General features: G+C 43.1%; 3 protein-coding genes and 2 long non-coding RNA genes across 6 annotated transcripts; 2 read left to right on the top strand and 3 right to left on the bottom strand.

The window, feature by feature from the left end:
- The first annotated feature begins 6,702 nt into the window (after window positions 1-6,702).
- On the top strand, window positions 6,703-54,250 carry LAMB4 (laminin subunit beta 4). The gene is made up of 34 exons (XM_053943176.1): window positions 6,703-6,736; window positions 7,973-8,130; window positions 18,532-18,667; window positions 20,293-20,366; window positions 20,994-21,182; window positions 21,331-21,394; window positions 21,935-22,149; window positions 23,221-23,341; window positions 24,070-24,258; window positions 24,864-25,043; window positions 25,734-25,843; window positions 26,300-26,379; window positions 27,355-27,505; window positions 28,437-28,568; window positions 29,260-29,445; window positions 30,634-30,755; window positions 31,459-31,579; window positions 32,503-32,680; window positions 34,037-34,180; window positions 34,387-34,618; window positions 36,219-36,376; window positions 37,907-38,131; window positions 39,241-39,461; window positions 40,641-40,737; window positions 41,072-41,447; window positions 41,813-41,973; window positions 45,188-45,393; window positions 46,290-46,493; window positions 48,061-48,205; window positions 50,013-50,217; window positions 50,835-50,973; window positions 51,209-51,385; window positions 52,432-52,585; window positions 53,941-54,250. Exons 1-34 carry the CDS (start codon window positions 6,703-6,705, stop codon window positions 54,078-54,080), a joined length of 5,424 nt encoding a protein of 1,807 aa, XP_053799151.1. The 3' UTR covers window positions 54,081-54,250.
- LOC128788252 (uncharacterized) lies at window positions 9,347-16,147 on the bottom strand. Of its 2 annotated transcripts, none has more exons than XR_008431001.1 (2): window positions 15,412-16,147; window positions 9,347-10,409 (listed from the first exon to the last, which is right to left on the bottom strand). It is a non-coding gene; the product is annotated as an uncharacterized LOC128788252 (long non-coding RNA). The 2 variants fall into 2 exon arrangements; XR_008431000.1 differs by lacking the exon at window positions 15,412-16,147 and adding an exon at window positions 14,821-15,405.
- Window positions 54,251-56,555: 2,305 nt separating the features above from the next.
- On the bottom strand, window positions 56,556-57,648 carry LOC128788738 (uncharacterized). The gene is made up of 2 exons (XR_008431186.1): window positions 57,558-57,648; window positions 56,556-57,084 (listed from the first exon to the last, which is right to left on the bottom strand). It is a non-coding gene; the product is annotated as an uncharacterized LOC128788738 (long non-coding RNA).
- Window positions 57,649-58,838: 1,190 nt separating this feature from the next.
- LAMB1 (laminin subunit beta 1) lies at window positions 58,839-101,119 on the top strand. The gene is made up of 33 exons (XM_053943213.1): window positions 58,839-58,925; window positions 59,086-59,255; window positions 61,567-61,702; window positions 63,608-63,681; window positions 65,530-65,718; window positions 65,835-65,898; window positions 67,400-67,602; window positions 68,888-69,008; window positions 69,171-69,359; window positions 69,629-69,808; window positions 70,226-70,338; window positions 71,162-71,241; window positions 73,764-73,899; window positions 75,955-76,113; window positions 76,845-76,972; window positions 77,426-77,549; window positions 78,068-78,272; window positions 78,432-78,575; window positions 78,672-78,903; window positions 79,424-79,587; window positions 80,045-80,269; window positions 81,110-81,327; window positions 81,435-81,531; window positions 90,331-90,700; window positions 92,374-92,558; window positions 93,724-93,965; window positions 95,398-95,601; window positions 95,982-96,126; window positions 96,870-97,077; window positions 97,244-97,385; window positions 98,276-98,452; window positions 99,706-99,865; window positions 100,764-101,119. Exons 1-33 carry the CDS (start codon window positions 58,889-58,891, stop codon window positions 100,898-100,900), a joined length of 5,358 nt encoding a protein of 1,785 aa, XP_053799188.1. The 5' UTR covers window positions 58,839-58,888; the 3' UTR covers window positions 100,901-101,119.
- Window positions 101,120-105,789: 4,670 nt separating this feature from the next.
- DLD (dihydrolipoamide dehydrogenase) lies at window positions 105,790-120,975 on the bottom strand. Its single transcript, XM_053943294.1, has 14 exons — window positions 120,893-120,975; window positions 119,877-119,952; window positions 119,088-119,167; window positions 115,320-115,388; window positions 113,406-113,475; window positions 112,950-113,050; window positions 112,473-112,616; window positions 112,216-112,317; window positions 110,938-111,128; window positions 109,386-109,556; window positions 108,815-109,004; window positions 108,301-108,438; window positions 106,900-106,989; window positions 105,790-106,798 (listed from the first exon to the last, which is right to left on the bottom strand). Exons 1-14 carry the CDS (start codon window positions 120,929-120,931, stop codon window positions 106,733-106,735), a joined length of 1,527 nt encoding a protein of 508 aa, XP_053799269.1. The 5' UTR covers window positions 120,932-120,975; the 3' UTR covers window positions 105,790-106,732.
- Between the last annotated feature and the right edge of the window lie 22,323 nt (window positions 120,976-143,298).

A 143,298-nucleotide genomic window follows, 5' to 3' on the forward strand; every position in this document is an offset into this window, starting at 1 on the left:
TTTTACTAACCAAAATGAATGTAAATGAACCAAAATTGTTGTATTCTATGTCAATCTGAAACATAATATTTAATTTTAAAGTCCTTGTAAAAAAATAAGGAGAAATTATGAGGGCAGATTTCTTTCATTTCAGAGACCAGTAGTTCAGGTGCTTCCCAGGAGGGTGGACAAGGTGATTTCACTTTGTGCTTCTGACTGAAGGACTAGAGCCAGTGGCTTCCAGGGGAACTCTTAACCACTGAGCTCTGGTAGCTCTGCAGTGAATGCTTTTGCTGCTGCTGTCACTGCTGCTGTCCTCCAGTGGACATGATCTCTCTACTGTTCGCACTTCTCAAACTGAAGCTGTCATCTGTCTGTCAGGTTCTCCACCTGATGATCTCAATTTCCTAGGGTTTTTTGGGGAGCTTGTGGATTTGACTGTTTTTCCTTTAATTAATTTTTAAATTGTAGTCTTTTGGCTTCTGATTTTTGTTTATTCACTCTTCCCCCACCCCCGCCGATAAAACCCCTCAAACATACATCTGACTTCCCAAACAGACCATAGTATGAAAAGTTTCTGCATTAGTAAGAAAATGTTTCTATGTTAGTGGGCCAGGGGTTCCTCAGGGGCTAGTGAAATTTTCTGAGCTCAAGATAATTTCTAAACAACATCAATTCAACCTTTGCAAAAGAATTTACTTTTACCTAGAGAAAAAGACTTAGGACAATTTAGGCTGATATGTATGGAAAATCTAAGAATAGGGACATAAAACAGGACATGGCCACAAATTTGGACAAATAAAAATAGGACAATCTTTTCTTAGCATTTTCAGCAGTACAGAGACCATTAGCAGAATAAGAGCACTGTTATGCCCTATTAACAGATACTGTGGTGCAAAAAGCTTTCCGGTGAGAAGCTTCATGTTTAAGGTTGCAGTAACATATTCCTTTTCTTTTTTCTTTCTAGTTCTCTCTGCTATGCTTTCATGTGCAATAATCCATTTTTTTTTCTCTAAAATTTAGGGAGAATAACTATTTATGATTAATAGGTCAACAAAGCAATGAAAAATTAAAAATTTCAAGCCCTTGTTTATTGATATGAGAAGGTTCTTAGAAAGAGTCTTGTCCAGTTGTACTGCATGAACTCACTGAGAAAACTTAACATGAGACTGCAACAAGGTATGTGACAGATTTCTCATCCTCCCAGTCCTACTGCCAGCAGGGAAATGTCAGGACTTTAGGAAATAACATGAAACATTTTATCTTGAATGTATATAGCTTGACTATATAGCACTTTTTACATCACACTGGTATTTTAAAATAAATACACTGTCTTTTTCTTTGTTGTGCTTCAGGAATGTTATTCTCCAGTTTAGTACTCCTGCTAAAACCACACTGCTACTTCCCCCTCCCCACTCCTCCAACTGGAGACACAAAAGGCAAGGCTCATGGGTTGAGATAAGAACAATTTACTGGAAACAGCAATGAGATAAGAAAAACAACTGTAAGAGCAACAATAGTAACAACAGAGGTATACAAAAGAGGGAGTGTTTCACCTGCAAAATGCTCACCACGGACCCCCTTGACAAATAAACAATGCTGGAGGGATTCCCCCTGCCATTCTTACTCCACTGAAGGAAGGAGAGTCCCCACTTCCTGCCTCTGGCAACGACCTGAGCTGGTATTGAATAGTATCAGGGTCCCATCCCATCTACTGCACGTCCCCTCCCCTGTACTGCAAAAAATTAACCTGTCCTGGCTGAAACCAGGACAGTCTTTAGTGCTGATTACTATCATCAATGCTGTGCCTGACAGGGAGATAATATGCAAGTTGAAGCTACTTTTCTTGTTTGTGATGGAAAAATCAAAGATTTCAAACTTGCACACCAAAGGTGAAGGGCACTGTGGGGTGCTGTGACTGTAAGAAAAGGAGGAAACTTCTCATCAATTACAAACAGACTTGACATCCTTTTGAATTGTGAAAAAGCTCTTTTAAAATATTTATTAAGTACAAGTTTAAAAGTAGCTGTTTCCTTCAGGGTGCTCAATATGCAGGAGCAGCCTGCCAGTGGGATGTGGAGATGAAGAGGCTGAGGGGTAGGATAGCCTTTCTGTCCTGTCACGTCTGAGTTCTGTAGCCTATCCCTCTGCTGTCCTTAGCTCTCTCCTGATCAGATTTATCAAAGAAACACCCTTCTCTTACCTGATTGTAAACTTACAATTCATTCTGGTTTTATTATTCAGTACTACATTCTCCAAAAAAAGGTAAAACCACAAAAAATTTGCTTTTGACAAATTGTACTTTAGGCATAAGATAGTCTTCAAGAAATGAGGGCAGAAACAAAAGAGAGGAGAGAGAATGCTGGAAGATCATTTTGATTTTCAGACCATTAGATTTAATTCAAGATTTTGGTCATGGATGGTATTAATCTCAGTACATTTTATTTGCTTAAAATACAAGCATCTGTCCTAAACTAAGGAGCTGGGCTGCTCATAACCAAAGGAAAGCAGCCGATACCTCCAAAAGGGGATTTATCCCTTTAAAGTGTCTAAAGAAGGTGGTGTGATAAACTCTGTAGGGTTCCCTGTCTTTCCCCATTGACATGAAGGAAGCCCAAGTGATTTGTTTAGATTAAATACTTTTCACACAGCAAGAATAATCCTAGACTCAAATAATTTCATTTCTTGAAAAATGTATTGAAATTTTAAAGTGGTAGCTCTACTCCTGCCCCTTCCCTCACTGCTGGTTGGTGTCTGTGAAGGGAATACATGCTGCAGTGCTAGCAATTCCCAACCTTTATGTGTACTGAGGATATGCCTTAGGCCTAAGCAATGACAACCTTCAGACCTGTGATGACTTGAAAAATCACACACCAGTGCTATCTACCCTCCAGCCAGCATGGGACGAGTGATGCATTATAAATCCAGATCCTTTACCAGTGCAGAGATTAAAGAAGCAAGAAAGAAATTTCTTAATCCCTGCCTCAAGCAGTTTAAAACCTCCTTCTTGCTTGGGGTCCTACATAAATCAGAACAGAGGACTGGCTATATTCTGCAAATAAATCTTCCTTGATACTTACTTCTCACATAACTTCTCTGTAACAAATTCTGAGTTCTCCATGAAATATGTTAATAAAATGTCAACCATTTTATAATTTAGTAGCATCATAGTAATAATACTTTCTTCAGTTATATGTGTCTCTTTAAGGCAACATTTGACATACTGCTTGTACATAAAAAGTGAAATTAATACTGTAATATATCATTTACTCTTTTTCCTAATACCAAAACCCACTAAGTATAAACCATCTGTACAATAATTAATCATGCATGAGTGCAAACCAAATGCAGATTAAGTCAGCCTGAAAAAAGTCTCTCACAAGTAATTTCCACATGCATTTGAGGAAAATGATTTCAAAAAATTAAGTATAAGAATTATTTCTGCTAGAGTTAATAATTATAACAATGGCAGAGGACACTTAGTACTGAGCATTGCAATAGGATTAAAGAACACACTTTTCTTTTTTTTTTCAAAAGAATATAAACGACCAAAAGAAAAGGCAGTGATAAAATTATAAAACATATTTTGCTCATATAAAAAACCTTCTGTTTAAGGATGTGTGATCATACTTGACAGACTGTCATGAATTAAGCCTTATAAACAGTCAGAGAAGAACTGGTAACAAATATGTCATCTCTAAAATTGTGTATCAATGCAACCTGCCATTGTGAAAACTGGAATCACAGTGCCACACACTTCAACAAAGACACCAGAAAACAGAGGCCAGTTCTGCACATGAGCTGTTGAACACTATTTCAGAGCTGCTCCATCACCGTGTTGCCCATGACTGTGCTGTACCCCACACATCAATCCCTGTCCTGTGCTTGCTGCTGGGGACAGTTACAGGCAAAACTTGTGCTGAAATGCAAAGCCATGACTTAAGTTGACCTTGTTGTCTTCAGCTTTAAATTGAGAAATACCTAGTGCTCACACTGATGATCCAGAGTTTGAACTATTTCAGGTTTGGCTCAATATGTCCACACAAGTGCAATCACAACTGTCTGGCAGGCTTGTTTACAGTCACCTCAGAACCCCAAACAGCCCTCCAGAGCATTCACATGCCTGCTGTGAGGAATTATCCTTTTTAGCCCATGCTCAGATAATCCAGAGCCACTAGACTTCTGATGCTAACTAGTTATAAAGATTTTGATGTTTGATTTCAAACCAGACCAACTGAACAGATGTTTAATTAAACAACAGACAAGGTGTTGTTTGCTAGCACTTTAAGAATCCCAGCCTTCTGTTTTCAGTTGCATGAACTTTTTCTGCCATGAACTTAACCTGTCACAATTGTCTTTCAGTGAATATATTTGCTGATGCCAGAAGCAGAAGGAGTTCACAAATCAAGCTTTTGACAGGTTGCAGGCTGGGTCTCATTCTCACCTACACCTTGGTGCCTCGGGGGACGTGCTGTCTTCTCCAGCTGAAGTGCACAGGTATGCCTTTGCTTGCTTCCCTCACTCAGCTCTGTTCATTCCCAGCTGCAACACTTGGCTGCCTGGAGCCCAGGTAAGACCTCTTCAGAATTTAATTTTCATGTTAAGCATGGAACCAAAGTATGTTGGGGTTTTTCTAGTCCTTGTTTCTCCATTAAAGGGAGCGAAGTTTAGAGAGTATCACTGATATTACATGTCACAGCGTTAGGCTAGGAATTGGATGTGTACCTGCCAAGATCTCTCACCATTTCACTACAGTGCTGTTGCAGTGGTTGCAGCTTAAATAATCTCTGAGTCTGTCCATTATTCTGACAGAGTATAAAATTTAAAGTCCAACACAGGAGGAAAATATTTGCTCAATTTTGCCCCGGATAATGGATCTGTGGTCAGATCTCTCTGTAGCCAGGCACAGCTGCATGGATGCTCACCGGCATCATCTCCCTGTCACATGCCAGGCTCTTTGTGGTTGTGGCAGGTGAGAGCAGCTGCAGCAGCATGGAAGCCTGGTGACCCTTGCTAGCTTTCCCTGCCTGTGGTTGCTGAAGTACTCATCTAGGTACAGCTGTTGTGTCTTATCCTGTATAGAGCTGGGTGCACCAAACCCACATGGAGCCTGTAACATCTGAAGTGTTTTTGTTTATGTTCCCACTACTCTGGGGGTGTATTTCATTTAAGCTCACTCAGTACAGTGACGGCTGTGTGAAGGTGAGGAACAAGAACACAGCTGGGAAGTGGTGCTTGGGGCATGCTCATACAGGGATACCCCAGCAGCTGGAACTGTTTCAGGGGGCACCAGCCTCACTGGTTCCCACAGATGGAGAAAGAGGTGGAAGATACAAAGATGGGGGCAGATTTGGTTTGAGAGTTCTACCTGGTGGCAGGATGTCAGGATCTGTGATATTTAAATGCTCTCAAGATTGTAGAAAGTCTCTGTCTTTCAGCCCCGCTGCCAAAGAAGGAGTCGTAATTTGTCTGTGCTGGTTTTCAAGGTTGTTTATTTCTTCTTATCTAAAATATTTTCTCTCTGACCTGCAGCAGGTCTGTCTTGCAGGACAGCATGCGGAGGAGCTCTGCCCCTCAGTGGGATGTTACAAACATTATATACTAGAAATTACGTGTGCTATATTTACAATAACGTGCCAATATCTATCACCCATGTTGAACACTGTGTCCCCAGCCTAAACCAATAGAAAAATGCCAACACCACAATGAAACATGGAGGGCATGAAGAAGAAGAAAAAGGACAAGGCACACTCAGTTTCCTCTGTCTTGCCTCCTTTGAATGCCTTATCTAGAATCCTGAAATTCTACTTTTGCACCCATGCCACACTAATTACTACTTATATCAAACACTCAGAGCTTGTAATTCATCCTGTAAGATTGAAAACTCTTGTCCATGGATAGAGATCAGAGACAGTGTCTCTTGGGGCTCTGTACAGGGGGGTTCCTGACTCCCTGCCAGGGTCCCAGACCTTCCTGAGCAGCCAGAGAGGGATGCCCTGGATTCCCACAGCAGGATGCTGGATTGTCTTTTATACCCATAGCTGTCTTTTGTTTTTCCAACAGTTTTGTGTTGGCAAGTCTTACTTTGCTCCAGGTAAATAAGAAGATGAAGGATGCCATAATGACACAATCAACCTCTCTTGGACTCATGCTGAGTTTCCCCTGTGCAAGTTTTTTGCACAGATGCTGACATTACCTGTTTTTCTTCACTACACGTTAAGATGCACTTATATTGGATCTCTGACAAAATTCATAGCACCTGACATAGGCATTTCTCAGTGGCATCTTCATTAGGACTTCTGACTATCTTTTAAGTTAATGAAAACAAACCAAAACCTCCAGAGAAAGAGCTAGAGCTCTGCTGAATCCACTTAGAATTTAGGTGGTTTTTATTTGAATACTACAGTATTTCAGCTGGTAGCATTCTGGTTATATTTTACATTAAGTGTGAATATGTTTTCATGGTCTTCTCTGAAAGCCTTCGTGAAGTGCTCCTCTGCTTTCGTCACAGCTTCAGTGCCAAAATTTCCATCATGAGATTTGTTTTTTCTACAACAAAATGAAAGCCAGGGTTTCCTTTTAGTCTTTATATTTTTATTACATCTCTGTCACTTTACTAAAGGCTGGTTCTGGGTATACCTGTGTGCCCTGGTGAGTGAGAGCACCAAGTGATGGACCAGTTTTTCTCTTGCAGCAGTACCAGTCAGAGTTTGATGGGGAGGCATGAGGCTGGGGCTGGCCATCCTGTTACACCTCAGTAAGTACAGATTAAACAGTGACTCAGTGACTCAGACCAGTTTTAAAATATTATCATGTGATAATATTTCCAAGATTTTGCTAAAGCGCTTCTTTTAAGAAAATGCTATTGAGAAACACTTGACAGTGAATCCTTATTCCCCATTCTCCTGCCAATGAGGGACAAATGAGATTTGAAATCTTCAAGAACAAAGAAAACATACACATTGTAATTGAGTCTGATTCAGGTCCTGAAAGGGGCAGTCAGCATCTGCTAATGAATAATGAGCATGGATTTGTATAACTAGAAAGAGCAGGCTAACTAAACATTGGCACTGCTTTACATCTAAAGAGTCAAGTGTCACTTATCATCTGAATTATAGCTTGAGCCATAGACTGAAATTTGACTATAAAATGCTGTATTTTTACTGTTGTAGTTGGATTTCTAGTATTCTGTGGGATTTTCAAGTATCAGTTGTTTGGGTTTTTTAACTGCACCTTTTCTAACAAGTTGAGCCAAGTAAAGCTGAATGGATATAGCCTCCAAGGTACCCATTCCTTTGCAGAGTTTCAGGACAGAACTTGTTTATAAGAAAAAACCCTGTAAGGGAAGTCTTAATATAATGGGGAAGATATTGAAAGTTGTTTCAGGAAAAACAAAGAAGAAGTCCTGCAATTATTCAGAGAATTCAGAATTACTCTTTTTATTTATTAATGGCCACTCCATGGGGTCTGAGAGGGTTCTGACACTGGACTAAGGATTCACTGCAAATTAAAAGAAAATCTAAGGGACCCCTAATGTCAATCCTGGTCTCAATCCTGATCTAATTTCCACCATTGTAACTTGGAACACTTATTTCAACAGAAATAAGTGGAATTCATTCAAATCTGTCTCTGTCCACATAGCCAATAGAAATGCTTAATGTTCTTTTATAGGATTGCTGGCAATGGGTATGTCAGGGCAGAAAGCATAATAAATTATTGCTCATGGCAGACTGGCACTTCTACTAAAAAGTAATGTGCTGAAAATTTAAGTTTTAGCATAGATTTGCAACATGCTAGCTATATATTTTATTATTATTTTGCAGTATGTTCATTACTGAAGTTCTTTTAAAAATGTGTAACTAAGGACAAAAGGGGTACAGGCAAAGGATAATTAAGTTTTCTGCTTGTGTTGGGATTTAACTGATTTTGTCTGGAGAATACTGCTGTCTACACAGAACAATTTAATCTTTCTTTGATCTTCTTATATGCTCAGTGCTGATAAGACCCCAGCATACACAGCATGACTGTGATGCTGGGTCCTGCCACCCAGCCCTTGGGGACCTTCTCCAGGGCCGCAGCAAGCAACTGACAGCCTCGTCAACCTGTGGGATGAACAGCCCTCAGAAGTACTGCATTATAGGCTACCTAGAGGTTGGTTTGCTCTTTCTTTTTTAATAAACTTTTAATAAACTTTTTAAATGAACTCCTCTTACTAACCATATTCTCACTCTTCCTACTAACCTTACTCTCATCTGTATAGGGAATTTGCCCAGACTAGGAAGTTCCTGTGGGAGTTATCTGAATAATTATCAGACAGTGTGATACTAAGTCTGGTGGAAGGCTGTGCCTCGCTGCACATATGGAGGGTTTGGCAGCAAACAGCCTCCACAGTGATGCGTATCCTCTCAAGGGGGAGAAACATCCCTGAGATGCACAGGGATTGAGCACAGGGATTTCTGAAGGAGCTTTGCTCTGCAAGTCCTCTTCCCACTCAGGCCCCAGAGGTGAAGCCCATGGTCTGTGTGTGTGAGTGCAGGGGTCCCACAGGCTGCAGGGCCTTCTCCAGAGGACATGCCCATATGGTGTTGAGACCTGAGGCAGCCCGTTAAGAGATTGACACCATACACTCTCCTCTCTTTTGATCTGAAATTAGGCCAATGTTGCTGAAAGCAGAAAACTGCCTCTGCAAAGGGAAGACCTAATGCTGTCCAGGCTTTGGCCATGTGGGTGTGTAGGGCCATGTGGTGTGGTCCAGGTGGAGCAGGTGGTAGGGCCAATGCTGTGGTCCAGGCTTTGACCATGTGGGTCAGCAGATCCAAAATGTGTCTGACCAGATGGATGCCTCTTATTCCCTGGCTGCAGTGATGAGGAAGAACCACTGGGTGTATGAAAGATGTGCAGAAATGAGGATTCCCTTGTGATAAATTGAGGCGAATAATTTGATTCAGCCTTTTTAAGGTCAATTAGAATTTTATTAATTACAGCAAGCAGTAGCAAGCAAAACAGCGCTGGGTGGGTAGGGGTCTCCTAACCGCCCCTCCTGCAGTGTCCCACACTGCAGTGCCCCACACCCCACTCCCTTATTCAGTTTCTTTTTATAGTTTCTTGGAGGTTTCTTAATTCGTGTCTTTTGCGATAGCAGTGTGCGTAGCTTGAGCATCTCTCTGCGTCGTGTCTGCGTTGTGTCGAGGCAGGTGATCGCTGATTTCACAATCGGCTCCGGACAGTGATGGGCATACCCGGAGTACTCCTACGTTGTCTAGTCCGGTGGCCGTTGCCTGGTGGTCGCTGATTTCATAATCAGCTCCGGCCATCCCCCGACATCCTTAGCCTGTGTCTGCAAAAAAGCTACAAAAAGCTCCCTATATGGTGATTAATCATACTTTAATTTTTATATTTCCTCCTTTAATATTCCAATTCTTTTGATGAACAAACAAGTTACCACAGTTTATCACAATCCCCCATTTTCTCTTTTACCATTTTGTTCATCAAATCGCTTTGCTGCTTCGTAGGCTAGAAGTAAAGTGTTCAGCATTGTTCTGACTAGAAACACCATTAGGACAGAGCGATAGAAAACTAATAATTTGCCAATAAGGGTGGAGTCCTAGCCTTGTTTTTGTTACGTAATATCCTGTTTTCCCCTTTTTGGCTTGCTGCTCCCTTGGTGTTTCGGAGGCACTTAGACTGGTCCTTTGAGGGATCCTAGTACTCGGCTGGCAATAGTTGGAGCATTTCAGCATTGTTCCACTTAGAGGGGGCTTGGCCTTTTCCTCTCTGCCTCGCTCGCCGACTCGGGTGCTTCGAGCCGCGAGGTAAACCATCTTCTCGGCAGCAGCAGTACTCGCCTGAGCGTCCCCTTTTCCGCTCCTGCCTAGCCTTGTACTGTTCCCAGTTCTTATCTTTGACCAGAGGTGGATTGCAAGGAATCCCCTTCAGTTCCTTTCGACAACACCCTTTTATTATCTGAGCAGCAAATGAAGTGGGCTCGTTAGTATGAAAACAAGAATATTTCCCACCACTCAGATCCAAAACTGACCCACTGATTTTCCAATTCTCCTATCCTTAGCACAGTTTCAGTTAGTTTTCGCTGAGTTTTATAGCACTCAGTACAAACCCCAATTGGTGGTCTTCCCCTCTGGCAATGGACCCACCACCGTTCTTGGCAAATTTTACATATAAAGCACACAAAAGGGTAACAATCTCCACAACCTTCCTTATTACAAATCACTATATAGTCTTTTGTAATTGTATCCCTTTGCTTCCCCTTATGGTTGATTTGGATAATGTCCACAGAGTTCATTAGTTTTTCTTAAGAGTCACTTTCAAGTTCCCAGGCTGGCTAGTCACTCTTCACTGGTTATTTGTGGCAACCGGGCCTTTCACTCGGCTGGCGTGAGTCCACCCCTTTTCGGCCGTCCTGACTGCCGTTTCTGTGGTAAGCAAAACAAGAAAAGGACCTTCCCCACATGGAGTTAAGGAATCTTCCTTCCAAGACTTAATAAGTACTTGATCCCCTGGTTTTATCTTATGGATTGTGATATCCAGAGGTGGTCTCTGTGCCAATACTCCTTTCTTCCTCAATTACTGCCTTCTGCTCATAATTTGGGTAATGTAGAATTTAATATGAGAATCTTTTAGGCAGGGGTGATCTGTGGGGGCTTCCATATCATAAGGCATTCCAAATAGCATTTCAAATGGGGAGATTCCCACATCAGTTCGGGGTTGAGTTCGAATGTTCAATAAGGCAAGAGGTAGGCACTTAACCCATGACATTTTTGTTTCTAGCATTTTACTTTGTGAGTTGGTTTTTTTTTGTTTGTTTTTTTTTTTTGTTTTTTTTTTTTTATTTCTCCATTCATTCTTTCCACCCTCCCCGAGCTCTGTGGATGCCATGGGGTGTGATATTTCCATTGAGTCCCCAAAGCTGTCAGGACATCTTTTGCAATTTTAGAGGTGTAATGGGGTCCCCGGTCTGAGTCTAAACACTCAATTAATCCATACCGGGGGATAATTTGCTCTAATAATACTTTTACCACAGTGTTCGAAGTAGCTCGGGCCATAGGATAAGCTTCCACGTAATGGGTTAAGTGGTCTACCAGTACCAATAGATATTTATACCTCCCCACTTTTGGAAATTCTGTAAAATCTATTTGTATATGTGAAAAGGGTCGTTGTGCCAGTTCCCTTCCGCCCATTGGTCTTTCTATTAATTGTTGTTTATTTATTCTTTGACAGGTTAAACATTGTTGGGCTACCTGTTTTGCAAGATTATAGACCCCTATACACATATATTTAATTGCAAATTGGTCAACCAGGGCTTGAGTTCCCCAGTGGGTTTTCTCATGAATTGCTTGCAGGACCCTTATTGCCATTCCTTTTGGGAGTACCTCCCGCCCATCCAGTAGTATCCACTTGCCTCCCTCTTTTTCCTTCACCCCCATTTGGTTTAATTTTTGTTTTTCCTGTACCGTGAAGGCTAACACATGGTTAATGGGTTCATGGAACCGGCAATGTTTGTCTTGGGGGTTATCACAGGCACACTGTATCGAATCAATCCCGTATGCATCCCAGCAAGCCCAACATGGTTCTTCCTCTAAGTCAGCTCCACAAGTGGAGCAATCTTTCCTTTGTGTGACCCCCCCCTTATATGGTTTTAAATTCATTAGAGCTGCCTTTCTCGCCTCCTGGTCGGCTAAGTTATTTCCCCGTACTGAGTTTCCCATCCCCATTTGATGTCCTTTTACATGAACAATAGCTATTCTTTCCGGACCTCTCAAGGCCTGGAGCACTTTCAGAATTAATTCCCCATGTATCAACCCCCTTCCCTGTGAATTGATAAGACCCCTTTCTTCCCAGATTTTACCAAATGTATGAACCACCCCATAAGCATATTTTGAATCAGTATAAATGGTCCCAACTTTTCCTTTTAGTAGTTCTAAAGCTCTGAGTACTGCATACAATTCACATGCTTGTGCTGACCAGCTGGGGCTAAGAGGACCAGATTCTATTTTCTTAAAAATTTTCCCATCCACAATAGCATACCCAGATTTCCTTTTCCCTTCAAGGACCCGAGAGGACCCATCTACATAATACCGATATCCTTCCTCTAATTCCTCCTCTTCGAGGTCTGGTCTTATTTTTGTTTGTTCCTCTATTTGCAAAAGACAATCATGAGTTAGTCCCACAACTGGTTCCCCATATAGAAACTGGGCTGGATTTTGTAAGCTTGTGGTTTCAATACTTAACCTAGGAGAAGAAATTAGGATGCCTTCATACTTTAGGAGTCTGGCATCTGTTATCCATTTATCTGCTTTTTGTTGTAGTACTCCACGAATGTTATGAGGAGATAAAACCTTCAGTTCACTCCCAAAAGTTATCTTTCCTGCTTCTTCTACCAAAAGGGCAGCAGCCACTATCGATTGCAGACAGGCAGGCCACCCTCGGCTAACAGGGTCGAGAAGCTTTGAAAGATATGCCACTGGTTTTTTTCCTCCAGCCCATTCCTGGGCTAACACCCCGTATGCCACCCCTTCATTGAAATTAATGAATAAAAAGAATGGTCTTTTTAGATCCGGGAGGCTGAGAACCGGGGCATTGACCAGTTCAGTTTTTAATTATTTTAACCGGGTCTCATCCTCAGGGCTCCACTTTAATAGCCCGTCTGTTGTTAATTTTTCATACAGAAATTTAACTTTCCCACTAAAATTTTCAATCCATTGTCTGCAATACCCAAAAAGTCCCAGTAACTGCCGAACCTGCCTTTTAGTTTTTGGGGCTTCCAGGGAAAGTATTCCTTGGACTCTATCAGTATCCAATTTCTTAGTCCCCTGAGTCAGCCAGTGTCCGAGGTATTTAACTTCCTCTTCCACAAATTGTAATTTCGACTTTGAAACTTTGAGTCCCTTAAGGCTTAAATAATTTAGGAGTTTTATAGTTTCTTCCCTTACTCTTTCTTCTTCTTTCCCTGCAATTAATAAATCATCTACATATTGTAGAAGCACAATCCCCTTCCCCTGTGAATATTCTGCCAATATTTGTTCCAGAGCTTGCCCAAATAAATTTGGGGATTCGGTAAACCCCTGGGGAAGGACAGTCCACCTCAGTTGTTGTTTTCTATGTGTATCCGGGTCTTCCCATTCAAAAGCAAAATAATCTCTAGAGGTTTCCTTAAGGGGACAGGCCCAAAAAGCATCTTTAAGATCTATTACACTATACCACTGGTTTTCTGGGCCAAGTTGGCTTAAAATAGTATGTGGATTGGCTACGACCGGGAATCTTTCAACTGTTCTTTTATTAATTTCCCGCAAGTCATGCACCAATCTGTAACTGCCATTCGGTTTCTTTACTGGCAGGATGGGGGTATTGAAAGGGGACATACAGGGTTCTAAAAGTCCCTTTTCCAAAAGTCTCTTTATTTCTGTTTTTAGTCCTTCCCTCCCCTCTTTGGGTATGGGATATTGCCGAATCCTGACAGGGATTTCTGGGTTCCTGATAGTTACCTCAAAGGGTTCAATATTTAATTTCCCCACACTGTCGGGGGTATACCAAACTTCTGGGTTAATCTTTTTCTCGTCTTCAACTCAGAGAGGATATAGTTTTAATCTGCTTCTGGAACTAGTAAAAATGACCCAATTCCTAATTTAGAATCACTTTCTAAGAGTACATCCTTAATTACAGGTACTCCAAAGGGTTCCCCTTTGGCCCCAATCACCTGTATTATCTCAGGTGAAATCTTACACCCTTGGGGAAGGGTCTGGACGGTTGATCTCTCCGCCCCTGAGTCCACAAGGAACTCATATTCTCGTTGCTGGGGACCTATTTTTAATTTTACCAGGGGCTCTGTTCTTTCTCTTGTCCCCAGCAGATAGAGCCCCCGACCCCCCTAATCTTCTTTGAACTGTTCCTCATCAGCAATCTTCTGCCGACACTCTCTCCTCATGTGTCCCTTCTTCCCACAATAGAAACAAACAATGCTCTCTCCACCTCTCGACTTCCCTTCAAACCAACTTCGCTGGACGTCAGTCCGACCTCTGGACTGACCTCCAGTTCCCCTTTGGGGATTCTGTTGTCCCCCCCTACTGCTGCTAACACGATTCCAGACTGCTTTTTAAAACTCTCATCCTCTCTCCCAACACACACCTTTTGAGCCTCTCACAACAACTCATCCAATCCTTTTGTTTGCCATCCTTCTAATTTCTCCAACTTCTTCCGAATGTCTACCCAAGAATTGACTACAAAATGCACCTTCAAAAGTGTCTCCCCTTCTGGGGTATTGGGGTCCACCCCTGAATACAACTGGAAAGCTTTCTTCAATCTCTCCCACTATCCAAAGAGCTGCATATTCGCTCTCCTCTTGGTTAAAGGGCTCTTTGGAGTTAACATATATATTTAGAGCTTGACAGATCCAATCCTCAAACAACCCAAATACGGGCCAATATAGTTGGTCTCCCCTTATTTGTTTACCTCCCCAAATTTCCATACAATAATGGATCATTTTAACCTTATCTTTTCCTTTTCTAGAAGGAAAGGCATCCCAATACTCTACCGTTAAGCCTAGTGGAAGTTTTACCGAGATTCTCCCACCCATGGGTTCAGCAGATTTACTTTTTCTCTGACCCATCTTCTAGAGTGCCTTCTCACACTCAACACAAACAATACGACAGTCGCTTCCCCCAATTCGTGGCCCACTCCGTCGCCGGATATGGGAAACGCACTACTATGGGGTCCACACTCACTTGGGGAATCTGAGCTGCCAGTTCCCCTCTCACACACACGTTCGCATTTGCTACACTCCAGGACTCCCACCCCTGACCGAGCGACCGAGCGGACCGGACTACTCACGTCTTTCCGGCGCCTCTGTTTCTCAACCGGGGCTTCGCCCTGTGTGTCTTCTTATTCACCTCAATCACTCCGGGACTACACACCCCTAAACGACTCTTAAAGACCCCGTTTCCAGGGTCGAGGCTTTGTCCCTTCCACATGCACTCCGGAGCCCGCTTGTACGGGGCCCACCGTCTTTTTCACACGCACACGCATTCCGGAGCCCGCTTGTACGGGGCCCACTGAGCACATACACTTATACTAAATTAGTAAGCCGAAACTTGGGGAAGTTTCTCCGGGGATCCCCCGCCCCAGGAACTTTGACGCCGTCCACCTCCGCGTCTGGGTTAGGCCCGCTTGCTCTCCTCCTAACCCAGGAGCCTCCCCACCGAGGGTAACTCGACGCCGAGCGGGGTGCAGCTCCCCCCCTCCTACGTCCCCCAACCCTGGATGCTCTTGGAACATTAGTCCCTCAATCCAGCAGGTTTGAATCAACCCTGGATGCTCTTGGAATATTAATCCCTCAATCCAGCAGGTTTTAATCAACCCTGGAAAAAGGAGGCCCACCACCCACCGGGAAAAGAGGCCCACCACCCACTGGGGGCTACTTACGCTTCCTGCGTGTTCACTCTTCCGCGGTTCTTCGTGCACAAAGATTAACGGGGGTACCTTTGCTTGCTACTGAGTTTTAGGTTCGTCGGTAAAGGCCCAAGGAGGAAGCCCCCCCTTAGGTCCACCGCAAAAAGGCGGTGGGGCGCCTCACCCTAGTGGGGCCTCCCTCCCGGGTTTCCTTTATCCGAGTCACGGCACCAAATTGTGATAAATTGAGGCGAATAATTTGATTCAGCCTTTTTAAGGTCAATTAGAATTTTATTAATTACAGCAAGCAGTAGCAAGCAAAACAGCGCTGGGTGGGTAGGGGTCTCCTAACCGCCCCTCCTGCAGTGTCCCACACTGCAGTGCCCCACACCCCACTCCCTTATTCAGTTTCTTTTTATAGTTTCTTGGAGGTTTCTTAATTCGTGTCTTTTGCGATAGCAGTGTGCGTAGCTTGAGCATCTCTCTGCGTCGTGTCTGCGTTGTGTCGAGGCAGGTGATCGCTGATTTCACAATCGGCTCCGGACAGTGATGGGCATACCCGGAGTACTCCTACGTTGTCTAGTCCGGTGGCCGTTGCCTGGTGGTCGCTGATTTCATAATCAGCTCCGGCCATCCCCCGACATCCTTAGCCTGTGTCTGCAAAAAAGCTACAAAAAGCTCCCTATATGGTGATTAATCATACTTTAATTTTTATATTTCCTCCTTTAATATTCCAATTCTTTTGATGAACAAACAAGTTACCACAGTTTATCACACCCTTGTTTACGTCCTGGTGGACTTGGCCCCACTTAGCTAATAAATTGTCACAAATAAAAAAATTGTCACTAAATAACAGCCTAGGCTGAAGAGGAAGTTAAAATACAGCTTAATTTATAAGCAATTGAAAAGAATTACAGTTTATGACCTTCTAGCTTAATGTTGTGACACATTTGCAGAGTAAAGTATGGACATGTAACAAAGCACTGCTCCAAATTGGACATTGTATCCACAGTTTTCTGCAAAATATAAATATCTCTTTCCTTTGCTAAAATAGCCTGAATCATTTTTCTGGCCCTAAAGCTGGACGATTGCCTTTTATTCTTGCTTTTTAGGAGGAGATCAAAGAGCAATAAAAAAATTAATATTTTCACTTGCCTGTACTTATCCTTTAAATCATGTAAATACAGACTCATGAAAAGGAGCAGCTGTTCTGCAATAATCCCTGTGATTTAAAGCTGCTTCAACATATCTTGACCTCTGGTGGCTGTCTCCTGAAGTGGGTGAAAGATACAAACTGCTGCTTTGCAGAGCTTGAGAGAGAGAGAGAGAGAGAGAGATGCTTTGGCAATGTGTTCTTTTCCATCATCTTGCCTTAAATGTGTTGTCACCTACAGTGCATCAGAGTGCCACTTCACTTTCAATTTGCTTTCTCACCAGCACATTTTGGATTCTTTGCTGGAGGCAGACCAGGAAGTTTTGCATCTTGTAAACCAAAGTTCTTTCTCTACCTGTTCCCCTCCTGGTGACCTTTGTCAGATTTCATAAAAGCAAACCTTATTCATGAAAGTGGGTATTAGTCAACGTGGCAAGCTACCAAAAGCCAAGATTTAGCTGGGATTCAGATGGGAAAAAAATAGAATTCAACTGCCTTGTGTTTGGAAAGAAGCACTACAAATAATTTTTAGTCTTTAATATGTCTTATGGCTTTTACAATGTAGCTTAAATGTGTTTTAGCTCAATGATTGGATTTACTTCATACACATGTTTTGAAAGGAAAAAACAGGAGAGTATAAAGCTGCACAATTCAGAAGCAAATGAGATCTGCCAGACATGGACAGGCACATGCTTGTCCTTTGGAGCAGATTCTTATGGAGCAACCTTAAACATAAGTTGCCCCAGTGTCATATTGTATATCTATATAAACCAGAGTGTGAGTGTGCATGGTCTTCCAACTGCTTCAACAACTTGAGCTCTCCTTAACAGATCTTTGTGAAATGAGATGACAGAGTATTTTTTTTTACTTTCTCTCTGATCTTCTAAAATATGCATTCATACATTTGTCAAGTGTAGTACAGAATGACTGAATATAAGACATAATTACCATGTTTAAAATACATTAGTTATACCTGTAAATCTATATCTCTTAATTTATTTAAATGCAAGTAATTCCCAGGTGATTTCAGAATGCAAAGATGTTAAAACCATTCCCAATTCTTTGTGGATCCTGAGTGTGCTAAGTGGGGTGCCTCTCCACCCATCTCCTTCTAGGTAATTTCCAGCCTCCCAGCCATGGACACTGAACTCTTGCCTCCTCCTTCAGTTCCCTCTGGGGTGCTGTGTCATCCCCTCTTCCTCCTGCCACTGTCCCCACCAGCCAGGCACACAGCTTGGGCATCACCTTCTGCTGGGGCTTATTCCTGCATCCTCACACTACACTCTGCCCAAATCTCCTGGAGTCAGTCTGAGCAGTGTGTCCACCCCTGCCCACCCTGCTGAGCACTTCCCTGGGACCCTGCTGGCTGTGATAGCTGCTCAGGCTTTCCACATGGCTCAGCACAGGCCATCTCCCAGCCCAGCATGTTAACCTTGTCACCTCTTCCTGCTCTCCCGCTCAATCCCCATCTTATCACCTTAAACAGGAACTCCTTGCCCTCACTATCACAGCCTCTCATTCAGAACTGAGATATCAGATAATCATTACTACCTTCATCTTCTGCTTGTAACATTTTCAAATAAGACCCTTGTATCCTGTTGGTATCCTGATTTTCCTCCTTTGCATTGGTTTTAAAGTTTCCCAGTTCCCCTACGCTAGAAAAGACACTGACAGTGGGCAGAGTGGTGGTGTCATCCCAAACCAACTACTTACCTGGTACTTGGTCTTACTGAGATCCTTTCTCCACAACTGCAAAAGTGTAATTTTTATAAAGTACCTGGGGAAGACCATGACCGTATATGAAGCATGTACGTACCATGCTTCGTACGTACAAAGGTTCTCTTGGGCTTGTCTATGAAAAACCTGAGTGATTAAAAGCACAGGCATCCAAAGCAACAAGACAGGTTCAAGCCTTGCAATGGCAGAAATATATGTACATCCACCTAATTTTTAGTGAAGAATCCAAATTAAGCTTTTATTCTGCTCATTTTGTTTTCTAGGCTGAAGAGAAGTGCTTTCTCTGTGATTCCAGATACCCATATAATCTCTATACCCAGCACAACAGTCACATGATCGAAAATGTTATCACAACGTTTGAGCCCAAAAGGAAAAAGAAGTGGTGGCAGTCAGAAAATGGTAAGTTCCTTAGAGAAAATATTATTGCAAAATGTTACTGCGGGATTGCTTTACATAATTTGCTTTCACAAAGTTGCCTTCACGAAGAGATGAAAAAAACCTGCATCTGTTCTTTGATTAGGTAATACTGAGAGATTTAAACCCATTTTTGTGTGGCAAGATAAGAATTTAGGAAGTCTGTGTTTCTATGGACAAGTTTTAAACTCAGCACTTCCAAGAGCTGACCAGAGGATGCGTGGCAAAGCTGGGTTATACATGAAAGCCATATATTTTCCACAGGGTGTCTGCCGTGACAGAGAATTTTCATCTGGGGCAAAATATACATTTGTCTACAGATGTAATGTAAAGACAGTCTGTAAAACACAAATATCCATTTTTTAAAAAATTATTTTTAAAGAACTAATAGTTTAGGGAAAAAAAAAAAAAAGTCTGGCTATCAGCTCCCTTATTCTGATATTCCCAAGTTCCTTTTCTGCAGGGCTGTTCTTGATCCATTCATCCCCCAGCTTGTATTTTTTCTGGGGATTGTCCTAACCCAGGTGTAGCACCTTGCACTTGACAAATCTCATCACACTCCCAGGGGCCCACAGCTCAAGCTTTTCCAGGTCCCTCTGGATGGTCACTGATCCTTCACATGTGTCAACAGCACCACTAGGCTTGGTGTCCTCTTCAACTTGCTGAGGATGTATGCAATTCCAGAATTGATGAAGATAGTATCCATACAGCTTCTCTGGGAAGACATGCTAGGAGGAATAACATTTACTCTGTCTTATTTGACATACAGTGATTATGCGAAAAGCATTTGACTGGTTGGAAATTAAGGCATAGAAAAATAAGATAATATGTTACCTCTATTTTGAGTATCCAACTGAAAATCCATAAGCCTTGTTTTTTCATGGAGTTTAGCAAGGATTTGTGACTGGCTTTGGACACCACTGCCAATAAAGCTGCAGGCCAACTATGAGAGGAGCTTTCCTTGTTCCCTCTATCTTTCTTCTGGGGTGAGGTCTCATGTACAGCCTGGTCAGCAGGAGTCCTGAGATGGTGCATGCAGACGTGAACAATGGGGATATCAGCTGAGCTCCTGGAACTCTCTACTGAGAGTGTGACTTCTGGAGTTTTTTTCCATATTTGTTGCAGTTTTGGAAGATGCCTAGTGCAGTAGTTCTGCTCATGACAAATTTCACATCTGGAAGTATAGAAGGGTTTAACAGTTCTGTTTAGCATAAAGAAAACATCTCATTTTATTAGTTCTCTTTTTTTTTTTCTTAGCAATAAGTAAATTATTTGAATGGATTAAAAAAAAAAAAAACCTAACTGGAACACACAAACCCAGAATACTACCATGACCATCATTTACAGTCTGAATTATGTGAGCAGGACCTTCAGCCATCTCCTGCAGTCTCAGTCACCAGCATTGCTGGTGACAGTGCCAGGAAGGCAGCACATCATATTGCCCCAGAGAGAGAGGTCCAGCTGCACGGGTTTGTGCACAGGGGATGCCCTAAAGGGTCTAGCTGTTCTGCTGGAAAAGGCATCTTTAAATCTCCCATGGGAAACTTAAATGTTTTGAAGCAACCCCTTCAATGTACACATTGTGCACTTCATTTTCATTCTCTTTTCAGGCATTGACCATGTCAGCATTAGATTGGACCTAGAAACTTTATTCCAATTCAGCCATCTTATCCTGACCTTTAAGGTACATCTTTTAGCAGAGCTTTTATGTAATGTCGTACACGAATTACTTAACCACAGGAATAAATTGCTTGGAGAGGCAATGAAAGTTCCATCTTTACAGGTTTGTAAGAACAGATTAGATAAACACCTGTCAAGTATGGTTAAATTATAGTTGATCCTGCCTTAGGGGTGGAGGATAGACTGAATAGCTTCCTATTCCTATGCCTTTTGGTCCTATTTTCTATAAATCCAGGAATTAAAACTGAAAAAATACTTTGCAAAATTAAACTCCAAAAATATAGGACATATCTGAACTGCAGTTGCTCTTTCAATTTAGTTCAGTTCATGCATATCTATTCTGATCCAGATGATTACAATTTCTTTTGTACTAAATTCCTATATTGTTATGGTAAAGTTCCTTACATAGAAAGTAATCACACATCTGTATGAAATGTTACCTTTCCCTTTTGCTAGAGAGCAGTTCTAATGAGCTTTTTCAGAGACCCCTGTAACCATCACAGTACCTTAACGAGCCTATAAACTCTCAAATAAAAAAATTTAGCATCCTCCAAAGAGGAATACCAATGTAACAACCCCTGAAGTGTCTTGTTAATGCCGACTTAGGGAGTTCTTGAAATGTTTCTTGCAGACATTTCGGCCTGCAGCAATGCTGGTTGAGCGCTCTACCGATTTTGGTCAGACCTGGAAAGTGTTTAGATATTTTGCACATGATTGTGCAGCTTCTTTCCCCAACATCTCTTCTAGTCCAGCAAAAAGTGTTGGAGATGTTGTTTGTGATTCAAGATATTCAGACATCGAGCCCTCCACTGAAGGCGAGGTACTGTCAAGTGTCTGTTTGTATGAGTTCAAATCATTTGTGAAACTAAAGGTCTCTTGTCTGTGTCTGCTAAAAGCAGAGACCTGTCCTTTGATCCCTTTGGTGGCTGCTCATCTCATCTCTAGAGCTTTATTGATATGTTTTGCAGGTTGTTTTAAAAGCTTTGGATCCCAGCTTTGAAATAGAAAATCCATATGTGCCATATATCCAAGGTATGGACACCACATGTTTTGTCCAGAGACACTTTGCTGGTATTTTTTGTTTTGTACACTGAAAGGGTCAACAGCTCAGCTGGTGTAAGTCAATGATGTTGAAAATTAGGTACCTAAAGACCTTAGGGGCACATTGTATTAATCAATTAAATGGGCCAGTCTTGTTCACTAGCCCTGGGGGCAAACAGCAAAGCTCTGCAGAGCACATCCATGAAACTAAACTGTCTTTCCCTCTGGATTCAAGCCCAATCCACACTGCTTTTTGAGAGCAGTCCCAGAGGTACACATGAACCCATAAAGACAGTGGCTGGGAAAATGCAGAGCTATACCAAATAGGATGCTAACACTTATGCAGCTGTGTCTGGAGTGGGTCCCTGCACTGCCACTGTAGGCATTACTGATCTTGGCCAGTATTGGATCATTTTCATTATTTCTTCACTATGGGAAAATTCTTGGATGACTGATTCAAGCTGAAGATTTCATACTGTTCATTTTAGACTGAACTCAGGCTCCTTGTCTCTCTTCTTTCCTTCCTTACAGATCTCATTACATTGACAAACCTAAGAATCAATTTTACTAAACTCCACACCCTTGGAGATGTTCTGCTTGGGAGGAGGCACAGTGATTCCAATGAGAAGTACTACTATGCCATCTATGAGATGGTTGTGCAGGGCAGCTGCTTTTGCAATGGCCATGCCAGCCAGTGTGATTCCATGCAGAACTTACGGGGAGATGTTTTCCATCAGTCTGGGATGGTGCGTCCTTAATGCTGTCTACAAAAAGGGGAGTCTCGATTGGTATTTTGTGAGAAGGAAGAGATGGAGGGAGGGAGCTGAAGGAAGATATCTGATAATCTTTGGATTGACCATTTGCAACTGCTAGTTGTTAAATGCTTCAATGCATACTCTTCCTTTAAAACCTGGGGTTGGAATGCACAGAAGCTGTCTTTGTTGGCACTACTGTGGTGTTTCAAAAGCAACTGGGACAAGATGTGTTGGTAATAGCAGCAAAATTCCAGAGCTGTAATGGTGCAAATGTAATGCAGTAAGTATCCTGTGACATGTGCAGACTTGAATGGCCACTTGTTGGGTGCATTCCACACTCCAGCTGGGCTTGGAGGCTCTGCAGTGGGAGAGGAGGCATTGGCACAAAGAATAGTTGATAGTTGAACTAATAACTAATAGTTATTAGTTGATAATGCAAAGCTAACCCATGAAAAATGGATTATTAAAAATTCCAGGAATATGATTGCAAGTTCTTTCCCTCTGGGAACAAGAGTTTTTTTCTTCTGGAAAATATGTATCACAATATGAAGACATGTAGGGTGAGAGAGAAATAATTTAAAATGTTGATGTCTCCTTTGACATCTCTATAAGCAATTTTTTTCTAAGTGTTGCTCAGTGGCTTTAAAACTATTTGGCCAATATTTGGGAGTATTCTCCAGATCTTTTACTCAAATATTTGAAAATTATGTCAGCTGAGGGAGCCAAAGAGCTTCAAATTTTCCTGATCTTGCTGACATATCTTAAGCAAATATCTCTCTCCTCTCCTCTCCTCTCCTCTCCTCTCCTCTCCTCTCCTCTCCTCTCCTCTCCTCTCCTCTCCTCTCCTCTCCTCTCCTCTCCTCTCCTCTCCTCTCCTCTCCTCTCCTCTCCTCTCCTCTCCTCTCCTCTCCTCTCCTCTCCTCTCCTCTCCTCTCCTCTCCTCTCCTCTCCTCTCCTCTCCTCTCCTCTCCTCTCCTCTCCTCTCCTCTCCTCTCCTCTCCTCTCCTCTCCTCTCCTCTCCTCTCGTCACCTTATCTTCTCTCTGTTCTCACCACATTACAGGTCCATGGGAGATGTGTCTGCCACCATAACACTGAAGGTTTCTCTTGTGAAAGATGTAAAGATTTCTACAACGATGCTCCCTGGAGGCCAGCTGAAGGGACACAAGATAATGCTTGCAAACGTAACTCAAGCATGATATTTTCCTTTTTAATAGCCAGGAGTGGGTATGGCACAATCCTAGTCCATTCAATTCATAATGGCATGGCCAGTTTTCTGGAAGGGAGACTTTTTCATGCCTCATCCAGAAAAACAGATTCCTGCATCCACAGGTGCTGTGTTATCCTACAAGAAGAAAAACTGTTTCATGTTCTTATTTTTCATACAGAGGGGAAAAAAAACCAAAAACAACAAAAATACCAAAACAAACAAACAAACAAACAAAAACACCCCCTCCCCAAAAAAAAAAAAAAAAAAAAAAACAAAACCACAATAAAGAGGGCAAAAAGCAGCTAATGCAAAAAAGATCATTGATTGGTTTATACAGTGTTTTTCATGTGAGTGAAAGAATTTAGACAAGGCTAAATTATTTATTTCCATAATAATGAGTAATGCAGTATACACAAGAATAATATATTAGGATCCGTAACAGATATCCAGCTAGAGATTTCTTCAGCAGAGTAGTGTTCCCCACTGCATATCAGGCACACTCACCTGCATTTCCAAGTTTAGGATATTGTTTTGGCTGAAGACTCCAATTTTTTTTCCCCCGGCTGTAAAACACAAGGCCTGGGAATAATCTTGCTGGGCACTGAAATCAGACAAGTAACCAGTAACCCTGTGTCAAATGTAGACAACAACAATGTAGCATTTACATGGTGTGAAATACCCCACTGTTTGCTTTGGTTTCAGGTTGTAACTGCAACAGCCACTCCAGCAGATGCCACTTTGACATGGCCGTGTACCTGGCCAGCGGTGGGGTCAGCGGTGGCGTTTGTGAGGACTGTCAGGACAACACCACTGGCCAACACTGTGACAGGTGCAAACCTTCCTTTTACCAGGATCCACTCAAAGTCATCTCAGATCCTCAGCCGTGCCTCCGTAAGCTTCCCTTTTTAACTTCTGTAAGAATGACTCAAAACAAGGTTGTTCTGGTTCCCTTTGCTCTGAGCCCTATGGCCATCCCCCTGCTTAAATGTCCACATGGTTGTAAAAATGTTACCAAACCTGTAACATCCAAACTGCCCTACTAAGTAGTGCATGACAGTATCCTCCAACCAGCATTGTGAAAAGAGCTGCATATTCCAAATCCTTGCTAAATAGAGCTTAGAAATCCAGCAAAGCTATAATTTTTCTTGAACAAGGTCAATATAAATATGAATAGCAGTAGTGATGTTGCTTCTGTGACCTTCAGCAATTATGGAAGAGGCTCCAAAATGATGGGAGGAGTAAATAACTTTTGCCAGATACCTGCCATATCCAAGAAAAATAATCATTCAGACATGAAAGCTCTTCTTCTGAAAGATGGCGTAAATTCATTAACATAAGATAGAGAAAATGCTCTGAGTGTTATTTAATTGTAGCAATTGATTGGCATGAAAAGTCCTTAAGGAGCTAAGGGCAGATTACCAGCAGCTCTGTAATTACATTTTCATGCTTACTTCTACATGTGCTGTTTTTGTGTGTCTCCCTGACCCTGCCTGCAGCATGCAACTGTGACCCCGAGGGTACCTTGCACGAGGGCGTGTGCGAGAGCCGCACGGACCCCACGCTGGGGACGGTCGCGGGCCGGTGCCCTTGCAAGGAGAACGTGGAGGGCGCTCGCTGCGACAAGTGCAAGGCAAACTACTACGGGCTGAGCAGCAGCGACCCCCTGGGCTGCCAGCGTAAGTAAACCACCCCTTCTAGTCTCCTTTCCAAAGCGTTTTTAAAGCATGGACGTAGTTGAATGCACAGATCCACACACTAATGCTCTTGTGACTTGTGTCACAAAATACACAGTTGCCTACTGTAATTTAATGTCAACAAAATTCAGGGTTTCTGGTGCAGCATCCAAGATTGAAACAATGCAAAATCACTTTAAGAGTTCATAGTATAATATAACAGATCAGGCTATTGTTAATAGAAGGGTTATTAAATATGCAACTTAATTGAAAAGGGATATTGAGATGACAGGAGCTGCTGCCTTGCCAAAAGAACTTCCAGCCAACCATTTCTCTGAGAAAGGCTTAGTGAAAACACATCCCACCCCTGCCCAGGTGCACTGTGGTTTTGTGAGCATGTTATGCCCACACCAGGTGCTCAGCCACACACAAGGACTAAAGTGCAGACCAGCACACAGCACTTGGCAAACCACTGCCAAGTGCCTCTGCTCCCCCAGAGAGGGACCCACGGAGGAAATTGTCCATTTCCAAGGGCTGTCTGAGGGCTGGAGGGTGCCAGGGCACATTCATCTGCAGAGTGTTTGGGTGGGGGATGGAGACTGCCTGTCATGCTGATGCCACATCTAATGTAAATGCCAGTCCTGAGCTGTCACTGGGGCCTGCAGAGGTAACTGCACTTTTCTGTCCCTGCAGCCTGCAACTGTGATCCCTTGGGCAGCTTGCCCTTCTCTGTCTGTGATCCTGCCACGGGAGAGTGCCTCTGCCAGAGGTTCACCACAGGACAGCGCTGTGAAAAATGCCTTGTATGTACTCAGTTTTTGGGTTCACTTCTGCGTGTGGTTTTGGAAGTCTCTTCATCCATCCCACACTTTTTAATTGCCAGAAAAGTAAACAATTAGTCAAAAATCAAAATAATTTTGTAGCTGTATGCTCCCAATTTGCCTTGACATGTCTGCTTTTCTTTCACTGCTCCCAAATATTTGTGTAATCAAATTGCATGGGGAGGAACAGTCTCAGGAAAGAAAGGAAATACAAAATTATGTCCTTGATCCATCTTAGCTGTTTACAGAGCAATTTGCTTGTACAAGTGGGTAAATATCTGGCTCTTGCAGTGGCGGAGCAGCCCTGCTATCTGGTAAGAGAAGCAATCTCCCATGGCCAAGCACAGTAGTGCTCTATTGTTCATCCAGCAGAACAAGTTTTGTTTTGCTTTGCATACTTAAACATTTGCCATAAAAGAACCTTTCTTTTTATACCAGGCAGGATACTGGGGTCTTGGCAGCAGCTTGTATGGCTGTTTTCCATGTGACTGTGATATTGGTGGATCCCAGAATAACTTGTAAGTTAAAAGTTCTTCAAGTTCTTTCTTGGTTTTAATTTTTATAAACTAGGCTAGATTTTCTGATTAGGTTAATACAGTCACAGTACAAATAGGAAAATATAATGTAGATGGAATTTCATCATATACAAACAGTGTAAAGTTGGGGGGAGATCTTGGAAATTTATTTGTGGTAAGGAGATTTACCTATTTCCTTTGAAGCCAACCTTAAATCAGGTTGAGCCTTGATGTATTTAATATGAAATATAAAACATATACTTTGAGAGAACCAGAGGCCCTAATATTATTAGAAATTAGACTGTTAGAGGTGAGATTTTTAACTTAGCTTCCTACCTTAAATGCTAGAATTCTTTTTTCTGGGTCCTATTTAAAATGTAAAATTTTAGGAGCAAGGTTGGTTTCAGTTGGGCTCCTCCGAAAATCTGTTGGGCAGGAGTCTTCACTTCTGCTGTTAGGCTTCAGACAGAGGAGCGCACAGTTCCATGCTGTAGAGCAGCTCCTTGTGAGCAGGTAAATCACCTGGTGTGTAAAATATATGTGTAAACATATGAAAACATTCAATATCATTTCAAAGGTCCTTCTGATCTCATGCCCTGCCTCCATAATTGTGGGTGACAGATTGTTAAGAATTGTTAAGAATTGTGATATAGTGATTCTTATAGAAAAAGATACAAGAAATGATACAGGAATAGACAGTAACAGATGCTCAGGTAACAAAAGGGTCAGTGCTTCAGGTATGGAACAGACAAAGACAAAGGAGGTTGTGAACTCTGAAGTCATGGAAAGGTAGCATTGAATAAATCCAGCATCAGAAACAGAGGAGATGGGTGATAGGAAGAAGTTTAGTAATGGAGGTAATCCAGCAATGGGAGAAATTAAGCAAAAGTGGAATGAGGGTGGGTGTGAGCTGCCCTCATGCTGTGAGGACCCAGCTGTGCCACTCTGATATCCTCCCTTTTCCAATTCCTCCCGTAGGTGCTCGCTGAAGGATGGTCAGTGCGAGTGTCTGCCCAACATCGTGAGCCGCCAGTGCAACGAGCCAGCTCCAGGATACTTCTTTCTACCCCTGGACTATTACATTTATGAAGCTGAGCATGCAAAGCCCCTTTCTGGCTCTGCACCCTTGGTAGATATTTGGCTTTTTAGGTATTGTACTGAGAGGGGATCACTGCGGTGGTGACACAGGAGCTAAGGATGAGGAGGAGAGCCCTTGTTTGGGGCTTGTTCTTTAGCAGGAAAATGCAAAGCAAGTCCCTTGACCATCATCAGTTTGCCTTTGCTTTTCATGGACATGACTATTCCATAACTGTGGCTGTTAAAAAGGGACAGTCACTACAGTGTGGTATGGCCTGCAATGCTGCCCTTGCTGCTTCTCAAGTGCAGGCTGGTCTAGTGTGAATTAGAGAAATAAATTTAATTATTTAAATTAGAGGAAAGTATTTGAGTTGCCAATAGCTCTCATAAAATGTTTTATTTCTGGGAATCGCCAACAAGGGAAGAATCAAATTACTCTCTGCTCCATTGGACTAATTCTGCTGCCTTATATAATGGCATTGATTGTAGCCTAATTTCCTCAAGAATTTGGCATCTATCTGTAATGTTTTTAGAAAAATTAATTTTTTTTCCCCCCCTTCAGCATGGGGGTAGTTATTCCCCATGCTGAGTGCAAGCCTGGAATACATCCCTTCCTCTGTCTATGCTTTTGCTAACATTTTTTTCTCTGGCATGTTATACAGAAACTATAGATACAGAATAATTTAAAAACTGTTTATTTGCAGCTCACATCCACAAATATCTAGCTATAATCACAATTAGTAATTATACTACAGTCCAATAATTAAATGGAAAACAGATGTCTGAGACAAAGCTTATGAGGGAAAAGTGCAAGTTAATTTTAAGGGAGCAAGGGAAAAAGGTTTCCAGCAGCTGCTGGGCCACAGTTTAGAGTTTCTCCCAGCGAGAATAGATCTTGTTTTAAGAATGTGGATTTTCATTTACTTGCTTACCACCCTTCAACATTGTTGAGACAGTGCTGCTCCTCTTTTATTACTTCATAGGTTCAGCCAAGCACTCTTCCAAGATGTGACATTTACTTCCAGAAGAAAGGCTATGAGTTCGTGATTGAAAATGGAAAGATTGTGTTACACAGGAACAAGAAACGAACTGCAAGAAAATCTGGACTGGAACAGGTAAATTAGTACTTGAGTACTTACTTAAGTTTACACTAAATAATAAAATTTTATTTTGTAACAAAAGGCAAGCAAATGCCTGAGTACATGGGATTTGCAGTCTTAGACATTACAATCCTGACACGAATCAATTTTTTGGTACACAGTTGGGTTAGACATTTTATTATTCACGCTGACAGGCTTGATCTGATATGTCCAGGGCTTTTGTAGACACAAGTTCCATTAATTTTTGGAAAAGTCCTTATGAAAGATAATTTTCAACAAGTTTACCAAGACATTAGCATGGTACCTTCTGCACTTAAATGCAGCCATTGTAAGTACTAAGTACTGATATTTATGTATCCCGCTTATAATGGAATGGTCCAGCCATGTATGAAATCAGGCTTACTCTGTTTAAGGTTTGCAATATGAATGTTTGGAGAAGCCAAATATTCAGAGGTGAGTAGATTACTGTAGTCACTCTTATTGCTGTTGCTGCAAAGTTATAGGAAGCTTTCCTTTACACGTACCCCTAAATATCCTACCTTTGAGAGAATTCTTAGATTGTCAGTCTCGAGCTTGTTCAGAAAATGAGACTGATGGCTAAAATAAGTAAACAATGTAGCAAAAATATTTCCTTTCTTTTTTCTGAGTTTGTTTTTGTTGTAATTTGACTGTGTGTGTTGTTGAAAATGTCAATGTGTGTTCGCAGGGTGTGATGCAGTTTGGACAGGACTCGGATTTGGCGGTGGTATTCCGGCAGCCCAGAGCTGGTCGGGCGGTCACGTGGACAGGACATGGTTTTGCCCGCATCCCCAGCGGAGCTGGGCTGAGTTTTGCCATCAGCAATGTTCCCTTTGCTATGGACTTTGATATCACAGTTCGTTATGAGCCTGAGGTACTTGTGATGTCTTGTGAGTCTTGTGATGTTGTGATAGGTGCAGGGTCTATTTTGTGAATAATAAGATGAGCAACTTGTCCTATTCTTTATATCTAAAATTAAAATTGCTTGGCTTTTTACCCAGTTACAAGTTGCCTTACCAACCAGTATGTTCTCCACTGACTCCCTTAACCCTTTCCACTCAAATATGAAAAATCGTCACTAAAAGTGTTTTCTAAGCATTGGCCAAGATTTCATCTTCTGAATGTTTCTCTTTTGGCATCTTTACTTGGACTGGACTTTTTTACTCAAAAATCAAACACATGGAAAATGCAGTTCCTTTTAGACAAGCATCCTGTATTCCTAGCTGGGTTTTTTTGGGCAGGAAAATGTGTACAGGCAGGAGTGATCTGCGTAGATACTTATCCAGGCCTTTTGCAGGCATCCCGCTTCCCATTTGTTCCAGCTGGACTTTGAGATGTGTGAAAATTGTAGGAAAATAGCCAAATTACTATTTTTTGCCTGGAGAAGATTTCTTAATGATGATGACATGTCTAGAGAAATCTGTTAATCCAAATCTGGTTAAACTCAGGTCCTTACCCATGTCTTCAAAAACACACGCAAGTGTTTTATTGGTACCAGCTTTTGTATACTCCTTACTCTTTTAATTCTCTGGGACAGTCCCACAACTCAAGATTTTCCTGCTGTCTGTTGTGTTCTGCTCTCTGACTGGCATTCTGAGGCAAAACAATCTCCCAGTGTCTTAAAACATGGGAACAATTTTTCAGTGGGCTAGTTTGAGGTAGCATTTCTGTCTAAGGATTGAAAAGTTGGGTTTTAAATACATTTGTTACAAAGCCTTTTATGTTTACTATTTCTTATTATATGTGTGAGAAGGCAGCTAATGACAGATATCTCCAGAATAACACTGTGCTAAGAAAAGAAACAACTCCAATGACTCTAACAGAGCTGTTTCCATTTGAACCAGCTGAGGTCCCATTTCCGTCTCTGCTTTTCATTAGCTATTGCAAATACAAAGAATTTTTCACAAATAGCATTGTTTTTCAGTGCTGTAAAGAATAAAGAGAAAGTCTGTCTTGTCACTGCAGTGTGCAGTGATTCAGATGGCTTTCATTAACACTTGCAAAGAGAAAGCAGGTTTTTCCGATACAAAATATAGCCATAATTTTTGTCTTTTGTTTATAGCTCTTGGAAGACTGGCTTGCAAGTGTTGCCATCCAGCCTGCTGGTATCTTGTCAGGTCAACACTGCAAAAACAAGGTCCTTTCACAGGAGCCACATGAGTTGCCTCTCCCAGCTACAAAGAGGTCTGGCTGTTGCTGTCTTTTTGCCTGTAGATCTTCTGTGTACAAATCATTTACTGAAACAATGCAGAGCAACATACGTGTGGATAGTGGGAATATCAGAAACATGTGTGGCTTTTTCTGTTGCTGGCACACCACAATACTACATAGGGTCGAAGGAAGATGCCACAGTCCTTAATCTGGCAAAGGTTTGCCAAATCCAGGAGAGCAGCCTGAGATCCAGCTGAGATTGGTTGCTCTGGTGAAGATCCAACTGCAACTGCTTCAGTATAGAAAGGAAATATTGCCTTAAATTCACTGTCCTAGTCTATTTCAAAACCAGCTTTTCAGCTTGCACCTGTGTAAAGAATGGAGAGAAGCTAAGAGGATGTGACCAATGTCTTGATCAAATAGGGACAGGAAAGGATGAATATGAACAGTGAGTTGCATAATCTCTTGCTAGAAGTATTAAAACCTGCCATTTTCAGTTTAATTTCCCCAAAATTAAATTGCACTTAGAGAATCATCTGGAGGAAGTCCTGCAGCTTTCCCGAAGTCCACAAGCATGGGGCTGGGTGTGCTCCTCAGAGCAGCAGGGCTTGCTCCAGGCTGCAGGCGTCAGTTTGCAGGCACAGAGGGAAGGGAGAGCTCATAACATCCAGTAAAACTGGCCTTGTCCTGATGTCCTGACTCCTGGCTATAACTGTGCTTCATTTCTGCTAAACAGGATTGCAATTCTGCAAACTCCAGTCTGTCTGGAGCCGGGAACAGAATATTTTGTGGATGTGTATTTTTCTCAGCTCCCTGCTTCTGACAAAAAGGCAAAATCATTCATCTTGATTGACTCAGTGAGTAGTTCTGTCACAAGTCCCTTGAGGTTGTATTTATACACAGTGATTTTTTTTTTACAGACTTACTAGAAATATTTTAAATAATGTATAGTGTGTTTTAAAAGAAATTCAGCTTCTGTTTTTCTCCATTGGCATTGTTTGCATATTTTTGTATGGAAAGGCAGAATTGTATCTGGTTACATTTTCATGGAGCAATGCAAGTCATACTTGTTGCATACGTTGCATGTATCTCTATCTCTTGCTCATTGATTATGAACACAGTCCATATAGATATGCTAATAAGATGCTGTGGCTATGAATATAAATTTGTACAGGTCCTCATCACGTAGGTTTTTTAAAATATCTCTAATTTGTTGAGATCATGGATATTTTTAATAATAATATTGGAAAAGTAAAATTAGTCGCGTACTTCCTGGGAATCAGGTCCAGATATTTTCAAAGATTCCATCAAGTTAGGATCTGGGTGTTAGTTTTGGGTCCTTCTCTTGAGAAAAATATTTTTAGGTCTATTTCTTTAATTATTCCTGTATTACTGGACCTAGCAAGGGCTGGCTATACTTGGATATAGCACCTTCAGCTGATTTTTCTCTATCACAGTAATACAAGTAAAAATTTTGGCCAGACACTGCTTTTGGAGTCACTAACACAGCACAGCAAGACCAGTTCTGAGTGTATATCAGAGCTCTTATTATAATTTTATTTTTTTAAACACAGTCTCTCTTATTTGAAGAACTCAGGGAATGTTTAGACCTTCAGAATGAATGTGAATATAGATGACAGAATGGCACAACTGCAGATTTGGAAACCCAGTGCTCCAGGCCTCTGTCATTGCAATGGAAAGTACATTAAGAGAATGTGGAAAACTCTGGTTTTCAATATATCTAAGCAAAAATATTTTCTTTTCTCTCTTAACAACAAAGCTTGGACTTATTCCCAGAATCGGCTCTGTGGAGAACTTATGCAGTGAAAAGGATTTAGATGAGTACCAGAAGTATCACTGTATTGAAATTGCATCCGAAGTTGGGCCTCACGTCCTGCCCGAAGCGTGCGCACGGCTCATAGTGAGCTTGTCAGCCCGAATTCACAACGGCGCCGTCGGTAAGGACCAGCTGCACAGGCAGCTCTTCTGGGCAGTTGCTGCTTTTCCCTTGTGTTTGTAGGATATGTTGACTGTAGAGCTCCCAGCCTGCAGTGATGTAGAAGTGAAGCTGGTCAGCATGTGATATCCATGGATGTGCAGGGTATATCCCGCTGAACCCTGCAAACAGGGTACAAACACCTCTTGGTGGCATGAATCTCAGAGTTCATCACTCCTGATGGGCTTCATGGAGCAGCATGAGAGGGACCATGGCAGTGATTTTGTGTCTTCTGAAAAGCATTTGAATCAGATGCTTTTACCATATGGCCAAGGCAGTAACTTTCCTTTTTTTCTGGATGCTGTTAAATGACAGAGAAGTTTCTAAGCCCTCTCTCTAGATGCTGTAGGCTAGCTGAATGCCTTGGTAAGGTTCCAGACATGATGGTACATAAGTTAGTATACTAGAAGAGATTCACCAAGAAAACCTTGATGATATTCCAGCAAGAAGGCAGTGGCAGGTGGGGTTTGAAATTCCTAGGCAGCCTCCTGGACCCACCATTAGCTGGGCTCAGTAGCTCAGGGAATTTCCCAAATATTTGGCCCAGAGAAATGGAACTTCTCTGCACTTCCAGTAACAGGAGGGGCCTTTCTGGGCAACTTTGGTGGCCAGCTTCTTTCAGGGAGCCTAGCAGCAATGCCTCCAAAATGATAGCATCTGCTTGGATTGGGCAATTTTTAGAAGGATTGATGCCTCACTCTAATATCAGGGGATGAGCTCACAGTGTGCAACCAGTGAACCTCTAATTTAGGCTTGGGCTGTGCTAAGTCCCCATTGGCCTGGTTCCTAAAGTGATGAGATTCTCCCAATGAAGTGCAGCACTTTGGTTTTCTAGTGCTTTCCAGAGCATCCTGGGCAAACATCCTCTGTGGGTTAGCAGAGCATCTTCACTCAGCAAGTTAGTCCAAGGTGTCCAGAAGGAAACAATCAGTACACAGACACAGACTAAATACAGCTTGCATGTTATGTCCAGTGCTTCAGCTAGATGGAGATTTATAGTAAGTCTTTCTTCAGGATGTCTCTATTTGGATCTATACTTTGCTACTCCCTTTCTGTTCTACCCCAAATGTGTGCTGAAGGCAGTACCTTGAATGTGGCAACTGCAACACCAAGACTTGTGCTAGTGCCTGATATACCATCACTGTATATGCTACACCATCAAATGATCTAAACTATGGCCCTCGTCATGTTAGTGAACCCCTGAGAAGAATAATCAAGCTCTTTCCTACCTATTTTAAATTGTGAAACCTGCAAGCTGATGAGAGCAGTAGCACTCCTTGACAACCAAACCTGTTTTGATTTCCTTTCCCCTTGCCAGCATGCAAGTGCAATCCCCAGGGGTCGCTGAATGCCAACTGTAGTAAACTGGGGGGCCAGTGTCAGTGCAAAGCCAACGTCGTGGGACGCTGCTGTGACACCTGCTCTGCAGGCAGCTATGGCTTTGGCTTCCATGGCTGCTACGGTGAGTGCCTTGCAGCCAGCACCACTACCAGTACCACTAGCATACCCCAATTTTTTAGGGCTTTGAATCCCATATTATGTGTCAAGCAATATAAAAAATGTTCCCATGAAAAACAAATCATCCTTGATGCCTTTGAGCAGTGTCAGGGATGAGATGGGTTGGCAGGAGTTCTTTAAGGACACAGCTTTGCTTTTGGTGTTTTCCAGCGTGTGAGTGCCACCCGCAAGGCTCGCTGAGCACGCTGTGTGACCAGGTGACGGGGCAGTGCTCCTGCCGCCGGGACGTGGGTGGCCAGCGCTGCAGCCGCTGCCTGGCTGGGTACTTTGGGTTTCCCCACTGCCGTCCCTGCCTTTGTAATGGCCACGCGGAGCTGTGCGACCCTCTGACCGGAGAGTGCCTCAACTGCCGCGGGTTCACCGCTGGGAGCCGCTGTGAGAGGTCAGTTCACGGGCAGTGCTGCAAAGCTCCGCCAGACATTGGTGGTCTCCAAAATGCCTGTGTAGCTGGGGGCTACAAATGCGTCAATGACCTTAACAGGTCATTGACATGTTGACATGAAACTGGGCCTGGCTGCTGAATGTCAAGTACCTATTTCATTTCTATTACCTATTGCATGTGGGAACATGCATGCAATGCCTGTGGGTGGACTGCAGGCAGGGCATGCACCCAGCATTGCAGCGGGCTTCCTGCAAGAAGGCATTTGAGACATGGATGCCATGGCACTATGTACTTAGAGACAGGCACAAAGCACTGTGGGTGGGATAAAACTACTCCTTCTACGTTCCAAATTGCCAGCTTTCAAATTTAAAATTCAGCACGAGGCTAGCCAAGAGGCTGAATATTGTGCTGAATACTCATTTTAATACCTGCAATTACCTTCAAGGATTTTAAGCAAATGTGCCCTCTTTGCTGGTCATACTAGTTCTGTGTAACCAGCATATGACTTTTCCCACATCTTCCATCTCCATTCAGAGCACTGCTCCTATTTTTTATTTTATACACTGGCAGCAGTATCACAGTTCAACATGGACATCAAAATTAATTTTGTTTAGTTTGGTTTAGCTTTAGTTTGTCATTAATTTTTAAGAGGTTTTCCTCATGAAACCTGCTGAGCTTTTCCTGCAGTGCTTTTAGACAATACAGTCTTTGGCTGTTCTACTTGTAGATGGCAAACAGATTAAAAATGGGAGACTGAAGCACTTTTTGCTCTCTGGCTTTGCAGGATCTCCAGACCCCGGGGGGAGGATAATCAGATAGCCAAGTCTTTTAGCCTTGCCTGAATACATATGGAGAGCTGTGCTCCCATTTGTCATAGTAAAACAGATAAAAGACTGAGGATGCTCCAGAAGCCTCTGTGTTGCTGTTGCTACAGCTGCAGGACTGTGGGAGGTTGGGATGTGGAGGCAGCAGTGGTGTGCAGGGTGATTGAGCCCCCAGGGAGCCCCGAAAGCCCCCACCAGTTCGGGTAACAGCACAGCCACCAGAACCATGAAAGAGCCATTACCCCAAGTTTGCAGAACATGTCAGACGGAACATGGCTCAACACCTATGTTGCATCTAAAATATGCAGTATTCTCTGAGTACTCTTGAGGAATCATTGCTTTTTTTTCCTGTGCCAGCACTTTTTATTGTCATGCCAACCACTCTGTGTGTGTGTCTAGATGGAAATAGATTAGTATATGTGCTGACAGGTAAATATACAGAATTTTTATATGGTAGCTTTTAGCTGCCTATGCATAGCATGTGTGATATGCCGTATGATAATCATTCAGATTAAAATTGTTCCAGAGTAGGCAAAAGTCTTCACAAACATTTCTTGAAAGGAAAACATATGTATTTTTCTTTTTGCTTCTGATTTTGAGAATGCAGCTGTGATTTTCCATTTTAGAACATGTTTGAAGCTTGATCTATCTCTACCAATTGATGAAGATAGCATTACAATGATCTGGAATACTAATTTCAATATATACATGTAAATAGATTCACCTGCATGAAGCACTTGACAATTTGTCCTGCTTTGTGTTGACTGCTTTGGTAGGTGCATGGATGGCTATTATGGAAACCCTCTGGATGGAGAACCCTGCCACCCATGCATGTGCCCAGGGGCACCTACAAGCAATAGGTATTTTGCACGTTCCTGTTACAAGGACTCCCAATCTGCACAGCTTGTCTGTAATTGTCTCGAGGGATATTCAGGTATGAAGCAAAATAAGGACTGGTTTTGATACTACTTAAATTAATATAAGAGAAAAAAAATTATCATCCTCCACCTGTCATGTGTTCAGTAATAACAATGAGATAATACTAATAAGCAGCTAAGAAGAGCTAGCACTCAAGTTTACTGAAATTATGTGCCTAAGTTCTGACTAGGAAGAATGGGAATTGTGCAGTTAGTGTTTTAAAAAGGGATTCACCTATGCAGATGCAGTGAAGTAATTAATTATTCTGATGTCACTCTCTGGAAATCTCCTCCTTTCTAGAGGTATTACATTAATCTGGTGGGGAGAGGGGGGGAGAACTGCATTTGCTTGTTACCTCTGAAAAAGAAACATTGCAAGCCCAAAAGGGAATGATTAGGGCATCAAAAACAGCTGATAAGATTTCCTAATCAGAGAAAGTCTTTCTCCATATAGAGGAAACTCTTTGACATTAAGCCTTAAAGTGACTGCTTCATGGTTCAAACTTTAGAAATGGGGTTTCTACTCTCAGCTGTCTAAAATGCAGATCTTTTTGCAACAAACTGATTCCTCATTTCCTAAGATCTTGTTGACTTAGGTTGAATTCCTCAAGGGAAAGCTGAAGATATTTCCCTTCCCTTGGGCATTAGAAAGAGCACCTCTGGTGGAAGTAAAGCTTAATGGGAATCACTGCTGAAAATTAAACCAATGCATCATTACATCAATCATCATCTTTACTTAGGCAAGGTTCCTTTATAAGTCAAGAGTGGTTTTGCTTGAGTAATTGCTGTAGGGTCAAAATTACTCATGTTGGTGTTCACTCAGGGGACTTCTGTCCTCACAAATCACTGCACTCCTCAGTTTTGGACTTTATTGCTCCTGCTCCTTTCCAGCAAGACTTTTGGTCACCTTTGTAGCAGTGGTCTCATTTTCTCAGAGATTGAGAAAGGCTCTGGGTCCTGAGGAGCACAGTGAAGGAAGAGTCCTTGGCTGAGGATGACCAGTGGATGTGGTTCCAGAAACACCAGTCTGCCCAGAATGGTTTCTGAGATGCAGAGGTAGCACTCAAATCAGGGCAGGCATTGAGATGAAATGCAGTACTAGTTGTAATGCCAGCAAGCAAGGACAGAGCATCAGAGTTCATCTGAACTCCTGGGTACCCCTTACCCTCCAATGCTGCTGTTGGAGTGAAGGGCCAAGGAAAATCCTGCAAATATGTCTAACCCTGACTACTGCTAATGAATAGACTTCAATGGAAAAAGGTGTTTGGAGGTGTTCTATGATAGAGCACCTAATTGCTCTTACTGAAAAGACTTCCTTGGTATAAACAGCTTGGGATGAGGAGGGTGTCTTTCCATCAGATTTCAGTGGGGAAGATATAATTTAAACTGTTCAGAGGATTAAAGGGCAACGGTCTCAAACAGGTGGTTATTTTCCATTGAAATATGCATTTGAACAGACAGTCTGAATCTTTTCATAATATTACTAGAAATTACATGTTTCATTTGAATTCCTATCAGCCAGCAATATTCTTACCTTTCTCTTACAGGCAATCAGTGTGACAAGTGTCCTAGTGGGTTCTACAAAAACCCCAGCAGTCCTGGGCTTGACTGTGCACCATGTCCCTGCAATAACAACATTGATTTGACAGACCCAGAGTCCTGTAACAGTGTCACTGGAGAATGCACCAAGTGTTTACACAACACCCATGGAGCAAACTGCCAGTTCTGCAAACCAGGTTATTTTGGCTCAGCCCTCAATCAAAGCTGTCAAAGTAAGTAACAGCACTGCAACGGTGTTTTACTACCAAGAAGATGTTTTTAAAAAATAAGGAAATTTTATAAGGAAAAGCTAGACCTTGGAGTGAGGACAAAACTAAAGCAGACAAATAGAGCAAAATATAAGAATCATAAATATATTTCTCTATTTACTAAATATAAATATATAAATGATAAAAATAACTTAACATGGCATCTATTAAATTATTTGTCATCCAAGTCTCGCTAAATCTCATACTGAATATCACTCCTAGGAAATACTCATTTGTGAAATGAAAGCAGTACTCTCTGTTAGAAAAATAAATTACATTCAGCTTATTCAGGAAGGAATCAAAAGTAAAGGAATCAGTGATAATTGTTTATCCATGTTGCTGGCTGATGCCAGCTAAGCTCAGTTAGAGCTCAGTTAACCAGATGATCCCTTGCTGAACTTCCTTCCTTACCAGTTGTTTTCATTAAGTGGCTAGAGTGAGAATGTTCAGGCAATTTAATACATTCCATGAGGACATGACAGTAACTCAGCACTTTGAACAGAAGAGTAGGAGTGTAAGGAAAAGCAGGGCACAAGCTTCTTCCCAATTTTTCTCTAAACTCATTTTCACAGATATGCCTGATTGAGGATTTAATTTTTATGGGCAAGATAAGTATCGTTAAGAAACTATTTTTTCTGGGAATCTCTAAAATACAGTCCAAGCCCATCCCTCATTCATTCTTGGAAGATGTCTGTTAGAAATTGTTAAGCAAGAACTTTTGGCTCCTCACAAGGAAGGCTTCTTATCTTACTTGGCTTACTGGGGATTCCCACGCTGGATAATGCCTACTGTAAATCAACTTATCCTTATCCAACATATTTAACATTGCATTCTAATAAGATTCAAAATTCACTGAGCCTTCATTTTCTGTGTCTGTATTAAAAGTGTTGAATATTCACAGTAAGTTTTCTCAAAGCCATATATAAGTTATTACAGAAAGACTGGTAATGTGTATGAGATGTGTATGTTCAAGGTCACTAAAAGTAAACCTACAGTGTGGGCTTTATATCCAGCTCTGATTGTCCATCAGGTGTCTGTATTACTGTCTGCAGTAATTGTCCTTCTTTTTCCAGGCTGCATGTGCAATATGGCAGGTGTTCACCCTGCCCTGTGCCCGGGGGGGGACACAGCCTGCCTGTGTGACCCAGCCACAGGAGCTTGTCCTTGCCTGCCCAATGTGCTGGGTGCCATGTGTGACCAGTGTGCCTCTGGCTACTGGGACCTGGCTAGCGGAAAAGGATGTCAGACCTGTGACTGTGATCCAAAAAACTCCCAAAGCAACCAGTGCAACCAGGCAAGAAAATTACTCTGTTTTCCAGAAACCGGGGTGCTGGTGTTTTGACATGGCAAAGTGGGGACCCTCTTACAAATAAAGATTGCTTTTTTGTCATATTCCCTGAAAACAAAAAAATACTTTGGAAGTTTGTAGTTGGTGCAATCACACTGTGAGTCATTAAATCCATCAGAAGTGTTGTTCTGATAATGTGGCTTTGCAGTTTGGTCAGCAATTTCTTTTTGCGTGTTGTTTCTTTGTCAAGTGGATCTTAGAAATACATTATAAAAAATGTCACAAGAAAAAGCTGCCTCATAAATATGCATATAAGGAAGAAGGAAATCCAAGCTTGGACCCTGATACTCTGATGAGTATTTTTTAAGTGTTTATTTTCATAAAGTAGCAGCTGTGGCCATTATATTAATCAAGCCTCATCTATCTATACTACTAGAGTACCTTTTCTCATCTTTAATTCCTGTGCACATGTTAGGGCTAGAATGTAGAAAAAATTAAACAGCATTTCAGAATATTGAGGTGAAATTGTGGTCCCATGGAGTCAACAGCAATTTTGCCATTGACTTCAGAGCACCAGGAGCTTATCCTAAAATCTTGCTGATGTGTTTGCGCATTTTTCTTTCAATATGCTCTCTGTTTGTTCCAGTTTATTCAGTAGAGTTATTCTTTTTATAGCAAATTTCGTTCTTGACTTCAAAGAACTACTAGCAGTTATTAAAGTTGTAATTTCCTGGAGATAAATTTAATAGCTGAATTACAAAATATTTTTTCTAGGGCAATGTGCATAATATACCCTCAAGTTTTTCAGTTACAATTGATATATTGTGTAGTTTAAGTTGAAATGTTAAGATGAGTTCTTAGATCTAGCAAAAATAAAAAATAATTCTGTTTTGCAAAGGAAAAGAATCCTCTCAGATCATTGTCAGAGGATGAGTTCTCAAACAGCATCAGTAGATTGGATCATATAAAATCTCTGACATTAGTAAAGTAAAGCAATTTCTCAGAGTGCATTTTGTTTTCAGGACCTTCAGGAGAAAGATAGGAAAGATGGGCCAATACTGTGTAAACCATGGTATTCAAAGACTGTGGGCAAGCAGTGTTGCTGCAGCTCTTGTAGAGCTGAAATAATGTATATCCAGCCCTACGGCTCTGCTGGAAGTTATTTAACCCTATCTGTCTTTACAGCTTACAGGCCAGTGTCCATGTAAGCCAGGTTACAGTGGAAGATGCTGTAATGAATGTGAGGAAAACTACTTTGGCAATCCCCAGATGCATTGCGTTTGTAAGTATTATTACGTGGGACAACTGGATTAGGAACTGCCTCAACATAAATGCTTACCTTTTATATTCACAGGGGAGACACGGCGTACGTGTAGAGAAACAGCCTTTCATATGTTTGTGTGTATGAGATGGACAAGAATTCATATTGTTTATCTATATTGTTATTTCAATGGTTAAGATGGAAGTCAGAGATGAAGAAGAGCCACTACTGTGCAGTCCACCTTGCTCTAACTCAAACACTGGTTTGCTTTTATTATTTTGAAATGCGCCTTTTTCATGCATTAATCCCACAGAAAAGGAACAACTGGATGTAACCTGCTGTTCCTTTCTTGCAGCATGTGAGTGTAACCTGGAGGGGACCCGCCAGCCCACGTGTGACAAAGCCACCGGCGCGTGTAACTGCCGTGTTGGTGTCACCGGCCGGCTCTGCGACCAGTGCAGCCGCGGCTTTGAGAAGGACTTTCCCTCCTGCCCTCGGTGTCATTTTTGTTTTGATCAGTGGGACACTGAAATTGCTGCTCTTGCTCAGAGTGTGCAGGGGTTAATGAGGTTTGCAGCAAAGCTGGAAGATAAAGGAGGACGAATGCCCAGCTGTGACATGCGCTTCAAAGCCTTTGAAGATGCCATTTCTGAAACGGAACGCATTTTGAGACATCCTGTCCTTTCACTGGAGGCCCTTTCAGGCATCAGGGATTTTCAGGGCTACCTTCAGTAAGGGTTAGATTGCTCTTGGAAAAGTCCCTTAGCTGAGAAATTGTCTTCCCCCAGACTCCACCAGCCATCCCTACATATCAAAGTCCCACTTCTGATTAGCACACAGACACTGGGCTATTAAGTCATTGTTTCCAATAGATCTACGAACAAAATAATCCTTAATATATGCCTAACCCATACAGACATATACCTAAATGCTGGAATTTTCCAGTTCATACTAAGGGTTTTCTAAATAAGCCATAAAATTAAATGTTTCTGTTTATTTATGAATGTATCTCTTGCCCTCTAAAATATTGTGTAACTCAGTTCTAGTTTAAGAACAATCTGGTCTGACTTCTGCATAACTGTCTTATCCCCTTCAGACAAAAAGTTACACAGATGGATCCCCTTCACAGTTTGCCCTTTGAGTTTCCTGACCTTAACAAGAGCATAGAAGATATTGTAGAAGAAGCCAACCTAGTGTTTGAACTTCTACAACAAAAAATACATCTGCATCAAAGTTTTCAGTACTTCAACTTCAAAGGTAAGTCAACAATCAATTAAAATGGGTTGACATTTTTCCTGAAATTTTGGAATGCTTTCTCATCATTGAACCATACAATATTTCAAAGATCCCTAGATTTTAGCTTGCTATGGTAGCACAAAAATGTTGACACTAACAACATTTTATACTGACTTTCCAAATTCCCTTTTATCTTAAAATGCTGTGATTTCTAGCATCCCAAATTTCAGATGCATGTGCCAGGGTCACATCAGTCAGAAGTCTCATAAATCTAAATGCTTACATCAGGATATAAAAGAAACCCAGTTTCACAGTACAGACTCACATGCAGTAAAACAGCAAAGGATTCCCCCACCACGTTTGACTCCTCTTGCTCATAGGAATACTTAAAGGATCTTGTACAGGAAATGTTTATTTAATTAAAACATACTGTCCTAATGCAGCTTCTTAGTGTTCCCATGGGAAAATACTTGACTTTATGTGGGACAGAAGTAGCTCTCCATCCTCAAAAAATGTGAAAGCAGAACTGAGCTCCTTGGCATTTTTGAAAGAATTACACCCTCTGTGCTTGAGCTAAGTATAGTCTCCATCAGCTGCTAATAGCTGTAATGATGATGTCCCACACTGGTTTCTGGAGAAAAACGGGGATGTATCAGGCAGGGATCTTGAATAGATGCTACAGCACTAACAATGGCAGGAGATGGTCAGCAGACTCCTCTCCAAAGAGATGGCTGCCAAGATATGAACCCCCAGAAGATAGGGTGCTCACCACAGAAGACACAAGCTACAAGCAATGCACTCCCACTTACAGTTCCTCTGTGTTTCATTCAGGCAAGAAAAACTTGGCCCAGGCAAGTTGGGTTTTTTTTTTTTTTTTGCTTGTTTGTTTTTTTGGGGGGTTTGTTGTTTTGTTTTGTTTTGTTTTGTTTTTTTTTTCTGTTGTTGTTGGGTTTGTTTTTTTTTTTTTTGGTGTTTCTTTTTTTTTTTTAAACCAAAGAAAAAAAGAAAAAGAAGGAAAAGTCAATAAAATGCAAAGTGGGGCAAATGGGAGAGAGGAAAAGAAGGATTAACTAAGATTTAGGGCTCCCGTGCCCTGTTTTACTTGGCAGCCCCTTGGGGCAGCTCCTTGGCTCTGGTCCTTCTGCAAGCAGCCAGCACAGCTCTCCCAGGCTCCACTTCTCAATTCAGCTGAGCCTTGCACAGACAGAAAGGCAGAAAGGCAAAGAAACAATAAATCCCAGGGAGGTCAGTGGACACAAAGTTGAAGCATCCATGGTGCTCTCTGGTCACATTCCAAACCCACTTCATCTTTTGGCCTCTGGAGACAGATAAACAGCCCTATAAAAAGCACATGGGAGTGTGGGGAGGGGAAGACCTTGAATTTAAGATGAATTTCCTATCAAGGCCACAAATATTCATTGGTTCTGCTACCAAGCATATAATAGCACAAAAATAACATTTCCCTCAAGATAAACAGCTTTTCTGATACCCAGGGAGAGACTGGCTCCTCAGTCCATCCCCCTTTTGGACCAGCAGTGTATTCTATATATGGCTTTGTCTGCTTTTTCCTCTCCTTTTTGCTGGGGTAGATACAACATCTGGGCACGTCTGGCACTTGTGCCCTAGACACACACAGAGAATGAGCTCCTGCCTATATCTCTGTGCAGAGAATCCGGAGTTGGAGTCTTCCTCACAGGCATACATTCAGCTGGATGACCTGGAAACATCAATATCTAATGATAAATTAAAACCACTGGAAAAACCAAGGTGCAAATGCCCTTAAAAGAAGGTTTGCAGTCTATGAGATCTCATTAAATTATGGCTTCCCAGCATTGGCCCCTGGCTTTGCAGCCACTGAGGTGCAGTAATGCAGTGGAGAGAAGCTTCCTAGGCTGTAAATCAAGCCTGTGCTAAGACACTGTGTTTAATAAAAAGGAACTTGGAATCTCTACAGCTGCATCAAAAACCAAACGTGGAAAATGCATTTAGGCCACTTAATAGAGAGCTGAACCACTGTGAAATATTCCTGCAATGGAATTGTTGCACAGAAAAAGTCTCTGGCTTAGATGAGGAGTTATAGCAGTCTCTTGCCAGGTATTTTGTATTAAGAGCTAACTTTAAACTGTATATTGTTTCCAAGAATTACAAGATAAATAAATAGCCCTGATTCCACATGATAACTAAACATTGTTCAGCTTCAGTCAAAGCACAGACAAGGACTTTAGAGCCTGAATCAAAGCACACAGGACTTGAGTACCTTGTCTTTGACTTCAACTAGTAACTGAGTAAGTTACCAGCACAAAGAGAGATGTTAATCAAACACCCCTAATGCTTTTTCACAGCCAACACATCCATTCTGGCTCTGGACATATTTCTGCCTAGGAATGTGGGCACAAATCTCAGCTCTCCAGAGATCTGGGAAACCTCGACAGCAGCAGTAACAGCTTTAAATTATGTGTATTGCAAAGAGCCTGAATCCTTTTCTCAGGCTATTAATCTGCAAAAAATGTAATATTCTCCAACCCTTTTGAGCCTACTTAAGGAAAAGCTTTCACTAACCAAACATGACTCTTGCCGGAAAGCATTTTTAGCCTGGCCTAATGGCTTATCACAAAAGCGCTTTTTTTTTTAATTCATCAGCCCTGAAACTCGATTTTCCAGAGACAAAAAAGCCCTCATATAGTCCCATTTGTAATATAAATTTTGGTCTCACTCTAGCAAACTACTTAATTCTTGGGTGCTATGCTGAACGGAAAGGACAGTTGCTTTCCTGACTCACAATCAGGCAGCAGATCATTTCATGACCACTGGCAGAAACAGTTTTCCTGCCTAAAACATAATAAATATCAAGAGCTTTTATATAATCAACAATGGCAGCAATGCATGAGCTACAGATGAATACAGATCAGTAGCAGTTAGTGTCAATAATGGGATGTCCTTCATACTTCTGTCTATTCTGTTGCCTTCTCAAACACCTTGGCATCCATAGGAGCCACCATATTTTCATCTAGTTTAGCAGGTTTTATGTGCATCGATAACTATTTCTATTTGGCAACTGGATAAGTAAAGGTTTAAAAAGCTTGGCTGAGGAAAAGACAGTTCCTGCCCTTCCCTGCTTCCCAAATCAAACCCAGTGAATCAGCTGTCACTCAGCAATTGTCCAGAATTCAAGTAAATGCACAAACTGAACACAACCAAATGCAGTTGGTACTAAACCCTTTTTCTGTTGGTACAGAGGCCATCAGCAACATTAGGAAACACTCTGAAGTATCATTGCTGGCAGAACAGAAGACCAGGGGGACAATCCCTATTGTAAGACACTCAGAGTACACCAGGAATGACACACTCGCCATGTTGGACCATCAGGTCTTAAACTCAAGCAGTGTGCTACAACAGCTCAGAATGATCAAAAGCCCTGGCATCCAAAACTTAAATGAAAAGGTAGGTGCTGTGGATTTTTAATGAAAGCTAAAAAAAAAAAAAAACCAAAAACAAAAAAACCCTTTTTTGGATGTTGTAGTAGGTTTTATTTTAAAAAGGTGTTTTCATGCATTTTTAAGCACTTTACATGCATGCATTGGAAAATTGCACTTCCTTGCCACAGCCAATCACATCAAAACCAACTACTCTTCTCAGCTGTAGTTATTTCCAACCTTCTGGAAGCCATTGTTCCCAGCACAAGGAACTGTTTAAGCACTCTCTAGTCTCAAGAGGTCATCAAAGTAATTTCAGAAAGATTAAGGCAAATCTCCTCCATGAGTAAGTTAAACTAACCAGAGTGACTTTGTCCTGGAGTGGGTGGGGACATATCTTTTGTGTTACCTCTGGGAAAGAAGAGGATTTCTGTTCTTCTGCAGGGCAGCAGTAAATACCTGATAGTACCAATTCATGGAAGAGATCATCCACCTAAGCCTATAGGTCCCATATCTGTGTCAAAATACATGGAGGACTAGACATGGCACCTTGTTCTGTTAGAAGTTACCTGGATCCTTTAGAAGAAGCCATTGACCCATGGGCTGATATAATTAGGAAATGGTTTCAGCCCTTTTGCTAAAGAAGAGTGAAGCAAGGGTCTTAGTGCAACACATGGAGCCTAACAAATGGCTCCTGCAAGGATGCTCAGAGCCATGGGCTGCCACTGCGTTGTTCAAATCAGGGGAGAGGGACCTGTAACTGGCAGTGATACCCATCTTTACAAAGACCAGATGCTGTGTCTTAGGGAATATCCTATCCTATCCTATATTCAACGTTCATATGATGCCAAACATCTTCCTTCCCTTAGGAGTGTATCTCAGGCCCTCAGAGGAGTCCTGACATAAGTGTCTTCCCTATTGCAGATCTGTGGTGTTCCAGGAGACCAGCCATGTGCCACAGCAGCCTGTGGGGGAGCTTTGTGCCAGGACAGTCATGGACTAAGGAAGTGTGGTGGCCCAGACTGCACTGGAGCTCTTCCTCTCTCCTCTGAGGCCTTTAGGAAAGCTGAGGAGACTGCTGTGTTGCTAAATAACTTGACTACTCAGCTACAGGAACCTGGGAATCAGGTGCTGTATATCAAACCTACATTTGTTCAGTGAAATGGATGGAGATTTGGGAGGTCACAAATCTACAAAAACTCACCTGCTCTTTGGACAAAGAGCAGTCACATAGTAATGGACTCTGTCCCAGCATCACAGACCTATTATGATTCAGTACCAGGTGCCAGCCCCACCAAGGATTGGCTTTATCTAGATCTTCTTCCTCACAGCTTCTAAGATTTCAAAAGTCATGGTGCCCTGTGTCTATGTTTCAGACTAGAATTGTCTGAATTTTTACTGGGAAAGATTCAAATGGCACCATTTGTCAGTAGCCTGACATGCTTATTGCAATGGGATTACTGCTGCGCATGGCGTTAAACTCTATTTATACAACTTCATGCTACTCTTGTGTTTGACAATAAATTACTTTTGAAAATAATTTCAAGATGAAGCTTTTCAGCCCTCAGTAATATTTAGGAGGGCATCAATTAGCTGACTATACTGCACAGCAGCAGTGGAAAATAATTCAAGCAAAGTGTGGCCAATGAAACATATGCCAAGGAAACAAAACAGACAAATCTCAAAGCACCAGCAAGGAGTTTGCTCTTATTAAGAGTCAGAGATGATGCCTGTTACAGTTATAGGCAAAGCACATTTTCCAGCAGAAATTACATTCTGCTGTGGCTTTGTGCTGTCCCTGCAGGATGCCTGGGCATCCATTTCCTCTTTTTAAAATGCGCTCGACGCTGCATCCCAGCCAGCCGGCTTGGAAATGAGCAATTGGGGCACCGCCCTGCGGCCCCAGGACACGGAGAGGCAGCGGCAGCCAAAGGCATCCGCGAGCCGGGGACCGCCAGCCAGGCTGCCGGGACATCGCCTTTGGTGCGCACAAGCCTCAGGCACCTCCGTGATAATATGAGTGAACTACTTTGAGACATTTCAGAAATAAAAACATCAGCATTTTTTCTCGTTGCATGGGAAAAGACCAAATCTCTTCCCTCTGCAGACCGCAGATGTACCTGGGCCATTCTTGAAAGCAAATCCCCTACCAAAGTAAAATACTGTTGGAATTTGGTAATTAATCTAAAGTTCTTGTCTAAATTATCAAGAATATTAATTTAGTGGTGAAATGTAACTTTTAAATACAAGCCTTGAATTCTACCTTCCTTGTGTCCTCTTTAACTGTTTTTTTAACAGCAAGTCCAATATGAAATGACAAATGAAATTACATTTTCTCTAATCAGATTGGAATCTGATAAGATCTGCTTAGATCTGAATCTGATCACTGACAAGCTACAGTACTGCAATAACTGTCGGTACTCTTTTTTAGAAACAGAATGGGGCTGCGGTTTAGCAGTGGTTGCAGAGAGAAAAAAAAAATGCTTGATTTAGGCTTTTTCTGAGGCCAGATGAAGACCAGAATGTAGCAGCTTCTGGAGTTCCCCAAAGAGGTCTCCTGCTACTTTTCAAAGCCACATCAAGTGATTCCAGCTGAGGCTTGGATCAAAATTACCTTTGTGTCAGAGCCCAACTTGCAAAGCAGTGACAGATAACCTCCAGAAAATGGCACTGCTGTTTCTAATAATATTTACAGGTTAAAAGCATTAGGAAAATGGCAGAAGACAGCAAACTGAAAGGCTCACAATTTAATGGGCAACTGGAGACGGCTAGGAATCAAATTGAAGTTGATGGAGAGATCGCTAAGGAGTTCATCCAAAAAGCGAAAGACTTCTTGTTAGGTAAATATGCAATGTTCTTTTTGACTAATTTTTCATAAATATATTCCAATATAATACAGCATAATGGACAGCCAGAAGATGATTTAGCTGTGTATGCATGAAATTTCTCATCTACATCCTGAGCTGTGCGAACTATTTCAATCCCTTTTTTCAAGTGCTTCTTTCTCCCAGGCGACAATATTTTGTATCAGTTTTACAATATATCTGTTACATTCTGATTATCGTCTTTTATTACTGTGCTTAATTTCAAGTAACTGTGTTCCTGGTTTATCTGAGTAAAGGACTACTAAGATAATTTCATACAATATATAATGGCCAGGCACGTCCAATGCATCCTCAAATTGTTATTCCACTCCCTTCTTCCAGGCCCATAAGTAGAGGCTCTCGGTAGGGAGCGTGGGAATTAGGACATGTCCCACTCCATCGTCTCCATAAAGTTGTAAATTGAGGAATCAAAGGATTCTGGTAGAACTTCACAGCTCTCATAAAAAAAAAATAACAAAACAACTGTATATACCCTAAAAAATTTCCACTCTTGGGATTGCAGAAAAAATGCTGTAGGAAACAGATGCAATTTTTTTTTACCAGATGCATATCAAAGGGTTCAAATATGGCAAGATTTTCTTTAATCTCTTCAATGTAGCTGATCTCATGAATTTCTATGGATTGTAGTCTTTTGGCATTCATACCTCTACGTCCAAATGGGAGCAAGGGTAAAGGACAGAGGGCTTCTTTTGTTCAGAAAAATTTACATTATTTTATTGAATTGGAAGATTTAGTTTCATTTAACTCCTTATGAGCCTCAGATTTTTTTATTGATAGCCACTGAAAATTCCATCTTTCACTCTTCTTTTATGTTCCTTAGTAGATATACAACATTTATTAACAATTATAAAATAATTTTTTTCAAATCTTTGTTTTGTTAATTGAAGTTTAAGAACAGGAATAGCTGAGAAGCATACAGTTACATTAAATATGCTGTACTCAACATGGATGTGAATGGTGATTCTGGATTAATATATTTCTACAGAAAATAGCTCTCAGGAATATACTACTGTTTGCACACTTAATGTCTTCTATTTAATTCTTGCTGACTTATTCTGGAGATTAACACAACCATTTAATATATCAACTGCTTTATCATACAAAGTCCTGTCTATAAATGGAAATGAGCAGAAGACAAAACTGATGATGTGACTTCTCAAGACATTGACTACTCTGTGTGTGCCTCTGCCTCTTAGCAAAGAACTAGGACAAGCTCATTTGTAGTGGGAATTATCAAAATATGGGTTTTTTCTATTGTAAATTCCCATTCTATGCAAGTCTGACCCAAGTTCCTTCTGTAGCTTAGCCTTTCTCATTAACAAGCAAAAGAACCACTTTCTCAATATTGTGGCAACTCCAGGGAAGGGATTACACCCACTGGCCAGCTTGGAAATCTCCATTCACACCCCAGCCTCACCAGCACCTCTTTGATCTGTGGGCCAAGGGAGAAATGGGTTCTGACACATCTAGCTGTGCTGGGCACTGATTTAAAGCCCTCCACGGGCTCTGTCCTACATCAGAATTTTAATAACTCAGTTCAAAGTGGGTTCAAATCCTCATTTCAGTCAGTTCTGACAACACTAACAGCAGTATCTGGAAGCATAATATTAAATTACAAAATGTTGGAGATAATTCTCTTACCCCCTTGCTGTGCCTGTCAGCTTTATTCTCCCACATAATTCAAAGGGTAGGCAGCCATAATGACCATTTACTGGGAGGAAGGAGCTACTTCAGGATACTCTCAGCTCCATTTCTGTTGCAGATGAGAGTGCACCTCCAGAAGACATTGAGAAGGTGGCAAATTACGTTCTGCAAATAAACCTTGCCCTGACTCCACAAGAGCTCACAGGCATGCTTGGCAAACTCCAAAGCATTATGAACCACTGTGAGAAGTACAAACTGAATAATAAGAGAAACATAAAAAGGGAGGATGCTCAGACACTGCTGGTGGAGGCACAAGAAGCTGAGTAAGTAGAGTATTCTCATACTGGTGTACCAGCTCCAGCTGGGGTGGCACTGTGCACAGCAGGACTGCTCCATACCCCTGGCAGTATCCCTGTAACACTGGAAGGGGAGTTCAGATGGAGATTTCACCTTGCCTTTTCCACAGGGACTCTCCAGCAGGAAGGAGCCATCGCCACCCGGGCTGCAGGAGCTCACATGCTGAAAGGAAGCAGCTCCTGACAGCTCTTGGCTCCTCTGCCTGCCAAGTCAGAGAGGCCAAAGCAGCTACTTAATTCCACCTTGGACCTGGTGGAGCATTGCATCTGGCTCACTAGGTGGTTTGAATAAGGGTGAGAAAGACCCAACAAGAGAAAAAACATGTTCACCCATGAGTCTTCCCTACTAGCTGTGCACCACCAGGCAGCCAGCAGCATCCCACCTCACCCTGAGTACAGCAACTCAGTTGCTCCCCCACAAAGTCCTTTTCTGAGGTTTTGCTTTACCAATTTACCACAGTTTTAATGGTTGTTGTTGGACTTGAGGAAACATTCCTGTTTGTCAGCATGGGTGCATTTGAAACTTGTTCTTGCTTTGCTCACCACACCACGATACTACATACACTTCCTTTTTTCCATTTTAGCAAAGCAGCTAAAGCTCTTCTGCCAGTGGGTGAAATTAATAATAAACTAAAAAATGTTGTGAAGTCCCAAGGGCACTCCAAAAGCACCATCATAAAGTTAAATGAAGAGATACGAGGCATCAGAACACAAATCTCTCAGGTATCTTGCTGCAAATATTTTAATTTATTTGCTAGATTTATTAGAAAGAGATACTTCATTCTGAAGTTTCCTTAAGATAAACTTAAATAAGCAAAACCAGAATGTGGCACAGATATGACACCAATTCCATACTGCTTAACTGTCTCTTAATCCATGGACATTCCCTCATTACCATGCCCCGCAAGCTGGATGGACGTTGCATAAGAAATCACAGCCTTCAATTGCTCTGTTTTAGGCTGAGAACCAAGTGAACAAGACAAATGATAAACTAAATGACTTGTCAGCCAAACAGACTGAGATGGAAGATGAAAGTGCCACATGGCAGGCAAAAATGCTGATGAACAACAATCAAGCTACAAAGGCAAGAGCAGAGGCAGAAGCAGCCCACAAGCGAGCCCAGAAAATTGATAATGTAAGCCCTTCTGTCACATGTTAAGGGAAAAAACCTCCTCCATGTTTAATAGTATTTTTGCTTCAGAAGCATTGCCGTGCTGTCATCAAAATGTAACATTTTCCTTATGCCATGCAGTGTAAAATGCCATGGTTAAGAAGAATTTGTGTTTTATTTTAGGGTTTCTGGCATACACTTCTGTTTGCTTGAATGACAGAAAACATACACATTTCTCTGGCTACTTCATGACATTTTTTTCTTGCACTGTGTATAAGACTTGTAGTCACCATGGGCACCAATAAACACAACAGAACAAATCACAAAATCAGATATTAAAATACCTGAGTGATGGAAGCACCCTGACAATTCATCCTGTGCCATTCTCCTTCAGAGATAATTGCTGTGGGAGTTACTTGGAGTTTTTGATTGGTTTGGTGCTTTCCAATAGTTCAGTTTTTTGAAAATGCAGCTAGAAATTTGCTAAAATGGCAAGAACCAAGTACCTTTAGCACAAGCTTGGAACATGGCCATACTTCCAAGTTACAAGAACCATAGGGAAAATCTAAACTGCAGCCTCAACAGCAACCTCGATGAGCAGGGAACAGATTAGCCAGTAAATATTTCTACAATTGAAAATGTAAAAACCCCAGTGTTGCTACACTGGGTAGCAACAGTGTAGCAACTGTTTTTGTGTCACTAAATTAATTAAATTTAATTCATTAAATTTGAATTAAGCCTTACGGCAAAATGAAATTTACATAAAAGCCCTATAGACAGAAGCAAAACCAGCATAAACTTAAATATCTTAAATAATATTTTCTTTATATCCTTGCCCCTCCCTCTTCTTTAGATTACTCCACTGGCAGTTTGTTTTAATTGTTTTCTATCATGTTTTGCAAAGCATTCTTCAATGTCTACAAATTAAGGATCTATTTTTTTATATTAAAGAGAATGAGAAATCTAAACTTTGGTTCAAAGAGGATATTAAAAAAATAATTAAAACTTCCTGCTGTACACCAGATTAATTATGAGATGCTCTTAAACTAAGTAATGGCATTTTGTTACAGGAATTTACTGACGTTAAAAGAAAGTATACCATTCTTCAAGAAAAGCTAAAAAGCCAAGGACCTCCAAAAGTAACACTAGAAAAAGTGAAGCAGTTGAAAGAAGAAGCAGAAAAGCTGGCTGAAGAGACTGAAAAGAAGATAAAAAGAATAACAGGTGATGTTCTCACTTCCACAGTGAGTGGTAAGCACTGTGTAGTCATGGCTGAAGTCCTTGCCCACAGACACTAACACACTAAGTTCACCCAAAATTAGGTTTAAAACAATTTACCTGGTCAAAATCCCTGCCTGAAGCTACTAATTTTAAAAGTAGTTGAATTGATTGGCTTATGTACTTTTCCTGATTTAAATACATTGCTATAAGCAAAGGTTAAGAACTGTCCACACAGGGACTTGCAGAGATTTTCTTCAGTTTAAAAACAGGGCAAGTGCAAAACCTGTATAAAAGCTGCTTGCAGATTTAGCTGGAGGCCCTGATTTATGCCTTTGCTTTGGGCACGTGGACATTTGATCCTTCCTCTACACTCTGCCTTTCCCCACATCACCCAGGTGAGGCCTTGTGTGACAGAGCTGTAGGGCAGCTGTTTTCCATCAGTCCATACTTGTTCCCCTTCAGGCATTATCTCTGAGCAATGGCAGAACAAACCAGCTACAACTACCAGCTTGTGGAGACCGAAGCTGAGGTGCCCTGAATGTGTGGGGCCATGCCTGTCAGGCAGAGGGGTCACGGGCACTGGAGACCGTAGCTGCTGTGGCTGTACCAGCACCACTGCTCACACAGGCTCAGAGGGTTACCAAAAAGGAAGAGCACATCTCATGTCCCTGCACACAGGGAACCCAATTCCCCTTATAGTCAAGGTCTGGGCATTCCCACTGGGAGCCCTTAGGCCTAGGATCCTCCCAGGCTCAATATCAGAAAATACCATGTAACATCAGCAAAACTGAAGCAGAAACTCCATCCCAGGAGAAGACTCTTCAGGACAAGATCCAAATAAATATTTTGAGCACCTGCCTTGAGGAAAGGTGTTAAGATCATCCAAGTCACTCCAAATGCCTGGACGATAAGGACATTAGAAACAGGCAGTGAATCCTGTGGGTTTAACTCATTACGAATATGTTTACATTGGTGTAGCTTCATAGGAACCATCAGAAAACAATTACACGAGTGAGGGAGACCTAAGCCCATCACATCCAAATTGTCTAGGCTTTACACACATCAGTGGACACACTGTTCCTCTGTGTTTCCCTTTAAACCACGTCCTTTAAGAGCTCTGTGTCCTGTCCCATCCTAGCTGATGGACAAAAGCACATGCTGAGAAATTAATTTCTTCAAGGCTGTCATGCTCCTCTCAGTATCCAGAAGCCAGACTTTTCCCTCCAGTTGCATATGTAACATTCCCCATTCAAAATGGGCTTATTGCCTCTAAAGCTTATGGGAAAAAAATGCTGCTAATCCCTGGATTTTACTTACACAACAAATGTGAGCATCGTTGCATGTCCCTGCTCTTCTAGATTTGGAGAAGAAGCTTCAGGAACTGAATCAAACCAAACAAGATAAGGCAGAGCAACTGAGACAACTAGAGGAACAAGTGATAGCCATTAAAGATGAAATTATGGAGCAGGAAAGCAAGTATGCAACATGCAAGAGTTAGAGTCTGAACAGACTATCAGGTAAAATGAAGCTGAAATCACCATGATTACCATGTCCCGAGAATCCTGGCATAGGCCACTCTCCTCTGGAAATACATCTGAAGTGGTCTAGTGAATAATGTAATTTTATCTTTTCTTATTTTTCTTCTTTTGTCCAGTTGAGTTTATATGGAAATAGGAAATACCTTGTAATAAACCATCTGATTTAGTAATCAGGTGTAGTCTTTGAGGGAGCTCTACAATATACTCCTGTGCAGTCTATGGCTTCTTGTGGTGGGGGGGTTGGAAATGCAAAAAGAGGATTGCTCAGAGAGCTGCTAGTAGCTGTCTCAAAGACAGACTCCCATCACCCTGTGTCTTCTGCCAACCCCTAAAAACCATGGTTGTGCCATGACCCCGCAAGGGGCTGCCCAGACTCGGATGGGGCGATGCTGATGAAACCCTGCAGGCTCCTGCAGCCACCCCTGCTGGCAACCAGCAGCGTACGCAGGCGCTGTCGCTGCTCCAACCGCATCTCCTCACCGAGGCAGAGCAGGGTTCCCTCACCAGGAGCCCTGACGATGAGAGGGTCCCGCCGTGCTCACTGGAAATGCGGCGGGCAGCAGCTCCATGCAGCGCCGGGCCGGCGGCGCTGGGCGACAGAGCCGATTCCCCGGTGCCCACTGGATGGCAGTGCTCAGATGCTTAACGCCGAAAGCAACCCTAAAATCTTTCCTCTGGCTATGGCGCTCCTGCAGTGCCTGTTCTTCTTACGCTTATGAGGGGTTTCACACAGTTTTCATTAATGTAACCAGCAACGTGAGAACAACTTCAGCTCTTAGGTTTAAGCTGTGAGTCTAAAGGGCCAGAAATGTTGAAAATCAGTTTCTCCAGCTCTTCTCCCACAATGCAGCACTTCACAAAGGTCAGGGCTCACTCAGCAATTTCTTTTAGCCATCAGGAACACACGAATTGGCCTAAATTTTAGGCTGTAATTATTTTTTTATAGATTAATAAAGAAGGAATCTGTGGTTAAGCAACTGTTATAGACGTGCCAGAGTTAGACTGAAGAGCTATGCCTCAGTTTCAAACTCCCACTCTTGGTATACATACTCCTGCAGGTCACAGAGCAGACTAATTATGGGTCTTCCTCAGTCAAAACCAGTTGTGTCATTCCTGGCTGGACTGTCCCACAGCGAGGGACTTCATTCAGCACGGTGCTGCTTCAGAGCTTGGATGCAGCCCAGACCACATCTGTAAAACTCAGGAATGCTCTGCGGGAACACAGGGCTCTTAACAATTTACCCATGCCAGCAGCACCCGTGAAACAATCCTTATCGATCCAACGGAGATAAACACTGCATAGTTATCACCCTGTGTTTACAAGAGCTAAAGTAGTGTTGGTATGTGCTGGGGGCTTGGGTGGGAACTGCTGGCAGATGAGATTTCAGAGATACTCTAACTCAAACCAGCTGTGCTCCAGGGCAATGTGCAACATGCATTACGCTGTAACATATTCTATTGTGAAAATAATGGAATCAAATTATAATTTTGATATAATCTAACAAAGCCACCTGAATACAGGAATGCATGGAATTTGTGGGTTAGCATTTTCTGAATTTTAGCACTTTAGAAAAATCATCTGTGAGGTGTGAGGCTTCTTTCTAAGTTACTAGGCTGTAATCAAATGATTGTATTTAGGCTGACTCTGACATAATGAAATCAAACATCTCTATTTTACTCGTAGCATACATCAAGCTGCTCAAATACAGGTCTCCAGGTAAGGAAGGATTTCCTGCAGGCTTCGATGTATCTCTGCTGAACTGCAGCTGGAAGAGGCAAACTGAAGCTCTTTGACAGAAATTCCCAATTGCATATAAACCAAAATTATTTCATTCATATGAAAATAGGCTTTAAAAATCTGAATTCACAAGCAAAAAGTTGAAAGAGAACTTCCTCCTAAAATCCACTGTTGACTATGAGAATTGCTGTATGGCTTTCCACAAGCTGCATGGATAAGAAATCTGTAAACACAAAGCAGTCAAACAGGCCTGGAGAGGAGATGTATCCATGGGGGGAAACAGAAATCACTGAAAGGAAAGCGGAAGCAGGAAGAAGAAATTCAGCACAAAGTCTAACCTCCCCTCCCTGCCTCCAAGCATGCTCAGACACACAAAGAAAGCAGATCCGATGGGACCAGTGGCCACAGAACTCCAAATCCATCCTGTGGCAGCTTCAGAAGTTTACAACTGCGCAGCATTTCCCATTGGAAGTGACGCAAAAACTTTCAAAGTGTTTTTTCAAAGTTAATTTGTGGGGAAAATGCTGTCTCTAGATAAAACAATACCTACTTGTAGTTCCCCCTGGACCACCTCCTTGTGGGCAGAAATGGTTCAGAAAACTGTTTCTTGAAAAATAATTGAAATAAATTTCCTGCTGTAGAGCATTTTTACTTCAATAGAATTAATCAAAATGCAAACAACACAAACAAACTGACATACAATCAAAGATATATTTAATGAAAATCATATCATCAGCTCTGTCTACCAGGCATTCTACCACTGCAGTGTTTTAAGAACGTGGGTGATCAAGTGGGTCCCACTGGGGTCAAATTCTGAAATTTTGTTTTTTGAGACTTCCAACCATGCACAAAAATGGACACTCCAGGGCGGTAAAGGTGGTTCACCAACCACAAGGATAGGGCACAACACGAAACTGAATTTTTATCATTTGAAGAATCAAATTAAAATACTCCCCCTCACTATTTGTCACGAGCACTGCAGAGAGGGAGGGACACAAGTTCCCTGTTCCTAATTACTCACACACTGAGTGTGGTGGTTTCCGTTACGTCTGAAAGAATACCACAGTTATGGGCGATGGTGGCCACCCCAGGCTGTGGCCAAAGCTCCAGCTCAATCCCTGATGTCGCACGGCAGGGTCACCCCCAGGCTGGAACAAAGTGCGTTTTCATGCTCTCTGTGCCAAGGCACAAAGGAGCCTATAGGGAAGGACAGGACTTCTACAAGGCTATAAAACAGGAAAAAAAAACAAATGGAGAAAACTTCAATCAAAGTTGGAAAAACTAGAAAAAAGTCCAGTGGCAATGAAACAGTTGCACATGGGGTGATGCTGCTGCCCATCTGCCATGGGCCAGAGGAGGCTCTACCAGCAGCAAAGCAAAACATTTTCTGTTAGTGGGGGGACAAAAATGTTTGCTGTACTGAAGCTTAAAAAATATAACAAGGTTATTAAACTAAATTTGTTTTGTGAATTTAGAAGACCACATTGCAGAAGAAGTTTAGAATATTACAATTCCTGCCCTGTCAGTTTAGAATGATTTAATTTTATGTATCTCTTTAATGAAACAGCTCCACAAGTTCTTTAATCCAGAGTCTTGGGTTATGTTTCAAACCTGGTGTTTAACCTTTAGGGCAAGTCACTTGGTATCTCTCTGTTTCTGCTTATCCATCTGTAAAATGAGAATGAACATATTTACCTACCTCGGCAGGGTTTGCTGGGCCAGACAGACCACAGCGTGTTTTCATTCTGGCACTGCAAATAGTGAGGGCAAAGTGTTCTTGGGGGACACTGGTACCTGGTAAAGATTTACACAAGTACACGTGTTACACATGCACAAGCAAAACCTGGGTATATAAACCCAGACATTTGTCCCAGCCACATCCATCCTTCATACAGACTCCTAGGCATTTATTTAACGCTAAACATTTTCCCTGGGTGCTGAGGGGACTCCACTACCAGCCAATGAAGCCTTCATGTTCCCCAGCAGAGGCCAGGGCACTGACGTGAGAGGCTGGGGCACAGGGGCAGCTCCAGCACAGTCATTCATTCCTTGCAGCTGCCCCAGTGCCCCTGGGAAGGCAACAGCGCCATGTGCTCCCAGCGAATGCGACACAGCCTGGCAGTGGCTGGTCTAGCCTTGCTGGGCCTCTCTGCCTGGGCCAGACCTGGCCATGTATGGCAGCCACCATCCCCAGGAATGGCATTCCTGAGCCACATGTGCTGGCACCACAGCACCAGGCAGAGTAACTGTTACACCCAGCCTTGCGTGTAACAGTTACTAATCCCCTGGTTCTTTGCTGGGTTTTGGGCCTTACCACACAAGTATGCACCACTGTCTGTCCATCTGTCCATCCATTCATCCATCCATCCATCCATCCATCCATCCATCCATCCATCCATCCATCCATCCATCCATCCATCCATCCGTCCGTCTGTCCGTCCACCCATCCTTCCTTTCCTTGCAGGGGCCCGGCTCCATCCACACTACCGGCAGAAGGCAGGATTAAGTCAATAACCCCATTCCTTCATTGTTTCTCCTCCGACAGGGGCAGGGAGGGGGTGCACCCGATTGGTGATTCCCCCCACCTATCTGCCACCCCGTTCGGATTATCACACCCTGTCCAGAGCCCATTCCCGACGCTTGAAAGAGCATAGTCTGCGGGCCGGGGGGCTGGAGTCCCCGGTCCCCCGCTCGGGGCTCCCCGGCTACAGCGGGACAGGACCTCCCCTTGTCTCCCACCCCGACTGAGCTGCCCTTCCTGGACGGCTGCGCTCCCTGCCCCGGCTAAGAGCCGGACTGCCCCAGGGCGGGGGGCCGGGTGGGAGGGGCTCGGCCCAGCCCCGCGGATGCGGAGGGGCGGAGGAGGAGGGCCGGGGGCACCCGGCGGCGCGGGGCCGCAGTCGGGAACGGCGGCGCCTGCGTGGAGCGGCCGGAGCCGCGGCTTTCGGCGGCGCGTGGAGGGGCAGCCGCGTCCCGTCCCGTCCCGTCGTGTCCTGTCCCATCCTGTCCCGTCCCGTCCTGCCGCCTGCCATGGGGCGCTTCCCGCTGTACCTCTGCTGCTGCCTCGGTAACTCCCGCTCCCGCTCCGCTCCGGCCGCCGTCGGGGTACGGCGGGCTGGGCGCGCCTCTGCAGCGCCCGCCGGGGCGGCTCGGGGCGCCCAGCCCGGCCGCGCTCCCGCTTCCCTCTCTCACCCTCTGTCCCACTCTCTCCCTCCGCGGCCGCGCAGCGCTGTGGCCCGCGGCGGCACAGGAGCCCGAGTACAGCTATGGCTGCGCCGAGGGCAGCTGCTACCCCGCCACCGGCGACCTGCTCATCGGCCGCGCCGCCCGCCTCTCCGCCTCCTCCACCTGCGGCCTCCGCCAGCCCGAGCCCTACTGCATCGTCAGCCACCTCCAGGTGAGCGCCGGGCGCGGGCGGGCAGCGCTCCCGGGCACCGCGCCGACCGCCGCGCTCGCTGCCGGCGCTGGGCGGGCATCGCCTCCTGCGCGGGGTGCGCGCCCGCGGGCAGCGCCCGGGCCGGGGCAGCGGGACAAGCCGCCGCCCGCGGGTGGAAGGCGCGGGCAGCGGTGCCCGGTGGGGCAGCATCGTGTCCCGTGCGGGACCCCACACCTTGGGTCCAGGGAATCCCCCGCGGCTTTCGGCTCCGACCCCCCTTTCCCGATCGAGGCCAATAAAGAAGAATGTGCCGCAGTAAGTTCAATTAATGCTTTATTTTCCGGCTCGTTCGGAGCCGTCTAGACAGTTTCCTAAAGGAGAATGGGCTATAGGGCTCGGCAATATTTTTTCCACAATCCCCGTAATGTAATTACATGTGTATGGTCCTGGAGTGAAAGGATGCAAATGAGGTTGTCTCAGCACATCTGGTGAGCTGTTGCTTTTAAAGCCAGAAGCAGCTCACAAAACTTAAAATCTCTGAGAGAGAAGGGATGGTGGAGAAGAATTAACTACCAGTTATACGTGGACCTCTGTTGAACTGAAAGTAAAGGGATAATCTCCGGACCAATTACTATGGAGACAATAGGGCCGGATTCTGGCACTTGGAAGGAAAACCACAGGAAGCAGACAGGAGAGGCTGTAGCACTTGACTCATTTGTGCCCTGAAGTTACCAAGTCTCCCTTCATCCTTTCCCCACCTTTAGTTTTACTGTATAAGTTCTGTCTAATAGAGTTAATACTTTATTTGATGTGGGATTTAGCTTCACTGAACATTTTCAGTGTATGTTGAGATTGACTTTAACAACATAAGCATCTCTGGTAGAACAAAATAACAAAGGTGCTTTGTTACATTTTCTTGTCTCAAAAAATGTTGAAGTACCGTTGTAAAAAGCATCACTTCAGAAGTTCTCATGTACCCAGATTCCTGATCTCCCGGCCCTGGTTCAGCATTTGCGATGTCCCTGGATATTGTGAACCATAGTGTGTGGGATTAAAGAAATCGTGGAAGTTGCCAGTATCCTCTTAGTACCATGGGCCGTGGCTGCACTGAGTGCTTGGCAGAATTAGGTCTTGTAGGATTCAGTTTTGGTCAGAGAAGGAGCAAGCTGCAGCATGAAGTGCGGGGGGAGAGAAGCCTGGAGCAGGCAGTAGGGAACGTCTTCCCTGGGACCCCTGTCCTTGCCATTCTTTCTGCTGCAGGAGTGTTCAAGGGCTCATGGGAGGTGAAGCCCTGAGCTTGGGAGGAGCCACTGAAGCCAGAACTGGTGAAATGGAAAGCCTCTGTGGTGCAGACCTGACAGCTGTCACATTCTTGGCTGATAAAGAGTAGCATTTGTCTCCATAAACGTGCTGGAGGAATGATGCCTGTGTAGCTTTCGGCAGGGATGGGTTGTGGGTGTGCTGGGGCTCCTTCACTGCCATCCAATGAGCTCCACTCCCTCATCTGCTCCCTTCTGTTGGTCTGGGCAGGAACCCTCCCTTTTGGTTCAGTTTGCACCCTACCTTGCAGTCAGAAAGTGGTGATTTTAGGCAGAAGGACAGTGCAAAAATAGCACTGTTTGTAGTAATAGCCATGATGGGGTTTTGTCCCCTGGTGAAGAAGCTTCTGGCTTTCCCAAGCAGCACATCCCAGACTTGTTCCGAGCTGGTATTGCTTGGGCAGACCTTGTAATGTGTGCAAATGGACCTTAGGTACACAGTTTGGGGTTGCAGTACCAGCTGAAGACGCAAGGTTTGGGTAGAGTTTGACAAGCTGAATTCAGAGAAAAGGGCTAAATCACAGAGGGCCCCTTGATGTACACTGAGCCTCATGCGAGGTATCACTAATGCAGGCAACTTGCATTTCCAAGCCAGCTTCCAAAAGCCTTATTCCAAAAGAATTATTTCACACAAGTTGTTAAGATGCAGTTTTGCACGCGTGCATTTTTACAGAAGCAATTCAGCATTTTTCTGTAGATGCTGCCATTGGTTTTGAATTTTGCTGGAGAATACGTGCACTGGAAAGAGATTTCCTGAAAGTGCAATTTTCATTGAAAACATGCTTCCCCTAAAAATGGAGTTTATGGAATTCCTGGCATATTTTCCATTTGGTAATTTGCATTAATTCATAGAGGTAAAAACACTTAGCATTTCAACAAAAAAATAAAATCTTTGAAGACTCCTGCAGGCAAAATGAGTGGAATGTGATATGGATGGAAAATACTCTTATCTGCAGGAAGCAACTATTGCCCCATGGATAAAATCAGTAACGCTGATTATCGTGTTGTTTCAGGAGGACAAAAAATGTTTCATATGTGATTCGGAGGATCCCTTCCACGATACTCTCAATCCTGACAGTCATCGCATTGAAAATGTCGTCACCACATTCGCTCCAAATCGCCTGAAGCTCTGGTGGCAGTCGGAAAATGGTATGCGGTTTGTCCAGAGCAATTTCCGGGGCTGAGAGCTGTTTTCCCTCCTTTTGTTTAAGGGTACCTGTGGGTTTGCTCTTATCTCTGGCCTGGTGATTACTGCCCTGTGAAGGATCGTGCTGTGTGAGGAGCCCTGAGTAAAACTGGCTGCTTTTGTGTGCCCTGGAGCGGTCCTTAATCTGTAACAAAACCCCTCGAGTCCTCGGGGAGTGCTGGAAGCAGCAGTCCAAGCACTCTGCAAAAATCCTTTCCTAAAGAGAGGAGTTTCCCACACTGGCCTCAGATCTCCTTCATATTTGGGCAGCAAGAGCAGAGCAGCCTTCCAGGAGTAAATATCCCAGGGCTTCCCCACGCTGCAGGCTGGAGGCTGTGGAAGGAGGGGTTTGGGCACAGAGCTGGCTCTTGCCCTGCCTGCAGACCTCCAATTTCCTTTTCCTACCCCAGGACAGTAAAGCCAGGGATATCTCTTACCCTACAAGTTGCCTTCTCCCTCCTGAGCTCCCTGAATTTCTGTACCATTTGCCAAACAATAAAATGAACTGCAGAAACAAGCCAGCTCGTTAAAAACAAAAATTGCGTATTAGTTTGGTAGGGTTTTTATTTTTTTCTTTTAATCCTTCCTCTGCCTGTTTTACTTTTCTGGTTATGCTTTTGGCATGCCTTCATACACAAATGCAGTGAGGGTTTCTCAAACAGCAGTCCTGAAGACTTAAAGCTGGCTGGACAGGGTGGGATTTCTGCAAATGTATTGGCAGTAGCTGCCTTATTGTATATATAAAAAAAAAAAAAGAGGTAATATTTGTAACAGTTTTGCTGCCTGTTAAAGAAAGATTTTTCACTAAATCCTTTTTAACCATTTAGATCAACTGCTTGCTGCCAGCAGTTCTCTTCCAGCATTCCAGATAATTCATGTTTTTTGCAACAGGCTTGGCAGCATTCACACAGAAAAGTTTCTTAGCTCATAAGGTCATGAAAATGTCCTTCAACAATAAAAAACAAATGATTCTTTCTGTCCAATTCATGTTTTCAGGCATACAGCATAAGGGACTATTGCTGCATGCTTCACAGAAGGTTACAGCTGGTCAAAAATTTAAGTGCCTTATTGTTTTATTATTTTCATTTCTTACCCCTTCTCCTCTCTGTAAATCTTGATTTTATTTTTTATTTCTAACTATGATATAATTAGTATCCAGCTGTTTTGAGAGCTCTTTTCAGAAGGCAAAATAATATTTCTAGCTGTTTTTCTTCCTTTCTGTGTAGAGTCCTTGACCACAGGTTTGGTTACAGCAGTTTGGAAAACCTTTTTCCTCTTACCATTTTCTTAACCCTTGGGACTGCAAAGCAAGGCTGTGATAGTTGCTTTAGGAGTGTTTCAAAACCAGGTTATAGAGGAACTGTTCTTGTGGACAGGAGAGTCCAGAGTGAGTGAAAAGTGGTGGGGAATGGCCCTCCCCAGACATCAGTGTGACTGGGGGTATTAGGGCTGCAGAAGCTTGTGCTGCTGCTGCCAGAGAGGCTGGGGTGTGGGGAGAACAGCCTGCAGCCACCACACAGATCTGGGCTCAGCAACCCCAGCTGGACTGGGGGCTTTGGTGCCAGGACCCAGCTTGTGGTGGTCCCATCCACGCCTCTGTCTCAAACAGCACTGCAGGCTCACGCTCTGGGTGTAGCGCGTTTGGCGCTGATCAGGAATCCCGTGCGCGATACTCTTCAGCAGATTCTTGGTGTCTCCCCCTCTACCTCAGGCATGCACTAAACCATCATATTCCTTTTCCACAACAGAGCAGTGTGGTAAAGAAAATAATCTCATGCCAACAGAGTGAAGAGCTTTGGCAAAATTTAGATGTAGAGACTGGCAGGTGTCCTTGTTTGCTGAACACCTTCTTTTCTCTGCCCCTACAGGTTTGGAAAACGTAACTATCCAGCTGGACCTGGAGGCTGAGTTTCATTTCACTCATCTCATTATGACCTTCAAGGTAAGGAAGCCACCCCCAAACCCTAAAACATGAGGAAATGAGAGGTCTCATAGTCTTTCACATCTATTTGATATTTGGGCTTTGTCTGAGCTGTTTGGCCTGAATTTTTCAGAGCTGCCAGCCATTAACCAGTGCTGAAGTCATGCAGAAAGGCTGAGTTCTGATTTGTCTTTGAACTCCAGTGAGGCTGCAGAAGGAGTCATGCTGAAGCTGGGTTTTGTGTTGGTGTGTCTCTGGTGGTTGTAGTCTAGAAGATTGTTAGCTAAGTCATATAGTAGCAAGGCGGTTTTTTCCTGAAAAAAGTTGGCCATGGTATCAGTTTTCCTTTGGCAAATGGAAAGGTCTTCAGGAAGAAGGAACATCTGTACACAAAGTGTCTTTGTTTTTTCACAAACAGATGTCTTGGAATGGTAGCTTATGTCCTGTACATTCTAAATGCTCTTCCCATGTGGACAAATTATTTTTTTAAAAATCTTTATTTTTACGCCTCAGCTTTCTAGGACAGCTGGTTCCTCTTTCCTGTGGCATCAACTAGGGTTCCTCCCTGTGCCTTAAGGTGGTGGCTGAAGTGGAAGATGGTCATTTCTGCTAAAGCCAGCAGCAAGGGACCCCCAAAAGACCCCTGACACTGCAGCCATTGTACGCCAGTGCTGGGGTTTGGTCTGCTGTCAGGAGGAAGACTGCAGGGAAAAGATAGTTTTAAAGATGCTTTGTGGCCTTTGTGTGGTAGACAGTTGAGCTGCCTTACTTCTGGGTTGCTAAATTTTTTTGTTGGGTGAGATAATAGTTTCTAAGTTGGGTGATATTTTCAGCCAGGAAGCAGAGAGAAAATTTCTTTCCAGCTGTGATTGGAATGCTTGTGCTTGGCTCTGGGAGGAGGACCTCCTCTGAATACCTAAAACTAAGGAAGAGATTGTTGGCATTTCTTGATAGGTACAAGCTAGGGTTAAATAAATATCTGGTTTTTGAAAGGCAGCACAAAAATGAAAACATGATTTTATTTAGGTCAGAGGGATTAAAAATCTTTTCAAAACTTTATTAGTTCGTTGTTCTAGAGTTGAGTACATGTAGGTAAGAAGGACACTGGTTTGTGTGAAGTAAATGCAGCCTGCCAGAGTCTGGGCAAGGCCAGCTGGAGGAGGGTCACTGGGGACTGAGGCAGTCAAATGCGGCATGAGTGGATGAAGCTGAGCCTCTCAATCTCCATAAAGAAGGTTTTCTTAAGGCAGCACAGAGGACAGCTGGCACTGAACGTCAGAGATGCTGCAAAAGGTCAGGTGGTCAGACAAAGAGAGGAAATGCTGGGGCTTCTCTGAGCATCAGAGGTACCTGCTCAGCAGTAACTTCTGGGCGTCAGAGCGGGATGGGAAGCACTGCAGTGGCCTCCTGCTCCCTACAGTAGGAGAGGGGGCCCATTAGGTCCTTTGTAAAAGATCAGGCAAAGAGGTATAGCAAGGAAGAAGGCTCTGCTGCTTTCCACAAGCTGTGGGAAAAAAAAATTTTTGTCTTTGCAAAGCCCTACTTTAACCCCCACTTTTCAGAAAGGGTTTGGAATAAAAAAAACTTACAAGTTTTCTCGTTTAAGTGTGTTTAAGCACTTGGCCACTGGGTGCCACCTTTTGAAGATGGGTAGTCTATGGTTTGTTGAGTATTATTTCAACACTCTGCCTCTGAGAAGAAAGTGGAATATCATCAGAAAAGTATTTCCAATATTTCCACATATTGGAAATAGTTGGTGCAGGGAGAGAGATTAAAATCTAGACATGTGGATTGCTCACACCAGTAAGATTTAATGTAAATGCAAATAATAATTAACCAAATGAAATCTCTTGTTTTTCTTACTGTTAGACATTCCGTCCTGCTGCAATGTTGATTGAAAGATCATCTGACTTTGGACAGACTTGGCACGTTTACAGGTATTTTGCTTATGACTGTGAGAGCTCATTTCCTGGGATTTCAACTGGACCTATGAAGAAAGTGGATGATATAATCTGTGATTCCCGATACTCTGACATTGAACCTTCAACAGAGGGAGAGGTCAGAGACAATTTTTCTAATATGTTTATTGTGTAGACCTTTTCCTTACAAATTCAGATTCTCTGAATCTGAATTCAGATTCAGCTGAATCTTTTGTTGTTTGATTTTTCCTCCAGGTAATATATCGTGTTCTAGATCCTGCTTTTCGAATTGAAGATCCATACAGTCCAAGGATTCAGAGTATGTATGCAGTTACCTTTCAGGCTGATTTGAGAGCATTTCAGCACTTACTTGCTTACAAAAACTAGTAATCCACTAACAAAGTCATGCATTAGCCCTGATAGCAGTTTTGAAGTCATATGAATACCTTTGTGTATCATGATGTGATGGAAAATAAAGATCAGTGTTGTGAACTCAAGGGATTGCCATTGCACACTTCTTTGAATTTGGTCCTTTTCTTAATTGATCAGGAATATATTTTCATTAAAAACTCCCTTTCTCCAAAATACATGCAGTTGCCAAGAGTTGGAATGTGACCCTGTAATTGTACAGTATTCAGAAAGCAAATGAAGAGAGCTACAAAGGTACTTACTTCATTGTGCATTTCCAGCTAAAATCAATGGGGTCGTGTTTTATTTTTCAGAACACAGTCATGGCTTTGGAACAATTGGCCATGGTAGCACTGAATGGCTGGACCACTCAGATGTGGTCGTAAACCACAACTTGCTGTAGTGTTTGTGCATGGTCATGGCAGTCCATGAGTGCAGAGGTAGAGAGATCTCTTGCTCAGAGAGTTCTGTTCTCTGGCTTAAAGAAAAACCTTGTGGGGCATTTGGCCTGAGGGAACTGCAGTGCTTGGCCTTAACCTGACCTCTGATTTAATATGCATTCTCAGCTCGGGTTCATGTCCCTCAGTGTAAAGTTACCTGGAGCAAAAGGAAATATGTAAAGTAGAGGAGTGTCAGCTCATTGCTATGAGTTTAATGCTAGGTTTTTGTTTTTTTTTTTTTTTTCTTTACTCAACATTTTAAAGGAGAAACTGCCTTCATGGGCTTGAAGTGCTTTGTCAACCCTAGTTCAAGACTCTAAGATAAATTCCATAGGACTCACAATATCAAAGTAGACATGTGGCTGGTATTAATTACTGCAATATTGTATTCCCATGAATTATCCCTCAAGAAATTCTTTATATTTGGTCAGTGATGGGGTGTTACTTCATGCCACAAAATGTGACTAATTACATTTGCTAGGAAAGTTGGGCGTGTACAAAAGAAGAATTATTTGTCTTTGTTTCCAGCTAAGACTTTTTCCAAAAGTTTCATAACTCTAATGGCTCCTGGTCCACTTGGCAGCAGTTTCTTGATATCAAGTCCTTACCCATCTTATATTTTAAAACCCCAAAGAACCAGTGTCTTTTAGATAGTGCTTTTCTCCTTGCCTTTAACGTTTGTGTATGTGCCTGTGCATGTCTGTAATAAAATAGACCCTTATTTAAAATTATGCTTAAACATACTTACACAGTTATCAATTTGTAGTAAAATAATGTAATTTCTTTTTTTTTTTTTTTTTTTTTTTAAATTTGGGGAGTGATGTGTAGGTGCTGAAATTAAATCTGATCTAATCTGCCCATAGGAAGCATGCTTAGGAAGTCACTCCTGGCTTCCTCCCATTCAAAATATTATCTAGTAAATAATTCCAAAATAGGCTTGCTGGTTAGGTATTTTATGTGTGTCCCCTGCAGACTTATTAAAGATCACAAATCTGAGAGTCAAATTCGTCAAGCTGCACACGCTGGGAGATAACCTCTTGGACTCCAGGATGGAGATCCGAGAGAAGTACTACTATGCCATCTACGACATGGTGGTTCGTGGGAACTGTTTCTGCTACGGACACGCCAGTGAGTGTGCGCCGGTGGAGGGCTTGGACGAGGAAGTGGAAGGAATGGTAAATATTCACACTTTTCTGCATAAAACTCTTCTTGTCTGTGCTTCTTTTAAGTGATTTGAGCACAAATGTATAGATGACACTCTGTCCCTTACCTCTGCACGCTTGATTTTCAAACAACAAATCTGTTATACCTTCTTGGCAAACACATTTGTCATTACTGGTATTAATCAAACACATATCTCAGATTAGGTGATAATTGTTTTAAAATTCCTTTTCTGATTATGTTAAAGAGCTGATGAAATTGAAAGGTAGGAATGAAGAAAGGGAGTGTAGCCTTGTTAGGTCAGAGACCAATGTGTAAGTTGACTTGCTTGCCTTAAAATTGAAGTGGAATAGAGGCATCAAAGGCTGAAACACCTGTCAATCAAACATAACCTGTGTTTATTAGTCGTTACCAGCTGAGAAGTCGAGGTTGTAGTCCTAATAAACACAAGCCCTGAAGGAAAACCGTGATTGCCTCCATAGTGTGCTGCTGCTCAAGTGCCACATCCCTTCTGGGGTCTGCTTTTTCCCATGGTTTTTGCATGACAAGCCATACTAGCACCCTGTTAATGGGTGAGTTATTAACTGGTTGGCGATGTGGAAGCATGTGTGACGGTTGTGTGGGGTGTCCAGGGCTGCAGGATGCTGTCGAGCTGGGTATGCTCCATTGCCTGTGTTTGGTCAGTGTCTCCACCCAAGCTTTGCCTTTAGCATCGTGGCTACAGTGCTGGTAGTGCCAGTGGTCTGTGGCAGCAGCTGTCACACAACAACTCTTGGTCTGCTTGATGCTTGTTCTGTACACAAGTCAAAGGCAAAGCCTGGGGCTGATGGATAAACGCCATCCAAACTGGCTGTTATCTTTACTCTGAGAACCAAGGCAGGGTTGGAAAGAAGGCACTGGACTAGTGACCTGCTGATATAAATAGATGCATGTTAATAGCTAATTAACAGCTAATAAACAGCTAACTTTTAGTTCCAAGAGGTTTCTGTGATTATTGGGGCAGAACTGTGCTCTCCTTTTTTATTTCTGAAAGCATTTATTCAGGCACTAATTCCAGTAAAGAAAGAAGGACAAATTTGTATGAGGACACCTGGGCAGGTGAAGGACATTCCTATGGCCCTTTATGCCTTTTCTAAATGCAGTTACATGGATTAAAGTCTCCAAAAGTATATGTCCGTTATGTGCTAGATTTATTTTGCATTCATCGTAGAATGGTTTGGGTTTTTTTCCTTTTTCGTTTATAACCAACTCTTTTTTTCATTCTTTCTTTTTTTCCTCCTTTTTTTTTTTTAATTACAGGTTCATGGTCACTGCATGTGCAGACATAATACCAAAGGATTAAACTGTGAGCAGTGTTTGGATTTCTACCATGACTTACCCTGGCGCCCCGCTGAAGGTCGCAATAGTAACGCATGCAAAAGTGAGTTGGACTAAAATGCAGAACTGGGTGCCGTGACCGTTACATGCCGTTACTTGGGCTTGTGTGTAAACCCTTCATGTTCTTTGGTTGACACCAGTGTGTCTTTTCTGCAGAGCTGCACTTCCCCCAGGACTCTTACTCTGCTTTCTGTCTTTGTCACAGAGTGCAACTGCAATGGCCACTCCAGCCAGTGCCACTTCGACATGGCTGTGTACATGACGACGGGGAACACCAGTGGGGGAGTGTGCGACGACTGCCAGCACAACACTGTGGGACGCAACTGCGAGCAGTGCAAGCCCTTCTACTTCCAGCACCCGGAGAGAGACCTGCGGGACCCCGACGTCTGTGAGCGTAAGTGCAGCCCCACTCCACAGGGTGGGAAAGGCCTTGGGATCCCTGAGGAAAGGTGGCTGTCTTGGAGGTCTTGAGTGAGCCTGGCTGGGTTTTGTTTTCTCTTTGAGAATCTGGGAATTTACCTGGTCCTTGTGTGTCCAACCCACACCATGTCATGCAGGAGTGACAGTCTTTCTACACAGCAGCTGAGTTTCAGTAATTCGGTGTGAGACTTGGCCTTTAATTTTGTAGCAGTTAATAAAACACGTGTGATGCTTCCTTCTTAGCTTGCAACTGTGACCCAGCTGGCTCCCAGAATGGTGGGATCTGCGACCGCTACACTGATTTCTCCACCGGCCTCATTGCCGGACAGTGCCGTTGTAAATTATTTGTCGAGGGGGAGCGTTGTGACCTCTGCAAAGAAGGTTTCTATGGCCTGAGTGCCGACGACCCAGCGGGCTGTCAGTGTGAGTAAAAACATATGTTCCTTTATGTGTGATCAAAAGCTCTTTGAGGAACTGTTAGTGCCAGGAGAAGTTGGTTTGTGGGATGGATGTTTTTTCCTTTTTTTCATGTTTTGGTTAAAGGAAAAACATTACTGTGGATTTGATGTAGCTTGGAGTCCACCAGCCCTTAAAATGCAGTTTGCCATTTGATCCTTCTAGTGTATTCAGTGGAAATAGCATAATCCTTCTTACTTCTTTTCAATTATTAGTCTCTAGGCCAGAGAAATTTTACTGGAATGGGTGGTGGGCAAAGAATTAAATTAATTTCTGTCATGGGGAATTCAGGGGAAAATTTAATGTATATATTTAAGTTGAACACTATCTAAAATACAACTCCAGTCCTTCTTTTGACCTGCCTATTTGTATTTCCCAATCTAGCTTGTGCGTGTAATCCTCTGGGTACCCACCCCGGGGGGAATCCTTGTGATTCGGAGACAGGAAACTGCTATTGTAAGCGTCTGGTGACAGGAAAGCAGTGCAATCAATGTCTGGCAAGTAGTTCACCATAAAATAAACTAGGATACACTGGTGTGAGGGAGGCTGGAGTGTGGGAAGCATGGAGCAAGGTGCTGCCCATTGTCTCTGACGGTCTACTAGCCCATGCCTGACATTCAGGCTGTAAAGGGCACCTTGATACGTCAGGAGCCATGAAGTGTGCTGTGTTTTGGGGAGCTGGGATGCATGTCAAGGCAGACAGGAGCATCCAGTCTAATTCCTGGGACCATAACGAGTGAGACATTGGGGTACCTGTGGTTGCTCTGAAAATAAGGGATCTGGGGCAGTTCTGCTGAAGTCCTTGCTGGGGTGAAAGACAAAATGGTCAGGGAAACAGTGTTACCAAAAAAATTGCTTTCTAAACAGCCCATTATTTTAGGCAGGGATTATTTCACACACATACATTTCCATGTAGTGTTTGTGCTTGCTGGAGTGTTATAGAAACACACTGTCAGACAACTGGATGTGTTTGTGCAAACACTGAGAAGCTCTTATCTAGCAGTGAACTGCATGGAAAAACCAAACAAGTCTGTCTGTCTGTCTATCCAGCAAGCAACTTACAGAGTAGCAGCCCTGCAAGTGCAGTGCCCTACACCCACTGCCCCATGTGTGGCTCTCTTGTCCTTGAAATGGTCAACAAGGTGGGAGGAGAGCAGGTAGGGAAGTGCTGTTGGTGCTTGTGGGGGTAGACCCACAACTAGGGGAGCAGGATCCATGGGTTGTGGGGCAGTCTGGGACAGCTTGTGCTTAAAAATATGCCTTTGGGTTAGATGGAAGTAAGTCTGCAGCAGGTTACAGTGCTGGTGATTTCTCCTGCAGGCCGAGCACTGGGGCCTGAGCAATGACATGGATGGATGTCGGCCGTGCGACTGCGACCAGGGAGGAGCGTTGAGCAACAAGTGAGTCTCAGCCCAGTTGCTCTCCTGTAATCGTTCACACAGCTTCATGTTTTTGTAACCCCAGCATGCAGGGCTCACTGTGCTCTGTGGGAAGATGTTTGATATCCATCTTTCTGCTTCAGAAGGTGGTAGATCTTGGTTGCAGCAAGGGTGACAGGGACATCCATGTCTTTTCTGTGCTGAGCAACCTCTGTTTGTGCCACTGGTACAAGTGAACATGTAAAACTGTTTTTAGTGTAGCTCTGCCTTTGTCAGCCAGGGTAGAACCAGATGTGGATTAAGCTCTGCCTTGACTGTAATCCAGGGTATGGTCCATGTCAAAGCTTTGCTCTTACAGGATGAAAGCAGGAATCGGGCATGACATGGACATGGACACTGACATGGACAGGCTGGTCTTGCTTTGCTCCCAAATCGCCCTTTGGCCAATCTGTCTGCCCACTGGTGCTAAGGGAAGCACACTAGCTGCACAGTACTGCTCTGTTGCCCCAGTGGTGCTGCATGGAGTAGGATGTGGACCTGGAAGTGCCCACTGGGGAAACGGACATTTTTTAGAGAAAATTGTAAGTTTTGAATATGCATCCATCAGTATCAGCATGGAAAGTCGTGGCTTAGTTGCCCTGTCAGTGGGGTGCTGGGTAGCCAGCCTGCTCCTCTGACCAGAGCAGTTCTCTGTGTGCTAGGTGTGTGTCCATCCCCTGGCTTGTCAACAGCAGCATGTTCTTTTGCTTTTTTTTGCTTTTTTTTTTCCTCTCCCCTTCCTTCCACAAACCCTTTGAAATGTCAGCTTTTGTCTAAAGTCACAGAAGTTTCCCAAGGGGGTCAGAGAGCTGTTCCCCACTGAAGCCCATGGGACCACACTGGGGGAGTGTGGGACTCGTCTTAGTGTGACTCCCATAGGACACAGCCTACGGACACCCCATCTGCATCAGGGATTGCCGTGGGAATGTCCCACGGGCCGTCTCTCCTGTCTGCTCCCGAGTGAATTATTAGCCCTTGGCAGACAGCAGTGTGGATGTTAGGGATTATTTACTCCCCCGTGCTTGCTCCCTGCACACAGATGGGTTACACCACACAGCTCATAACAGCTCCCCCAGCGCAGCTGCTTCCAGGGCTTTGGGGTAACAGCCCAGCCATGGCCCAGCTTGTTTCCCATGCACTGAGCCCAGTGATTGCAAAACCATGTGGGGAGGGGACGTGCAGCATCCTGGCATGGGCAGGCAGCAGCTGTGCTTTCCTTCAGCCACAGGAGGACCGCAAAGCCCAGCTCTGGCTCCTGACTTTGCTTTCTCACGTCATCGGGAAGGGGGAGCTTTGCTCTCCTCCAGGCTCCTCTCTTCAGCTGCTGAATTGCTGCTTTCTGGCCCCTGCTCAGGATGTGGGATGCTGTGCCTCACCCAAAATTCATCCCTGTGGTGTAACCCAGGTGGTGGAGTTATTGGCTCTCCAAAGGGGAAGCTTTCCTGCTCCTCTTCTGGGACAGCTAAGGCCCTTCTGGCATCTCAAAGTGAACATTTAAGTGAATCTCTGCAACTTTAAAAACAGTTTAAGTTAAAAATTACTCTTTGTCTGGAGGCTTGAGGAGTCTGGAGAATGTTCATGGAAACCAGAGGCATTTACCTTTAGAAAATGTTTCTAAGTCCCACTCAAATTTAAAGAAAGAAGTGCATTTTGGTGGACCAAAAAAATCTTCTTTCAAGAAGTGTGATTTGGTGTGTGCAAAATTGCAATGTACTCAAGGGTTCTTTATGATGCAGGGCAGACACTCTCGGGACAATAAAACAGCCAAAGGCAGTTGGGGGATAGAGCTGTACTGAGTAAAGACAATGGCTCATTATGAAAGAAGGGGAAATCTGTGTGTCACTCTGGACAGGCCTTCTGGTGATGGCCCTGACTGCCCCATGTCACTGGTTGTGTCTGTCCTACTCTAAAGCAGCCAGGGATGGTTTTCCCTCCCATGTAGCTGCTGATGGTGACCTGTCTGGATGCTTTGCAGCAAGTGAGAGCAGCTCAGCATCCTGGGGCATGTAGGGTCATGCATATTCTTGCTCTGCCTGAGACCATACAAACAGATATGCTGCCTGTGTGGCTTGCAAGCTTGGCGCCAAATGCTGGCCTCAGCTTCAGGGCAGATGTGCCTGTTGGCTAGGTCTGGTAGCAAGTAAAGCTCCCAGAACTCCTGTGTCCCAGGGAATCGCTGTATCCATACCATGAAACCCTCTTGCCATCCAAACAGAGGAAACTACTTGCAAACTGCCTACTGGAAATGTTCCTGGTCCATGCTTGCTTCCAGCCTGAGCTTGGATGTTGTTTTGGAGAGTGATAGTTGTGTTGAGCCAGGTCTGTACCTGTGACTTTGCTGCCATGTCAGTAGTGCCGGTGGCCCAGCTGCAGAGCCCAAGAGCCTCTCCTGTCTGCTGTGTTCAGAAGTGCTTTCTCCTCCTGTGTCATTTAAAATGTCATAGCTCCATCACTGTCTCAGCATAGCCAAGATCTGTTGTAAATTCATTGCTCTTCCATTTTAGCTGCTCAAGTGAATCTGGCCAATGTGAATGCCGGCCCCACATGTTTGGACGTCAGTGCAACCAGGTGGAGCCTGGCTATTACTTCATTTCACTTGATCATTACATCTACGAGGCGGAGGAAGCCAACTTGGGTCCTGTGAGTAGCAGTTTTAGTGGTCTGGAGAGCTGTGGGAAAGTTGTTTCATCAGTTGGCTCTTGGAAGTGTCTTTTATGCTGTGCATGTTTTGCAATTAAAATGTGGAAAACACAAAACTGAAATGTATCAGAAAACCATTAACCTGTAGCTTTTCAATCTTAGTATCAATAAATAATGGAGTAATTGAGGGGGGAGGAATTGTAATTTTTCTTTTTAAACTTGTTTTTTTGATCATGACTATACAGTTAGTTTTCTGTTACCATCCCTCTCTGTACCCCACCACATCCACTTCTCCTCTTATCTCAAGAGAGTGGAACACAGACACTGGCTCTTCTCTTTGGTGGCACTTCACTGGGAGTGAACAAAGCACATGTTTAAGCACATTGCCACAGTTTTTTTAGTTTCTGTTCATCAGTAATATATTTTATTAATGACTAAAATAATATTGGTTGTGCAAAAAACTGTTTTTGTAAGTGAGGTTGCCTCTAGCTTGTTTTGCCTGCTGGCATGGTACAAGAGGGTCTCTAGCTTTTTCTGTTGCTCATCACACAGCTTTGCTTTCAACTCATTAACAGCAGCTAGGTGATTATATCAATCACTTTTGCCTCCAGCAAGGAGACAGGGAGATGGAAATAATAATTTCTCTAAAGCAGCAGATCCTTGTCTGCCTACAGTCAGGGCACTTGGTGCCCTAATTTATTTATTTTGAGCAAAATGCAGCCACATTGCAGTTTCAGCCAAGGCAGAGGATTTTTTGCTCTCATGTAACTGCAGAAAGAGAAGGCAACACAGAGCAGAAGTTGTACCACAGCAGAGGGCACATTAGCTGGCACAGGGTTTTTGGTGCATTTGTGTCCACCCAACTGGAGAGGTGGTACCTGAGGCCCTTCCAAGGCTCAGGGATGGAGAAGTCCAGCACAAAAATCCACCCTACCAAACAGAGCAAGGGGATGTGCTGCTAGTTTGCCTTTTGAAACCTTGAGAACAAACAATTTTTAAAAACACCAATATTGAAAAGCTTTCTCACAAATCTGATTATATTCTCCAAATTCCCAGACAGGGGCCCAACAGAAGATAAAATGCAGTGGCACAGAGTTGTAGGGATTGACAGGCAGTGCCAAGCCCCTGTGCTCCTACAGCTGCATGCCCTTGCTCACATCCTGCCTGCCATCTTTTCTGGGGAGCTCTGATCTTTGTGCAAAGCCAAAGGCTAATAACTTACAGCCAGGCTCTATTCAAGGAGTGTGAGAATACATGAGGGGACATCCTGAAGTGATACGTATATATGTAGACATTTCCTTGCATTTTATCCCTTTCAACTGAAGCAGCTTCCTTGGGAATGCACAGGATGTTGTTCTATGGAGAGAACTATTTGTGGCTACAGATACATTTGAAACAGGAAATTTGAGCACCATGTTTCTATTTTGTTACCTTTTTCCTCTTCTTTGCTTTATATAAAAAACCATAAAAAACCTGACACCTCAGACTGAAAAGGGTGACCATGTGTTGATTTAGCTAGGAAAGATCTGTCAGTGATTAGGATCTCTGTTCTTTAGTGACACCCGGCTCATTAAAGCCCATGATATGCTTTTCCAGTGTTACTTTGAGCAGTGTATTGGTTTGAAACAGCTTGGTGTAGTCAGGGAGCAATTAGCACTCAGGCTTGGGTGGTTAATGGAACAGTGATGTGCCACTGCAGTAAATCCTACTGCTACAATTACAATGTGGAAATCTGTATGGTGAATGAGATGTCATAGCTGGTGAATTGTTCATAGCAAGTTTTTACATTTAATTCTGCACCATAGCAGAGAAATTAATGAAGAGTTGTGCACTCTTGTTTTGCTTTATCTCTCTTGCGTTTGTGATGTTGTTAAGTGAAAGGGCAATGGTGTGCACATGTATGGATTTAAAAGAGAATTTGTGTTGTCTGGGATGCAAAGAGTGGATACTGCAATCCAGAAGTCATCCATCAGCAGAGCCCTGCACTTCATGTACTCCCATGGGACTTTCAAATTTAATGGATCAGTATTGAAATACCTGTTCCCTGTTTTGTAGGGAGTGAACATAATAGAGCGCCAGTCCACGCCAGACCGCACACCGTCATGGACAGGCATAGGATTTGTGAGAGTCCCTGAGGGGGCGTACCTGGAATTCCACATTGACAACATCCCCTACTCCATGGAGTATGATGTTCTGATCCGCTACGAGCCACAGGTGGGTCTGTGAGTGTGGGCATTGCTGCCTCCCAGCAGGTGCTGGCTGTCCTGGTGCACAACTGACATGAGCCTGGCACTTTAGGGAGTCATCAGGGCTCAAAGACAAGGATAGGTGCTCAGTTAAATGTATGAAATGTGTGAAAATCCAAAATGATGTTGACTATTTCTAGTACTATTTGCTTTAGAGTTTGTTTCACTATTGCATTGTTTCAGCACCAGTTTAATGAGCAAATTAAAAAGCAACAAGTCCCATGAGGGCAGATTAGACTATAAATTTGTTATTGGCCGGATCAGATGGGCATTGTGTGCCTTAGGAAGCAAATTGCCCTTCTTGGACATTGAATGCCTGTAGCCAAGAATTTTGCAAGCAGTTGGCTTTGATAATTTGCAGAGTGAAGGGAAAGAGAAAAATCCCTCCATCTCCTTGCCAGTTGGCAGTAACTAACTGCGGTGAATACTCAGATACAGGACCCAGAGGTGAGGGGAGAGGAGGTCACCAAACCCCCTGGTCATGCCATGATGCAGATGGGTTTGCTGGCCACCTGCTCCTTGTTCTCAGCCCACACCTGCAGCTGGTAGATGCCCCATTGATGCTGCAGCTGTATCCCCATCCTCCCTGAAGCACCGTGACCATCCTGTCTGTGCTCATGCTTTTCCTAGCCTGAGCTTTGGATGCTTCCAGGAGTTCATGATTATTACTTGATACTGATGAGCCTTTTTTTTCCCTAGTTGCCTGATCAGTGGGAAAAAGCTGTGATCAGTGTCTCACGGCCAGGCAAGATTCCTACAGGTAGCCGGTGTGGCAACACAGTTCCTGATGATGATAATCAAGTGGTCTCACTGTCACCTGGATCCAGGTTGGTATAACTGGATGGGCAAAAGGAGAGAAAAAAATAAAACATTTAAAAATTGAAGTGCAATAATGTAATGTTTTCAGTTTGCTGTAACCTCTATGAACATAGGTGAAAATTAATTTCCAGTGGGTTATTAAAACCACATTTAGTAGTGTGCCTGTAGACTCAAAGCTTTTAAGTTTATTCTCATATTCTGATATGGTTTGTTCACTGAGTAAAGGGAAGGGGAGGTGTTTGCACAGCCTATGAGTGAACACTGGTTTGACTCTTTACCTTGCTGATAACCTTTTCCAGTTCTGACTTTCACAAGCCTCCAAACTGCCTCTCTCACATCGCAGCTTTTGTTCTGTCGGGTCTTGGCTGCTTTCTGTTATCTTGATTGCTCTCTAGGGGCACCTGAAATGCTTTATGGTGCGGTACGTTTGAAGTAAGGACTGTTTCCTGTTCCTCGTTCAGATACGTTGTTCTCCCGCGGCCCGTGTGCTTCGAGAAGGGGCTGAATTACACCATCCGCCTGGAGCTGCCCCAGTACTCCTCGGTGGATACAGAGACTGAGAACCCGTACACACTCATTGATTCTGTGAGCAGAATTTATTTCAGGGATGCTCTTACAAGCCTGGAAGTTTGCATCTCCCCTGGCATGTGTCTGTGTAAATTCAAAGTAGTATTTTGCAGCGTTGTTCCTTACAGCTGAAGTCAGATTTCTGCTGAACCATGTAATGCAGCAATAGGTTTCTTCAGAAATTCCTCAAAGTATGTGAGGTTTTTTTCCTGCTAAGAGGCTTTTTTGAGGTATTTTGCAGTACTACAGCTAGTTCACAGACCTATAGTTTCTTTGGGGAGCTAATGTGTGTCATGTAGGTCATGAAAATCAATGTCAGTGTTAATCTTCTTCTTTAGAATGGATAGGTTTGGTAAGAATTTGTCAAATACCAGAAGTATTCCACCAAAACTAGAGAAATACTGTCATTCCAAATTCTGTCTGTTTGCTTTTTTGCCAAAAAAAGGTTAGAAACTGCGATAATACTAAATTTTCACAATTTTGGTTGAGGCTATTTATAAATAGCAACACTTTGTCATTGTAAAATTCTTTTGTAGCTTGTTCTCATGCCATACTGCAAATCACTGGACATATTCACAGTGGGAGGCTCGGGCGAAGACGTGGTCACGAACAGTGCTTGGGAAACTTTCCAAAGATACCGGTGTTTGGAAAACAGCAGGAGTGTTGTGAAAACTCCCATGACAGATGTCTGCAAGAACATAATATTCAGCATTTCTGCACTACTGCATGAGACTGCATTATGTACGTAACCATCTACTTGTAGGGCAAACTCTGCCTGGGAGCCGGATGGCGCTTGCAGGCGGAGCAGTTTGCATGGGGAAGGCGTGTACGTGGGATGAGGCAGGGAATTCATGTCCTGTGCCACAGTGCTCACTTTCTCCAATGTTTTTCTCTGCTCAGCATGCCAGTGTGACCCTCAAGGCTCCCTGAGTTCGGTGTGTGACCCCAATGGAGGACAGTGCCAGTGTCGTCCCAACGTTGTTGGAAGACAGTGCGACAGATGTGCCCCTGGCACCTTTGGCTTTGGGCCAAGTGGATGCCGACGTATGTTAAACTTTTGGCTCTGGGCTGTGCTGTGGCTGGGGCCCTGAACTTATGGCTTGTCTTGGAAACTCAGCCCTTCTTCTGCTCTCCCTGCAGCGTGCGAGTGCCACGTCCGAGGCTCTTACAACGCCTTCTGCGACGTGGAGACGGGTCAGTGCCACTGCTTCCCTGGGGTGTACGGGCGGCAGTGCGACCGCTGCCTGCCCAGCTTCTGGGGCTTCCCCAGCTGCCAGCCCTGCCACTGCAATGGCCACGCCGACGACTGCAATCCCTACACTGGGGAGTGCCTGAGCTGCCGGGACCACACAGCCGGACACAACTGTGAGAGGTATGGCACGTGTGCCCTTTCCCTGGCCCCTCTCCTTCCCCACAGCAGGGTGGGCGCAGCAGCTGTTCCTCTCTGGTGCTGGTGCTCAGGCAGATGTTAAGCAACAGCAAAAGTCCCTGGGCCCAGAGAGTGAGAGAAGCACTTGTGATCCTGGAGATTGATGGGAGTGGGGATCCCCACTTTCCTGCCCACAGCCTTGCACATCATAGCAGTGCCTATATAAGCGACCAAGAGCACGCTGCAGGACCCCAGGCCTTTAGCGAGCCATTGCAAGCCTTCTGAGAGGACTTGCAGTGGCAGAGCTGATGTCCAGCCTTGGGTCTCCTGCTCCTGTGCTGGTGTAAACCAGGCAAATTTGTGTCTGTGGACACAGCTGCTAGGAGTGTGAGTGGTAAGGGAAAGCCCTAAGGATGTTTCTGCCCTTTGCTTCTTCACAGTGGTAGAAAATCCGAACTTATTTACAGCAAGGCTGCAGTGTGTTTGCCTGTAGTCCCTGCATGCTGTGTACTCTGTTGTGCAGGTGCCAGGCTGGCTACTATGGAGACCCCATCCTGGGATCAGGTGACCACTGCCGCCCCTGCCCTTGCCCTGATGGCCCCGAGAGTGGACGCCAGTTTGCCAGTGGCTGTTACCAGGATCCAGTCACACTGCAAGTCGTGTGTGTCTGTAGCGTGGGATACATAGGTACTTGGTGGGACTATGGAGGGGTGGTTGGTTGGGTTGAACCTCTCAAGGAGAGGATATGTTCCTATGGGTTAGATGTGACCACAGCACCAGCATCAGTGGGTTGTTGCAGGGGTTTGCCTCACTTGGAAGGTGCCAGGGCAGAGTGGTTTGTGTGGGTGGTGCTAGCATGACCATGAACCTCATCTGCAGCAGTGAGGGATGACTGGTGCTGAGCAAAGGGTTGACAGGACAGCACTGGAACCGAGGGGATGAGCAGCATGCCTTGGTGCCCTGGGTGGTACTATCCATGCTCTGCACCAAGTTGCCATGGTCTCACCATGTGCTGTCTCTGTTTCTTTAAACATGACCCAGTTAATGCCCCCCCCAGTAATGGTCTTTATTGCCTTGCCGATTACGGGGCTGCGCACTAGGGAGCTGTGATGGCCATTCCCACTGAGCCTGTTTGTTCAAACAGGCAGTCGATGTGATGAATGTGCGTCTGGCTTCTTTGGGAGCCCCGATGAGGTTGGTGGCGCCTGCCAGCCGTGCCAGTGCAACAACAACATCGACACCACTGACCCAGAGGCCTGCGACAAGAGGACCGGAGCGTGCGTGAAGTGCCTGTACCACACCGAGGGTGAAAACTGCCACCTCTGCAGAGAGGGCTACTACGGGAGCGCCCTGCAGCAGGACTGCAGAAGTGAGTGGGAGACACGGCGGCAGCCCCAGCACCAGCCTTGTCAGGGGCAGCAGTGAGCACCTATGTGCTTTTTACCTGGGAGCATTTGGGGTGAAGGAAAAACCTTATTACTTCCAGCTGGAGTTGCCTGCAGCTGCCCTGCAGCTGGGTGGGGCTCCTGGCCCCCATGTGAGAGGGAGGACAGAGGCAGCATTTACATTTGCTGAAAGGAGGGAGGATTTTGCAGGAGGAGGGCTTCTTACCCTCTTGATACTGGTCTCTGTTTATATCTTCTCCAGAGATAAGGTGGTGGGGGAGCATTTGGCTTTTGTTTACACCAGGTCCCTGCAGGTGTGGTTGGGCAGTGGGAATGAAGGCCGTGATAGGAAGCTGAAATGGGTGGTGGGGAGGCAGACCCACCTCTTCTCTGACATCAGGCACAGCCCAGCAGGACAGGTGGGTCACTGAGCAGGTGAGCTCACTGTTGGCCAGTTCACCACTTCAAGTGGATCTGCCACCATAGCTGACTAAGGAGAGCTGGGCAGAGTGGGCTTTGGTTGTACAGAGGGGAGGAATGGAGAAGAGTAGGGAGGATCGGGCTGGTTGAATGAGGGACTCCTGTGGCCTTCTGTGTGCTGGGGCAGAAGCTGTAGAGGTGGCCAGCCATGGGACATGAGGAGGGTTTTTGAGCAGCGCTGGGTGTCATTCAGTGTTGGGTCAGCCAGGCCTGGCCACTGGCACTGGGACATGCCAGCATCTGCCCACACCTCTGCGGACTCAGAATAAACTAGATGTGAAGTCAGGGCAGTCTGGTAGTGGGGAGCAGGTTGACGTGGAGGTGCCGTGCTCTTTCCCTCACAGAGTGCGTCTGCAACTACCTGGGCACTGTCCGGGAGGACTGCGAGGGCTCGGAGAGCTGTCGCTGCGAGGCGGCCACGGGGCAGTGCCGGTGCCTCCCGAACGTGGTGGGACAGACCTGTGACCGCTGTGCCCCCCACACGTGGCGGCTGGCCAGCGGCACCGGCTGCGAGCAGTGCGACTGCGACCCCGCGCGCTCCCTCGGCCCTGCCTGCAACGAGGTGAGGGAGCGCGGGCGTGTGCCCAAGGCTCGGCCCCTGCTCTGCTGCAGGGTTCAGCTGCTGAGGGGCTCACATCTCCTGATGGGTTTGCTTTTTGGCTTTGACAGTTCACGGGGCAGTGCCACTGCATGCCAGGTTTCGGAGGCCGGACCTGCCGGGAGTGCCAGGAGCTCTTCTGGGGTGACCCAGGCGTGGAGTGCTTAGGTGAGTCCAAGCCTGGTACCTGCTCCTTTTGGAAATGTCTGTGTGGCTGGGCACACCATCACATCCTGGTTCACTGGGACACCCCTGCCAGGAACAGCCCACTAGAGCCTTGGAACAGAGGGAAAAAGGCATGGTGGGATCTGTCCTGGGGTTTTGGTGCCTTGCAGGATGGGACATGTGGCAGGAGCCCAGGCCTGTGCTTGTCTGTGTTTTTCTTGTCTGACCTTTATTTAGAAACAAAACTGTTTAGAAGCAACTCTTCCTTAAGGATAAGGTTGCAATGCTGTCAGGTAAGCCAGCATGATAAGAAAACATATTACAAGCATTTGAGTTTGAGAATTGTTCTGGAAACCAGTTTCCTTTGCCTTTCAATTGTATGTAGCTGAAGACCACTGTCTCTTGTGTCTTACTGAGACTGGAGGATTTTTATTTACTAGGAGACTTCTTTTATATTTCAGGTAAAAATAGAGGAGAAAGCAGAGACCATGCATAGCTACATGCTGCAAAACAGAGCAGCATGAAGTAGGTTGTTTAGAAAACTGGATGGCCTCTGTCTTTTCATTATAAACAAGTCTGTTCGTTAGCTGGAAAAGAAACTTCAAACATTGTCCAGACCAGAACAAACTTGTATCCCTGATCTGTTCAAATAGGAGCCTTTGCCAGGAGGGTTTGCAATAGATTAAGGTATTTTTTTCCTGCAGGGAGGAATGTGCTTGCTGTTGTCTTTAATAAATCCCTTACAATAGAGATACCTTAGAGCCCATTGTCTTGGTAGATAGGCAGGTCACAGCTACTTGGTTACTGCAGCAGATGAAAGGACTGGGGAGTTGTCCCAGTTCCTGAGTACATATTGGGTTTCTTGGAGGAAAGGATGCCTTTGGAGAGGCTGTGTGTGTTCTGACATGGTAAGGGGTGTGCTGACCCTGCTGGCTCCAGGGCAGGGATTGTCTTTTGCTATCAGTTGTCTCCATCGGGGTTTATTGATGGAGTCCGTCTGCATACCTTAGCGGCAGGATTTTGCAGCATAGCATCATTTCTGATCTCTCCTGGAGTTTCTGCTGTCTTTTGAACCTGTGAAAGCCTGTTTCAATTTTTCTGAAGTAAAGATATAATATATTCTTCAGAGCCTGTTTTTACCGTGTGAAATCTACACTCCCCTTCTAGTCCACCATGCCTTCTGTGCCCTAGTGACAGAGGTGACTCCTTCAGGTGGAAAGGCAGATTTTCCTTCATGATTACATCCAACAGGAGGTCTCTGTGGCAGGTGGAGAGAGCTGCTGCCCAGGGCTGAGCAGTGGCAGCCTGCAGCGTGATGCTCTGGACAGGCTCCAAGCGTGTGCTGGCTTGTGGAACACATCCAGCCTGGTGGTGCTGCAGGCTCTCCCCGATGTGCTGGGGTCAGTGCCTCCTGCCTGTCTCCTATCTTTCCTTGGCAAGAAGACAGCTTATTTCTCAGCCCTCATTTAGTCCCAGGGAGTGAGTGGTGATGTTCAGGCTGGCAGACCTGCAGCTGCTGCGTGGGCAGGTAGCAGTTCTCAGGGATAAGTGGGTTGCAAATGAACTGGAAAACCGTGCTGTTTATGGAGCTGCTGAGCAGTGTCCCTGGAAAACAGTGGAGATCTGGCCTGCAGCCAATGAAGCTGGAACTGAGACTAGGCTTTGTCACAAAGATGTCTGCTCCAGTTGCAGGGAACATGTGGACTCCTGCCATGGCACTTGCCACCTGGCATGTTCTTGCTGGCCCAAGCAGCCAGTATGGCCACATTTTGTGCTGCATTCAGGAGCAAAACAGAAACCAATCTGGATGGGGAAGAGCAAAAACTCTGAACCATGTGAGTGTGGACACAGTCTTCAAGCTGATGCAGAGGTATGGCCATTGCTCCCAAGGACTTCAGCGCGGGATCCTCCACTCTCTAGGGCAAGTGGGTTCTGCTCAAGGTTGGAAACCACCAACCTTGGGTGAATCAATTACTCCAAGGACAGTGATGTGTGATCTCTTCACGGAAGGTCTTTAGGTTGTTGGCATCAAGAAACACAAGCTCCTGCTGAGCAATGGGGACCATACTGTTCATGTTGCTTTGAAAAGCTTTACAATACTAAAAAAATCCCAAGTGTCTGCAAATAAGCTCTGGGCATAGCAGTGTGGAGATGTGCAATATGGCCCACTTAGGCTAGGACTGCAGCTCTCCATGGGTTCTCAGGCACTTGCAGCAGCAGTGAGTTGTGGATGTGGCCCAGGGTCTCAGTACACTCCATGGGATACCAGGCTCTAGGGCACTCTTCCCTGGCATCCCCATTGTCAGCTGCTGCCTGTGACGTCTCTTTCAGAAACCTTGGTAAGATCAGACATGGTGAAGCAGAAGCCAGGGAAGGCAAGTTTTTGTACCTGGTCTGGGTACTACAGTCTGTGTCCCCTGCTGTGGAGAGAAAGTGGCATCTGATGTCTCCTCTCTTCATGTGCACAGAGATCACACTGGCACCACACCACTGGGGCCAGCTGAGGTGGGTGCCTGTATTTGGACAGCATCGTGAACCCACAGCACTGGCTGCACTTCAGCACCCACAAATGTCCACTGGGGATTACACACCACAGAGAGCCTGTGGCTGGGTCTTCAGAGACTGCTTACTCCCTGTGCTTTGAAAAAGCACAATGTTCTCTTACTGAATTCAACATAATGCCTAAAACAAACACAGCAGAGGCAGAGAGGATGGGGAAGAGCCCAGCATTTCTCTCTTGGCCTCATGCAGGTCCCTGGGAGGATTACAGTGGGCAGGAGCTGTGCTGTGAGCATTGCCTGCTCTGGAGGCAGTGCCAGCCCCTTGGCAGGACTCTTCCGGCATTGCTTCAGCCTCGAGCTGGCTGTAGCTCCACATGAGCCTGCGTGTGAACGTGTGTGTGTGCATAAAAAATCCTACCTAAGGTAGTAAATAATAGCACTACAGAGTTCATCAGATTCAGGTCTCCCAGGCATTCTGCATTTGGAGCATTTCCAAAACCTGGCAACTAACGTGCAGGACTTGGCATGCTGAGTACTGCACCAGCTTCAACCCACAAAGCACATCTCCAGCAGAAGGCTCCAGGCTCCTGGGAAGCCTGAGATGTGGAGTAGCTGCAGATGCAGCTCAAACAATGCCTTTGCACAGTAGATACTTAGAGTTTATGTTTCATCTAATATGAAGGAGATGACAATTTTACTGTCATTACTGTTGTAATAAGTTGAGCAAGCAGACTAGAGTGCAATTAGTAGGAGGTACTGTGTGAGATTGGAAGTTAGGTGGTGTTGCTATAGCCCCTTCACAAGAAGCATGTCCTATGTTGGACATGAGTATCAAGGCTTACTGTAAAATCACAGAATTTAATTGAACTACAATGAAAAAAAAAGTCATGTTTTTTGTCGAATACATACTGCATACATTGACAAGAATGTTGTTTTTTTCAGTTTTTAGTCTTTGTTATGTGGCTGGTGCAGGAAAAGGTGTTCAGTAAAAATTACTCTATTGCCATTTAAGAAAAAGTTTTATAGTCTTAAAATTTAACACCTGGTTCTTAAACTAGTCACATAGGCTGCTTTTATAGGAGAGGTTTTTGGTGTTCAGAGATGTCTTATTTCCTTCTGTGAGAAGTGCCTAAAGGAAGTCAGACAAATTCTATGCTAAAGAAAATATCATTTTCACTTCAACTTTCATAATTTTAATTGACCTAGGGTCATAAAATATTGCAATGTATATTGATTGTTTCCAGAAAACTATCCTTTTGGCATGGTCTAGCATGTTAAAATGTAGCACAACTCCAGTAATTTTAGGCTGGGATCTTATCTTAACATCCCTACTGAAAATCATAATGCTGAGGAGTTTGCACTATGCTTGCAGGGTAACTTGAATCAATAGCTGATTATTCAGAAGAAATTTGCTAGCTCTGCAAAACTTTCAACCTTACAAATTGTTGAATGGTTTTCTTATCAAAGTGCCTCACTACCACTGGGAAATTATGCCAGGAAAACATGTTTGAACAAAACCTTTGTGTTTTTTCTGTGGAGGAGTTAAACATTTGATGCTCGCCGCCCTCAGTCTCAAGCAGTAAAAAAAAATATTTCTGGAAAAATTATTTCTATTCAGCGTAGGATGATGTACAACACTTGTTTGTTCCTGGCATCCCTCAGTAAAGAATTGAGCACTGATACTGGTCTTCATACAGCCCATTCAGTATCCATTCTATCACCTCTGCTGTAGTATCAAGTGTTTGACACACCTGAGTTTAAATTAAGTGATGTGCAAATATACTGTATATTGAATTACAGTAGTTTAAATGGAAGTGAGTTTTAAATATTTAAAATCAGAGGAAAAGATAGAGCTGTCAGAGTAGGTAAAAGATAAAGCAATTCACAGATCCTTTTGATCTTAAAGCAAGCCTCTCAAGCTAGTTACTTGCTTCTTTTGGATTTCTCCTCTTATGTTTTTACATGACTGCATTTGGTATACATGTTTGAGTGTTATTTCTATCTTTAGGATCAGGAAAAAGGAGGAGGAGAAATGCACTGATGAAGGTGATACAAAATTATCCATGGATATTCAGTGTGTGCATGCACATACATGCACGTGCATTTGTAAACAGATACAGCTACAATCCTTTATACTCATAATCTGCTAATCAGCAGATCCTGACTGAAGAATTTGGCTTCCAAAAATATGGTTTCCCTGACGTTGACGTATGCCACAGAAGAATCGCTGATTGAGTTACACACTCAATTAAAGAAAACAATGCACCCAGTTCCCAAATGACATTTCAAAACAGAAACCTATTGTTTAATTTAGTAAATGCTCCTTTGAAAACTCTTAAATCTTGGGCCAATGATTTCAAAAGACTTCTTTTCCTTCACTGTGTTTTCCATGGGAGGTACTGCTATGTCCTGCTCTGCTTACAGATTTGAGCACTGTCTAATGCTGATCTTCAATGCAAGCAGCGGGTCTGCATTAACTTTCAGCCCTTCACCTTGGCTTTGGGCCATCGGTCTGCTTGAAGGGAGAGTAATCAACCATTTGTCTTGAAGACATTTCCAACTTGAAGTGGTGAAGGCATCCAAGTATCTTGAAATAAACTCAACATCTGTTTGATTTTGCAGTGCAAAATGAACTACTTTTCCAGTTTCTTGTCATATAAGCATAAGGAAGCCACATAAAAGGAGTTTACAGGACTTTGTCTTTCTCTATACCACATATAAGTAGAGTATAAAGCTGTTGGTAGCTACTAAGCCACATCTGAAACATCTGCAGGCACATCTGCATCCCTAGATGTGCCTGTGTGTTTCTTGTCCTTGAAAAAGTTCAGATTAACCAGATATATGCTAACACTGGATGTGTTGTATTACTCAGGTCTTACATCAGATTTAGGAATGTGCTGGTTGGAGCCAAAATCTCCTAGCAAAGCAATACTTTGAAGGTCGTGTTTGAGTTAGCCTGTTGGGTACAGGACTGCTTCTGAATTGCACAGTGACCATAGGAGTAGTTGGACATAACAAAGGAGGTGTTGGAGGAACAAGAACTCTGCTGTAGCTAGAAGTGATGGTGGGTACTTTGGTCAAACACTGGGCATGATGTGCTGGATCATTCTGACATGGTGTTTGCTCTGTTTCTAGCGGGTGATAGGAATCAAGGCATCTCTGGTATTCACATCCCAGTTCATTGGCAGTGATAGTTGAATGCCACAGGAATTTTTCAGTGCACCCACCATCTTGAATGATAGATGTGTGACTCAGTTGCTCTTCCATGAGCTATTTGCTAATCCTGTGCCAGTCTTTTCCAGTCTGTGCCAGCTCAGAGGGCCTCCTTTCCTTTCACAAACATCCTGCCACTGTCACTATGCTTTTGTTCCTTTAGGATGAAATCATGCCCTTCAGTCAAAGAGACTGAAGCCACAGGGTTCTTGGTAGGCAGGCATTGCCTGAGGCAGAGGTGAAAGCTGGCACTAAGCTATTTGCAGGTGGACTGCAGTGTTCAAGGTGCTCCTCACTACCAAGAAGGCTTTACATGATCTTGGTTTGGGCTTGCTTTCCTTCTCTTGAGAACTGGCCACAATGAAGTGAGTAGAGGGTTTGATCCACAACCATGGCATAAAGTGAAGGTGTTTTTCTTCAGTGGCCTTGAACGTGATCCTTGCTGGGTGTAAAATGCCTGGTGGTGGTGTCCAGGGCAGAAAGTAGAGGACTCATCCACTGGAGGTGTTAGAGATGGCTAGGGGTGAAATCTGGCATGGTCCTGTATATGGTTAATATCTTGGGAAGATAATGGAGAAGAGGAAGAGCAATATGAAACCAGCACTTTTGAAAACCATTCTATATACCTTTCATTCAGGGGACTGAAGTAATTCAGAGCCAAGATTGCCTGCTTGTGGGCTTGATAAAAAAATCTTAAAATGGAGAAATAAGACACAGTAATGTTTCTAGCTGCCTTGTACAATTTTCTCATGGTCCTGCAAAGCTCGGTTTGGGAGTTTTGTAGGACTGGATTCTTCCAACTGTTGTTCTGCGTTGAGAATAAATTAAATGCTTCTTTGCTTTTATCATCCCCCAACAGACAGCTATGGAGTTTGGGTTTTTGCTTAGCAAACAGTATGTTAGTACCTAAATTATTTTCTCTTCTTCCCTAGTATTTTCTGGTTCCAGAGATTTTGGAATCCACTCTACCATGTAAATGCTACTAAAGCCATGTCATCTGCATTTCCTGAACATGCAGGTATTCAGGAGTAGAATTACCAATATGGGGTTACGGGTTTTTTTCACATTAAGCCTTTTAAATCTGCAAGTAAATATAGTGATCTGATTTGCCAGCAGCAAGTATTCATGTAACTTGATCAGACCTCAGGATCTTTGAGAAAAACCACATGCCATTTAGCCTCTTTCTATACAGAGGAATTCGGACAATTCATCATTATACCAAGGGCCTTATTAGTTGACAGAAGGGTTAACTGACCTTCAAACAGGAACTCAACAGTTTGCCTGCAGGGAGCATATTCCATGGTGAGTTGACTACTTAAGCACTTTCAATGTAAAGTAAAAACAATCTCTTGTGTCAGGGTATAGTTCAAAGAACAAAAGACCATTTTGCTCAATTGTGCAGGCAGCAGAAGTTATTTTTGTCTCTTGCCTATCATATTCACATTGTACAAGAAAGTCATTTTGTTGAGGAGCGATTTGTTCTGCTGGGGCTCTTTGTGTAATTTTTGAACTGAAGACCACCACTGTGTTCTGGCATTGAAGCAAACAATGTGCAGTCTTGAAAACAGCTTTGTGTTTTGCCCTATTTTCAAGGGGGCATTTGCTTTGGGTGTGTGAATTGATTTATGGGCCCTTTTGAGCCATTTAACCTCATCGAGAATGCCTGGTAAATGGATGCGTAAGTGAGGGGTTTTATCAGGTATGCCAGTCCTTTTCCTGTTTAAGGAACATGTGCTTGACCTGTTTTGAGTGCACTCTGCCATGATGATAGGTGGATGATGTGCATATTTTCAAAGCCTCTCTTTTTGTTGCTTGCTGCCGTCTCTTTATTAAAAGCTTTGCATGTTGGTGATGTCCTCTGCTGCTGCCGCTTCCTGTGTGGTTAAGGAGGTCAAGTGGCAGCCTCGCTGCATGGAAACGCTTCTCCTGATAGCATCATTATGTACAGCTTCTCCTGATAGCATTATTGTGAACAGAGCGTGTCTGTGCTTTCAGCAGTGACAGTGCTTCACTAAGTTAAGTGAGTAACTTCTCTCTGTGATGCATTAGTGCCAAAGAAATGCATTTCATGAAGGTGGAATACTAACTGAAGTCTGTGCTCAGTGTGAAATAATTTTTAAAAAATTTATAAATCTGTTAAGTGTCCTCATTTCCACTGAGGGTGACATTGAGGGTGACAAACAGCATGTAGGCTCTTGGTCCTTAACACCTCAAACACTACAGGGCGGCCCATGACCACATTCTTTGTTCTATTCTACTTTTCACTGCCAGATTTTTTTCTGATTTTTTGTATACCCAAAATGTCAACCCAGTGCCAAGCTCCTCAGCGTGTGTTGTGAATATTTTCTCACTATCCATGGCAGGAGCATGATCTGAGCCAGTCCCTGTACCTCTGCCTAGAAAATCTCACAAGGGCTTTTGCTCCATAGATTTATTCTGTTCTTGGAAGCCAATTCCACTTTTAGCACCCACAGCGCCTTATGGAAGAGAGCTCTTCCACTTAACCATGTGCTGTGCAGTTATCTCCTTTTAGTGTCCTGTTTGTGGGAGGTGCAGCAGAAGGTGGCTGGGTTTTGATCTCCAGGATTCCTCACCTGAGTGTTACTCCTCTGCTGGAGGAGACAGTAAATGGCTGTTCCTAGTTCAATTTTCCTTTTTCTCTCTTGGTTTGCTCTTAAACCCTCTGCTATGCACCTGCCTGCCACTTCTTTTCCTGTCCCAAGAGCCTTGCTCTACTCACTCTTCGTTGCAGGAGAGAAACTAGGATCTTTGTTTTCAGTTGCTATCTAGCTGACATGAACATTGCAACAAGTGGTGTCCATCCTTGCTCCATTATTGTTCCTATTGTTTCTAAGATGTGCAAATCCTGATCTCACCTTGAGTTATTTCCCCATCTCTCTCCCCTGTCTCACTCACACTTGCTCCATACATAAGTGATACATCCATAATTAACTTTTTATAATTGAGACACTGCCCACATCTGTATTCATTTCACCACTTTATTATAACTAATTTTTTTTCCCACCCTGCCAACATCACAGTCATTTCCCTCTCCATGGCCTTCACATGTGCCTTTTTCTCCTCTCAGCATGTGACTGCAACCCTCGTGGCATCCAGACCCCACAGTGTGACCGTGCCACTGGGCAGTGCATCTGCAATGAAGGGGTGGAAGGGCTGCACTGTGACAAGTGCTCTCGGGGCTACTCAGGCTTCTTCCCTGACTGCGTGCCGTGCCACCAGTGCTTTGCCCTCTGGGATGTGATCATCAGCGAGCTGGCTAATAGGACCCAGCTGTTCTTGGACAGGGCTAATACCCTCAAAATCACTGGAGTCACTGGTCCATACCAGCAGACGCTCAACACGCTGGAGGAGAAGCTCACTGAAATTAAAACCATCATCGCTCAAAATCCAGCAGCCGAGCCCCTGAAGAACATTGGGAATCTCTTCGAGGAAGCAGAGTGAGTACAGTTATAGTTACATGGATGAGTCTGTCGTGGGAAGAAGTGGGAGTTCCAGTGAGCTGGGATTTACTTGAGTGACTGATGTCCCCATCCTGGGCTGAGGGCACTCTGGCTCCTCTGGCTGGGTGAGGGTGCTGTGGTTCCTGGGCTGCTGGAGCACCTTGCCATGCTCAGCACTGGCAGTGAGTGCCCATCCCACTGGGCAGAAACCAGAGAGCAGAAACTTGGTGGGACAGGCAGGAGCAGTGCAGCTGCCAGTGCTGGGCTGGGTTGTCCTGCTCCCACTGCTCTCCAGGCAGCTAATTACCACGGAGTCACTCATGCTTGCCTTGTGCTGCCCCAGGGCAAAGGACAAACACTGCTATTATGTGAGAGAATGAAGAGGGGGAGAGATTAAATTCCTGGATTTCCCTTGTAGCTGATGAGTTGGAAACTTGGACTTCTTTCTGCACTCTGAGCACGTGCTGGGGGAAGCACCACGTTTATAACAAGGATTGTTTCCATTTTTTTCAGAGTAGCAGCCTTGTATTTTCTTTTAGGGATAAGCATACAAAAGATGGTAGTCTGGAGATGGGGCAGTCTAACATTAAGTAGGATTACAGAGGCTTTCTAGCCCTGTCTGCAACTGCTCCAACTTGCTTGTGCATTGTGAAGGGAACTGCACAAAGCGAAGGGGTGAGGATTAAAGCACAAATGTCTCAATTAGGAATAGTTTGTGTCCTACAGCTCCCCTCCCTCCTGCTGGAGAGCTGGGGATTGCTGCTGCTGCTTCTGGACTCTGTGTGTATTGAGGGAGATCAGAGCAGCTGAGGAGCTGCTTTTCCCTGACATACGTTATGTATATCTGTTCTTGCTCCTCTCTGGCTGTATAGAAAGTACTGGGCTTTGGAGGAGTCCTGGAAAGCAGCAGGCTGTTGGGCTATTGAGAGAGCTGTAAATTGATCTTAGATCTTAAATACTGCCTCGATTCTTTCAGAATGAGGAAATGCTTGGCTTGATGGGATCACCATGGATGGGAATAGCTTCCTATGCCCACTTCAGTTCCACAGCAGCCTTGACATGTAATAGTCACTTGCTTTTCCTTTTAGGGTTATCCTACTAGCTAAAGCCTGCTCCATGGCTCACTGAGTGAATGCTTAGAGCAGGAGGTTTTCCTTCAAAACTCTGGTGAGGAGGGATCTCTACAGAAGAGTTTAAAGAATCCATTGTGTTAAAACTAAGGCTCCCCCCTCCTTGCTTTCTGAAGTTCAATTCTGCCCGATGAGCTCGTAATAATCAAAACTACATTTGAGCTGTGTGGGATGGGAAGCAAATTATGTATGGATCATAGTAGTCAACTCTGACCTATGCAGTTGCCATGATACAAGAGCATTACTTCAGTCCTCTGGAATCTCCCTCCAGTTAATCTTACACAACGCAGCTGTTTCTGAACAATTTGGTGCTTTGGGTTTATGTGTGTGCTGTAGATTAAAAAGTAGGTTTGTATAGTAAAGGAAACAAAACAGTATTCTAGGTAGGCATATTGTTACAAATCACTTGGAGCTCCACTAAGGGAGGACAGGTCCTGCCATGGGAGAAGCTGGGTACATCTCTAGCCAGCACGCTCCAGTGAAATATGAGGCGTGTGACCCTTCTTCCTTCCCATGTTAAGTCCTGTGCCTGTTTTACAGAAAGCTGACAGCAGATGTTACAGTTAAGATAGCTGACATAGAAGAAAACCTTTCAGCCTTATCAGCAAAGAGCAATAGCACAGACACAGACCTGAGTGCACTGGAGACAGATGCCAAAAGTCTTGACCACGTTGTGAAAGAACTCGCAGAGCAGCTAGAGTTCATCAAGATCTCTGATGTTCGGGGTAAGTGTCACAGGGAGGGGGAGAAAGCAGCAGGGTGGCCAAAGATGTAATTAGTGCATGGGTTTAAGTACCAGATTAATCTTCTAATTTGTAATAAAACACAGTTCCTCCAGAACAGATTCTTTCTGTGCATTAGCAGAGTTGCTGATGCAGCAGGAATTTTTGCCCCCCAATCCTGTCTTTCTTCCTCTGCACATTGTAAAGCTGGCTCAAATTCTTGGGGCACAGAATCGTCTTAAGGTATCATGCTGAACACATTGAAGATGAGACACAACAGAAGAAAGTGCACCACAGATTTCAAGATCTGCATTCCCCTTGCTCCCTTCAGTCTGTTAAATTGCTATTTCTGGGTGAAAAAAAAGGGCTCATGGTAAAGGGTCGAATTGAGCCACCCAAGCCTTGCATGTCCATTGGCACACTGAAATGGGCCAAGAATCAAAATTTGCTGGAGGAAGAGGAATGTCACCAAATTATTTGGAAATTTAGAAAGCTGACTTCAAAGAAAATATTTATATTTTTTCTTATGTATTTCCTGGTTTTCCTGTTTCCAGTGAACATGGGAGATTTCAGACTGAGGCGAGTAGCATGTGGAACAGGGGAGTCCCTGACTTTTGGCATTCTGCAAAGGAAACCTTCCCCAAGTTATAGAGTATAGCCACCCCCACAGGGTCCCTAACACCCACACAAGGCCTCTCCAGGAGTTGTCCAAAATCAACAGTTCCATAAATCAGCATCTTTCATCAAGCAGTTGTTTCTTAGGAAAGCTCTGACTAGTTTCCAAGCAGTGACTCCATAAGCCAGACATCCCAGGGCAAGCAATAAGAACTAATGGGATAAGGGAATACTTAGAAAACAGACTGTTCCCCAAAAACCTTCAAAGGCCATATCTCCTTTTGCCCTTAGGACAAGCAGAATCCAGTCACTAGGGACAGAGAAAGACTTAACTTCAAAGACCAGCTTGACACTCTCCACCAAGCAAAGAAGCAAACTTTTTTTTCTACAAGGGCCAAATTCTGTCAACCTTGCAATGGCACAGCTGCCAAGGCCAGCATTTCATTTAATGTGATATATCACTAACCCTCATGTGTCATCTGTTAACATCTGTAATATACATTACTTTGGGTTACTTAACAGAGTTCTCATCAGCTCCCTCTGATTTCTGCAGGAGCCTTGGATAGTATCACCAAGTATTTCCAGATGTCCCTGGAGGCAGAGGAGAGGGTCAACGCCTCCACTGTTCATCCCGATAGCGCCGTGGAGCTGTCAGCGCAAACACGGCAGGAAGTGGAAGACTTAATCAATGAGAAGGAGGCCCAGTTCAAGGCTAAACAAGAGGAGCAGTCGCGCCTTCTGGATGAACTCGCTGGAAAGCTGCAGAGCCTGGATCTCTCTGAGGTGGCTGAGAAGGTACACAGCTGAGAATCACTGGGATAAAACCCATGGCAGAAATAGAGTCAGGTTTGTGATGAAGCAACGGGCAGGGAGGAGCTGTAGGGCGTGACAGTGTGAGATGTGCGGTTGGTTCATGAAAAATGCACCTTGCTTGGTTGAGCAGCCCCTCGATTTTGTGGGCTGGAACTGGGTTGTTAACTGGTGGGCTCTGACACTACTGGCTTTCAAAGACCAGCCTTTCATGTTGGTCTTCCTCCCACTCTTCCCAGCCCCAACAGAGCACCTGTTTTTGTATCACCCCTCTTCTAATCCAATGTTCTTTGCTAGGGACAGAGTTCCCATGTGCAGAAAAGTGTGGCAAATCTGCTGGGCTGAGAGCCATCCTCTTCAGCCCATCCCGAGTTCAGTGCTTTGCTTTCCCTAGGCTCCCCTCTTCCCTTCTGCAGCTCCATCGGGTACACTCTGTGCCTGTACAGTGCCCAGCCAGGCTATGCTTCTGCTCACACCCATGGGCCTCAGCATCCCCCCAGGCTCATCCTCCTGCTCGAGACAAAGCAGAATTTACAGGGAGCTGGAGTCAAAAGGGCATTTTCTCTGTTGAAGGTGCCTGCTCATCTGTAAATATGATTAAGGACGGCTTTCTCTTGGGAGAGGCTGGGTGTTCCCTCAGTTTCTCTTTGAAGTTGGCCAGCTGCATTCAGTGAACAATCCCTGAACAACCCCGGGTGAAGACAGGCTGCAGGGCACCCCGGGCAGGCCAGGCCTGTGGTAGAGAGTGAGTTCTTCACACACTGATTGTCCCTTGTCCTTTACAACCAGTCATCCCTCCCACCCCCTCAGCCCTCCTTTTTTCTTTGAAGGGAAGAAAGAGACATCTTTCTGTTTAGTTTCCCTTCCCCTACATTCCTGCCCAAGAACTGAAATCCTGGGTAGATGTTTATCGAGGCAGTAAATACTGAGTTGCTTGGAGGTGTAATCATGAGACACACACACACCCACACACACCTTTCTGCTTTCTAGCTACTGCTGGGTTACGTGCCAAACAGGTAAGAGGGACTCATTTACACTTCACAGGAGACAGCTGCAGCTAACTTGGCTCAGCCCCTAGGTTTTCCCAGGGAGGTTTTTTGGCAGCAAAACCTGAGTTAGTGACTATCATTTGGCAAAAAGAGAGTAGGGGGGAAGGGACAGGCGTGAAAAGGTAAAAGAGCCTCACAAGAACGGGGAATTTTCTAATTTTCTCTCTGGTTAAACCAACTCCTGTGTTATTTCATTACCAAACAATTGACCAAGGAGTGGATAATTCTCAGTGCAATGTTGCTGATAGAAATTAGCTTCTTGAAAAAAAAGCTTACTCTGAAATTTTGTGGTAGAATAGTGTCCTACTCCAGCGCCCATGCAAATGAATGGAAATCAGGCTGTGACTGCTTCCCTTGTGTCCCTGCAGACATGTGGCACTGCTCCGGGAGCCTCCTGTGCCGAGTCCGAGTGCGGGGGGCTGAGCTGTCGGACAGACGAGGGCAAGAAGAAGTGTGGAGGCCCCGGCTGCGACGGGCTGGTGACTGTAGCTCACAATGCCTGGCAGAAGGCTATGGATTTTGACAGAGACATCCTCAGTGCATTAGCAGAAGTTGAGCAACTCTCCAGAATGGTAATAGGCCAAATCAATTGTTAAGATAGTAAAAAAGAAAAAGGAAAATGTCTGTTGTAGCACAGATACTAATTGACAAAGTATGTGCTGGTTTTCTGCAGAAAATACTTCTTTTGGGTTGTGTAACTTCATCATGCTTGTAAATATCTTCAGAAAGGGAGCTTGCTAGAGTGAAGCTTCATGGATAACTAAACATCAGCCTGAGTTGTTTAAACTAGCACTGGTGGTATGGATCAGGGCCAGCTCCCAAGTGTTCTGTGAGTTTTATGAGAAAAAGCATTCCTTGTTACTATTACATCTGACTCCAGATGAATTGTTTTAAAATAAGCCCTAAAGCATAAGAAGATAAGCAAGCAAACCTTCCATTTTCCTTTCTTTAGGTTTCTGAGGCAAAACAGAGAGCAGATGAAGCAAAACAAAATGCACAAGCAGTCTTGCTTAAAACCAATGCTACAAAAGAACAAGTGGACAGAAGCAATGAAGATCTGAGAAATCTTATTAAACAGATTAGAGACTTCCTAATGCGTAAGAATGTTACATTTTAATCATATTTTAATTCTGGGTTTGTGAAAAGTAGCTTTACATCTGTATTGTCTTCCAAGAGTTAGTGCAACAGTTGTCATCATTCCCCCACCTCCCCTAGACAGACAGTGTGTATGATGAAATCTGGAAACTGAGAAAAACTAAGAGAAAATCAAGATAATAAGAAAGTGAGAGCTAACTGTGACATGTTCTTGTGTGCATTTCAGCTGAAGCTGTTGTACTGCTGTACTTTGCCAAGTATGTCTGTAAGTTCTGGCTAGAAAGACAAAGTAGTATTAAAGGGGAAGCAAGTCAGAAACTGCATTTCTCTCTCTGTAAGAGAGCAAGTAAAGGTTAAATGAGAGCCTTGTTTGCCAGCAGCCCGTTCCTTGCCTGTTTGCTCAGGGCTGCCTATGCTGGGAGCACAAATACATCTACATGCAGCTGTTGGTTTTGTTTCCTGTGGGCTCGGGTCCTCCGCAGAGTGGTGCAGCTGAGCACCAAGATCTTCAAATGGCTTACAAGAGAGCTGTGCCAGCAGGGCCTATACACCTGCTGGGCCTCTCCTGAGAGGGAAGTTTTGCCTAGGAAAGTAGTTTTAACACCTTGATTTTCCATAAATCTGGGGGAGGAAGTTTTCCCATGATTTTCCTTCTTAAGGAAGCAGCTGAACAAGAATTTGAGTGCTGAGACATGACAGAGAGAAGCTTTCACTCACATCTTTGTCATTTATGTACATCTGCTAGAAGACAGCGCTGACCTGGATAGCATTGAGGCAGTGGCTAATGAAGTGCTGAACATGGAGATGCCAAGCACTCCCCAGCAGCTGCAGGCTCTGACAGAAGATATTCGTGAGCGTGTAGAAAGCCTTTCTGATGTTGAGGTCATTTTGCAGCAGAGCGCTGGAGACATTGCCAGAGCAGAAATGCTACTGGAGGAAGCTAAAAGAGCGAGGTATGCAGCCCTGTTTCATCTCATTGCATCAGGAAATGTAGTTTAACTTTCCCTGATGTAAATTCTCATTCCTTCAGTAAGGGGCAAAAGCAGCCCGTTGCAGCATATGTTCTTTGTCCAGTTCCAAAGTAAGAGCATCTTTAGCATTAACAATCTCGCTCCACAGCAAAGGTGCAACGGATGTTAAAGTCACTGCAGACATGGTGAAAGCAGCACTGGAAGAAGCTGAAAAAGCTCAAAATGCAGCTGAAAAAGCCATCAAACAAGCTGATGAAGATATTAAAGGAACTCAAGACCTGCTGACTTCGGTGAGTTCTTTATGAGTGTTTCTTAAGATAATAGAAACAGCACGAAGTCTGATGCTTAGAAACGGATGTAAGCCTGTGTAGGGAAAGGTCTTGGGTACTGCAAAGCAAAGGCTGCAGTTAAAATGCATCTAAACTGCATCATTCCTGCCTTCACATCAACTTCTGAGTGAGTGGGACAGATGCTAGGGGTCTATTTTCTCATAAACAAACCAAACCAGACAACAATAACAACAACAAAAAAAAAAAAAAAACAAACAAAAAACCAACAAAACCAAACACCAAAAGGCTTTTCTCACCCTGTATCCTGCACCAGCGAAGTTAAATGAGCAGGACTGTAGCCCTCTAAACCAGCAGGTCTGACAACATCCCTGGCAAGCCATACCTGCCAGCCACTCTGGTTGTGTATTGGTGTGCTTAGTGTCATCCAGCACTGCAGCACCAGATTAAAATAAACAAATGCTGGATTGAAGCGCCAAGTGCTGCAATCTTGTCAGATACAGTATTTGCAGACTTCATCTCAAAGCCCTCATGAGACCACTGTGCTATCTATACTTACGAAGCTTGGCCAGTGTAGAAGCTTCACCAGCCCATTATCACATGATGGAGTCAAATGTCTGAAGTTTTGTCAACGGATTAGTCAACTCCTATGTGTATAATGCAATCAAATACTTTATGACCATGTTCCTTAATGCTTGTGCAGCCTCATATGTACCATTCTCAAGCACTGAGCTTTTTCACCCTGACTGCAATGGGCCATTTTTAGTAAAACTAAACCACTGTTTTTAACTCAGATATGTGGACACGAGTTAGTTGAGCAGGGTTTATGGAGAAAGTTTAGTATTATATCCATTGTATTTTGAAAATCTAACTCTCATTCTTCTTTATGTTAGATTGAATCTGAAAATGCAGCATCTGCAGAAACGCTGAACAATGCTACCTTACGTCTGTTTGAGCTAGAGAAGAGTGTTGAAGACCTTAGGCAAAAGGCTACTACAAATTCAGGGAATGTGGGAAATATAGAAGACAAAATTATTAGTGCAAAACAAAATGCTGAAGAAGTTAAAAAGGTGAGAAGCTCAGGAACAATCCTAAAGAGAAGCCAGCAAAACTCCTCCAGGTTTGGCTAAAGGGAGATCAATGAATACATGGGATCTATCACATTTATTGTTCATATTCTAGGGGTAGAAAATACTCCAACATTTAGGCTCTTACCAAAGATAGCAACTTTTTACTTTGGTATCAGATCCTGAGAGAGAGGTATTGGGAAGTTTTCAGGTTCTGAAATAGCTGCAGGAAACCTGTCAGCCTTTCACAGATGGGTTTCTGTTCCTCAGCTTTACTATATGTCATAGGAGAACTGGATTTTTTTTTTTTTTCCACTTGAGAGTATTTATGGTTCTATGACAATTATAGGTTCAGGACAAACAAACCAGAATTTGGCATATATAGACTCAAGCACCAGGAAAAATAATTATCTTAACAAAACTGAAATAACTGCTAAATATCAGAGATTCAAGATTTTTCTCTGTGAACATATAGCATTACTCCCAATGTTTGCTACACACTTTCGTAATAGCAAAAAAATGTCATTAACAAAACAATTGACCAGTCTGCCGAAGGAAGTTTCATTGCTCCCATCTCTTGTCTGTAGTTAGCCTACCAGTCTCCAGAGAGCCATTTTGTGACAGGAGAGCTGCATTATCCATCAATTCAACAATATCCAAGCACTAAGTAGTATTTCAGGTGCTGTCAAGTAAACACAAGAGAATTCCAGAGCTGCTATGGTTTGTTATCTTGCTCAATGGTTGAATTTAGCTGGGCCATAGGACTTCTTAATCTTAACCCCACAACAAAAAGCACAGCTGAGAAACCAACCTCACTACTTTTCCAGCACCTTCACTAATACCAACTGGGCAGCCAGTTCAGTTCTTGTTGCTGAAAGGGTAGCAAGGGTATTCCTCCCCAGATGCAACCACTCAGCCAGGAGCAGTGCCAGATGTATCTTTCCAGCGGTTCTAGACGCCATGGCTTCCATTAGTTACAGAACCCTGCAACTGAACCCCATAAATCTCTGCCAAGTGCCAGTATTGAAGCTGTAAAACAGCCACAGATCTACAAAAGAGCAACTGATGAGTCTTCACCACAGCTCTTAGTCTTGGACAGAAAGTAGGAAATATCCTGACACCGTTTCTGCTTTTGTTAAGTGAGCTCCCAGCGTAGTCTCTCCTCGCAGCCGGGTTAGTAAAGGACAGGGAGGAAATGCCACCTCCCGCTGTATTGGCTTCGCGTGAGCTCCATCTTGTGCTTGAATTCGGAACAGGTCCTCAACAACGAGCTGAGCGGCAAGTACAGAACCGTGGAAGAGCTCATTGCCAAGAAGACGGAGGAGTCGGCCGAGGCCAGGAGGAAAGCAGGCGTGTTGCAAGACGAAGCTAAAGCCTTGTTGGCTCAAGCAAACAGCAAACTCCAGCTGCTCAAAGGTAAGGCTGTTCTGAGGAGGTAATTTGGCACCTTAGAACATGAAGCAATTCCATGCTGTTAAACCAGCTATTCATCAGCAGAAGGGGAAAAGGTACTTTTTTGTTACTTTTTTGATCTGCTTTCCTTATTCTTATGGACGTAATACAGTCTTCTGAAGCAAAGATTTCTATAGAATAAACTGAAACTTACAGGTGAGACACAGACTTCTGGTGTGGCACCTCTCACTGTCCACAGAACCACCCCAGGGAAGAAACAAAACTACTTGTCTGTTCCAGCAAGACCCCCATCTCCAAACAGTACTCCCCTCACTCCACCCTGGAAAGCTCTTAAAACAAAAGCTAATCAGGACACAGGAGTTTCAGTTCACAGATTAATTTAACATTTACTGTTGACAAAGTTGATTGAGCCAGAACACAGCAATCTGCCCCTTGCTACCAGAGACAGTATTAAATTTTCCTTCTGGTTTTGCCAGGCCAGGAATTCATTCTTCCCCTCTTTGCTACTCCTGCACAGTTACCGTGACTTGCTGAGTAGTCTTAATCATCACAAGCCAAAACATTTCACTGTTCTGTAAAAGACACCATAGAGCAAAGAATGGCAATTATTTTAAAATATGCTTTTCAATTTTAAAATTTTAAAATATGCTTTTGGATTTTCACCTTTGGAAAATAACTTCTTTGTTTCCTTTACATCCCTATGTTAAGGAAACAAAAAGATGCCATTACAGCCTTTGTTGATTTGTGGGGGTTTTGTTTGTTTTTTGTTTTTTTTTCCCCAGTCAGAATATCTTCCACAATAGAAATAAATTTTAATAGTAGTTTTTCCATAACTATAATGATTTACATGCATTAAAACACCACCAATTAAGCTGTTTTTTTTGCCTTCCTTTCCCTACAGATTTGGAAAATACATATGAAAACAATCAAAAAGTTCTGGAAGACAAAGCCAAGCAGTTGGTGGAGCTGGAAGAGACAGTTCGCTCCCTCTTACAGACAATCAGCCAGAAGGTTGCTGTTTATAGCACTTGCTTATAAACAGGAGCAGGAAGTGCTTGTGTTCAGGGTGGGTTTTACAAGTATTATACTAGCTCTTTTTGACATTACACTAAGACCTGATAAGGTGAACAGGTTTTATATTGACTTTAAAGCCACAGAACCAAAGAAAAGTAACTTTTTGATGTTGAAAATAAACAGTACTTTTGTATCACTGTATGTACCTAGTATGACTCATTAACTTCCTGCCTATTTTCAGTAGCTGCAATGGTACATCAATTAATCCTTTAGCAAGTCTTGTTCTTGCACTGGTTAGAGATCTAATAAAATCTTGGCTTGAACTGTGTAATTCTAAAGAAGGGTTACTATTGCTATAAAACATAATATGGTGACTCAGAACAAATTACCAGTGAATGAAGAAATACCATCCACGTGTAGTCAGTTATGCCACAGCATTCAAAAAGGATTGTGTACCCCCTGTATGATACCCATTTAGGCCTAAAACTACTTTCATGTCACTGATTATGAAACACTTGGTATGTAGAGTGAAAACAGAGAGGTCAGCACTGAAAGTATGAATGCACCAAATTTATATCATAATCCAAGCTTGGACTCACAAAATAAGCAGAGTTGGAAGGGCCCCACAAGGGCTATTGAGTTCAACTCCTGCCCCTGCACAGGATACCCCAAGAGTCACACCATGTTCCCGAGAGCACTGTCCAAAGACTCCTTGAACTCTGTCAGGTTTGGTGCTGTGACCACTGCCCTGGGGAGTCTGTTCCAGTGCCTGACCACCCCTCTGGGTGAAGAACCTTTTTCTAATACCCAACATCAACCTCCCCTGACACAACTTCGGGCCATTCCCTCAGCACTGGTCCCCAGAGAGATCCGTGTCTGTCCCTCCTCTTCCCCTCATGAGGAAGTTGTAACTGCAGTGAGGTCTCCCCTCGGTCTCCTTCAGGCTGAACAGACTCAGCCACTCCTTATACAGCTTCTCAAGGTCCTTCATCATCTTTGGGCACTCTCTAATAGTTTAACATCATTTTTATATTGTAGTGCCCAAAACTGCCCCCAGCACTTGAGACAAAGCCACCCCAGTGCAGAGCAGAGCAGGACAATCCCCTCCCTTGCCCAGCTGGCCATGTTGTGCCTGATACCCCCAGGACAAGAGTGGCCCTCCTGGCTGCCAGGGCACTGCTGACTCATATTCAACTTTTCATTGACCAGGACCCCCAGGTCCTTTTCTACAGTGTTGCTTTTCAGCTTCTCATTCCCCAGTCTGTCCATACATCCAGGTGCAGAATCTGGCACTTTCCCTTGCTGAACTTTAAATGGTTGGTGATTACCCAGTTTTATAATTTGTCAAGGTCTCTGTGCAAGGCCTCTCTGCCTTTGAGGAAGTCAATAGCTCCTCCCTGTTTGGTATCACCTGCAAACTTGCTTAGTAGCCCTTCCTGTCCTGTCTCCAAGTCATGATATATAATAATGAAGAGCACAGGACTGAAGATGGAACTCTGTGGAATCCCACTAGTGACACCCCATTTACTGTAACCCTTTGTGCCCAACCTGTGACTCAGTGATCCAGCCGTGTGCTGGACATTCTGTCCAGAAGGATCCTATGAGAGACAACATTAAAAGCTTTGCTGAAATCCAAAAAGGATACATCAAGTGGCTTCCCTGACCAGCTGTGTGGTGATAAATCAGGTTTGATAAGCAGGACTTCCCTCTCATGAAGCCATGTGGTTGTGAGCAATGGCTGAGTTGTCTTTCAGATGTTTTTTGACATCTCATTAACTCCCACATTAATTTTCTCCACAACTCTATCAGGCACGGAAGTGAGACTGACAGGCCTCTGACTGCCAGTTTCCAGGATCCCCCTTGCCCTTCTTGAAAATCAGGGACAACTTTCAGCAGTTTCCAGGATTCCAGTCAGCTGAGACCTCTCCATTCCCCAAGATTGCTTAAAAAAAAAAAAAAAAAAAAAAAAAAAAATCAACAGGCATTTTCTGATGACATCAGCAGCTCCCTGAGGATTTGAGGATTCCTGGCTGAATCCCATCAAGCCCCATAGATTTTGTAGGGATCCAGCTGGAGCACATCCTGCACAATTCATAGTCCTCCAGCTCAGGGCACTGAGACCCCCTTGCTCCATCATCTGTCTTGAAGACCGGCAAAGATTGTGTTAAACACCTCTGCCTTGTCCCTGACCCTATTTGTAATATGACCATCCTCATCCTGTAATGGGACAATATTATTTTTACACTGCCCATTGCTACTAATGTATTTGAAAAAACTCTTTTCATTGTACCCCACTGTTCTGGCAACTTCAATTCCAGTTGAGCTCTGGCCACTGGAATTTTCTCCCTACAGTGGCCAGCAGCATCTCTATTCTTCCTCTGGCACCTGACCATGCTTCCACTGGACATACACCTTCCTTTTTTACCTTTTTTCCAAGAGAAGATTCCTGTTCAGCCAAGCTAGCCTTCTGCCTCACCTGCTTGAATTCCAACACTTGGGAATTGCCCATTCCTGTGACCTTAGGAGGTGATGTTTAAAAAGTGATCAGCACTGACAGACCTCAGCACCTGAGAAAGCATTTTCCTAGGGTACCTTACTAATTCCCTGAGCAGCCTGAAGTTCTGCTCTCCTCATGTCCAGGGCTGAGGTTTTGCTGGCACTTTGCCTCCCGTCACCAGGGATTTTAAACTCCATCCCTTTGTAGTTGCTGTGGCCAGGATGGCCACCATTCTCAACTTCACTTATGAGCTCCACTCTGTTGATACACAGTAGACCAAGTAGGGCATTTTTCCAAGTCATCTCCTTTAGAACCTGTCCTATAAAGCTGTCATCCAGGTTTTTAGGAATCTTCTGGCCCAAGTGTGATGCTCCCAGTTAATTTCTGGCAAGTTGAAGTTCCCTATAATGTCAAGGAGAGTTGATCTGAAAGCATTTGAAAGTTCTCAAAGTTGATCTGAAAGTTCTCAAAGAACAATTCATCAGCATCCTGGCTGAGAAGTTTATAGTAGGCTCCCACAATGACATCTGCATTATTTACCCAGTGGCTCTTAATGGTGCCACTGCCAGCATTCTAACATTCTATTGCATTCAGTGCCACCATTCTGCTTCTTCTGCTTTGCCTATCCCTCCTGACCATCCAATAGGCATGTCACTCACAGAACTTATCCCACTGGCTTTCGCTTATAGCAAAGATGTCAAATCTATGGGACTAGGACAAAGCCTCAAGTTCCTCTTGTTGGTTCCTCATGCAGCATGCATTAGTGTAGAAGCATTTCAGGAAGATGAAGCCTTTTTAGGAAAGGACTATAAAAGTTCAGAAGGGCACATAATGGGAATCAGTTAAGGAGCTGTACACAGACAGCTCTAAGACAAAAATGATGTGCAAGAGTAGCATCCAGTTCACTGTAACTTCAGCTCGAAGATATGTGTACTACAGTGCATCTTCAGAGAGCTGTACAGCATGGCACAAACTGATTTACAGCTTCAAACATCCATCAGCTACAAGTCAGCACACAAAGCTGCAATGTGTTTGCACATCCTGACTGCTCACTCTGACCCCAGGATTCTATCTGTCCATATGTTCTCTGATTGACACCTTACCTAACCTTGACTAACATCATCAAAATCAGGACAACTACAGCAGGATACAGCACCGCCTAAGCAAACTGAAGGGCATTATGGCTAAATAAATAATTACCCTTCATCTCCAGAGGTTACAAACAGCACAACAAAAAAAATCCTTTGAAGGAATTGATCATCACAGCAGTATCGTGCACTGTTCGCTGCCAGTACAGTCAGCAGCTGCTAATAAGTGCTAATTTGGCAGCACTCAGGCCTAACTGCCATGAGAACATTGACAGGTGGCTCAGCAGCTCATTTTACTTTTACACTTTTTTGTACGCTTAACTAGAATGGGAATGACAGCAAGAGAAGTAACAAAAATAATTTTAAGGTCTTGATTTTTATTTATAAGTGTCTGGAAAACTCTTAGTGTCCAGTACAAACTTAGAAGTATTATTGGTTATAAGTTTCCCTGGCTTTTCAAACTTCATTTAACATAAAATGAGATACAAACTTTTGTAACTGATTAACTTCAAGAATTAGCTGCAGTAAGACTGCTACAGGTATTCAGAAGGTGGAGGGAGTAGACACAAAACTCCTTCTGAAAGAGCAAGGCTTCTGGGAAGAACTTGCAAATCACATGATTAAAACTTAACATTTAACTTTGTTAAGCTAGAAGTGATTCTGAAATGGCAAGATCTATTGGAAGAATCAAGCTTTTCTGCTCCATGTCTCACCTTTACTTTCCATTCAGCAGCTTCCTACTAACACCTGAAAGCAGATCCACATTAATTCACAAATCCAGCATTCCCATGAATCAGATGATGAACTTAATGAGGTGGTATGGTCTAACCCCATCTACATTTAAAGTAGGAGTTAAGAAAATAAATCACAATGCAGAAGAGTATCACTGGTGTTTTGCTGATTAACTGATATGGTAATCCATCTCCATCCATCCATCTCTATCACTTCACTATGGATAATGGATCAGTACTTGAATAAGAAGCTATAAAGCAAGCTAGATAGATATAACCATCTTGTCTACACAAAAAACCAAATAGCTGTAGCACCACCTTCTGAATGTGCATTTCTCATTCCACTGGCACAATGAAAAAGGACATGCACAATACCAGCAGGTATGAAAGTTTTCTTCAAGGCAGAAGAGCCTGGCAAAAAAAAGAAGAAATGGCACCTTGGAAAAGAAATTAATTTTAACTACTGGATTTGGGCATGCTCCATATACATGTTAAAGATCTTCCAATGATGCCATCTTTGTGAGTTTGCTCACATAATCAACAACCTAGACACTGCAAGGATCCAATCAGCAAACAAAATCCAAGAAGACCCTCCAGCCATGTCAAGTATTTATTAAGCTCTCTTACTACAGAAGAGACAGAAAGAGAGAACAAAATAGAAAACAGAAGAGAAGAAAGTACATCTTAATTGTGTAGAGAGCTGACACTGCAGCCCTTATGTGTGGAAGGTGCAGAATAACCCTCATGCCATAGCATTTAACAGCAAACACTGCTTCACTACCTAGTTTTAGTATTTCAAGTTTAAGAGAGCTGGACAATGGAAGCTTTAAACCAAAAAGGATTAGGTAGCACTACAATGAATTTGTCTTCAATCTTTCATTTCTCAATCAGCACTCAGTTTTTCCCCTTAAGAGTTTTCAATATGAAAACCTGACGTGGAGAATCACACAGACAGTTATTTTCTCTTTAAAAAGTGAATATAATTTTAATTGATCTACATGAGCCCCTCTTCTCCCAACATCCCAACACTACGAGGTCAAAACAAGTTTTGGTACTCATATGTAAGAAGTAGGTTAAATACCAAAGTTAATCCCTTCAGAAGGAAACACATTTTTGTGCGGAAGTGACAGTGGCATTTTTAGTGCCAGTGGCATTTTAAGTGCCCGTATTCAACTGGTTTATTGTAACACTACTTCAAATAAGAAAATACAAGGTATGCTGGACAATCATCCAGAGTTCTGACCAGCACACCTGATAATCCCATGCAGCAGCAAAATGTTTGGTTTCCAAAAAGAAGAGTTGTGTCAGGCTGCTTTTCTGCAACATTCATTGTGTAAATAAACATGTAATTTTAAGTATTTAATTTAGAGAGACTGAATCATTCCACTTGTTCCAAACTCTACTTGTTTAAATATCTGATGTTTAAAATTAAGATATTCACTTAAGTCAGTCCTAAAATCCTCAGACTCAGCCTTCCATAAGGGCCCACAGTCCATTTTCAGAGATGCACTATGTATGTACAAAGATCTGCTCTTTCATTTTAGAAGTTGATAGCTTTGCCAAAGGATGCTGCTAGGTTTGCTTCCCTGAAGGCTTCTGACACTGTCTGTAGGGAGCAAACACAAAAAGTTACAAGTCATTAATAGCTACATGGAGTAACAGCACGTTGTGTAATGGTGTTCAACAGCCCCTCTAGAAAACACTTACTGGATGGGCATGGCAAACTCTGGCTACATCTTCACATGATGCTCCATATTCCATAGCAAGGGCAGCTTCATTCACCATTTCACCAGCACCCTGTAATTTAATGGTACTTGCAATTAGCACAAATTCTTACGCAGTTGTCCAGGTTCTGCTGAATCAGTAACAGCTTATAAATACGCATTTTCTGCTAAAAAATGAAAAGTTATGTTTTAACCAGCACTTTGTGTTCTAATGTAAGTAATGTAATCTATTTGGTGATTGTGCTCAAACCTAGCATAAATCTAAACATTAATGAGAGTATTTGTGTATTTGTTCTCTCATTCCTGAGAGTTGTGCAAAAGCTAGGCATTTTTCCATGAAAGGAAACTTAACCAAAACTTCAATGCTTCCCTGAGAAGTTAAATAGATAACTAGATTTTAAAAAAGCATGTTACTACACCTACACCCTCATTTTTCTTTGCTGTATTTATGCATATTTACTAAGAGACTGTATCTTTGAGGTGTCAAAAATAGTTAAATCTCCTCTTACATTTTTAACACTCAGATCCACAACCGTAAGATTTTTCCCCCAGTCCTTTCCCAATGAAGAAAATCAGGTTTTTTATGAGACAAATAAAGTTGTGCTTCCTTTAAGGCATGTTGGTTTCTAAATTACTACAATTGCAAGAGAAATTAAGTAGCATAGAATCTTATTGAAAACGGTTTGGTGTTTCTCTTAAAGAAAGGTGTACACAAAAATGTATGGAAGTGTTTCTGCAAACATTATTTTGAAAAAAAAAATATTTACAGCTAAGAAACAAAACAGAGAAAGATTAGGGTCTAACTTTGTTTTAAACACCAAAACCCTAAACAGGGGAAATCCCAAGTTTTTTTTACTCTAAATTCCATAAATTACTAACCCCAGATTTGGTGACTGCAGCATAAGATTACCACCTTTGCTGAAGTCTTTAGTTAGAGAGAAGGGGAAAAAAGAAAAAGCCAATGAAAAAGTCACAGTCTTTTCAGCTCCCTCAACTTCCAAAAGTTGAATCAACAATTCCTGCTGTTCTCTCAAGTATTTGGCTGTATTCATAAAAATAAAACAAGAAAAAGAAACAACAACAAACACCATCACCAAAAACCTCACCACACAAAACTTGTCAAAGAAACTAAATAAATAACCATAGCAATTCAAGAGGGGGAAAAAAAAAAGCTGTTTTTTTTTTTTTTGTTTTTTTTTTAGTTACACCAAAGTAACTAAAAAGCAGGAAGGAGGGCAGGGGTGCAGAACAGAACTGTAAAAAAAAAAAAGTATGGTGAACACAAACCTTCCTGTTCACAAACGACACTTCTAACTCAACCACTACGCAACACAAAATAAAAAGAACATTACAAGTCCAAGAAAGCACAATTGATGACACTTACTGAGCCTAAAATGTGAGCACCCAACATCCTGTCTGTCGACTTTTGACTAAGTATCTTCACCATGCCATCGGTGTCAGCATTTGTCTTTGCTCTACTGTTCGCAGCAAACGGAAATTTCCCAATTTTGTATTCTACACCCTGCAAAACAGATGTGTTACTGAGTTAATGACCAAAAAGAACAATGCAACCAGCTGTTACATACATGAGGAGAAGCAATACAGAACTAAAACAGGAGACACAGGAATGTACATGAACTATCACCATAAATGGTGTAAGAGTGTACAAAAAAAATAATTTGCAAACAAACAATATTAATGTCACAAAATGCAAGTTATTAAAGAGAACTGTGGTTCTTGGGAGAGTGGCATACAGAAGAGCATCTTTCACGTACACCCCCTAAGCAATAAATTCAAATGCAGAAATTTGGATAAAGTAGCTAGATAAACAACTAGAGAATGAAACCAAGCTCAAGGTGGAAAAAATAGTTTTTGCCAGAAAAGAAAACAAACAGTACCTCTTCTTTCAGCTGTTCTTCTGACTTGCCCACCCAGGCCACTTCAGGGTGAGTGTAGATCACAGAGGGAACGCAGTTATAGTCAATGTGAACTGCTCCCCCAGCCATGCCTTCTACACAAAGAATGCCTTCATCCTCAGCTTTGTGGGCCAGCATAGGTCCAGCAACTACATCACCAATAGCATAGATGCTATCAGACCAATGAAACAGAATAAGACAGTGTTTAAAAACATCCTAGCACACCTGGGCTATCTTACATAAGTCTGTTTAAACATGTTACTGAAAACTCTTAATCAAAACAGATTAAAATACTTCATTTTAGCATTTTCCACAGAATGACCACACTTCAAGAGGTATTTAGTGACATGAAGCAGACAGTGACTTTTAAATCACAAAACTTCAAAGGCTGACTAAAATTTTTAGCTACTGAAATGACAGGATATATTGAGTTTTCTTTTCAGAAAAGGAAAATATGTTCTGTTATTAAAAACCAGAAGTGTTTTATTAAATTAAACTTTAAAAATAAGTGTTCTGCATTAAAAAAAAAGGAAAAAAAACTAGTCTTACTTACTTTGGAATCTTGGTTTGGAATCTGTTGTTGACTGGAATTCTCCCCCTCTTATCAAGTTCTATTCCAATTTCCTCAAGACCTAGATTTTTTGTAAAAGGACGCCTACCAATGCAAACTAGGAGCACATCACAAGTTATTACTTCTGCCTTGCCACCAGCAGCAGCTTCAACACTACAGCAAAACAAGAAGGAAAAATGCTAAGATGTAAACTTGTAGCCTTATCTTTCTCTGGCTAGTAACTAATACGACCCAAGATGGTGATCTCCCGGCTGGGTCTGGCACCCAAAGCACTTCATTCCGCCTGCCTTGTGCTGCCTCCTTGCAAGAGTTCAGCAGTGAAGAGGGAGGAAGGGGCAACACCTCTTACTACATTTCTTAACAACTGTCAGAGAGAAAATCAGGGTGTATTTTCAATAGCAAATAGCATGATCTGGTAGGATCAAATGTGTACAGCAAAGTCATTGCTGCTGAGTACTTGCCACCCAAAGTATATACACTTTGTATATCATATATATATTTTGGGGTGTGGTAGGGCCCTGTATTCTAAGCAAGCTTTCTTCTTGCCCAGGAACCAAACACCTGTTAGCAGCTGCCATGCATCCCATGCATCCCTCAAGTGCACCTTGTCTTTAACTGCACACAGAACAAGTTCAGTTCACATACTCTAAGAGCACAAGAACCAAAGCATGGGAAGTGAGGATAAGTGGAAGTGTGTTTCAAAAGAACACTCTGAACCAAAATGGTAACCTAAAAGTAGAAACAGACTACATGAGAGATTCAATCAGCATGGCTTGCAAAGAAGCCCAAATCCTGGACCTTTAGAGTGATGGATGACAGACTGTCCCAAGCTACAGTGATACAGCAAGTAAAAGTCACCATAGTAAGTTCCCAGAAAATACATTTAAGCTTGTTTTTGTGAAGTAACATCAAGCATTTTTTTAAACTACAGTTTCTGAATAGAGAATCCATTAACACAAACAGAAGTAGTGCATACTTATGGACTTTTACAAAGCAAATTTGCTTTACATGTTTCTATATTAACTGTTCATGTATACAACTTCAAAGGTCTTGAGTAAGACCATCAAAATAAATTCTTCAGGTAGTTTCATTTATTTCCATTCAAGAACAGTAATATCTCTGCCAGGCTTACCCTAAGACAAGATGACCTTCCTATGTAGTCAAGAATTAATGGCATGGAATGTATGAACAATCATGGTATTTATGCTAGTTATACCAGAAACAAATATCTTCCATGAAAATAGTGATTTAGAGTTCTGCTTTTATTATGATCTCATTATAACAGTGGTTTAATGCCAGAAAGCCCTCAACTCAAGTCAATGGAACCTCTCCTGTATAAGCAACTCGGGACTTAATAAAACCTAAAATTATGAACTCTCTAAGTTGTTAAAGAAGGATAAACATTTAATTGCACTAAAGAATTCATTTTCATTCCTGTTTAAAAAATACTGTCAGACTGTATTTTTAAATAGGTTTGATGGATTGGAAGGAAGAATATATTTTGCATTGCTTTAGTTTTATGTTAAATACTTACGCTACATCTATTTTTCCATCTGGTCTCTTGGTAGCACCAGTAACTTTGGTGTTCAGTTTAAACTTGAATCCCTGCTTCTGAAGAATACGTTGGAAGTTTTTAGAGATCTCCATGTCAATTCCCATTCCCCCAACATGGCCCATGAACTCAACAGCTGTCACATCTGCACCGAGGCGCTGCCAAACTGAACCCTGCAGTTACAACAATACAGGTAAAAAGAGTTTTTGAAAAGCAAACTTCAGATACTTTTAGTCTAATATTTACAACAGCTCTTCTAAAGCAGGATAATATGTAATAGCAAACTGATCAGTTTCTACAAACATGACATAAAATAAAACAAGTTCAACTTCTCCCAGCCTTTCCAGGAAAAGATTTATCATTGTTTATTTATAGACTCAAAACTTCCATGATCAAATCCAAGGAATTAGGCTTTTAAAGAAATAGCTAATGAGATAACTAAATATAACTCAAGTATGTTTTATACTATACGTATAGAGAAAATTCAAAATCAAAGAATCTGAAAGGAAAACCCAAAGGGAATTGCTTGTGGTGCCCTAATACCACTACTAATTAATCAAAACAATACCACATTAAGGAAATTTTACACAACAAAATGGAGCCTCTGCTGGTCCTGTCTGTATTTATAACCTTAACCATGATCATCAGCCTCACCAACAAAACCCATGTACACCCTGCTTGCTTACAGTTACCCACATCCACCCAATACAGAATTTCACTTTGCTTACTCTTTCCCAGCTTAATGGTCAGCAGGTTAAGCAGGTTACTTGGCAGATGGGCACAGCTTCAAGCAGCTGCAAGACCAGCAAATATAAATTCTTTTTGAAACGTGTAGGTGTGAGGTAAAAGGACTCAGACCACGATGAACTACAAAGTCTCCATGCTTTTGGCTGATAGAATATGTACTACCAGATCACATTAAACATCTCTTATGATTAACTACTAAAAAAAAGAATTCATCCTGACTAACCTGGCATTCCCTCACATCCCTACTCCTCCAAAAGAGAAAAATAATATGCAAGGCCGTGGATCCTCCTCTCTAATTTCTTTGCTTATCTAACCAGTTGCAGAAGCACTGACCCAACAAACACTTATCCCAGCTTTTCTGGTAAAAAATGGAGCTAGCAGGCTATGAAGTCTGAACAGATCCACTACAACTCACTGAACTGTTAAATCACAGCAAAACCATCAAATACAACAAAAAAACACCACCTTTTTCCTTTACAAATTAAAGGTCAAGTGGTTTAAATATCCTCTCACCAGTTCCACACCAATGACTCCTGCACCAATGACAACCATCTTTTCAGGAACTTTTTTCAGTGACAGCGCACCAGTGGATGACACAATGTTATCTTCATCAATCTAATGACAAAGAAATGCACAAAGGGAGGTTTACAATCTCTTTTACATATTATATATAGAACAGAACGTGCAATCAGGTGCAAACCATGATTACACATTAAATTGTGTGGCTATGAGACACTGAAAAGGAAGTACAATTAAGTTCAAATACGTACAGTAATTCCAGGGAAGGGAGCAACTTCTGAGCCTGTGGCTATGAGTATGTTCTTTGTATTGATAACTTGTGTGCTGCCATCTTCTTTAGTTGCAGTGACTTGGTTTTTGCCAGTTATTTTTCCAAACCCAGATACATGTACAACCTTTAGTAATCAGAATACAGTGAAGTCAGGTTCAAATATATAAGTCAGGCTGCATTTCACCTGAATCTCACAAATGCTAAACATCTTTCTGCATCGCTACCTGGTACAAATCACAAAGTAACTGTATACTAGTAGGAATAGGAATGGTATACTATTCCTTTAAGCAGATTAAGAATGAGGGCACTGGGCATTTAAAAGTTTTCTGGAAGAGAAACATCCAAATTCTGCCCTCGTTATATCAGTCACTCTAATTTATGTGGCAATATGAAAATGTAAAAACTAAGAAGTTACATCAGAAAAATGGATATACCTCAGTATATAATCCAAACTAACCTTGTTTTGTTTAAATAAATGAGCAATTCCACCTGTTAAGGCCTTCACTGCACTACTCTTCTGTTCCATCATCTTCTCTAGATTCAAACGGATTCCTGTAACTAAAGTTAAAGCAAAACAGCAAGTGTGGCAGTGTGTTAATGCTAAAGGAGCTCACCTCAACACAGTTAACAGCTGGCACAGAAAGATGTGTTGAATGGCCCTACTAAATGCTAAAGGTTACATTCAACAACTGCTATGCTGAAAATCAGTATGGCACTTTTCAACTTTATCTATCCATTAGTCAGAATTCAAAGAGCAGACACATTCCTAAGCCTCCAAATGACAGATAAAGGATATTATTTATAACTCTGAAAATTTTCTGACCAGAAAACCATACTAATCAGATATGAAAGATTAAATTTACTTCTTGGTGGAAACCACTTATGTAACAGGCACTGAGAGCTCTTCACTCACTTTCAATTCCTCTATTAGCGAAATCTTTTCCATGGGCCAAGTGATACAGATGTGAGTTGTTCAGCAAGGCCTAAAACAGACATACAAAAACATGAATTTGGACATACATTCACAAGAATATTTATTATAAGGAAAAATAATTATACTATTTGCAAAATGTTCTCACTATTGTTTGACACACACATATTTGGAAAGGTGTATTTCAATCACAGAAATTGTACACAGTAGCTCCTACTGGAACACTCAGTAAAGCTACATACTTTGCATAGAAATAAAAAACAGTTAAATCAACACCTATCCTTTTTGCTCATTTCACCATAGAAACTGATAATTACTCCACAGAGATTAAAAAAAAAAAAAGGAACAGAGGAAGTAGAGGAAGAGAAAGATAATTGTGATTGATGGCCAAAGAGAAGATAGAGAAAAATTGGATGAGAAAAATCTAACTAAAATGCCTGTTAGGATTTTATCCTGTGTAGACATATATGTGTTAAATTTTGAGATTTTATGCTGAAGTTTCTACAACTGCATAGCCAGCCAAGCTGAAGCTGGATGGCTTGGAGCTAGCTTAGGTACATGGATCTTTCCAAATTCACTGGTAAAATCAGAATAGTTTTTATATGGATGGCAATAAATTAGTAGTTTCAAATTCAGAAGCTTGATAATTGTATTTTGATTAGAAATAACAATATAATTAAAGCAGGATCTTACTAAGAAAATTGATTATTTTGTTATAGCCACCCCAAATATGAAATTATCTGTATCTTTGCAAGGACAACAGTGTGAGTTGGCACTAGATCTAAACACAACAACTAACTAAAGCAGGCACAGTAAAAGATTCAAAGGGCATTCTGAAATACTTGCCTTATCTACATATGTTTGTGTAAAACTAACACTATCAAAGTAAGATAATTCCATTTTTATAATTTTTATCAACTGTCTTTAAAAGCAATTTCTCTACTTCACATAACTGTCACAGCCCTGAATCTGTAACATTCACATTACTTAAAAGATGCAAGCACTGCTTAAGATTTTAGCAACTAGAAAGAAAAAAAAAATCCATGCCCAAGGTATTATTTGGGGTAGTTTTCTGGAAAGGAATATTTGAATCATTTGTTATTGCCTTGGTGTACACAGCCTACATATCCTCTTCTTAAGTTTACTGCAATCCAAAAGAATTCTAGATAGCATTCAAGTTTAGCCATGGGTTCAGTAGTATTTTCATAAGAAATCTAAAGGATAAAAAATAAAAACGTATTTGAGAAGTTAAATAGATCCTAGCAGGGTTTCAAACTTCCAAGTTAACACTGTATGGATTAACATTTTTGAGTGGTGCTTCAATGCATTAAGATTCAGAGTATCTCATTAGAATGATTACTAATGTTCAAATGTTAGAAAAATTAATATAAATGTCTTTAAAACTTAGTATTTATACTGTATTTTCTCCTCCCATGCTAATAGAACCTCTTGAGCAAAAGGTTTAAAAACAGCAACAGGATCTTGTTAGGAGGGATCTTGTTAAGAATATTATGCCTGTTACTACAGCCATCACAAACCTGGCCTTAGCAGTGTCTTCCTCCACCTGCTGCGTGCTATTGAGGCAGATTCCCCAGCAACAGCATTGCTCTTACGAAGGCCGAGGTCTGAAATTACTTTAAACTAGATTGGCAGTGTCAAACATGAAGTTCTTATTTATTTCTTCATGCTTCTCCTTTCCTTCAGAGTGCATGTGTTGGACTCAGCTCTTTCTCCCCACATCTGTATTACTCCACAGAAGCACCACCAGCCTCACCCTCCAGGCCATTCTTACATGTATATCCATCTTGAGAAACCCCTTCCTAATTAATCTCCTTCCAAGTGAAGCACATCATGTCAGCTGTTTTTAATGAAGCTATGACAAACATGCACACTTACCTTGGATGGAATACATCCAACATTCAAACAGGTTCCCCCTAACGTTGCATTTTTTTCTACACAGACAGTCTGAGGGAAAAAAAAACCAGAAGGATTTTTTAGTAATACTCTGCCACCATTTCCTTATAGGCTATCTCACAATTTAGAACTGATGACAAAGACATTTGTCTACTTGTCTAGTAATTCTACCTCTACAAGTGTCCCATAAATTTAATTCCTAGATTTATTTTATGGCTCATGTTTCCCTTCCCTCATTTTTGGTTAACTTAAAACCCACAAAATAGCTCTTTGTAACCAAATTCTCTACCAAACTCCACCAGTTTACTGTCTGCAAACGACAGCCACTGCACCATTCACATAAGTGCTACTTGTATGTATTTTTGCAGTCCTACTACAAAAATCTATGAAATAAAATACAAGACTCAGTCCAGTGAAAGATGCCCCCCTAACAATTACAGAAAAAACTGCTAAAAGCAAAACATGTAAATCATGTGAAGATTCATAAAAACAAGAGAACAACTGGTAAATGAACTGGTACAGATTAAAATCCCATGAAGCAATCTTTTCTTCAAAGAAAAAACAGAACAAAACCCCCAAGCCACAAACAACATTTCCTCCCACTGCTATGAAGTTGTACCAACACCTATAAAGAAAGAAAAAGCAAAAATGAAGTTCAGCAAAACCAATCAAGAATAAGGTCAATAACAACAGGGACAGAAAATATTTCATCTCCTTCTCATTAAGCTGACAACATCAAAGTGTGCAAAGGACAAAAACAACTGTCAAACTTCATTTAAAAACAGATCACTGGGAGAGAGAATGAAGGAGAGAGTATCCTAAACCATTTTTGTAGAAGCAAAGGAATTGGCATCTCCTTTGGAAGGCACACACATATTCAATATAATTGTAACTTTGGTTTACACTCTTGAGAGTTCCAGTCCACTGAGAGGCAACTACCTAGGTGAAAGTCTTTCATAATTTCTTTAAATTGCTGTTTTTGTGCTACGTTAGGTGATGGTAACATGAAGAGCAGAATTCACCAAATCAAATCACAGGAACACTTGGAGACATGCTTATCCCCTACCTCTTCTTCCTCTTGTTTTAAGCACATATGAAACAACACAAGGGCTTTAAAAGCTGCACCATGGATCAAACAGCACCAGACTGATACTAACTTTACCCAATAAGAATGTTCTGCCTCATCCATTTTACATAAACTTCACTGACAAGGCCAAGCAAAGCCTTTTGGAAAGCCAATACCCAGAGAACATTACTGGCAGTAACATGGGATGCTGTAGTGCTGATACAAGGACTCAATGCTTGTGCTAGTAGAAATAGCACTAAAACTGAAATTTAAGTAATTCAGTAGAGTAGAATCAGGTTCTTCCATGGATGGTGTAACTACACAATCTTTTTGCCAGTCAATTAAAACATCTCCTTGGACTCCTCAAGGACACCAAAAATATTCTACATGTTTATTCTACATGTTTATTCAATGATACTTGTGTATGTTACCAAGTGATACAGATGTGAGTTGTTCAGCAAGGCCTAAAACAGACATACAAAAACGTGAATTTGGACATACATTCACAAGAATATTTATTATAAGGAAAAATAATTATACTATTTGCAAAATGTTCTCACTATTGTTTGACACATGTTCACTTGGTGACATACACAAGTATGTCCAAGCATTTTCCCCTTTCTAACTAGCTGCGAAACACTGTAACAGAATGATTTTTTACTATTATGAAAAACAGAATCCAGGGCACTTTTTAACTCCCTTGTGCATGGTATCCTACTGTTAATCACAGATATGAAGGACTCAAGGACAGTACTGTTCCAAGAAAAGTTGCTTTATAGCCAGCCACAAAAATAGCTTTAGAATAATCAAACATGAACCCACATGGCAGAAGGCCACAATCTTAATTAAAACCTGCAGCACTGAGCACCTTTTTTCTCAGGTTACTAGCTAAGTAACCACATACATCTAGAAACAAGAGTACTTATTATGACAAAATAGTAATTCACAAAGATGTGTAAAGACAATTCAGTTATTTTGCTCTAGGTCACAGGCAGATGTACAACTTAATGGAATCTCAAAAACTTATATTTTGATACAGTTACATACTAGAGGGCTAAAAGATACCCAGAAAGATGTTACTGGCACCCATTTGTGGGAGTACTGACCAGTGAGGGACAACACTCAGAATTACAGACAAATTCAATTTGAAGGGACCTCCTTTGGAGGCCATCTAGTCAAACCTTCTTCTCCAAACACAGTCAACATCAAAGACATCGAGGGAAGTGATTCTCCCCCTCTACTCTGCTCTCATGAGACCCCATCTGGAGTACTGTGTCCAGCTCTGGTGCCCCCAACACAGGACAGATCTGGACCTACTGGAGCAAGCCCGGAGGAGGCTACCAAGTTGATCACAGTGCTGGAGCAGCACTCCTATGAAGACAGGCTGAGAAGGCTCTGGAAAGACCTTACAGCAGCCTTCCAGTATCTAAAGGGGGCTTGCAAGAAGGCTGGAGAAGGACTTTTCACAAGGACATTTAGTGACAGAAACAGCCGTAAACTGAAAGGTACAGATTTAGATCAGCTCTTAGGAAGGAATTCTTTACTGTGAGGCCCAGGCTGGATGGGTCTCTGAGTAACATGGTCTAGTGGAAGGTGCCCCTGTCCATGGCAGGGGAGTTAGAACAAGGCCAGTTGAACAGTCCTTCCAACCCACACCATTCTGTGATTCTATGATGTATCAGGTGGCTCAGGGCCTCGTACAGCCAAGTTCTGAAAATACTGAAAGATGAAGTCTACATGCTGCGTAGGGCCCCCCATTCCTGTGCTTCACTGGAACTCATCACCAGAAGTTCTTGTCCTTACCAGGTGGTCAAACCAGCTCATTTCAGTCATGACGTCTATTTTAGGTAATTCAGAAATGTTGTGACATACCAAGCAGCAGAAACATGCTCAAGACTGCTAGCACCACCTTCTCAGAGTTCCAGATAATTACGAGAACAATAACGCAGTGCCAAGAGTGCCAGTTGATCTCATATTAAGAAGTGAAGGCAAAAAAAAAAAATCCTGAAGTCACGTTCTGTATTTTTATAACTTTAAAAACATCTAAAATATATCATACACATACAACTCTCACAATACTTAATTAAATAACACACCACTGGTACACATCAGAGACAAACAGTCTCTTCTGAAAGGTGCTCAAAGACAACAGGCAGAACAACAGAGATGAACATAAATAAATGTAACTAAGATACTACTAAGTATTTCTATATACATTTTTGCCTCTAAAATTCTCACATGGCAGTAGAATTTCACTAATCATATTCAAAAAGCCTATCAGTTGAATATGGCTTTTTCCCCTTCTGAGTTCCCTCAGTCTGTTTTTCAGAATAGTTTTCCACTGGTCTTTTTGTCAGTCATGATCTCCTTATTTTTTACTTTGTTGAGAGAAAAATTCCTTCTTAGCACTGTTTTCCCACCTTCTCTTTCACAAGAGTATAAGTTCACCTCAATCATCAGTTCCAACCAAAAGTAAGCTCTGTCAGTAGCAAGGCTACAGATAGTCAGATCACCATTTCAAATTCTGCATAATGCAGGTAAGTAAGGTAAGGAAAGATTAGCAAAAGATGTCTACAGCATCTGGTGGCTCAAGATGTGACAGAAGGATTCCAGTATCACACAGACACCTTTCAAGTTCACCTGGATGAGTATTCTGCTATCTGAGTGAGGTCTCAAGGTCTCACCTTAAACCCAAGCTGAGCTGCTTTGATAGCAGCAACGTATCCTCCAGGCCCAGAGCCAATAACGGTGACATCGGCATCAACTGAAACAGAGAACAGCTGAGTTACTGTTTTTTCAGCAAAATAACTGCATATAAATAATTATGCAAGTTAATGAAATAGGATTAGATAAGGAAGCTACACCTCATATGTGAAAGTAACTTTCTGGACAGGGAAAGATTGTGTAAAGGTATTCATTCCACAAGAAAAATAACCAGTCTTAAATTTCACAAGGAAAATAATGTAAAATGACATCAACAAACTGAATTTCCCATCCCTCTTGCTCTAAAGCCTTTAAGAACTTAACCCAAGATGTCTCGATAATTTACTGTAACATTTCTTCCAACATAGCTTCTATTGATGTTTAGCACCAAACATAAATGCTTGCTGTATGCCACAAATTTATAAAGGGGAAAACACGGCTGCAATAGGCATCTGTGGAAACTCTATTGATTATAAAGCAGTGGAAGCTATGAACTTTGTACCTAGCTCATATCTTGTAACCACAATCTCTTTTAGAATATTAATTAACATAAGAACAGTGATGGTGAAGTTCAACTTCTATTTACAGCTTTACCTTGAAATCAAATTATGCAAATAAACCACAGTTTTCATCTCAGTCTCCATCCTGACATGGATTTCATCTCGAAGGCTGATTTCCGAGTTTGAAGTATTGTTCTGTTTTTTGTGGGGGTTTGGGTTGGTGTTTTTTTTTTTTTTTTTGTCCAAAAAAGGTTTCTCACAAGAAATTACCTTGATCAGCATAGGACCTTTGTGGCACTGCACAAACTCCCTGAAGACCATGATGAATTCGATCAAAATGGCTTCTCTAAAAAAAAAAAAAAAAAATAAAAAGAACCCCTTGGTTTTACAAGTTTATGTCTATCCTTGAGGGAAAATAAGCATTCAGCCAGACAGATGTACATACAGTTACTGTCACCAGCTAACCAAAACACGAACAGCACAACTGAAGCACAGTGGGCACTGACTGGAACAAGAGGCAGAAGTTGCTCTGCCACTTACCTGCTCTGTCACCGCAGTCTGTCATCACACCTGTTCTCAGGTCACCTCAGTCTGCCTCAGTCTCACCTCAGGCTGCCTCTAACTACAAAGCTTTCAACTCTTTACAACTCTCAAACCACATAATGACACAAATTAGATATCCACGGGAGTTTATGAAGAGTCTTGTTCTGTAACCAACCCCTTCAGCCACTTCCTATGAAAAGGCAGCTGTATCTCATAGGAAGCACAGAAGGGCAAGTTTTTTTAACCTTTACGGAAAAGTAATGGGACAGCACAGAACAGCTGCTACAAACACATCGAGGGCCGATCACCCTGTAACTGGAGTACAGGATGTCCCTGGAAGCATTTGCCGAGTCCACAGCACCGCAGCCCAAAAGCCGGGGCCGGCTGACGGCGGCGCTTTTTGCAGCCACCACGGCCGCGGCCTCCCGCGGGCCGGGACAGCGGGGGACCAGCACCGACAACGCACACGGACAGCAGCGAGGCTGGTCCCTGCCGCTCACGGACCCTGAGGGCCGTCACAGCCGCCGCGTCCCCTCCGCCCGGCAAGGGGACGGCGCAGCAGGAAGGGGAGCGCGGCCAAGGCCCGCGCCCGCCTCAAGGCGCCTCTGCGGCCCCGCCCGCCCTCACGCACGCCCCCGGCGGGCTGAGAGGTCTTAAAAAAGCCCAGGCCCGAGCTGCCCGGCGCGGCTTCCGTCCCTTGTTCCCTCCCTTGCCCTCGCCTCGCCGCCCCGCCGGTGCCGTACCCGAGCGAGCGCGCAGGAAACGCGGCCCCAGCGCTGCATGTCGGCGGTGCCGCCGCGCCCCGGCCGCTCAAGGACTCCGCGGACGCGCGCAGGCGCAGTGCCGCGCGGGGCGGGGCCAGGCGGGCGCTGGGGCCTCAGGGCCGGGAGCGAGCGCTGGGCGCGGTCCCGGCCCGCCCCGGGCCCAGGCAGGGTCACCTGCTGCAGGTGACACGGGAGCGCATCCAGGCGGGTTTGGAATGTCTCCAGAGACGGAGACTCCGCGACCGCCCTGGGCAGCCTGTTCCGGTGCTCTGCCACCCTCAGTGCAATGAAGTTCTTCCTCAGGTTGAGGTGGAACTTCTTGTGTTTCACTTTATGGCCATTGCTCCTCTTCCTGTCGCCGGCACCACTAAAAAGAATCTGGCACATCCTCTTGGCACCAGTCTTTGAAATATTTCTAGAATCAGAGAATCATAGAATATGCTGAGTTGGAGGGGGCCCATCAGGATCCAGCTCCTGGCCCTGCACAGGACACCCCAAGAGTCACACCCTGTGCCTGAGAGCATTTTTCAAACTCTTCTATAACTCTGTTATGCTGGTGCTATGACTGCATGGTCATAGCACCAGGGTCCCTGGGGACCCTGTTCCAGTGCCCAACCACCCTCTGGGTGAAGAAACTTTTTCAAATGTCCAGTCTAAACCTCCCTTGACTCAGCTTCATGATGTTTCCTTGAGACCTGTCACTGATCACAAGAATGAAGAGATTGGCACCCACCTATCTACTTCCCCCAATAAGGATGCTCAAGACCACAATAAGGTGGTCTCAGTCTCCTCCAGGCTGAACAGACCAAGTGGCATTATAAGTCCTCATAAATCTTCTCCTCATAAAGCTTTTCCTTCAGACCCTTCACCATCCTCATGGCTTCCTTTGGAAGCCTCTAATAACTCAAATGTCTTTTTTATATTGTGATGCCCAAAGCTGCTCCCAGGATTTGAAGTGACACCAGCCCAGTGCAGAGCAGGGTGGGACAATCTCCTCCCTGGCTCAGCTGGTGATGCCCTGCAGAACATGGTTGGCCCTCCTGACTGCCAGGGCACTGCTAATTAATATTCAACTTTCCATTTGTATGTATTGATGAGATTCCTTCTCAGTCTTCTCTTGATTAAGCAGGCCCAGCTCCCTCAGCCTCTCCTCTTAAGATAGGTGTTGCAGTCCCATCATCATCTTTGTGGCTTCCACTGGACCCTTTCCAACAGTGCCTTGTTTTGCTTGTACCGAGGAGCCCAGAACTGCACCCAGCATTCCAGATGTGGCCTCACTAGAGCCCAATAGAGGAGGAGGGCCATCTCCCTGGGCCTGCTGGCTACAATGTTCCTGATGCACCCCAGATACCATTGGTCAGTCATCCTGGCCACAAGGGCACACTGCCAGTTCATAATCAACTTGTCATCCACCAAAATTCACAGGTCCTTCTCAGGAGAGCTGCTCTCAAGTAGGTCAGACCCCAATCTGTGCTGGTTCTTGGGAGCTCACTGACCAACCTGGCACCAAAGTGAACCCTGGGGTGAGCAAAGCAGCCCCCGGTCCCAGATTGACTGCATCTGAAGACCTGGGCACAAGCAAAGAAAGGGAAATTACATGTTTCAGACAGAAACCTCTTCCATCTAATTGACAGTGAAATGCCCATACATCTTTTTACATTAAAAAATGTAAAATCTAAGGTAATTTTGGAAGGACTTCGAATAATTGTTTTCCATTTATTTAATCATGAAAAAAATGAACTAGAATATTATTGAAAATATTCTCAATCTAGAACATTCTCTAGGAAAAAATTCTCCTCAAGAAGAGGTGACTAAGAGAGGACCTCATCAATGTATACAAGTATCTAAGGGGGGTGCCATGAAATTGGAGCCAGGCAATGCTCACTGGTGCCAAGCAATAGGACAAGAGCCAATGGGCAGAAAGTGATGCACAGAAAGTTCCACTTGAATCTGAAGAAGAATGTCTTTACTGTGCAGGTAACTGTACACTGTAACAGAGTGTCCAGAGAGGTTTTGGAGTCTACCTCACTGGAGATATTCAAGAACCTTCTGGATGCAATCCTGTGCAATTTGCTCTGGGATGACCTTGCTTGAGCAGAGAGGTTGGACTAGATGACCCACTGTGGTCCCTTCCAATCTGACCGGTTCTGTGACTCTGTGGCTGTGAAATGCACATAAATTCAAATTTTAAAACATTCAAAAATATAAAATCTAAAATATTTAATTTTCAAAATAGTTTCAAGTGTCTTGGAATAATTGCTTCCAATTTATTTAATCAAGAAAATAATTGAACTAGAATTTGGACCCATTTTTATAATTAGCATGGTTTAATTTAATGCTCTGTATATTTTTACAGAACTTATATTTTCTTCTGGAAAATAGATTGTATTTTCTTCTAGAACAATAGATTGCACAATCTACATTCCTCTGTTTTTTGCACTTCAGCACGACAGTATTTTAAAACTTAAATCCTTCATTGCCTGTGGGAAAACAACAATGGGCCAGGAAAATTTTCCTTCTATAGTGAGTTCTACCTAATTTAGGATGTACATAATATTCTGTTCAATTTAAGCTAAAAACACCTAAATGTGGCTTTAGGTAAGTGATATGCAATGTAGATCATACTATTGATTTCCCACCTTGCCTGAAATTGAAAAAGAGTTCTCAAGCGTTCCAGGTGTACTCATTTCTGCACACGTCAGTATTTCCATCAGGGGGCAGCGTTCTGCTCCTTCCCGCACAGCCAGGAAAAAGGCCCTGCTCAGCAGGCAGAATTCCTCTTCTATCTTTTTCCATAAGGATTTCTCTGATCGGCCTTTCAACAATGCTGGAGACTGTATGTGCCCAATATTTTTATATTTAAACCCCTGTTGGTTAGAGCATGGTGTTAATAATGCCAAGCTTGTGGGCTTGATCCCTGTATTGGCCATTCACTCAAGGTGGACTTGATGATCCTTGTAGGTCCCTTCCAACTTAGAATATTCTGTGATTCTAATGAGAAAGCATCCCAGAGTTATCCTTGATAGTGTCCCCGTAATTTCCTCCCACCCTCACTAATGAGCCAACCAAAGAGAATAAAACCCAAAACTGCTTCAGCTGTAGCTAACTGAAAGTACTCAGCCAACATGTTTTAATTTTCCATGGCCTCTCAGCCTTGGTGCACGTTGGGGTACTGGAGCTCTCCCCACTGCACAGGCAGTACATGAGTATTTCTAGGGAAATTACAGGTTTTTTCAGACACAAATCTGAATGCCATGAGAATGTGTTTACTGCAAGCAATGATCAGGACCATCTCCTGCAACAAGAAATGACTGGTCGCTCTGAATCATGCCTCCAGTTGCTGTGGTCAGTACAGATGGTTACTGTGGCCACCAAAGGGAAGGCAGCTTGTGTGGTTATTGCTTCAGCACCCAGGCAAGAGGGTGTAGGGGACCTGGGGGAATGCAAGAAGCATTAGAGTGTGTATTAGTGGATGGGGACAGTGGGAAGGCAAAGGGGCACACAAGATCCCTCCATCCCATTTATCTCAGCCCTGGTAGTCACCTCTGAACAGCCTTGCCCATTAACTACATGTCCCTTGGGGTCTTGGTGGCTGGGACAAATATTCTGAACCTTCCTGCGTACCCTGCTGAAGTTTAGAGATTGTTAAAATTCTTTTTTGACTTTTTACATCTCTGAGTAATAAAGATCATAAAGACAGTGTATTGCCTGTAGAACTTGTAAACCATGGACACCTGACTATTTTTTGTTCCCTTCCTCCTGGCATGACTCTACCTCACTTTGCTTTGGTTGTGGCACTCCTTTCATGAGCACTGAGGTTACCGTACCTGTTTACACTTCCACTTTTTGTAGCATCCATGAGTACTCATGTGTAGATATTTTTAGTTTAGTTAGGGAGAAAAAGAGAAAGATTTCTGCCAGGCTAAGCCTAGGAAAAAGTTTAAGAGGAATGAAAACAAACTATTATTTTGTTTTTTGTTTATATTGTTTATAGATATATTTTACTACACTGACTTAAGTCTAGTGTACTAATTAAGTAAAATGTTTTTACTTTAAGACCAATAAAATTAATGTTCACAATGTTCTCTATAAAAGAGAAAAGTACTTTGAATAAACATTCATTTACCTTCTAAAATCATATGAGTCATTTCACCCATCCCTAACTCAACAGCATCACTCATGCAATGTCCCCTCGCAGCAAAGCAAGCTCCCAGGATTCCAACTGCATGAGGAGGAATCTTGCCAGCAAGAAGAGGCAGGTGATCCTTCCCTTCTGCTCAGCACTGGGGAAACATAACTGGGTTTCTATGTCCAGCTCTGGGCTGTCCATTACAGGGGAGACACAGACATACTGGGGACAGTCTAGCAAAGATCCATGGAGATGGAAGAGGGGCTGTAAGGAAAAGCTGAGTGAGCTGAGTGAGCTGGGACTGTTCATCCTGGAGAAGAGAAGGCTCAGGGGGATCTCATCAAGATATACGGATACCTGAAGGGAGGGTGCACAGAGAATGGAGCTGGGCTTTTCTCACAGTGCCCAGTGACAGAACCAGAGACAGTGAGTACAAAGGGAAACACAGGAGGTTCCTTCCACTTATTTTCCTGTGAAGGTGACTGAACACTGCTACAGGCTGTCCAGAGAGGTTGTGGAGTCTCTCTCCTTGGAGCTTCTCAAAATTCATCCAGATGTGATGCTAGGACACCAGCTCTAGGCAGCCCTGCTTGGGAAGAGGGTTGGATCAGATACCTCCAGAGGTCCCTTCCAACCTCAACCATTATGCAAGTCTATGTCAGGAAAAAACCTGCATCATGGTTATTTGCTCTGAGAAAAAGAGTCACCTCTGACTGGAGCCAGAGGAAAGCTGCCAGGACAGGCTGAAGTCAGCAGAGGGCAATATGGCTGCATAGACTGACAGAGCTGCAAGGATGTGTTAGAGAGAAGTAGAGCATTCTATTTCTTTGAAATATTGAATATTTTCTTTCATTAAACATTGAAATTTTATGTGCATACATACCTATGCACATGTATATTTGTACACATCATGATTATCAATCTGGACAGACTGTAACAGTGGATCTGACTTGAGAAAACAGAACTAAAATACCTACCACATTCCATTCAAGGATTGGATGGTGGCCATCAGTGTCTTGTACCTTGCAAAGCTGTTATTAGGAAAACACATTTTCAGATTATTCCTCCTCTCTTTGTGAGAGGCAGGACAAAGTGTATCCAGAAAGAGACAGGGGTGGCATTTTGTTTTGCATCCTTGTTCAAAGCAGGGCACTGCTTTCCAGACTGCTCAGCTTACCACTCTGCATAGAAAAGCTTCCTATCACTCAACCAGTAAAGCAAGATGAGAAGTGCAGAGAAAACTACAGCAAGTCAATGATCTCTGCTTGAGGTTCTGCATAAATATGTAGGATAAATAGGAAAGAAGGTGAGTGAAACTGGGCCAGATGCAAAATAGCAGCATACCTTGGATTCATTGAAAAGGCAGGACAAAGCATATCAGGAGACCTGGTATTTGTTCTGTTGTGCAGGTATTTTACAAAGATCTGTGGCTCCCAGATGCCAGCAGGAGAGTTAAGTGGTCAGGACATTCCTCTACCAGTTACAGCTCTAAAGGAGCACACGTGGGCAAGAAGGGGTTGGGAAGCTTGAAACATTTTCAAGCTAAAGAGAAGATCAGAGTTGCAGACCCGTAAAAGGGCACCACAGCTGGAGCAAGTGACAGGACACATTTGGGTTCTCTCACACCAACTAGTGAGCCCAGAAAAGGGCACTGGTCCAAGCTGAACCATTATATACTGAAGACTTTGCCACATACCGTGGTTAAACACCCATCACCCTGCTCCTAGCAGTGGTTTGTGTGTGAGGTGGAATCCAGCTGCCTCACCCAAGGGAGTCATACTGCTTTGCATTTAAATGTTAGGCACCTAGAGAAGCCATTCCCCTAAAGCAAGTATCCAAATTCCCTTCGTGGTCAGCAGGTGTCTTTGAAAATAAGCATCCAGGAGATTCTATCTGCTTGTCTCACATGCATTCACCAAGGCCAAGACAATCTTCCTTGGGGCCTTCAAGGATTTCTGCCTCTGCTTTTACTATGCAGAGAAAGCGAGCAATCATTGCAGGACTTACTGCAGCTCTCAGGGTTGGACATCTGATTTAGCAGGACTAATAGAAAACTTGTCTTCTGGGCTCCTATGGGACATGCAGAAAGATTGGCAAATTGAGAGGGTCACTCATCCTACTCCAGGGTGGGTGTCAAGGATTGTCCTCCAGCTCTAGTGCTGCCATATGCTAAGCAGAGAGAGAACACAGGTGACCTATACTAAACATCTAATTTTGATACAGTCAAAGCTGATGAGAAAAAAGCTCACCTCATTAATGAAGGAGGGCTTCCAGAGGCCTGGAGAACTCAGGCCACCTCAGGCTGTTTGACTGGGTCCTGCCCTCAGCATCCCTGGGACACAACTGTGTTGCTGCCCCTCAAAGGAGGCAGAGAGGAACGTCCCTTTAGCCATCAGTTTGCTTAACTTGATATATCAAGTTTGTATTGCAGAAAGACAGTGGGAGGTCTGTGTCTGATGTCCTTCCCTCCAATTTCTTTCCATGTGACTTTCTTCTGGGTAGCAATTATTTTGCAATAGCAGTGAGTGGTTTTGCATATCAGTAACTTGTTGTACCCTGTAAAATTCTGTTCCCTGCACATTACACTTGTGAAAATCTGTGACTTAATTAGAAAGGAGATTATGGATGAGGCCAATGCAGTATATGAAACCCTGGTTTGTTCATGGGAAAAAGTCAGCATTCTTTCTAGAAGGTTATGTAAAAAATTATTCACTGTAGGGTAAAATTGCCCAGCGCCTATAATTCAAGGTCTTTGCAATGAGAATTAGAAAGATATATGATTATTGTTTTCCTTTTTCTGTGCTGAATATGTCATGGCAATTTAAAGTTCTTTATTAGCATTCATACCAGAGCTGATCATTCCACAAAAGTTTTCATGTTAACTAAAATCTCAGCTTGTCTTCAAACAAGGCCATTAAAAATGCAGCAACTGTGCAGTATTTAATTTTCTTCAATTCCAAAAGCTCTGTCATATACGCAATTCACTCATAGATACCCTTCAAGTGATATGTGTTACATCAAAGAAATGGTACACTTCTCCTTTGGGGTTAGGTTTCCTCATGCTCTGCTCTCCTAATTCAGGACCTGACCTTTAGACCCTCTGAGCAACAGGGAGAATTGTGGCTAGCAGGAAATTTTGCACCAGAAACCAGTGACATTTTCTTTGCACCTACAGAGAATCTCTGAAGTAATACATTCCCATTGTTATGTCACCTTGGCTTTATGAAAGTCAAAGTTCTCCCTGAAGCATAATGACATTGTGCAGTTTGGAAGTTTCTCAGTGATAACAGGGTGATAAACACAGTGTAATTTCTGCACCCTGGTTCAATGCAGTGTTGAGATTGTAGGCACTGTACAGCACCTAGATGGGAGAATGTCCTGATCTAGCACAATAAATCAACTGGCACTGTGAAAACCAAAGTGCACACCTCATGCTGATATGCAGTTTGCCCTTTAAGAACTGTAATTGATAAAGATTAGTCAGAAAGAGTTTCTTCATAGTAGCTCGTATGGGGCTATGTTTTGGATTTGTGCTTGAAACTGTGCTGATAACACAAGGGCGTTTTCTTCATCCAGTTTAGGTATGCCTACGTGAGTGAGAGTGAAGTGCTGCCATACTCCTAAACGTAGCTTCAGGGTGATAGGAATGCCTGGATAAGCTAAGCAAGGTTCAGCTTCTTTAGGATGAGAATGTCTGAGGGTCTTTGAGGATGTTTGAGGCTGATTTCAAGTAGAATCCAAGAAGCACTATCCAGGAAGGTAATGCTCCTGTGCCAGCTGCTGGGCAGATTTGTCCTCACTGCCCTGCTGGGATACCAGCTGCTTCAATATCCCAATGTCACCAAGCAGTAGCCTAAAGTACACTGTAAGACCATGTGAGGGCTCAAGATCTACTGCTTCTGAAGGCTTAAGGAATCTATTTCTGAGATTTTTTTTTCTCCCTCTAATGCCCTTATAAACATAGCAATATTTAGACATTAATTCAGCATGGGTTAAAACACGGGTTAAAATCAATCCACCTTCTCTACCCATTTGTTCTAGAGGAATGTTTTCATGCCTCACTGGAGGTATTACTACAACCATTTCTCTTGCTGCAGCAGCCTTAAGGCAACTTGCCTCTTTTTGCATTTAGGACTAAATTTAGAGTAACTACGCTGTAGCTCAGTGCCAGATTGTCCCTGCCCATGGTTGAAACATAGTTACTCTGCTTCACTCTAAAGTTACTTCGCTCCCTCCAGCGGAAGCTGAGAGAACTTAAAAACCCTAAAAGGTGCCAAGGCGGGGGAAGGTGTGGGGTTATGATCTGTGCACTGTGGTGCCACCACAAACGCCCTGTACAGTGCTTTTGGAGGAAGCCTTGTTGCAGAGTTATCCATTTCTAACTTTTGCTTTGCTATTACTCCTCCAACCTGATTTATGCTGTAAAACTGTGATCTGACTATGCTAAGGGCAGAGCTAGTAGGTTTACTTGCAAAATTGCAGAGCCAACTCACAGTGTCTGTCTTCACTGGAAATTGCCAAATTCCCACTATTTCCCCTCCTCTTACAGTTTCTTTTCCAGCTGTTCCTCAGTCCAGCTACACATTAGCACCTCTACTGCAAGGCACAAAACAGACATGCAATGCACAGCAGAGATGTCAGGGCACTGGAGGGGGAAGCAGGACCTCCCTGTGGGCACCCACAGCCCCTTAGACCACCCCAGCTTCCCTGTCCGAGCTGATCTAGGAGCCCACTTTCAGCTCAGCAAAAACTGTGTCAGAATTCACAGTGCTCTGTCACAATCCAAAGCAGACACATGATGGAAATTTTTCTTCTGGTTCTGAAGCCCTCTAAATTTTTCAAACTTCCCAGTAGCAGTCCCTACCATTACACACCAAGGACAGGAGTCAAATCACTGGACTTTGAATGTCTGCAAAGGCAACACCTGCATCTGTGAGACTTCAGTGGAGTGGCTTTGGAGACAGTTGGAGCAACAGATACTCACAAGGCACCTCCAGTAGACAGCACCATGGGAAGATGGGCTCTTCACAGCCTGGAACTTTTTCATAAAGACATCTCTTTTGTAAAGACAGCTGACTGTGACCAGTTCAGCTACAGGCATCCACATCAGCTTTCTTCTATGAGCCACCCAATTAATCTCTCTTCTTTTGATCTGGAAGAGGCAAGGCTCCCATGGGGCACAGACATGAGATCCTGCAGTTACAGCCTGTATCCAATACATATGCACATAAAACATCCAAATTCTGTCATGTCCTAATTTGGGATGCTTTTGCAATCATAACAGTTTGCTTTAACTAGTGTTTGTTTCTGGGTGCTTTCACAAAGTGATGATAAGAAATCACGAGATCAAATACCTGACTTCTTTTTGGTTTCTCCTCAGCAGGTCTGCAGCCTTGAGGCTCACAGCATGAAGCAAGTGAGGTAAGTTGAATTGTGGACATTTCGCACATAAAATCTGGCAAAAAACTTGTCATACTCCTAGAAATACCTGAACCATTTAGTTTGAAACCATCCCAGAGTTCATCCTGAAGCAGATTTTATGCGTTGGATTTTATTGCAAAGACCTGCAGCACAGCATGGAGCAGTGCACCTGTGAAGTGTGGTAGTCAATATTTGCATGCTAAATTCCTGTTGGACTACTGGCTTCAATGACATTGTAGGACAGGAACATCACTTTGTGTTGGGCACTCAGAGAAAAAAAGACTCCTTTTTTGATTTTGAATTTTGTTCTCTCTAGCAGTTTAATTTACATTTCTCTGTTTCTAATATTGAGAGCCTGAGAGACCAGGAACTGCTCCTCAAAGTGTCCTTTGCACAGAGATACATGAGTCTTTTGTTTGGCTGCATTCTTAACATATTTGTGGAACAGAGTCATATTAATGTCTAACAAGCTAATAAGCAACACCTGCAATGCCCCTCACAGGCCTCCCAAACAATGTCAGCCACAGTTCTTGAAGTACTGGTATTCTTGCTGGTGGCCTAGTCAATAACTAAAATGGATTAAAGACATTGTTGGGAAACAATTAAGGAAGACATGTGACAAGACATCCTTGTGAACAGCAGCACACGAACAATAGGACCTGAACTCCCAGGTCACCCAGGTGAGGCAAAACCCACACAAGGACATGGCTGCCTGCCCTGTGCCAGCTAATTGGTCATGGAGCAAATCAGTGTGGACTTGTGACGGACACAGTGGTGATTTTGAGCTGGTTGATAGCAAAGAAGATGGAAAATCATGTTAGTAATCCAGCTCCACTATGACTGTGACACCAGAGCAACACCTCTTAGGCCAGCAAGAGCCAGCAACATCCCCATTCTCCCATTCTTCTTTTCACAGCTTACTTCCCTGCCTGCAGGCAGGATCAGATTTCTAGGGAAAGGCTTTTCAATCCACGAATTTTAAGACCAAGAATAGTCTCAAGGATCTGCCACAGACTTGAAGCAGAATTAAGAGAAAATACAAGGACACTATTTTTTCCCTTGAAATAATTTGAGGTTTGATTGGGCTTTCAGAAGGCTTCTCCCAGTCCAGGTCATTTTAATTCCAGAATAATGAAGAGTGAAGAATTGCCATGAGCTGATATCTGCCTTTAACAAGAGCTACATTGGGTTGTCAGAGGACAAGATATCCTTGCAAAGGAAGTTTCAAAAATATCTATCAATTCAACATCCTTTGATACGACACTGAGTAAATTTTACATGTGTCAGTTTATTTTAAGTAAAGCAAATATCAGATTGTTTGTCTACTAAGGAAAGGATCACACTAACAGTCAGTCATAAAGCAATTAAAGAATCTTGAGTGGAAGGTTCTATAAAGTGACAAGTGTACTTACATAGTTAATACAATAATAGTGAGATAGTTCAGGTAATTTTTAACTGTAGAATGAGGCTTTAGTATTAAAATTGGCACTTAAGCAAGCATTAATTATTCTTCTATTCAAGTTACTGTTCCTCTAATTGAAGTATTATCTTCAAAAATTGGAGTGATTAAGTAAGGGGCATATTTACAAACACTTTGTCTTAAGACAGAATCTAAGGGTTATCAGCATAGATATACTTCAACAAATAATGCTTGAGTAAAAAATTTATCTTGTATCAGTTTTCAAATAACCAGGAATAAAGGAGTTCAATGGCACATCATATCCTGTATTCTTAGACTGTCAGGGGAAAATGCTATCTATCTATATATATATATATCCGTATCATAAAATGTCACTTTATTAAAAAGAATGGTTTATAGTGGTCACAAGAGCCCCAACTCATTTTCCTGTATGACCAGGCCAGTCTAATAATTGTGTTTGCATTATTGTTAGTTTTGTTTAATGGTTGATTTGGAATTATTTTTGGTATTCATTTGCATACACATATACATAAATACTCTGGCATAGGCAGACATAGGTACATGTATGTCCAGGAATTGAAGGGAGAGTTTTATATATTCATTCTTAAGAAAAACAGGGGTTTGTAGCTACATCAATCACAGTAGGGTGCCAATCTCTCCTGATGAAAATTTAGACATGAATTTGTTGATGCCTTTAGGAGACAGCCCCTACTCTGCACATGTCATTTATCCTTTCTACACATTTTGCTGGCACCTCATTCCTCTGGCACAGACATCATGCTCTCATCCTCTCCAACCTGCCTTCAGAATACTAAAACTATACAAGTTATTTGGGTTTTTTTTATGAGTACAAGGTACGTGAGGGCATAGGACCTCACACATGCTTTTCCACAACCACCTGTGACCTTAGCACTCCATCAAAGCTGCTCCCCTCTGCAGCCCCAGCTGGGTCTCTGGCTCTCCATGCTACTCCCACTGCTCCCTCATTGTGGGGACAAAGACAAGGAAGTTGCAGCCATGGTACAGTGTGTGCTGGGCTCCTGTTTGCACCCCAGTGCTCCTTCCTGGCAAGGCTCTCCTCAGTCTCCTGGGGAGGCTGTGAAGGTCGGTTCTCATGTGACAGCTTCACCAGACTACTGTGCTGACTGCAGCTGCCTGGTTCACGCCTCCTTCACCTGCTGTGACTTCACCCCCTGGACCTTCTGAGCTCCTGGCTGGCAGGAGCGTGTGTGAGTGCTGCCATTCAGCAGCTCAGACCCACCAGGGTCTTGCTTACGCAACTTGCCTAAACCCCAAACCCTACTGTGGCTTCTGGGATAAGACTCAAAAGACTGAGTTTAAATATTAACAAAATGCCCTGTGCTGCACCAGGCAGTCAAGGTGGAGCACAGTGTTCTGCAATTGGGTTACACCAGTTTGGAAAAATCTTGCCTTTCAATGGCCTCGTGTACACACAACAGTTTCATTTTCCAATGTGTAAGCAGGTAGCAAGAGAAGACATCTTCTGTCCTGAAGAATTTTTTTTTAAGCTCATAAGGCTAAATGAAGCCCAGAATCATCTCTTTCCAGCCCAGAATAAGTGCTCAGCTGTTTCTGCTCTCCTGTGGGTTGATAGGAGGAGGGGAAAGGCTAGGAGCAGGGTGGTGGGGATATCTCCCTTCTCCTCTTCCTCAGCAAGGCTGATTGCTAAGCCCTCCAAAGGAGGCTTGCAGAATGGTCACCCTTCCATGAGAGCACACAGGCAGCCCTCTGTGCCAGGGTGAGACCTCCATAGGTTAATTTGTATTTTCTGGCATCCTATCAGTCTCCCCAGCAAGCTGCCTCTCCTGGCTACTTCAGCCATCTAACCCATCTTCAGTTGCGCATTTCCACATGCACTCTCCTAAACATGCTGTCTCCTTTGCTTCACCCTGAAAATTTCCATCAATTGCTAGTATGTCTCACTATAGAGAGTTGGATTTAGTCATGAACAAAACCCAGTTGCTTAGAATTAACTAATACTTACCTTCAGGTGGAAGAAAATTGTTCTAGAAACTTAAAGAGCATCTTAAAGTACATGAGGAAGGCAGAGTGATTCTTGTGGAGGTGGGAATCCTTTTGGCAAAGCCTCACTTCATACCCAAGAGATGAGGCAGGATACTTCTCAGGCTTGCCAGCACTAATAGCAGGAGGTCTCTTCCCACTATGGGCTGCTCAGAGCCCATCAGGAGCCAGAATAGTCTGGGTGACGCAGCCTTTGCAACCCAAACTTTAGCAACGCAGCACTTTAGAATATCATGAGCTCTGCATCTGAATATCATGAGTGTCTGTATCATTTATTTATTGTGCTTGTTAATTAGAAGCTTTTGCTAATGGGACCAGCAGTGCTGCACCATACCTCGCATCCATAACTCAGGCAAGAGTCCCTGCCCACCTTGTCCTGATGGCGAAGGCAGCCGGTCCAAAACAAGCTGGAATCTGACTCCCCAGTGCTGTTTCAATCAGGCTCTGAAAAGACAGTTGAGTAAATAAAGGGCTGGATTGGCTGATGAAACAGAATGATTCAACAAAAGGAAGGAATGCCCACATTTGCATGGTTGTTTTTCTAGGACAGAGGATATTTAATTGGGGTTGTCCTGATTATGACTTAGACTGCAATCGACTCATCTTTATTAGATGTACTTAGATACATGGGTTTTATTTTAGGCCCATCCCAAGTTACAAATTAAAAAGCCTTTCCAGAAGACCTTGGAAAATATTACATTGTGCAAGTGCAGCCAATAGGTAAAAGATTATTAACTTTTTATCACAAAGACAGATAATAAAAACAATACTTGAATACTATAATTTTTATGGAATATTAGAATATTTGAAAGCATTTTTCATGAAAGCCACTATGATATGAAAGCATACTACAGTATTTATAATGATAAAGCTTTAAAAGTTAGTTGTAGTTATTATCATAAACTTACAATACCTTTCTAAAGGATATGACAGGAATATCCTCAGACTTGGTGGTAGTTTGTAATATTGTTTCAGGACTGAACTCTAAGCCCCAGAAACACAAAAATTTATGGCATTATGATGAGAAAGTATTAAACTTCCATTGACAACTAGACTGGATCGTACAAATACAAATACACTCACTCCAAATACATGGACTGCGTGACTTTTTTTCATACAAACATCTTGAGAAATGAGACAGGCAAGACATTTTCGAGATGTGAAGGAGAGTTTGATATGGACTCTTTATTTGTCTGTCCTTTCTTTGCAAAAGCACTCCCCCGCCTCCCCAGAGCTCCAGCTGCAGGTTTCCACCCAGGAGACTCTGTTTGCCCCAGCCAGGATAACCACACGGTTATGCTTGTGGAGACTGCCAGGTGCTGCTGGTTCCCATCTTAAGGAGCCTTTGCCTCCTCACCCTTCCAGGAAGAGCCCTGCTGGACCTCCTGCTCTTATTTTATCCTCCTTTTGTTTGCTCTAAATTACCTTCCTCATAAACTTTGGTAACTGACTGGTAAGAATGGGAAACTCCCTTTCCTCCGCCTCCAATCCTTCAAATGCTTGTTTTCAAGGAACTTGTGTTCAGGATTATGGTTGTTTTCCCCAATCCCAGTGCTGCTCTTCAGACTGACCAGTTTCTTATTGCCTTATTTTTACATGTTTTTGCATGAAGCTTAGCATGGGTGAGATTCCCTCTTTATGTTCATCCAAAGCACTCCTTTTTTTCACTTCTATAGCCCAGTGCTCAGAGCCCTGTTGGTGATTCACTGGGAATGATGCCAGCTATTGAGAAAGAAGCTCATTTCCTGGAGCAGCTATCTTTTCTGAGATAGCCTTTAGCCTAAATTGATTAGTCACAGTATTTTTGGCTTGTTTGCTCTGGCACAATTTCAGCTGGAAGCAGCCTTTTGAGGAGCCAAGGGGAGCACCAGCCCTGGCAGCAGGTGCTGTGGCCAGGATCTGTTCCCCAGAGGCTGCTGCAGGAGAAGGTGCTGCCAGCCAAGCACTGGAGGGTTTTCCCATTGCTGTTACTGCCCACGGTTTGCGAAATGACTTTGCACACCTGGCTTTGGGATTTGCGGTTTTGTGGTTTTTTATCCCAGCTGGAGGAAGTGCAGCTCTTTTTATTAATAATGTTGTAGGTAAAAACTACAGTTATGACCTCTCTGGGGACCAGTGACAACTGTGGGCCTGATTACAGTTGTAAGTGGCCACATTTCCTTCAGATTTGGCCCAGTGAGCAAATAAACGTCTTTATTTACTTAAAAAAAAAAAAAAAAAAAGGCGCTAAAAGAAAAGAAATAGGCTGAAACCACTGGCTGTATGCAAGTCTCAGCTAAGCCCCATGAGCACTGAGGCTTCCCCTCATACAAGCAGAGGCCAAAGTATGAGCTACAATCATTGTATGGGGCAAGAAAAAAAGCTGGGGGTCAAGGCTGGGCTGAAATGAGAGATGTTGTGGATAAGCCCAGGAGCCCCAGAACTGGTGAGTTTGGGACTGTGAGCATGGAAATTCACATTGCTTCAGTGGGAAATGAAAATTCCTTCAAATGCTGTATTTGCGGTTGCTTGTTCTGTTGTGCTGTTTTTTTCCCCTGCATCTCTCAGTTGTAATACTTGTAAACCTCCTGAAATTAGCACAGTTAATAGGGAGTGCTACAGCTGGGATTATATTATATATAACCACTTTCCTACTTCTGCCTTCTCCTGAGCAGACAGCACGCCAGGTCAGGCCACCTGTTGATCTGCATAAAGATTTCATCATCTTCCTGTGTCAATCTGCAAACAGCAGATAGGAGGAATATTCAGGGGTGTGAGTGCAACATAGGGTACTGTAGGGCTATTCAGCAGCATGAGAGAGATCTCATTTGTAGATTAAGAATAAAGGAGACAAACAGATATATGTTTAATTTCTTAAGAACTGAATTCAGCTCTTGAATTTTATCCTTAATTTGTCCTATTTGTATTTATGATAATAGTATTTAAAATATATATATTTAAGATTTTATTTACTGCTTAATGTATTTTAATATGGTTTTAAAGAATGTGGTACCTGTATGACGTAGGGAAGCAAACTTTAAAGAAGTGAAAGTTTGCTAGCACTAATCTGGAAATTAATCTAACCACTGATATTCAGCATGTGGTCTTTGAACCTAGCGTTTTACTTCTAAGGATCTTAGTGACATGAGTAAGAAAAACAGACTTCTCTATGATAGACTTGAAAGATCTATATGGAAATGTTTATGAGCCCACAAATGGAAGAAGTTAAGTATGTTAACAGTATATTGAAAAATAACAAGAATTTCAAAGAATGCCAGCGGGAAATCATTGCAATGTAGGAACTCTTAAGAATTGCCAAAATATTCAGGGAAGTGAGGCTCCTTAAATAATCTGAAACAATCCTGATGTAAGATCAAAAGATAAAATTCTCCATATCCCATGGCAACTTCTTTTGTACAATTCCAGGGGAAGAGCAGGCTGTTAATAAAAGTAAGTTCAGCTTAAAATTCCCAAATCCAGGTGTGATTTCAAATGCTCTATGCACACCTGGATAATTCTGCAATCAACACTTGGCAATGAAGATTGTAAACCCCGGACCTGTGGAGCCTGCAGGTGGGTGAATCCCTCTGCTAGATGAACACAGCAATGTTGCTCCATGAGTAAAACCCCAGACAATTTCATTTTGCACATTCTTGCAAAACAAGCTGATGCTGATAGGAATGCAGGAACTGATAAGAGACCTGGTGAAATATTAGGAAAGACATTTTTCCATGTTGCTGTTACCTGAGAGAAACTGCAGGCATAATTCACACGGTTTAAGGAATGGCACAGTCTAAAGTATCTGGAGATAGTGGAGTATTTTATTGCAGTGGTATCTGCAAAGGTACATCACACAGGGAGACCTAGAGCACAAACATAAATGATTACTAGATGTCTCTGACAGTGTTTGTATATATTCTAATGTTCCACCAGCTACCTAGAAATATATTATTTGTTTAGGTTATTTTTAACAGTTTATTTTAAGGTTATTTAAAAATGGATAAGCAAGTAAAAGTGTGCTCAGCTGGACTTTAGGAAAGAAACTAGGAACAGTGGTCAGGGCTCACCTGTGAAATACGGTGCTGACACCCATTCATGGAAGTTTCTTGTCATATTCTGCCAGGCAGCATTTTGGCCATTTATAATTATTTTCGTTTTGCTTTTGCTTTCATGACAGTTTGACTTTGTTCCTGTGTAACAGAAATATTTTGGGATTAACTGAAATTCAGGTAACTGCTGTTGTGGTCTTCAAGGACCGTTATCTTGACTCTGGCTTCCTAGAGATGGGATGTGCCTAGAGGATGAATATACATGAACACTGTGTGCAAGCCTGAGGTGGACAGGACATCCTTCAATGCTTCTCCTTTGGCCTGGTGGAACATAGGATATTTTTACATTCTCACATGGCTGAAAACCCCTTGCAAATGGGGGTCCCACAAGCATCTCTGGGGCAAGTGTCCCCGTAGCCAGCAGACAGGACATCAGGGTGGAGTCGCAAGGCTGATACTCCCATTCCAGCACAGCACAAAAAGAGACAATCCACGTCTCTGCTTTATTTCAGATATTTGAACACTCACTGCAGTCTGTGTTAAACACAACTCCATGCTCGTGTAGCAGTCCCCCTGTACCAGTATCTATAGTAGTATCTGGCTGTGACACTGCAGATTCCATGACTCACCCATCACCAGCTCTGTGATTGTGCTTCCTCCCATCCCTGTGATTCCCAGCCTAGTTGAGTCTCAACGTATTGCTAGATTCAGCAACTGTGAAAGTAGAGTCAAATGCTGAATTGACATGTCTAATTGGTTGGTTGCCTCTGATGTGAGAGAACGCTTAATTAATTTTCTTAATGAAGTTAAAAGAGACAGCTTTAAATGAAAACAAATTAAGTATATCTTAAGCAAAATACAGAAAGTGCATAAGAGGGAAAATAATATTGGATTAAAGTATTATACTTTTGTATTGAAGAATCAACCACTATTTTTAATGTTGGCAGAGAAGGATGTCAAAACTGTTCTGAAAAGCAATGTGCAGGATTATGTGTTTGTACTCTTCTTTATGGCGTAATGGAATCCTATAAATACCCAATACTGATGCTATGGTTGCTTGCTTTCAGGGCACAATAACTGTAAAGTCCATAAAAACATAATAAAATCACAGAAGTATAATAAAAGAAGTGTGAATAAAAAGTGAGATGTATGTGAATATGGCACCAATTTTTTATTGGAAATTTCCAGTTCCACTTCACCATACACTGCAATAACTGCATTGGGTGCTCCTGCTTATAGTGTGCTCTGTACAAAGGAGTGATAATTTTCAATGACTCACATCCTAGAAGGGTGTCAGCTCTTCTGGAGGCACTAAACAAAATTCCAACCCTCTTTTTCTACAGGTCTCAATAAACCTGAGCAATCAAGAAATAACATTGTTAATGGAACTCACCTCTTCCCATCTAACCCCATTGCCCTTTCCTTTCTTATGTTGTTTGCCTGATATTTGCATCTTGACTAAACTTACTCATCCTCATCCTAGTTCTAGGTGTCACCACTGAATTTGACACAGTAACATGACTGATTTGAGTTGGGTTTCAGGGTGTTAGTAAAAGAAATTTGCTGTAAAAAACCTAAGGTACTAGAGACTATAAGAAGTGGAAAGTGAAATGACATTATGCTTCCTTCTGGCATCAGTGTCCTGAGTCTGTGAGTACAAGAGGCTTTCCATGAAAGCCTCTCAGGACCAAGCATTTTTCCATTTCTTTCTTGGATGTCCCCAGTGGGAACTTCAAATCTTCCTAAGGATGCCATTCAGAGGGTGGGTCCCTGTCTTTCCTCCAAACAGGAGAGCGGAACTGCCACTGACAAGAGGTGCACGCCCAAACTGTCTGCTGCACTTACCACTGAGCAAAATACATTTATGTGCTCAACTACCCAAGTAGAACAGAGTATCACTTTCTAAGTGGTTGGAAGAACTTGAGTTTGGGGTGTTTTGCACCTCTAGTGTCACAGCAGATGGTATTGTGAGCAAACTGCTTCAAGGCTTTGGGCAGAACCTGGCCAGAAGACAGGATGTTGCCAGAAAGCTACACAGAAGAACAGAAGTTTTATACAGCATGTGGTGAAGGAAAACATTGGGAAACACTAGAAATCTGTATGGGCTGATGCTGTTATCCATGTTCTCAGCCAGCTAATCTCCCAGTATCTATACTGGTGTTTATTTAACACTGACGAAAGATGTGGAGCTCTTCACAAGACAAATCCTGCGTCTCCAGCAGAACTGTTTTCTTCTTCCTCTGTGAAGACTAGCTTATTTATGCAGTAAGACACTGAATTTGTTGCTGCTTTATTCACTCCAGTCACTTGTTCTTCCCCCTCCATCCTGGCCTGGGTGAGAGGCAGTACATGTAAAGCCCTTCAGAGCTCAGCTCACCAAGGGGCTTTCAAGAGCTGTGGGTGGTTTTCAGCTTCTATGAAAACAAAGGGAAGCTGAGAGTGCTTGAGGCTTGGCAAAGAATCAGGCTGTGACTGATTTACATCTCTGAACTCTCTGTGTTTATGGAGCTACCTGAGAGATAGAACAGTCAGGAATTTTCATTTCCTCCTCCTCCTCTGCTCTGCCTAGGTAGAAAAGGCCACACTTTCCCAGTTAATTAGTTTAGCTGTTTTTTGAGTATCTGGTGAGAGAACATAAAGCTGAACTTCTGCAGTGTGGGACACAGGCAACCAACCTCCTGTGTGGCCTTTGTGCATGAAAGCTCTTCTGCACCATCAGGGGAAAATCATGTTTTTAACACTAGTGCTGCAAACAGAAAAGCCAAAGTGTTTATTCCCTTTGTCACTCCACATACCACCTTATTGCTTCAGTGAATTAGTGGAAATAATCCAAGAATAAAGCACTTACAGGTAGATGTGATGAAGCCAAGGACAAGACCCTACTGACTTCTTTAGAGCCAAGGGTCCCTCCTGCATTTAAACCTAGTCTTTAAAAAGCTGTTCTCTGGTTTATATTGCAGATTCTTGTGATGTATCCTGAACACAAAGAATTAAAAATTTCAAAGCACATCTATAATCACACCATGTGAGAAGGGAAACCGAAAGCTGTTAAACTTTTATGGTTTTTATAGGGCTTTTTATAGTTTATGGTTCTACAGCTTTTAAAATGTTTGTTATTTTAATGGTAATAAGTAAAAAACAAAACTGTGACAGTTTCACAAACTGCAGTTAATCCCTTAAACCAACAGCAGGTACCAAAACAGGGTCTTGCTGATGCAAAGAAGGTACTCACAACTGTTTGGGAAGTGACCTGGGATCTCTACTGACTTGGCAAGCTTATGGTCTTGGTTAGAAGTGTAGCTCTAACTTTCAAAAGAACCTGAGGTCTCTAACAACTCTCAGGGGGCTAAAGCACAAGAAAGAAATCCTGCTGAATGGTCTAATAGCAGTCATACCTTGTGAGACTGGATACTGGGGTCCTGCTTGCTTCATCATATCTTGGTCTAATAATTGACTGAAATGTGGGCAAACCACCTGAGGACAGAATTCCAAGCTCCTCCTGCCTCTTCTTCTAGATCCATGTGTGTGACTGATCCTGCAGAGCATGAAGGGTGCCCATCTTCATGTGACCTTTCACTAGATGAAGAAAACTTTCTTCGGGGGCAGAATCGGCAACTTCGAATCTCCAGAGGCTAAGTCAAGCTCTGACTTCCAGAGCAGAGGAGTACCCTAAGGAGCCTGGCAAACCACAGTCTTCATGATAGCATGGGTATCAACAGCTGAAGCATTGCTGGGTGTTCATGTCAGTGTGACTTAAGCAAAGGGTTGTAAGGATGGTTTTCATCAGGGGACTTCAATGCTGGAGTGTTCTCAGCACCTCAGCTCTGAAGGCTCACTGCCGTCATGAACACAGGCACCTGGAACTGAAGTTGCAACCTGAGGCCTCAAAATGCTATTTCATGTATCTCCTTAGGAGGTTTTAAGTGTCTCAGGGAAATGTGTATCAAAGGTTCACTTTGGCCTAGGGAGGATGATCCCCCCCTGGTTGCTCTATGGGCAGTGGAAGGCAGCAGGAACCTGCGGTTCAGTCCAACCCACCCGTGCCGCAGCACGTGGCCAGACACATGGTCTGTGCCTTTCCACTGTCTCTCGTGGGGTGCCACAGCTGCCAGCTCCACCAAGTCACAGCTGCCCTTTGGAAATCCCTGCAAAGATTATTTTTGGCAATAATCTGAGAATCCAGAACTTGCTTTTGGAAAGATAATTTAAGGACTATTAAAATGCTGTGGAGGAAGGTCTGGGGAGGCAAGCTTTGCTCAGAGCTGGCATGCCCAGCCCCTCATCAATGACTTAGGCTTCTCCAGAAATGAAGGGTATCATAGCTGAGCTCTGCCCACACTTCCCACTTCAGCTCAGCAACAACGCAGGATTGCAACAGACAGTCCTTCTTATTCATCTCTATTTTCCCATATGATCTCTGCAGACCAATCAGAAACAGTTCACCAAACAAAGATAAGCAATATCCCAGAGAACTTTAAGAAATTACTCCTTATCACCCCTCCTGAGGATAGCCTCAACGGTCAAGGCCACAGTTAAATCTTCCTTTTCTTGTAAAAGTTAACTGAAGTTAGTTATTAAAGTGCTGGCAGTATTTAGGGAGGTTCTGAAGTGAAGAAGAGCACAAGATACTGCACTGCCTGTGAAAATTTCAGGGGCATCTTTATCCAAAAATCTTGGTATAGTTTCTTCTGAAGAGCTTCCTGGAAGATATACAAGGTACAATTTAAAATTGTCATTTTAGGTATGGGATATGTGAAGTGATGCTTATCAATGAAATGCTTCTAGTCATGTTTTATTTTTTTGTAAAATGTAAAAGTTTCCTTTGTGGAATGTCTTTGTATTTTTCAATTGTTTATAATGCAGAGAAGTTCAATTTGTGACTGATATACATAGATTTAAAAGTGAGATGGACCATGTTAATATTTAATTATTGAATTAAAATTATATATTTTTGTGTACCTCTTAGTCAATAGTTAGGATAAATCAATAAAGCAAAAAAACTATCCTTTTGTTAATCCTCTCAACAAAATGGCACACATGAAAATACACATTTCCAAGATTTCACAGAGCTGAGGGATTAGCAGTGGAGTTGGAGATTTTTACATGTGAGAAATGGTAATGCTGTTAATTGCGGACCATGAGAACAGGATCGAAGGCTACATGGATTAAAACTGAACCAGAATGTTGTCTCTGGGGTTCTATTTCAGATCTAGTCTTGGTCAACAGTGACTGAAAGTTGTAACCATCCAATAGCTGTGCAGTGTGAGCTTGGTCTGTGCTGGTGTTCCTCACGTGTGGGTGGACACATTATAGAAGTCATCAGAAGAATTGGTCTTGTCCCCCA

Source organism: Vidua chalybeata, chromosome 5 (genome assembly GCF_026979565.1).
Source record: "Vidua chalybeata isolate OUT-0048 chromosome 5, bVidCha1 merged haplotype, whole genome shotgun sequence".
Classification (NCBI taxonomy): domain Eukaryota; kingdom Metazoa; phylum Chordata; class Aves; order Passeriformes; family Viduidae; genus Vidua; species Vidua chalybeata.

Bases quoted from the DNA above. Each gene is read 5' to 3' on its own strand.
- LAMB4 (XM_053943176.1), top strand. From the start codon at position 6,703: ATGAGGCTGGGGCTGGCCATCCTGTTACACCTCA. The intron at 25,044-25,733 runs GTAAGTAAACCA...CTGTCCCTGCAG, and splicing joins CGACCCCCTGGGCTGCCAGC to CCTGCAACTGTGATCCCTTG. The intron at 45,394-46,289 runs GTAGGTGCTGTG...TCCCTATTGCAG, and splicing joins TCCAAAACTTAAATGAAAAG to ATCTGTGGTGTTCCAGGAGA.
- LAMB1 (XM_053943213.1), top strand. From the start codon at position 58,889: ATGGGGCGCTTCCCGCTGTACCTCTGCTGCTGCCTCG. The intron at 58,926-59,085 runs GTAACTCCCGCT...GCGGCCGCGCAG, and splicing joins GTACCTCTGCTGCTGCCTCG to CGCTGTGGCCCGCGGCGGCA. The intron at 98,453-99,705 runs GTGAGAAGCTCA...AATTCGGAACAG, and splicing joins ATGCTGAAGAAGTTAAAAAG to GTCCTCAACAACGAGCTGAG.
- DLD (XM_053943294.1), bottom strand. From the start codon at position 120,931: ATGCAGCGCTGGGGCCGCGTTTCCTGCGCGCTCGCTCGG. The intron at 113,476-115,319 runs GTAAGTGTGCAT...TGTCTGTTTTAG, and splicing joins TTGGATGTATTCCATCCAAG to GCCTTGCTGAACAACTCACA. The intron at 112,318-112,472 runs GTACGTATTTGA...CTTTGTCATTAG, and splicing joins CTCCCTTCCCTGGAATTACT to ATTGATGAAGATAACATTGT.